At 40.6% G+C, this 116,462-nt stretch overlaps 12 protein-coding genes across 17 annotated transcripts; 6 read left to right on the forward strand and 6 right to left on the reverse strand.

Moving 5' to 3' along the window:
- Window positions 1-1,112: 1,112 nt before the first annotated feature.
- On the reverse strand, window positions 1,113-4,333 carry LOC140307124 (ras-related protein Rab-8B-like). Its single transcript, XM_072385884.1, has 8 exons — window positions 3,897-4,333; window positions 3,259-3,319; window positions 3,079-3,139; window positions 2,910-2,987; window positions 2,653-2,742; window positions 2,499-2,564; window positions 2,351-2,401; window positions 1,113-2,255 (listed from the first exon to the last, which is right to left on the reverse strand). The coding sequence occupies exons 1-8, from the start codon at window positions 4,018-4,020 to the stop codon at window positions 2,163-2,165; spliced, it is 624 nt and encodes a 207-aa protein (XP_072241985.1). The 5' UTR covers window positions 4,021-4,333; the 3' UTR covers window positions 1,113-2,162.
- A 73-nt stretch (window positions 4,334-4,406) lies between these two features.
- On the forward strand, window positions 4,407-5,870 carry rps27l (ribosomal protein S27 like). Its single transcript, XM_072385885.1, has 4 exons — window positions 4,407-4,509; window positions 5,291-5,399; window positions 5,485-5,595; window positions 5,729-5,870. Exons 1-4 carry the CDS (start codon window positions 4,474-4,476, stop codon window positions 5,755-5,757), a joined length of 285 nt encoding a protein of 94 aa, XP_072241986.1. The 5' UTR covers window positions 4,407-4,473; the 3' UTR covers window positions 5,758-5,870.
- Window positions 5,871-5,896: 26 nt separating this feature from the next.
- Window positions 5,897-8,788, reverse strand: dnaja (DnaJ heat shock protein family (Hsp40) member A). The gene is made up of 8 exons (XM_072385881.1): window positions 8,679-8,788; window positions 8,182-8,323; window positions 7,647-7,821; window positions 7,449-7,553; window positions 7,130-7,357; window positions 6,792-7,022; window positions 6,588-6,688; window positions 5,897-6,504 (listed from the first exon to the last, which is right to left on the reverse strand). Exons 2-8 carry the CDS (start codon window positions 8,311-8,313, stop codon window positions 6,295-6,297), a joined length of 1,182 nt encoding a protein of 393 aa, XP_072241982.1. The 5' UTR covers window positions 8,314-8,323; window positions 8,679-8,788; the 3' UTR covers window positions 5,897-6,294.
- Window positions 8,789-9,978: 1,190 nt separating this feature from the next.
- On the forward strand, window positions 9,979-14,861 carry acsbg1 (acyl-CoA synthetase bubblegum family member 1). The gene is made up of 14 exons (XM_072385886.1): window positions 9,979-10,160; window positions 10,692-10,759; window positions 10,910-11,175; window positions 11,286-11,374; window positions 11,552-11,672; window positions 11,769-11,849; window positions 11,937-12,086; window positions 12,282-12,458; window positions 12,716-12,897; window positions 13,016-13,249; window positions 13,338-13,555; window positions 13,687-13,826; window positions 14,003-14,249; window positions 14,381-14,861. The coding sequence occupies exons 1-14, from the start codon at window positions 10,108-10,110 to the stop codon at window positions 14,467-14,469; spliced, it is 2,115 nt and encodes a 704-aa protein (XP_072241987.1). The 5' UTR covers window positions 9,979-10,107; the 3' UTR covers window positions 14,470-14,861.
- On the reverse strand, window positions 14,712-19,582 carry idh3a (isocitrate dehydrogenase (NAD(+)) 3 catalytic subunit alpha). Of its 2 annotated transcripts, XM_072385887.1 has the most exons (12): window positions 19,499-19,582; window positions 19,082-19,147; window positions 18,079-18,141; window positions 17,831-17,914; window positions 17,557-17,671; window positions 17,076-17,263; window positions 16,832-16,965; window positions 16,643-16,745; window positions 16,450-16,514; window positions 15,844-15,928; window positions 15,556-15,708; window positions 14,712-15,456 (listed from the first exon to the last, which is right to left on the reverse strand). In XM_072385887.1, exons 1-12 carry the CDS (start codon window positions 19,523-19,525, stop codon window positions 15,373-15,375), a joined length of 1,167 nt encoding a protein of 388 aa, XP_072241988.1. In that variant the 5' UTR covers window positions 19,526-19,582; the 3' UTR covers window positions 14,712-15,372. The 2 variants fall into 2 exon arrangements, with proteins under 2 accessions (XP_072241988.1, XP_072241989.1); XM_072385888.1 differs by lacking the exon at window positions 19,082-19,147 and having other exon boundaries at window positions 19,499-19,570.
- Window positions 19,583-20,047: 465 nt separating this feature from the next.
- Window positions 20,048-23,718, reverse strand: lrrc61 (leucine rich repeat containing 61). The gene is made up of 9 exons (XM_072385889.1): window positions 23,388-23,718; window positions 22,382-22,477; window positions 22,140-22,286; window positions 21,960-22,020; window positions 21,640-21,725; window positions 21,492-21,557; window positions 21,325-21,393; window positions 20,946-21,071; window positions 20,048-20,817 (listed from the first exon to the last, which is right to left on the reverse strand). The coding sequence occupies exons 1-9, from the start codon at window positions 23,413-23,415 to the stop codon at window positions 20,711-20,713; spliced, it is 786 nt and encodes a 261-aa protein (XP_072241990.1). The 5' UTR covers window positions 23,416-23,718; the 3' UTR covers window positions 20,048-20,710.
- Window positions 23,719-24,457: 739 nt separating this feature from the next.
- Window positions 24,458-30,245, forward strand: cib2 (calcium and integrin binding family member 2). Its single transcript, XM_072385217.1, has 6 exons — window positions 24,458-24,927; window positions 26,143-26,177; window positions 27,619-27,730; window positions 28,873-29,020; window positions 29,128-29,323; window positions 29,523-30,245. The coding sequence occupies exons 1-6, from the start codon at window positions 24,877-24,879 to the stop codon at window positions 29,542-29,544; spliced, it is 564 nt and encodes a 187-aa protein (XP_072241318.1). The 5' UTR covers window positions 24,458-24,876; the 3' UTR covers window positions 29,545-30,245.
- Window positions 30,246-32,627: 2,382 nt separating this feature from the next.
- Window positions 32,628-36,442, reverse strand: LOC140307130 (uncharacterized). The gene is made up of 8 exons (XM_072385890.1): window positions 36,202-36,442; window positions 35,966-36,108; window positions 35,363-35,532; window positions 34,785-34,874; window positions 34,053-34,218; window positions 33,814-33,969; window positions 33,022-33,729; window positions 32,628-32,938 (listed from the first exon to the last, which is right to left on the reverse strand). The coding sequence occupies exons 1-8, from the start codon at window positions 36,347-36,349 to the stop codon at window positions 32,891-32,893; spliced, it is 1,629 nt and encodes a 542-aa protein (XP_072241991.1). The 5' UTR covers window positions 36,350-36,442; the 3' UTR covers window positions 32,628-32,890.
- A 3,594-nt stretch (window positions 36,443-40,036) lies between these two features.
- Window positions 40,037-55,444, forward strand: tbc1d2b (TBC1 domain family, member 2B). Of its 2 annotated transcripts, none has more exons than XM_072385891.1 (13): window positions 40,037-40,444; window positions 41,124-41,274; window positions 44,587-44,761; window positions 46,415-46,572; window positions 46,689-46,942; window positions 48,561-48,980; window positions 49,159-49,269; window positions 49,434-49,627; window positions 50,168-50,662; window positions 50,745-50,862; window positions 51,018-51,203; window positions 52,149-52,270; window positions 53,237-55,444. In XM_072385891.1, exons 1-13 carry the CDS (start codon window positions 40,103-40,105, stop codon window positions 53,430-53,432), a joined length of 2,922 nt encoding a protein of 973 aa, XP_072241992.1. In that variant the 5' UTR covers window positions 40,037-40,102; the 3' UTR covers window positions 53,433-55,444. The 2 variants fall into 2 exon arrangements, with proteins under 2 accessions (XP_072241992.1, XP_072241993.1); XM_072385892.1 differs by having other exon boundaries at window positions 40,039-40,444; window positions 48,564-48,980.
- Window positions 55,445-55,633: 189 nt separating this feature from the next.
- Window positions 55,634-73,260, forward strand: dapk2b (death-associated protein kinase 2b). 4 transcript variants are annotated; one of them, XM_072385893.1, is made up of 12 exons: window positions 55,634-55,803; window positions 56,135-56,529; window positions 64,582-64,803; window positions 65,565-65,703; window positions 66,843-66,972; window positions 67,058-67,106; window positions 67,199-67,225; window positions 67,332-67,484; window positions 67,921-67,966; window positions 71,149-71,238; window positions 71,357-71,437; window positions 72,217-73,260. In XM_072385893.1, exons 2-12 carry the CDS (start codon window positions 56,453-56,455, stop codon window positions 72,292-72,294), a joined length of 1,092 nt encoding a protein of 363 aa, XP_072241994.1. In that variant the 5' UTR covers window positions 55,634-55,803; window positions 56,135-56,452; the 3' UTR covers window positions 72,295-73,260. The 4 variants fall into 4 exon arrangements, with proteins under 4 accessions (XP_072241994.1, XP_072241995.1, XP_072241997.1 ...); XM_072385894.1 differs by having other exon boundaries at window positions 56,338-56,529; XM_072385896.1 differs by having other exon boundaries at window positions 56,367-56,529.
- Window positions 67,979-70,965, forward strand: LOC140307134 (death-associated protein kinase 3-like). The gene has a single exon (XM_072385897.1). The coding sequence runs from the start codon at window positions 68,566-68,568 to the stop codon at window positions 69,160-69,162; it is 597 nt and encodes a 198-aa protein (XP_072241998.1). The 5' UTR covers window positions 67,979-68,565; the 3' UTR covers window positions 69,163-70,965.
- Window positions 73,261-81,394: 8,134 nt separating the features above from the next.
- Window positions 81,395-91,009, reverse strand: LOC140307135 (uncharacterized). Its single transcript, XM_072385898.1, has 6 exons — window positions 90,853-91,009; window positions 88,392-88,854; window positions 87,991-88,066; window positions 87,022-87,100; window positions 85,398-85,524; window positions 81,395-82,923 (listed from the first exon to the last, which is right to left on the reverse strand). Exons 2-6 carry the CDS (start codon window positions 88,812-88,814, stop codon window positions 82,537-82,539), a joined length of 1,092 nt encoding a protein of 363 aa, XP_072241999.1. The 5' UTR covers window positions 88,815-88,854; window positions 90,853-91,009; the 3' UTR covers window positions 81,395-82,536.
- Between the last annotated feature and the right edge of the window lie 25,453 nt (window positions 91,010-116,462).

Below are 116,462 nucleotides of genomic sequence, written 5' to 3' on the forward strand. Positions count from 1 at the left end.
TCTGCAGCGTCAAGTCAGGAGTTCACAACCAACCCAAAGCAAGACAGCTCAATGCTGCTAGATAGACTAATAGACAAAAACAGACTAAAACCTTTATCCCCTCCAAAAAGGACTAAATCTTTAAAACACTACCCAGTTGAAGACCAACCCACATCTCCTCTGACAAAGAGAAGAGCTATGAGCACCCTCACAGTCAATCCCCCTGATGAACCAGAGCAATCTGCAGAGCCCACCGTGAATGCCACACTTGAGGTAGGAACTGCTTCCTCTCCAAGGAGGGCAAAATCTCTGCAATATCTTCCTGTAGAAAGTCAGAGTCAGACGTCTCCTGTCATGAGGAAGAGGGCTATGAGCAGCATCATCTACAACCCAGCCGAGGCAGGTGATGATGTGCTGACTAAAACAATAAACCAGGGGTCAGAAAATGTGGAGTGCCAGGTACTTCCCAGCGATTTGGGCAACGTGCCTAAAAGATCGACAGTCAGAACCCTTACCCAGCAGTTTCAAACTGCCCCTGCACCTGCAGAACTGAGTCCGACTGATGCAGCTCCCTCAGAGTTTAAGGAAACTCCACCAGAATCAGAACCAGGGGAAGACCAAAGAAGGATGAAGGCCAAGAGAAACCTCTCAGACGCCACAGAGTATCTGACTGTTGAGGATGAAACGTATGCGCGATCTCACAGGTCACAGAGCTGTACTGCCGGCGACAGGAAAGCGAAGCCTTTGGTGGTCTCCAAGGAGCCGAGATCCTCCAGCAGCGAAAGAGACGCCACTGAAACCAGCAAGGTGTCAGCTGTTGGACCAGAGGATAAGAGGGAGAAGACGGAGGCAGGGAAGATGGAAGATGATGCAGAGGAACAGAAATGAGAGCAATCGATGAAAGCGGGAACAGAAAAATAAAATAGCAAGAAAGGGGGAATAAAGCCTAAGAAGAAGGACAGAACGATATTAGTGAGGTTGAAGCTGAGCTCATCTTCTCTCCATCCGTTTAGGAGCCTCTCCTCACATTAATTACAAAATGTCAGTGATGGGATGACCATTAAAAACGTCAGCATTTTCAGTCAAGCTGTTCATTTTAGATGTTAATCCACTGTAGAGAAAAACCTGCACGCTCTTATAAAGACCAACGTTCTTTACTTTTGCTACTTGCCATAGTTGCAACATACAAGAGCTTACAGAGACAATCACATTACAGCTTTCCCAAACTGCTATGTTTTCGAGTTGGAGATATGAGAAGGAACCTAAAGGATGTCTACTGTTAAAATAGGAAACACATGCATACACAATATGAACAGCAAAAACATTAGCATTCTATATATATATAGTTGCCATTTTCAAATACTGTCTGTAAACATAGTTTTTTTTTCAGATCCTGTGTGCTTGTTAGCAACCAGTCAGTGGTCTCCCAACAGCTCTCATGCAAATACTGACAATTGTACTACAGTATTAAGTACGACTTTCAAGAAATAAGCATTCCCTCCACAATCTCCTTCAAGCAGAAACCTGTGTAGGTTCCATTAAAAACTGAATAAATAATTGAATACAAAATGTTGCATTTATGCATATTTTTGTCTTTTTTTTCACAAAACTGAGACTCCTTCAAGGCAGAAATTAAGCCAGTGCAACTGAAGGCCATAAGCTTAACAATATACATGTATTCACACAGACAAATACAATCAGTGCTGAGACTTTAAAATATGTTGATCTCACAGCATCATCATAGGAAATATGACAACAGGTAGAGTTTATAAAAGGATGCTACAATATACTAAAGAATCTTTGTTTTTGTTTTCCCCATTATAAGACAATAGTGTGTAACTGATATATATGTTTTATGATATCCAACAGATGTGTTATAAATGCCAGCAGAATTACTCCCCATTGTGAGCAGGCACTGCAGGTCAAGCTACAAACCACTGCTGTTGATCGGGCACAAGTCTTTCGCATGAGCAGGTAGAAAAGAACCAGGCCTCATTCCTCATTGATCCTCTTCTGGTTAGCAGATCAGGGCAGCGTCTCATCCACCCATGAACCGGTGACCTCTGCTCGCAGTGAGGCCCTCTGATTATTAGCAGTGCTGCTGTGGCGAAGAAGCCAGAGAGGCAAGAGTCCTCTAAAACGGCAAGGTCACGCTGGAGACGTGTAAACCAGAGGAAAGCGGCCTAAAGGAGCGAGCACTTGAATAATTTAATTCTCTTGGACTTTTTGTCTGTGATCTTGACTGGTTTCCCTGATCCTCCGCCACTGTTGTCAGTCTACCAAGGGGAAGAGGTGATAGACACAGTGTAATAAAGTCAGCATTAGTCACACAAAGCGTAGCATCTATTTTAAGAGACTGTCGACTACTTACTGTCTTCGAGCTCAGATTATGTAATATGTCTCTTCCCATGGTATAAAAAGCCTTCAGTGACAGAAAAAGAAAAGCAGAGGTTCAATCTACATGTCTTGTATATTGGCCATTTGCTGTGTTACTGTCAGGGCAAAAACACGCAGCTCACCTCTTCTACATTTAAGCCAGACTTTGCGCTCGTCTCCAAGAACTTAACCCCATAGTCGATAGCCAGCTGGAGGAGATAAAATCCAATGATTTTTTCACTGACTCATCAGAAAACTGAACTTTTTTTTTACTCATGGCTGGCTGCAGGGACTCACCTTTTCACCTTTGTCTTTAGACACCTGTCTCCTGTCAGTCATGTCACATTTGTTACCCAGGATCATCTTCTCCACATCCGATGAGGCATGCTGAGACAGTTGTAAAGTCTCATTAGAGAAGGCTGATGCAAAACTCTGAGCCTCACATGAAGTTTTGTCATTTTCAAAAAGATCATTTTACCGGTTATGAATTCATTCTAGAGACAGACAGAGACAGAGAGACAGCGTTTTGCTAGTAATATAAATTCAGAGCTCACCTCTTCAATGTTCCTTATCCAGTTTTTTATGTTGTCAAAGGACTTCTCATTGCAGATGTCATAGACCAACATAATGCCCTGAGAAATCAAAAACACCAACAAAACCTGAGCTCTGATATGAAAGGGTAAGGTAGATTTACAGTCACATGTAGGAAATGAGGAGACTTACCATCGCTCCTCTGTAGTAAGCTGTGGTGATGGTGCGAAACCTCTCCTGCCCTGCAGTGTCCCTGAGAACATGAATAAAAAAAAAAAGATCAGGTTCAGAAGGAAGCCTTTCTCTCAAAGAGCTGACTCGTTACACTTTCGCTTTTTCTTAAAAGGGGAAGTCCACTGGAATTACACTTACCAAATCTGGAGTTTCACTCTCTTTCCATCCAGCTCTATTGTTCTGATCTTGAAGTCTATCCCTGCATTTGAATACACAAGTCCAGACAGAGCGGCATAAGCTAATGCTTACTGCGCTGATCACTGACATGACATCATCAAAGATGACACCCAGTCAATACAGAAAACTAGGTATTTCCCAAATACGTGATTGTGCCTTGAAGACCGAAACATCCAATATCAAAATGTGGTAGAACATCATTTAAGCAGCAGCTAAACGAGCAGCAGTAAAATATTATCAAGGTGATTATGGAAATTACAACAATATCATAGCAGCACTGATGTGCACAATATAATGTGGCAGGCTATTAGCCCTCAAAGGTCAAAAGTCTAAACTATATATATATATATACATTTTCCATATTATATCTAACCTTACTGGTTGATGTAAGCCTACAGGAAAGAATCATTTGTCTCTCAGTCCCATTGTCTAGCTCTAAGCTCATTTAGAAATAACGGATCTGCATGATATGAATTAAGAAAAAGAAAAAAAAACAAATTACAGGAATTACTGCCAGTAGAAAGTCATCTAATAAGTACAGTATAACGTTGTGTTTAATAGGTGTGAATATCATTTTGGGGCGTCCGCAGGGTACTCACCTATTGTAGATATGAAGGTGGTATTGAAGGAGTCCTCGCTGAATCTGAACAACAGACATGTCTTGCCGACTCCACTGTCTCCGATGAGCAACAGTTTAAAGAGGTAATCGTACGTTTTTGCCATTTAAACAGATCTTGTGCTCTAACGTTTCGATTTCCAACGGCGGTTGCGAGCCGGTTGGGATCACCGGTCTGGAAATCCTCAGCTGTCTGTTCTCGACGGGCGGCAGAGCAGACCGGTGCCGTGGATGGGTGACGTAATATCTAGCGTTGCATTGTGGGTAATGTAGTCCACGGCTTCAATAGATGTAGGCTAAAAAAAAAAGGAACCGTGGAAAACTAAAGGTTATTTAGATATTGTTCTTTTTAATACGTTCAACAATGTCTTGAGCACAATTAAGCGTGCAGAAATGCAAACGTTCTACCGGAACTGGACTCACACTCCAAAAAATGTGTCAAAATTGAGATCTAATATATAAAAAAAAAATAATAATAATAATGCACACGTTATAATTGTAGTGATCACAACACAGTGATAAACACGACCCTCACAGTTATCTCGTCCCGCAACACACGCATGCGCAGATTCAGTCGATCACAGCGCAAAATGCCAGTAAGTTGCAAACTTTTAAGTAATTTGTTTTTTCCCCCTCTTAGCTATGCCACCATTGCGCTTTGTGGCGGAGTTCCTGCCGTCACACAATAACGGGCCCGCGATGTAAACTCTCGCAGTCGTATCGCTGATATGTAGCAGAAGATAAAGTTAGCAAACGTAGCAGTCCGTCAAGGTGGCGTCTACTTGTAAAAACTTGTAGTGTCAAATAAAACGTGTAAACATAATCTGTTGCGAAACAGCTTCCTGCCGAGAAACAGACCTCTCCTTATTGTTTTAATGTGGTCCTTTCTGTTGATAAGTCACCACCGCTTTTAAAGAAAAGCTCATGTGTTTAGTTAAGCTGTTGTGTATCCGCATCGTCTGCATGAGTCACCGAAACGTCAACTGCAGCTAGATATTCAATTTAAATGAGATAAAAAAAAAGTTTCAGAACAAACCACTTTAACTTTAATCACCATAATTGAAATCTGAAAACACTCTCACTTTCACAGCACAGGGTGCAGATGTGACCCAATAGATCTGTGTAATCCCACAGGATTTTGATAGCTGATCTTACAGTTGCTCGTTCCGTGTTTTTTGTGCATTTCTAAATCACCTGATACTATTTGTATCTTTCTAAAAATTCAAATAGCATGGCACTGCTGGTTATCTGAGTGAATGCGATAAGCCAAATAAATTCGGTGCGTAACAGAACCAGGTGTAAACCAGGAGTGTGGAAATTCGATTTCACATTGAATATGAGCAATTGTTTGCTTTTACTTCTTTCTTTTTTTTTAAGCTGGCCAAAGACCTCCTCCATCCTTCAACTGACCACGAGCGAAGACAACATAAAAAGAAAAGGCTTGTCCAGAGCCCTAACTCCTATTTTATGGATGTCAAGTGCCCAGGTACATATACACCACAGTACATCTTACACGCATTCACACTGATACGTTACCAATTGTTAAACTGTTTGATGCCACTTCTTCAAAGGCTGCTACAAGATCACCACAATGTTCAGCCATGCACAGACGGTGGTGCTTTGTGTGGGATGCTCAACAGTACTGTGCCAGCCAAAAGGAGGAAAGGCCAGACTGACTGAGGGTAACGCTAGTATTATTATTATTACGAAAGCTACTATTGTTTAGTCATTTCAAAAGCTCTCCGTATACCACCCTGTACAACAACGACACTGTAGTAGAAAGCAGTCTAATTCACTTTGATTTCTGCTTCACAGGCTGCTCGTTCCGGAGGAAGCAACATTAAAAAGGACATTCCACACTTATTCACGTCTGTAGCCAAGTCACACGTTCCACGAATGAATTCAAAGTGCTGATCGGTCCGTCTCGGTACAGATGTTCAGCTTTTATGTGAAATTGGAAGAAAAAAAAAGACCAATAAAGAGTTGTTTTAAAAAGTTTAAATGCTGTGAGACTTTATTGAACAAATGCCCAACACCGTTTGTCATGACATCACCTTCACAGAAAGCATATCGTCCTTCCAGCTTCTGAGTGAAAGAGAACATTTGTTCCGGCAATTTGAGAAAGACATACAAAGAAAAGACTGATCTGTGATAAGAGGACGCGAGACAGGAAACAAATATAATTTAGGTAACATTAGAAACACACATTGCTGTTTGTTCCCACAGATTTTGAATAATAAAAATAGAAATTGGCTGCTGTTGGAAGCTGAATGCCACCATTTTGAGTACAGTCACATTTGGGACTTTATAGGCATGAGTCGACAGTAAACAAACAAAAACCCCCCGCGTGTAACACAAAGAAATGGGATTCAACACTACAATCACTGTGTCTGGCATTGCACTCTGGAGCCCTCATCGTCCTCCTCGTATGCTTCTCTGCCGTAGCTTTTCTGTTGTGACTGTGAGTCCACCTCACAGAGGTCCACCTCCTCCATTTCATCGGTAATCATCACATCTTCTCTGGGGGGGAGGAGTCTTTCCAGCTGGAACATGAGATGCTCTGGGAGCCAGTGTTTCTCTGGGAACTCCACCTAAATGACAAGTGATTGTCAGCCATTTGTTTCACATTTGGAGATGCGTCACTTTGAAAATTTTTTGCATTTAAGTCTCTTACCTGGAACTGAATGAGAAGCTGCCCCCTTTCATAAGGATCCTTGTAGATCGGCATCCCCTCGTTCTGCACACATTTCATGTCGTTGTGCTTAATTACCTCGCCTGTTGATAAAAATGTCACGGGTTAGTATACTGATGTGACAAATATTCCCAGCTCAGAACGCCAGGTAAACCAACTCCTGAACAGCGGACACGACCACTGTACCTGGCTGTGAACTGATGATGAGCGTCCTGTTGTCTAACGTCTCGATGGTCTTCCTGAAACCACACAGGGCCTCAGCAAGTTTGAGCTCCATCTTCATGATTAAATTTTCATCTTGTCTCTGGAAAACTGGGTGGTCCTTCTGATCCAGGACAATGATTACGTCACCCGGCTCCAGTCCAGGTTCTTGGTCGCCCTCCCCGTTAAATGTGATTTTCTGTCCATCTTTCATACCTGAAAAACAAATATTTATTTTTAGTTTAGATTGTTTAGGAAGACGTTCGCTGTTGGGACTTTTTTTTTCTCCAGACATGCCCTCGTAGATAATCGGGGTGGCTCACCTTTGTCAATGTGAACTTCAAGGATTTTCTTCTTGCGCTCTACTTTGTGTCCATTGCAGCTCTTGCAGCGGTCCTTTGAGTTAAACCTCTCGCCTTGTCCCTGGCAGTCGGGACACATGCTTTGGATTTGCTGAATCATGCCCGGTCCAATCTGCTGCACTTTAATTTGGACGCCTCTTCCTTTGCAATTGGTGCATTTCTCCAAGGTACCCTTTTTCCCACCGTAACCTGTGAATGGAGACGGGTTCATTTTTTAATGCTGCTGAACACACACATTAGTGTCGCGGACATCTGTTTTAGTTCAATCGCGAGGGCTTACCATCACATTTCTCACAAATGACGTTCTTTTGAAGTCCGAGCTTCCTTGTTGACCCATTGTACATCTCCTCCAGAGTAACACTGAGCTGGTGGACGACATTCTTCCCTAAAGGAAACAGTAAAACAATGATGTTGGGACGACTGTGCTCACTAAAAATAGAATATTGTTGAAGTTCTATACATATATAATATATTTCACCTCTTCTCTCTCTTTGCATCCGTCCACCACCTCCAAAGAACATGTTGAACATGTCCATTGGAGATGTTCCTCCGCCCATGCCCCCTTCTTTAATGGCTTGTTCCCCTCCTTGGTCATAGAGGTCCCTCTTCTTTGGATCAGACAGCACCTCATATGCTTGAGATATGAGCTTGAACTGCATATAAACATAAATAAAGGAAAGAAACATTAAGTCACTTTAAAGCATTTCTGAGGTTAGACTAAAACACACGATAACTCTCTCTGGTAGCTGATAATGACTAAGATTAGATTGATTACTGACTTTTGGGACAAGTTTTATTTATAAATCTGTCAGCTTGATAAATATGATACATTCACAACCTCTTTCTACCCTCAGTAACAGGCTAATGTTTCTTTACCAGACTCTGCAACAGAGGAGCTGCAGGACTGGATGGTTCCAGAAAGTTCCCGTTAGTTAAAATTAGACAGGACACTCCCAGCAGCGCCCACTAGCGGCACCGGGTGACACCGCAGAAAAGCTCCCCGTGTCACTCACCCGCTCTCCTTCACTCGGGTTCTTGTCGGGGTGATATTTCAACGCGAGTTTTCTGTAAGCCTTTTTGATTTCGTCCGGTGAGGCTTTTGGGCTCACACCCAGGAGATCGTAAAAGCCGGTTTCGTGGACCATGGTGATCACCCTGTAAAATAATAACGCCAGTTAAACATACAGCGTGTAAAACCTTGATTTGTCTGGGGTTTTTTTTTCCTCCCGGACGTCATCGTTCAAACCAAAGTCTAAAAAAAAAACACTAATAACAATAATAATACACAAGTTATGTTCATATTAGCCAGACCGTGTACGTATGTTAGCTTTAAAAATGACATTATGTGGAGGCTAAAACTCGGTAAGCTACCAGGCGTCTCACTTGGACAATACGTTTACACTGAGCAGCACTTGTCGTTAAATAACCAGGCGCCAGGTTGAATGAAACAACCTTCACAATGAACCAATGTAGCTGAACGGTCTTTCAAACGGGTGTAAAGGATACTTACTTGCCAAATGTCCGTGCTCCTTGCTCTGCTGGCGTACGAGTTACTCTGACTGTCGGGGGGGAGGCGGCTCCGTCTTATAGCCTCACCGCTGTACAGAACTTTCTGGAGAGCTCTGGGAGGAGAAACCGGATGTTTCGTCGGCTCCGAGCGACGGGAGTCTGGAACAGACCGGCGCATAAAAGGCCAGATGGAGGAGGGGTGGAGCTGTCATATCAGCTTCTTAAACGTCTTGACCCAATTTCCAGAGGGGTCGTGTTACCTCGATGTACAGCACAGTGGGTGGAAGTGTTGCAAAGCATTCAGCGCCAAAACAGCCCGAAATAAAACCGGATGGTGTTTCTATTACATAAGAGCAAACATGGCAGACCTTACAACTGTGTCATAACGGTGTCTGGAACATTCTTTCCTTCTCATGAATCTCATGCCATGGGAGTGTTTGGTGATATACTGCCGAATAAAGACCCCCAAAAAGCGTCTGTTTGTCTGCAGACACATTTTAGTGACTGAGGATCTTTGAGCAGACTCTCTCTCTGATTCAGCTGGCTCTGGGTTTATTAAAGTATGAATTATAAATAAGGACATTATAACCCCGGAGTGAAGTTAACTTTCTTGTTCAAAACCAACACTCCACACATTGATTCACTGGCCATACATGTTCCCAGTTTGGACTCATCTGCAGATGGTCGCAAGCAAGAAATACTGCAAAGATGATTGTAATGACTGCTAGCCCCAAACGGAATGTATTTGTCTCATTTTTGATATCCAAAATAGCAAAAATGCCAAATTAAACTGGTTTGCCTATTTGATCCAAAATAAAGCTCATGCAAATGTTCGATCTCAACTTAAATGATGAATTATGATTTATTTTGATGTTTTTCCACTATACCTGTTTCCAAAGTTAAAAGTTGGGACGCTGTGATGTAAATAAACCTGCAAAGATCTGCAAATATTTTGAACTTTTGAAAGTTTCATATATGGCCACCATGTAGAATATTATTGATCTTCGGAAGGAAATTGTTGAAATTCTGTTTCAACGATTTGTCTCAGAACATTCAATATATTTGTCCTAGTTTTCTGTTAGATACAACATTTTAAGATATCAATGGTAGTCAGTCATTTGACAAAGTTGTCTAATTTTAGTTGTATCTGATTAGAAGTTTCACGTTGCCTCGACTGCATAAAGACGACGGGCTTTTCGGAAAAGAGCAAAGTTTTGTTCTTTTTCTTTTTTTCTTTGTCGCTTGTCAGCGTGTGATTTGGTAAAGAACATAAGAAAACTGTTTTACACATGAAAAGACTGAGCTCATTTAAATTCATGACAGGGCCCCGTGCGAGCCGTCCAGTGCAGTGGATTTCAGATGTGTTTCACAGCCACAGAAGACTTCATGAGGTGTGCTGAACTCCCAGCAGGTGACCCGCTACCCTTAGAATGAATATGGCATTTCCTGAAAAAGAAAAGGTCACTGATACACTTGAGGACAGGTAAGGCACTTAAAATAGTTATTTTTTCTTTAAATTGAGCAGAGATAAGAACTGCGTTTTGTCAAGTTGTGGGACGGGCTCTTAACATTTTTTCCTTTGGCCAGATTTGTCAGTTCGTCTGAAAATTCACCACCATACACAAGCGCTGGGAAAGCTGAAGCTTTTATCTCTTCTTTTTGACTAACTTCTTCTGTGTTTGCCACTTTTCCCCCACAATGCTGAAAGAACATTATTTCCCACCAGATGTTAACCTTTACCAACCCATGTAGGTTAGGAACTGACGCTAAAAGTTACTGCAGTTCGCTGCGCAGAATGTATTTTGTAATGAGTTGGAGTGGACAGTCTTTTGACTCATTGTATAAACTCCGTCCGACAAAGCAAAGGGGGTTTAGCTGTGCCAACACTGACATTGTATTGTGTAAACCAGGCAGCTGAAAATTAGAGCCATGTGATGATATGAAAACAGCGAGTTAAACCCTTGCCAGCATTTGAGCCGCACTGTACATGCGCTGTTTCCTTTGTGCGTTTCAGTGCGGCGTTCACAACTCAGGAGCCTATGGCACAAGTGCTGTCAGGCAGTGAAGTGCTGGTCTCTGGAGGTGAGATATGAGAGCATGAGCCTGTTGACTGAGAGATCTTTCACTGTGATTCTGGGATCACTGTGGAAGCTGTACTTAGCTCAGCTTTGCTTGTTCTAAATGGAAATAATTGGGTCTGTTTCTTCTAACGCGATTTTTCTCTCATCGCAGGAGAACAAGAAACAGAAAGACTTGCCTGCACACCTCTTGCCCCTGCTCATTCTCTGTGGACCACTGACGTGAGAAGCTCGGTCAAGCTGAGGATAGATGAGGGATGTCAAGAGGAACCCATCACAGTTCATCAAATGTTCAAGGCCTCCGTTGAAAAATACGGAAACCTGCACGCGCTTGCCAGCAAGAGGACCAGCAAATGGGAAAAGATAACGTTCTTGGAGTATTATCAGTTCTGCAGGAGAGCCGCCAAGAGCTTTGTAAAGGTACAATGTACATGATATAGACCTTCCCTCTACAGAAAATGCAAAGTGACACTTTCAATGTTTTAAAAGTTTTAAAAGAGAAGAGAAAAAACATGTGTTGATGTTTGCAGCTTGGTTTAGAGAGATTCCATGGAGTGGCAATACTAGGATTCAATTCAACAGAATGGTTCTTCTCTGCAGTCGGTGCCATCATGGCAGGGTGAGAAGCACCAGACTTGTATTTAGCAGGACACGAGTCTACCAATAACCATGCGTATCATATAGTTGTCAATGTTCATTTATAATTTTTTTCACATTGCTGTTGCAGTGAGACAGTCACCAACTTCTTTTTCTTCCTTCTCAAAATGATTCTTGTTGCCTGTATTATTCCTCACAGAGGAGTAATGACAGGGATTTATGCCACAAACTCACCAGAAGCTTGCCAGTATGTCGCCAGCGACTCCAAAGCTAACATCATTGTGGTAGAAAACCAAAAGCAACTAGATAAGATATTACAGGTACTGTTAAATGTATATGCATTTATGTTAATTATATGCATGTCTTTATTGACATAAGAATAAATAAACACAAAACTCTCACGCTCACTATCATAGATACAGGACAGATTACCCCATTTGAAAGCCATTGTGCAGTACAGTGGACGACTCCAGCAGAAGGTCTCAAATCTCTACTCAGTAAGTTCTTTGGATGCCACGAACAACGCTGTGCACCAAATGACTGTTCAGTCTGTGTTCAAATGGCATACTGCTGTTTTTGGATAGTGGGATGAGTTCCTGGAGCTGGGCCTGGATGTTTCTGACAAACAGCTGGATGACATCATCAGCGGTCAGAGAGCCAACCAGTGCTGCATTCTCATCTACACATCTGGCACGACAGGCAAGCCAAAAGGAGTCATGCTCAGTCACGACAACGTAAGCGTCCATGCGGTTAATGCTAATCCACACATATTTGGACATCTCCAATGCTCTCTAGAACCATAGGCAAGCAGTTGCATGTGTTAATATCACGTTGTTACCTGTGGAAATGATTTTTAAATTACTTGGAAATGCCAAAGGCTACACCAAATAGTATTCTGTATTCTATGCCTGACTGCAATGAACACATAGATCACTTGGACTGCCAATCGTGCCAGCAGAGTTGGAGACATGCAGCCAGCTGACACTAAACAGGAGTCAATTGTGAGTTACTTGCCTCTTAGCCACATTGCTGCTCAGATCTATGATCTGTGGGCAGGCATCCAGTGGGGGGAGCTGGTGTACTTCGCACAGCCAGATGCCTTAAAGGTAAAAGTTTAAAAGATTTGAAAAAGATTTGAAAGACCTGCCAGTTAGTTAAAATTAGCGTAGTAACTTTAACATGTTTGTTGCTGAAAGTATTTTTTTTAGATAGCGTGTTTGATATCTAAACAGTACTAACTGATTGATCTAAAAACACAATATTAGCTGTACAAGGGAAAAAAGCGGAATAATGTATCGAACATTTTTGGACAGCGAGAACACGGATAAGTTATAAACTGTGACTTTCTTTCCCAATTTAACAGGGAAGCCTGATAACTACTCTCAAAGAAGTTTGTCCAACGTCCCACATGGGCGTTCCACGGGTGTGGGAGAAAATGATGGAGAAGATAAAGCAGGGAATTAGCCAGTGTGGATATGTGAAAAAGAAACTCATGACATGGGCAATGTCAGTCAGCCTGGAGGCCAATCGAGGATGTATGCTAAAGTAGGTACAGAAAAGGTTCAAAAAGGTTTTAGGACAAATAGGCTTTTGTAATTGATGCCTACAGATGGTTGATTTAACCTCATTTCCAAGGCTTTTGTTGCTTTGTTTCTTTTCTTAGGGATGATGAGAAGCCATTCCTCCTCTCCCTGGCTGACAGTCTTGTGCTGCAGAAGCTTCGGGCAGAGCTGGGCCTGGGTTGCTGTCAGAAGTTCTTCTCCGGAGCAGCACCAATCGGAAGTGAAACGGTGCAGTTTTTCCTCGGCCTAAACATCCACCTGTACGAGGCCTATGGCATGAGTGAGAGCACAGGACCTCACTTCATGTCGGGTCCTAATGCCTACAAACTGCCCAGGTAAAAATTCAGGGGTGGTACAAATCCTGTCATATGAATTTCAATCCTTTGAGTGCCAAATAAGAGACAAAAATGATTTTTCTTATAGCTGTGGTAAGGTGGTGCCTGGCTGTCGATACAAAACGGCCAACGTGGACTCTGAAGGAACAGGGGAAATTTGCTTTTGGGGACGTAACATTTTCATGGGGTTTCTCAACATGGAGGACAAAACAAGAGAAGCTTTGGATGAAGACGGATGGCTGCATTCTGGAGACCTGGGGAGAATCGATGAAGAGGGCTTCTTGTACATCACAGGAAGGATAAAAGGTGTGTTTGCTCACATAATGCTTTGACATATTTGAGTATATGTTGTCCTGGGCAACAAGACATTCCCTCCTCTGTCCCTGTTGTGAGTCATAAGCAGCTGAAATGTCAGGGTGCCCTCTATTCCTTCTTAGAGTTGATCATCACTGCCGGAGGGGAGAACGTTGCCCCTGTTCCCATAGAGGAAGCAGTGAAAAGGGAGCTTCCTATCATCAGCAACGCCATGCTGATTGGAGATAAGAGGAAGTTCCTGTCCATGCTTTTAACTTTAAAGGTAAATTTTCACATTTTCACAAGAGCAAGGTTTCTGATTTAATGCTGCTGCATTTTGTTTGAAATCCCTTCTTAGTGCAAGCATATAGCATTGGAAACACTAAATTATCTGTACTTGCAGTGCGACTGTTTTATATTCACAATGTGTGACGTTGAGGCCATAATATTTTATTTCAGTGTTGTGACAATGCAGAAACCCTGGAGCCAACTGAGGAGCTCAGCATGGAGGCTGTGGAGTTCTGCAGACAGTTAGGCAGCCAAGCAACTAAAGTCTCTGACATAGTTGAAGGAAGAGACAAAGAAGTGCACCGAGCAGTTCAAAAAGGCATTGACAGAGTCAACTCCGCAGCCATCTCCAATGCCCAGCGCATACAAAAGTGGACTATTTTGAGGAAGGATTTTTCCGTTTCTGGAGGGGAACTGGGTAAGAATAGCAGGGCCTCAGCCATCAACTGCTTCATCATAGCATAAACAGTATGTAGCCACCTTACAGGTATTTGAACTATGTAATTACATTTTGGGACATCAGCTTATGATACCATTTTCTCCTTCTAGGTCCAACAATGAAGCTTCGTCGCCCTGTTGTCATAGAGATGTACAAAAAAGTTATAGAGAGCCTTTACCAAGTGGTGTCGTGTTCTTAAGGAGATGATTGTGTAACTGTGCAAAACAAATCACACCCTTTTTGAGATTGATTTAATTACATCTTCATCCTGTTTGCAGGATGCACAAATAATAGCAGGACTTTAGTTTTCAAATCAATTTATTTAATATTTTAATTAGTAAATATATTCACAATGGTTTCATAAACTCCCACCATTTTAATGTGTCCCCCACCCCCAAATACTGGAGTAATTGTATTTAACACATATTTATCTCTAGCCAATTCTAATTCTACCTGTTAACATGCGCGACAGGAAACGACATTTTGTGTACATATCTGTTGATATTCAGTGTGCGTTTGAAATCAGTTTGCATTAAACACAATAAAACATGGTTGTAACTTTTAAAAGAATAAATAACAGCGGCTGAAACGTCCCACACACAACAAAAAAAAGTCATTAGCATAACTCCATAAATAAAAACAATTCAAAGTCTGGCATTTCTGTTGGCATCTTCCTTTACACATTCATGCTCAAAATGTGAAGATTTTCTTTTTTTTTTGTTTGTTTCAGAAGCTCGATTTAGTTCAAAGCAGTGTTCTTTAAGCATAGCCACAAACACGAACAAAGACCTGTTGACAAATGATTGTTTCTCAAGCTATTATCTGGATTGTGTTTTAAAGTGACAGCGCCGAATACATTAAAGTTCAAGTTCGGCCTTTACCACAATTTACAGCCATCGCATACACAGAAACTGTTGGTAAAAGGTTTTAAGACAGTTATTTGCAGGAATGTGCAGGAAAAGGAATGAAGACATTCAGGATCTCAAACTCCTGAGTTTGAATAAACAATATGGTTGAACCACGAAGATACAGTACAACATGACATGATGAAATCAGCTGACCCAAATCCTAACTAGTGCCTCCGGGGCCACACTAACTCTTTTTAGTCCATGTCCCGCACTCTTTGACATATAGCTTCTGTGAATTCTGAGCACTTGGAGTTCCCTCCCAGGTCTTTGGTTAGAACCTTGGAAGAAGAAAAAAAAAAAAGACAACAAAAGCATTATGAATCATAGAAGGATTACAACAAACACAGCATGTTTTTATTTTTTGAAAAGTAGATTACCTTTTTGTCTCGAATGGTGTCAAAACAGGCAGTTTCGATTGTCTTGCCGTGGCCGTGCAGGCCCATGTGCCGCAGCATCATGACTGCACTGAGCAGCAGAGCTGTGGGGTTGGCCAGGTCTTTTCCTGCTATATCTGGAGCAGTTCCATGAACCTGGAAGGACAACATTTATAATGCTCCGTCACTGTGCTTGAAATTTTGATAAACACAAAAGTCTAGACACTTTCAATTTCTATTTTGATTACACGAGTACCTGAAATTTGTCAAACTGAGACAGAAACAACGTACCGACTCAAATATAGCCACACCGTTTGCCCCTATGTTTCCACTAGGGGTCACTCCCAGACCTCCAATTAGTCCAGCACAGAGGTCACTGTAACAGTAAACAGTTAAGTTACCTCTGGATCTGTTGGTGGCATAATTTGCTTTGTCTTTTCAAATCTTTACAGGTCAGATAAGCAGAGATCACTGTGGCTGACATTAAAGGGGAACTCCAGTACTTTTAAACCTTATTTCTGGCATGAAATACATTTATCTACTCACCGAGAACAGTTTGGCCAGTTTCACCGTTAGCTCTCCTATAGCCGCAAGTAGCCACATAACAGCACCTATGAGCTAACAGAGCTATAGTACACGTTCGTTCATTCATTCTTCTTAAAGTATTGGTGAAATAAAGAGGCTGCATTGTCCCTGCCCCATTAACTCCGTTATATGGATATACGCCGATCGCGAGTTTTCTAAATACCTTTCGAAGGACGCCGACTTTCGTGAGTAGATAAACGTATTTCATGTCAGAAATAAGGTCTAGGTTTAAAAGTACCGGAGTTGCCCTTTAATCTCCAGTAGTTGCTACAACAGCACATTATAAGAGATTCGGTGGTACCGATTACTAACCTCAAGATGTCTCCGTACAAATTTGGCATCACCAGAACATCAAACTGTGTGGGATCCTGTACCATCTGTAAGTGTACATCGACAACGTCACCGACCGTTACAGGTGTTAAGAATGCAACAAAACATCACCTGCTATGCATTTAAAATGCACACACAACCAATCTAATTTCCCATAAAAGTTATCAGGGCTTACATTAAGGCACACAGTGTCCAAGTACATTTCAGTGAATTTCACGTCTTTGTGCTTCTCAGCAGCCTCTCTGCATTTTCGAAGGAAAAGTCCGTCCGACATGCGCCTACAAAAAGATGTCAACAGAGACACTTTAACTCCAGCAAACGGCTTTGAAATGACTCACAGTCATCTTTAATGTGTAATACGCACATGATATTAGCCTTGTGAACAGCAATGACGCTGGCCCTCTGATTGTTTCTTGCATACTCAAAAGCATATTCTGCAATGCGTTGGCTGGCTTGTTCTGTAATGAGTTTAATACTCTGCACAACTCCATCGACAATCTGAAATGAGAGGCATTAATAGTGTCCGTCTTACAAAAGACTTCATATGAAGGAAACAATCAAACAGCACCTAATGACTGAACAAGTGGTGTGTTGATAGAGGGTCTTACCACGTGTTCAATCCCGCTGTATTCTCCCTCAGTGTTCTCCCTAATGGTAACCAGGTCCACACCAGTGTAGGGGGTTTTGTAACCCTCGATAGACACACAGGGGCGTACGTTAGCATAGAGGTCAAAGGTTTTCCTCAGCAGCAGGTTCATAGAGGGGTGGCCGGCCGCTATGGGTGTCTTCAAAGGACCTGGAGGTTAAATAATTCAAAATTGCCCTTCAACACAGAAAAAGGTATTTATCGTTATCATGTTTGAATGACCTGTTGTGTCCCTGTTACATCTAAAAATCTCTTTCCAACAAGAGTGCAAAAAAAAGGGGCTCATTGGTGTTGTTTTATTGGTTTGGCCACGTCTCTAAATGAGGTTTAGAGTTAGGGTCAAGTGCAACATTTACACAGACAAATAAAAGTATGAACACACGCTGTAAAGGTCATGACTGTTGGGAATGGCCTACTGGTATATGAGCGTGTATTTTCGTCACCTTTCAGGCCAATTTTGTTCCTGTCCATGGATTCTTTGGCATCTGGGGGAATCATCCACCTGCCACCAGGTCCTTGAATAGCTGTAACGTTTCTCTCTTCCCACTGAATAGGCGCCTAAATCAAAGGCAGATGTACAGGACAGGCACTGAATTAGTCTCCATAATGCAGAATTTCATGAAGAAATATAGATTTGTTTTAGTATCAACATTGGAAATAAATTGATCTGTATCACTAGAACTTTATTGATTGATTTATTTCTCATCCAGAACTAACTTTAGCTGCTTCAAATATCTTCATGACAGCAGCTGAGATCTCTGGACCAATTCCATCCCCGGGGATTAAAGTAACAGTTTGCATCTGTGAGACAAAAGAGAGACAAAAATGATCTTCGAGAACGCAAGAATGATTGCACTCTTAAACACTAAGTAATGCCATGAATGTTAAAGACTAAAACAGACTAAAGTAGTTATGTAATCATTATTACAATAAAGTACTATAGCTTTGGAAATAAAGATATATACCCCACGGATGAAGGTCCTGGATTGTGGAGTCTCATTCTTCAAAGCGCCAACTACCCGTGACACCTGCCAATCAAACATCAAACATCACAAACATTTTTTCCCCCAATTCAAACTATCTCACAATGGACGTTATAAACAAAGCTACGAAGACTGTTCTAGCTGATATGTTTGACAAATGATAAAAGTCTTGATGACAGGACTGTAATGGGACGTGAAGGGAATTTAGATAAGTGGTGCAGTAAAATGAATAAATGTGAGCAACTGTGCTGTTGCACCAGTCCTCGGTCACTAAAGTAAATCTACCTGAAGCAGTGCAATACACGAAACACTCGTGGTTTTTACTTTGCAGGTAAATACACAATACATAAACAAACCACAGAGGACAAATTCAACTTAAAACCTAAAGCCTCGCTGCGCACTCTGAGGGGATCTTGTGGCTCTGTAGGAAGAATTTTGCTGGCGGGGTTTGAGTACACTTACCTTATTACAAGGAAAGGTCACTGTAATACCAATACGAAATTGGTCTGAGTGATCTCCTTTATCCTATCATCAAACATTTTACCTCTTCAGACTTTCCCCTTTTCCATGCACCTTGTAAGAAGCTGAAATTGTGCCAGAAACCTTAGATATGTTCCAGTACCTTGCAAAGACACTTTAAGTTGGTTCCTTACTTCATTAGCAATGTATGGTTTAGAGCCTGTATTCAACCGCAAAAGGCCTCAGACAAGGCCATGGGCAAACATGGCAAACTGAATGTCGTGACGTAGATAACAAATATGAAAGGTGGGGAACCCTTTGTTTGCAGGCGACTATAAAACTTGTGTCAGCTCAGCTGAATGCACAAATTGCACAGCGAATGTCTGTTATCTTTTGACTTGGAAAAGATGGCTATACCAGATGACGATTGCAGATTTATTTGCATTACTACTAAGGGAAATGGCTAGCTAGCTCTTTTTTCTACCGTCGCAAGGACAGTCAACATTTCAAAGTATGCTTAACTTACTTTCTGTGGTTTGATTTTGTCCTTGTCATTGATGGATAAACCCAACTTTCTTAGAAGATTTACAATCTGTAGACGATAGACATGTGTTGCCATATCTTAGCTTTAACAGAAAATATTCAACTTGAGCAATCAGCTACAAACTGTTACAACGATGCTTTATGATAAAAACTAAAACATCTAGTTAGCTCATTTGCTAACTGGTTAGCAGTCAAGAGTCGTTGCTATAGTAACTAGAAGCAAGCAGTCTGTGAGTTAGCGGTTAGCGGAATAGTTAGCACTGCATGTACTGTATTTGTGCCTACAATCTATATCTGTGTGAATGGCACATTATCCTGACATGAGCTGATAGTTAAGACATAGCTTCAAGTATTATGTGCCAAACTTCAGGCAGATCTACATAAATTCACAGGTACATACCGCTGACCTCCACGCCTTCCCTGCCATCCTGAGCTAGCCAAGGTCGACGCAGTCGTAGCTGCACTTGTCAAGCTAACGGCGTAAGAAACGCACTTCCGTATTTCAAAATAAAACATTTATTGCTTAAAACACAGTTAATGTACTTTGTGTGAACTTCAATACATTTTTCATCGGAAACTTCGAAATAAAATGGATTATTCGTAGTTATCTACCGCTCTGTCCAGTTCTCATTTCTATTCTGTCTGCAACGTTAAATACAGGATTATCTTCTCTTCACTCTTATTGTCTTACGGAAGGGATACCGTGTTTCACTTTGCATTTATTCCATCCTAACAAGAGATAAACCAGTCTGAACACTTTCTTAAAATAACAAGGTTTTATTTCAAATTTAAGTCATACAAGGGACTAAGCTACAGTTGCTTAGAACGGGACAAGTGTCGGATATCCGGTTGCTCAGAACATTCAGAGAAAAACTACCACCAGCAGGTGGCGCGACTGGACTGTTTCTAAGACACCACCAATTTAACGATGAGCATTCAGCCATAACGATTTTTTTTAAATCTTTCTTTTTTTTTTAATCCTTAGAATACATTCTTTGGCTCTGGTTGTGTAGGAAGTGAGAGACATTGGTGTGTCAGTTGTCAGAAACGAGAGAAATAAAGAAAATTAACGAGGTGCTCCTTTATAGGTTTATAAACACTATTTTCCCACAATTTGTTTGTACACATAATACATCTTATGGTATAAAACAAGTAGAAACCGCTGACACAATCATTCACTTTTTGCAAAAAATGCAAGAAAGAAAGCACACAGCGCAGGACAAATAAACTCTCAAAAAACAGCAACGCTAAATGGAGAAAAAGCTCTTAATAACCAAGGACCTACAGTGTAGGAATTCTCAAAAGCAGCATAGCACGGTACAAAATGCATACTGTGCAAGTTAAGACATCTTTGAACCGAACTGTGGGGTATCAGTATGGTTAAAGGTTTTCAAACCACCCACGTTATGTCTGATAATAAATGCATAGGATGCATGTAGTTACAGCAAAATGTCACACATTGCAACACAGAGCATGTGTGTCAGGCAATGATAATCATCAAGCATTTTTGACATAACCGTGGTTATTTGAAAAAGCTACAGTACATTAGCCGTGGTAATTTGCACAACAAAAAAAGTTGCCAAATACTGCACACAAACAGTGTGTTCCCAGCTCAGATGGCATATTGCTTTGGTTGCTTCTTTAGGCTCATGGATCTCTCAGTCTGTGAAATCACGTGAGTGGCTCTGTTGTTGAGGAGTCTGCATTCATGGAGAACGTCTGCAGACAGGAAATAAAATGAATAAATAAAAAAAAAGGCAAGGATTACACATGAATCCCCCCACACTAGAAATTCAGCACCGTTAATGATTGGTGAGATCACATGCGACACCTCCTATAGCGCTTACCGTTAAACTGCTTGTACGCCTCTTCAATAATGGCATTGTTCGATCTCTTTATGTCCCAGTAACTATCCTCTACCCATGGCTTGCAGTCAGGGTGTTCAATAAGCTGTCCGTTCTTGTATGAGGCGGCTAATCGTGTCGAGAAAGACAAAAAAAAGTTCCGTAAAAACAACAACAACAGCATTTTTTTCAATTTAAAGTAGGGACGGTCACAGCTGGATCACAGCTGGATCACAGATGTAAGCGGTGTAATCGGGACGTTTTGTACTTTCAATAAATATTACAGTGAAGTGCTAAATCTGGTGAAGCGTACGATAACGCGTGGCTAGTCGTGCACGCGAGTATGTTGCTGAAAAGAAAAAGAAAAAAATACAACAAATACCTTTAATGGTATCGTCAATGTCTTTGCATAACTGGTACAAGTCACTCCCTCGTCCGACAACTCTTTCACCTACAATTCGAAGCATTTTATGAATACACACAGGTCAATGCCTCACCCAGCGACACATTGAAGGAATAAAAGAAGAGGAAGAAAAAGAAGTATCTCACCATCCAGCACTTTGATGCTGGGGAACATCTCAAGCACGACGGTTCTATAAGATGTGTTTCTGCAAACTGACAGAAGAAGAAAAGCGTCATCCTCAGCTTACTCACGAAGGTTCTCTATCCACGGGAACGTAGCGTCTGCAGGAATTACCTGGGTTAGTGTAATTGTACGTGTTGTCTTTCAGACGTATGTTTTCTAGCTTCCTCAGGGAAACAAGGCAATGTAGGCTCTCGACACTGCCGGGAGAACGAGACAGTAACAAGATTATTAGATTCTATTAAATGAGCTCACAGGTTAAACACCAGAGACAATTTGGACAGCGCTTTTTTTTTTTTGTATGACCGATACCACATAAGAGTACATAAGATATATTGAAGAATTTCAGTTAAAAAACAAATCAACCACACAACAAAAGACTGGTTTACTATGCTATTAACGAGCAAATCTGCAGCACGATCATGCATTCATACCTAGATATGATGTTACCAGCCACATTTAAATGCTGCAAACTTTCACAGCTGCACAGGGGCTCTGGACATGCACAAGAAAATGTAGAAAAAAAAACGGGATAAACATTAGATTTTTTTTTATAGATATGCTGGAAAAAGAAAAAAAAGGTTTTTTTTGTTATTTCGTGCCTGAGATCTCACCTAAATTGGAGATCCTGTTCGCGGACAAATTTAAAACAGCAAGAAGCCGAAGAGATGCCAGAGGTGTTAAATTAGTGATATTATTACCGGATAGGTCCAGTCTCTCCAAACTTATACACTCCCCAATACATCCAAGATCATGTACACCTGAGAGCACAGGATGAGAAAAGTACAAGTTATAATACAGTTAAAAATAACTGCCTTTATCAGCGATCGGTGCTAATATATGGATTTAATCTTACCAAGACCTCTCAGTTTGAGAAACAGTATGGACTCCAAATCGAACTCCCCAGTACGTGATTTGAGCAGCACAGCCGTTATCTTCTCACAGTCTGCATCTGAAAGAGAAAAGACAGCACACAGAAAAACATATTCCCTTTTCTACCCCTGTTGATGCAGTACAACCACATAGCCCCCAAATCTGTGAGTCAGCACTGCAAAAGAAAATGCTGGAAGCGTCTGTGAGCAGTGGGTAGACAGCCCATGCTGTCCTCCTTAAATGGGGGATTCCAAGCCAAGCAGTGCATGAATTTCATACCTGACAGCACACGAGCATCTCCTCTGCCAGGTCCAGTGGAAAAGGGTCACAAACAGGGAGATGAGTGCAGTGTTATGTAATATCACACTGCTCACAGGCAGCATGGACAAAGAGCTGAGGGATTTCAATTTGCTTTGGTTTGCTTAAGGGATGCCAGTACTACACGCAATTCTCCTTCAGAAGCACTCGCTCTCTTTACCAGATATAATGATGTGTGTGTCTGCTTTTCTCCACACCACCCTGTAACATCTTCAAAATGATTTCGGTCCACTTAAATGTTAACTGTGTTAGTAGTGGTAGGATGTAATGCCACTGCAAAACAGGAAAACATAACTGGGCGGGGGAAAGTAGGGACACCGAACGTGCGTCTTGCATTGCACCTGCAAAAATAACGGTAAATTCGGCATCACAGTAAGCTAACAGTAACGTTAAATGTTGTTAGCCTGTTAGCAAAGAGCGTCGTTCGTGTGAAACAGCTGCGTGAATTCATGAGGATGATTCAGCCGGATGAAAGTGGGTGGGTTATTGAATAAAGGCGGTAGCAAGTCTCCCCCCACTCCCCTTTTTTCTTGTGATGACACACGTAAGACGTGGTGTAACAAACAATAGGTTGTTAGTTTCACCTTATTTTAGGGACACAGCTAGCTACAGTAGCATGAGCCGCTAGAGGCTAGCGTCGCGACATAGCAACAAGCTATCCATCAACTTACCTTGGTCTTTCTCTCGCTTAGAGTCCATCCTGGGTAACTTAGCTATTTACAGAGCTACAAACGCAACAAAGAGCAACAGTTTAAGCAGCGTAAAGCCAGGCAGGTTTTTTTTTTCTGGATGAAGTGTGAAATTGTCATGTGTCCCGGGGTGCAGTCAGGACACCCTTTACTGTACTGCTGAGCTGTGAAAGCAGGCAGGTGGATTAGAGATGGACATCAGTATCTGCAGCACAGCGGGGGCGACATGCTAAGACTGAGGCGGTGATTGATGGTCAGATGTGGGCTGACAAAAGTGTCTGTTAGCAGATACTTCAAGTGCAACAGGTCCTGTGTTTAAGTTAAAAGTTTTTGCTCCTTCATCAGCACAGAGGAAAATTGCCCCTGTGGGGTTTGTGATGGAAAGAACAACATCAAATGGGGAACTATTACTGTTCCGACACACTTTTACTGTTCACGAGTGGCACATTTTATGCTACTAATACCACACGAGTTACATTTAGGATAAAGATTGAACACAATTGATAATATAACCTTTGAAATAAAACGCAAACTTTAAGCAGGCTTCAGAGTCAGGGTCATATTTCCGATGTTTTTGAGATCTTATTAAGTCCTTCAGATATTTCCCCACAAACTGTATGAGGACATGAGGAAACTGGGGAACAAAAAGTGTCATCTGATTATGAAATATTCCAAAATGAAACGTTAAACATATTCCAACTCCAAAAAATAATTTTACTTTTATTATATTATATAATTAAAATTTCCATAATGAAACTGACTGTCTGTGAGAATACATTCATTGATCAATTCATATAATAGATGATGAAACTGTTTCAGTATCTACACATTTGATACATAATCCTCGACAGTTTCACTACCGTCTATTGCACTTTATTTAGTCCCTGATTTCGAACTCAACCAATCAGGGCTGAAAAAGCCCATTATAACAGACTGGATTCATTGTACTGTAGCAGAGTAAATTACTGGATATATACTGCATCATTATCATTGTTACCGGGCCTGATATGATCGTAGGTGGATGAAAGGTTTTATCTAAGTGACCCCCATTGCAGTTACATCACCCTCATTACCAGCAGGTTCTCGTCTGCATTTATTTATTTATTTCCCTGGTATGTCATTGGTTTCCCTGGTGTCCAGTGGACACACCACCTGGGTTCCTAAGGAGAGGCAGATCAGTTTGCTCTCCTCAGAGACCACAGTGAAAATCCGGAGCTCTGGCTCAATCATAACTGGATACTGGTATCTCTTTTACATGTTTTTTCATCGATTTTTTTTTTTTTTTTGCAGTCATGGCAAACATTTCTTGGACGTACATCAATGGCAACTATTTTTAGGTGTTTGCCACAATCTCAACTCAGCCTGTGCGGGGGACTTGGACTCCGCGGACCTCATAAATGCCTTTCTCTGAGAAAAGGCTTTGGACGTTCATCGTTGTGAAATTGTACAAGCAACAAATTACTTGATAAAGATGGGTAATAAGCAAACGATTTTTACAGACGAGCAACTTGATGCTTACCAGGTGAGCCGGCATGCTGTGTTTACCTGCATGAGGAAGATAAAGGAGGTGTAAAATAACACCTTACTCTTATTCACTCAGACCTGTAGAACTTCTGTTTAGCTATTTGAGAAGAAGGGAAGAAACAATGAAAACATTCGTAAACGTAAAGTGAATTATTACCATTATGAGACTGTTATACATCACAGTTTGTCTTTTTCTTTGTTTTTTTCCCCCCTGATGTTTAAAAGAGAGTCCCAGTGATCTGAGATTCCTTATTTCATTAATGATTTATACAGCTGAATTAATTTTCCTCTGAACTATAGGAAGTCCACATCTTATATATTTGGTGAGACTGGAGGAGGGTTTTGGTTTCATTTCATTTATGAAACGAAGGATCCACACTGAGCCATGGTCTGAGAAGATCTCCCCTTTTGTTCCCTCTGACAACAATCCTGGTTTTCCTGGGAAGATACACATCTTCATTCGCACAGGTTTATCATGTGATTAGGTGTGGACTTAATAATTGATGCTAAGTCAGTGATATGTGGTGAAACTCTACTCTCAGGACTCAGTTTAGTTCTCAAGGGCCTCTCTGGTTACTGCAGCAGCTCTTAAAAAACTTCTCTTAGAATACTGTAGCTCTCGGCTTGTTTTATGGTTAGTTTCACTGCTCAGTTTTTCAAGATCTTATAGGAGCTTCTATTCAAATGTTTAACATGGTGCAGCATCAGCTTACTGAGCTGTAGGGGTTGAATACGATCACTCAAAGTGTTGTCTTGTGAAGGAAACTATGAGACAGGAAACCATCTCACATCTTCGACAAACATATTTGTGAACGGTTGCCCAGGAAAGCTTCCTTTTTGTTATCACACTGTCTCTAGAGCTCTACAGCTGACTGCGCCCTGCTTCTTACACCCAGGAGCACAGCTCAGACAGCTGGATACAAAAGACAAATGTAAGCTGAGGTGCCTCCTGCAGGACTGTTTGAATAATATGTGAGGACCAATATATGCATGTCAGACAACAGCAGATCAGTTGTTGCCTAGACACCTCAAAATACCTTTTATAGTCATTCGGAGGAGTTGTACTGTTACTTAATATGACTCACAGATGTGTCACAGAGAGTGCATCATGATGCACTAGATTGTCCTTGTTTTTTTCACAACGTCTATCCTTTATCAAACTTAAGTAATTGTCATATCTTCGTTATGAAACGCTGTTTTTCTCTCATTGCAGGACTGTACGTTTTTCACTCGCAAGGAAATTCTGCGGTAAGAGTTCATTAGATGCAGTGCTTTGATTCTGACCGCTGGCATATGTGCTGTTGATGGTCAGTTATAAACCAAACATTGGTGAAAGCGTACCAGAATGAGTCGATATAGAGTGTTTCTTTTGTCTACATGTGTTCTTACTCGTTGCAGTGTAGGTTAGATGTGCTTTAAGTGGATGTGGACATGGCATGCAATGCGCCATCTTAAATCACAAGCCTTTCTTGCATTGGAAGAGAATAGATTATCATTTCAGGCTGGATTTAGTTCCTGTCCTGTGCCAAATCTCTCATATCTCCTTCATTTAATGTGTGCAAACGTCTTGTATTTCAATTTCATTATCAACATTACTTGAGCATAACTTGAGTAAAACATTTCATATGTATCTGTTGAAAATATCTTGCTTCTTATCAGTCTGGTTTACAGTAATGAATTTGATTTAGCATGTTTGCTAATAATCTGAATAGAATTTTGACCAGATGGATTTCCAGTAAGTTTTGTGTTAAAACTTGGAAATGTTTACATAAGTTAGCCTTCATAAAATATGTCCTGTGTCATATAAACAAATGCAAAATGCAAATCCAACCAGAAATGCAAAATCACTGAATGTGGTCCCTTTAAGGATATTTTTAGCATAGTGCACTTAGTGGCTTGATGTTCCTTGACTGACCTAAATGATTCCAACCCAGTGAAAGTATTATCCCGGCAAACAGCGTGCGGCTTACAGTGCAGACACAGATGATTTCATCTGTGAATGACACAATATACTGTAAATTAAGTGTTTGCCATTGCGTGTTGCGAATGTAAATAAGCAGGAAGAAGCTAGAGGGTTATGTGGTGTGGCTGTGGGACAGTGTGTTACCTAAACCTTTGAAAGTCACGTTGACCCTTTGACTCAGGTGTTGTTTTCAGTGCCACCCAATGACGCGCCACATTTCTCACTCTTTCGACATGCTTTAAAAATGAATATGACTGTCCAGTGATTGCATGTGGGGATCATGACTCAGGGGGTGGCATCATCTCTCCCTTGCTGTCACAAACCTATTCACAGAAGTGCACAAATTACCTGAATACATGCTTTTGATGGGATTGACTAGTGATTCTCATGTTTCCTTATCTGTTGTCAGTTGTTCTAGAAGTTTGAAGGTAAAAAGCTGCTTAATTAGATGTACAGGCTCGAAGGATCTAGCAGAAACAAAACTGACAACCAGCTGAGGATGTAAAACAGTTCAGCTTCTGTCCACAGCTACAAGTGTCACACAACAGTAATGCGACAGTTAAGTTTGTCTAACTCACTTCTTGTTGCACATCCTCTAAGACCACCAGTGATGAAATCCAGACTCTTAATGTTGAGTTGTATGTTGTTTCTCTTCCAAATGACATTGAGTTGGAAGCCATTTGAGGAATTAAATTGTTCAAATTCGTTTTTTATGTTCTATTCTAGTTTGCACGGCAGATATCATGAGTTGGCACCACATCTTGTACCGATGGACTACACCAATGACCCTGACTGTAAAGTGCCCTTAGCGCTGATTGTCAATATGCCAGAATTAAAGGTAAACAGGAAAAAAATTTTCATAAATCGATCTGTGTTGTGCTTTTTTTTTTTTCTTGGATTGGGCTTCAGTGACACAGTCATAGCACCTTCCGTTCACACTGACCAACATTTAATCAATGAACTCTCCCCTCAAGAGGATTTGGTTGGATGACACCACACTGTGTGAGCTTATGGAAGTTAATGTGCCATATTCCCCTCCTATCAGCAAAGTGAAAAGAACATCCGTAATTTTTCATCCCTTTCCACCTACACGCTGCTCATGAATATGAACTACTTATTCACAAAAGGTTCATAAAAAAGAGACTCATATTTTAAACTCTCCCTTGGCATAATTGGGTCATTTCCAGTAAAGCTGTCGCATGAATGCCTGATTGCAAGAGTGGCATATAAAAGATGAAGAAAGCAGGCTTTGCAAGGCACGGACAACATACAGTCACCGAAAGCCATTTATAGTATCGTAGTCATGGATATTTTCCTATCTCACTGGGAATAATGGGCAGTGTGGGGTGACGTAAAGAGTCAGGCTCCGCAAACATCTCTCTAATAGGTCAAGGAAACTCTTCACAAACATACATGTTTTTTTGAGTGTATTACCAGGGACTAGAAGAAGTGTATGCAGAGTTTGCAACTGTTTGGATCCTCCTTGGATCCTTTGACTGCATGTGAGGCATTTAGGGAACATTTTTCACATCATTCACACAGCATTACAAAGGAGCAAGTTGTACAAAGGCATGAATCTGTGTGTAACGTGCTTCATTCTGAGTGTAAATTTATCATAGGTTGTGTCGAACGAGATAATTATCTGTAATATAAAAGCCTGGTTGGGTTGTGGGTGATCAGTGGAGAAGGAAATAGTGACTCCACTGCACTAGCAAAGACTGGGTCAGCTTTTTCAGCTAAATTGTTTAATCAGCAGAATCCACCAAACTGTTCGTCTGCTGTCTGTCGCACATATGTGACACAACACATGTTCACGAAACTCTCACGGTTCTTTGTTATTATTATGTTTTAACCAAACTCTGCAGTTATATTTTAAACCTCCACAGTAGGTGCTGCTCATTACACAACTTCTAACATTTACTTTAATGCGTAACAACATTATGAATAATATATTCAGGCGTGACCTTGTTTAATGTGCAGGAAAACCCGTTCCGCAACAGGATTGTGGAGTCATTCTCAGAAGATGGGATGGGGAACCTCAGCTTTAATGAATTTGTGGACATGTTCTCAGTCCTCAGTGAAACGGCCCCGAGGGAGCTCAAGGCCATATACGCCTTCAAGATATATGGTAATAGGAAATCTTTTAGAAAAAACTTATTACGTTTACTTTCAATTTCCCCGAACTGAATGACTTCAAATTCTGTAATTATCTGATATGATTTCCGTTCCTCTTAGACTTCAACGTGGATAATTACCTGTGCAAGGAGGACCTCGAGAAGACTCTGAATAGGCTGACGAAAGAGGAGCTGACTCCTGAGGAGGTCGTTTTGGTGTGTGAGAAAACCATAGAGGAGGCAGATTTGGACGGAGACAACAAACTCTCCTATGCCGACTTTGAAAATATGATTTCCAGGGCTCCAGATTTTTTAAGGTAACAAAACTCTGTTTAGAATGATTATGTTTTCATAAAAACATTCATCAATGTGTTGCGTCTTCACCTATCTTCATGAAGAACTCTCTCTACGATACTGTCATCCTGAGCCACGAGTATGCTCATTTATGGAAACATCTCAGTACTTCCCATACTGTGCCACCGCTGGTCCCTCATGTCATATTTTTTGTTCTTACAGTACCTTTCACATCCGTATCTGAGAGGGGGGGATTGGCAGTTTTTGTGGTCTGACGCTGAACTGTCAACCTGAACCACGTCCTGGCCACATCACAGTGTCAGTCGCTTCCGCAGAAATGGACGAACAGCACAGCTTCCCAGCCTCTTCTTAAGATCTCCTCACCTCAGTGAAGTCTGCTAGATTTGAGAATAAAAGGAGACGGTGAATTTTATTACTTTAGATAGAGGTGTATTTTTCCTTATACAAGGGCTTGACTTAATTGGAAAAATGTTGTTCTTTTCACATTTTATAGTTGGATAAAAAAAAGCTCAACAGATCTTTGATAGGCCAAATTTGTGCATTATGTGCACGTTCGAGACAGCAAAGCAACATCCATCTACCTACAGTATATTGCACATCTTCCAACAAGTCTTTTCAGGTTTTATAAGACTATGGGCAAAGCTTGAAGTATATGAAGCACAGCTATGAATTTAAGGGCATGCTTAATATATATTCTCTTTGAGCGATGCAACATTTGTACGTGAAGTGTTTAGGTTGTTGCTTTTGCTTGTCAAAATAGAACATGATGACAATCACATCTTACTGTGCTCAAGTTATTTAAAGGGCTCTGACATCTGAATTAATTTCAGAAGCTTTCATCTTGTGTCTCAGCTATTGTCATGAGATGTAAGTTACAGCCAGCATTTGGGTTTGTCTTTTATAATGTTTCCTGTGTCAGTTATTTGTCTGCCTTTCAATAAATGATTCTTTTTTTCTTCTGTGTGTTCTGATCGAATCGCTTTGTGCGACTGCATTTGTGAGCTCTGTTACTGTCAGTGAGAAATGGGACGAGCCTAGAATCATGAGCTTTTTGTTAATCAGAAAGGAATAAATTCATGTGACCTGACCTTCTGTTTTAATGGGTTCATTTAACTAGTCCATTGAAACCCACCCACTCGTTATGATCAAAGAGCGTGCCCAATAAAGATCAGGAAGTGACTGTCAGTCTGCAAAGTCCATTGCATACACCACATGTAATAACTTGTTAAGGAGGATGCGATCATTAGGGGTGAGCTGCCTCAGCATTTACAAGAATGATTCCATCCTGCACACACAATTAATCACATCAGAAGATGGAAAGAAAAGGCCCCAGGGCATGTTTATTGATAATTAACGGACGGTGGTTTCTGGGCTGTAGGCTGTGGATTTGCACCTTATCCATATGAAATACTGTGTTCTGTGTTGTTTTCTATGGTTCATTTCAGATTGTTCCAACAAGTCAGAATCATATTGTATCTTGGTACATTTGTACAAAACACGTGTTTGCTTGATAAATGTACTTGTATAAAAAGGAGGTTCAATTGGTGAATGTGGATAAGTTGCCTTATTGCAACTAAGGGAGGAGGATTAGTCTGCGTCAGTTAAGCAGAGTGAAGTCATTACAGCAGCCAGTAAATATTCCTATCCATTTTCTCAAGTAGCTTTTATGAGGGCAGTATCAACTATTCAGGCCAATAGACAGCTGAATATGTGGCCTCATTAATTACTGGTCTCACTGGGAACGTCTGTTAATTGAGATTCCAGCAGAGAAGCTTCTGGTGCGAAGTGATACTGGGGCTGTAAAGCAGCCATAAGTGTGAGTAACTGTTTCTGGGGCTGAGGTGGGCAAAGCAGTGCACAAGACTCACACTGGTTTCACTCTATGAGATAGCATCTGTTTTAACTGATTTGACATGTGGCCCTCCTCCTTACAGCCTGACGTGGCAGAGGTTTTACAAACAGCTTAAGCTTAAGAAGTTTATGCATCTTAGTTTTTTCATAAAGCAAACGTTTATGAAAAATGACACTGTTTAAACCGAACTGCCTCAACACTTATAAACCATACATGAATCATAGATTTGCACTGTACCGTAATTTAGTTTAATGCCGTTGACCCTGGTAAGTGTTTAAAATTATTGTCAGATATACTATTCTGCCAAAGAAATTGGTCAACCTTGTATTTATTTGTTTATTCATTCATTTATGTATTTATCTTTTCATTCATTTATCCGTTAATTGTTTTTACATTCAAGCTTAAGAACAAATGGACTTCAGAATCTTAGTTTTGGACACATCTCTATGATTCGCTCATAAATTTGAGATTTTATAACACTGTGGGAGTATTTTCTCATGTACTTGTTCCTCAGACACCCCCCCATCGTAACACAATCAGGCAGTTATGATGTCACATTTATTAGCGGTGACTTCAACGTCATCGTCCATTTTTCAGTGACACTTTATTGTGTGGTTCTGTATTGTGAAAGAGCAGGTGGCAGAAATATCACAAACACCTTACTTCCTAGTTTCTGTCCCTTAAGCCCTTCAAAAAACAAATTGCAGACTCTTATTATATTTAACTCCTTGAGAGGAAAACTGTAAGTACAGATACACTGTAAGTACACTGAAATTATAATTAGGAAAGGAAAAAAAGCAGCAGATGGTGAAAGATAATAAATGACATTTCAGCACTTTCAGCACATTTCCCCATTACTGCCACATACAGACATTTGAAATCTGTATGCAAATTAGGTTTCCTGAGAGGCCCTGAATGAAGTGCAACTCTGATGGTAGCAGAAACATCTTCAAAATATCAGGTATGAGGCTTTTGATGAATTTCCCCTCTGAAAGTGTCTGTGAGACCTCATGTTTTACAAGAATGTTCCTCGTGTTTGTGACAAAAAAAAAAACAGTGAAAGAGAACTACGCAACAGGAGCACGCAGCTCAAAGTAGCGACAGCAACCGTGTAAGGTTCATTTTCCCATGTATCTTGATTCGGTACGTGTTTGTAGTTTGACGTCTCCACATAGGTACACCGATTTCAAAGCCCTTCATTTTCTATGCACAGTAATTTATGAGGAAATCTATAATAGTAGACCATGACATCAAAACTTGCCACTGAAGGCAAACCATTCCTCAACACCTAAATGAGTCTGATGTGATGCAAAACATTCACTGTAAATCACTGACTCTAGACGGAACAGCATGATTTTACTCCACTTTTCCATTGTTTCACGGGAAACATGCTCTCACTAAGGTAGTTTTTACTCAACTATAATTATAAAATCGAAAATAATTTAAAAAAAAACTTTCTTTTAATGTAATCTGTTTAATGAAACAGGTCGATGACATTTCAGTTTATTTAACACATCGGCTCACATTGAAAGGAATAGGATGATTAAGTGCTTAATCAATTTTTAAATAAATACATTTCCAAAAGCAAATATACAGCAGTAGGTTTCTGATGTTAAAAAAGAAGTTATCACGGAATGAATATTAGTGAGTTGCACAGTAGTGTAAAGTGTGTGAACTTAAGTTAACAGTTTTCTTGTTTGCTGGTTGGGGAACATCTTCACCACTTCCTCTTGGCCTCGGGGAAGAGCCATTTCCATTTGTCATTCTGTAGGATGTAAATATCGTGATCAGATATATAGAGCTGAACTTTAGGTACAAAAGAGAATTAAATAAAAGCAATTTACTAACCTTTAATCCACAGGAAGAGGGGTTATCTTTGTGTCTGAACTCCTCTACAGGCCAATATGTGGTTCTGTTGGGTTTCAGCTTGGGCCTCTCATTGTGGTTAGGAAGTAGCTCATATGTGCTGTCATGGGTGAAAGTGGGGGCTTCACTGGTGACCTCAGCATACACAGAATCAGTGTGTTGCTCTGGTGTCAATCTGTTGTCAAAGAATGTTGGACTGCGGCTGTTGCGCTTGCCAGCCTTTTGATAAACTGTGTTGTCATTCATGAAGTCCGCGCTGTGGTTGCTTTTTGGTCCGCTGCACAAATCTGTCTTTTCTGACCATGGGGTACAGCTGGGGGCCTGTCTGATTGGCTTGGGGGAAAGCCTTGGTGGGGTGTCAGGCGGCACGCTCAGTCTGTAAGACTGTTCCTCATTAGAACGGGTATCCAGCAGCGGCAGAGACCTGCTTTTACTGTCCAGCAAGTTGAGCTGAGAGTAAACAGATTCTGGTCCTGATGGAGAACTAAATCTGCCATCGTTCTGGTCCTTCATTGTTGACCTCTCAGCTTTCCCGGGATTTGCTGCAGGTACATTTTCTTGCGAAATTTGTTGGACTCTGGGTATCTCCCTGGGTGTTTGCTTCCTGAGCTGAGCGTATAGAACACTATCGTGGTCGTTGAAGGCACCACTGTCGAGGTGCCTGCTCCTCCTTGGCAAAGGGGGTACTTCCTGTTTGACAACACAAGCCAGAGATATGTGTTCAGATAGATACAAATGCAATAAACTTAAGCACAAAGTGTCTGAGTAACATACCTCGTGAATTCTCTTGCTCTTTTCGGGCCGTGACGGTTGCTGCTCTGTGGTCGAGTTAATCTGCTGTTTTTGTAATGTCTTTGCACTTCTGAGAGCAGTAATAGGTTTATCCTTTGGGCTGACCTGGATGATATCATACAGCTCTTCATTGAAAGCCTGCAATAAAAAAAAAAAACATCTGTTAGATCATCATCACTGATGAGTCTTATTTGAAGAATTGAAAACAAGTTTTCGCTTACCTCAAAACACGAAGATGTCAGGTACTCTCCAAACGGTTCAATGGAGCTCGTCTTGTAGTACTCGATGAGTTCAGACACAGTGTTGTGTCCCTCAGTGTCTCCACACACTACAAACTTTCCCGTCTCACTTTGGCTGATCACAAAGTGTCGGCACCGATCCCTTCCTCTGCAATGGGAAAAAAAAATTGTTTTCACTGCTGAGAACACATTCTTTTATTTGCCGACTGTTACAGCTAGAGCATTCTGAAAATGTATCTACAGTGTTTCATTCAATTCAAAATCATAGAGACATATCTGCCTGAAATAAAACAAAAATTTGGTGAACATAACTGAACCAAGATGTGAAATAAAAACATCTCTTTCCTGTGTGGGAACGAAAACAACTTCAGACATAGACGAGGCATCCAGCTTGTGACTTTTATGACCTAATATCCACTGATAAGTTCAGGCAAAAAAAAAAGTATGTAGCCAGGAAGCAGTATTCAAGAAACAAAAAAAAGAATTTGACACTTAGGATATTTATTATTATTTATCATAGGATATTTATAGTACTGCTATAAATATAAATAATGTATCTATACCATAAGATTAGTGGAGCTAGCATTGATTTCTAATGAATAAATATGCCGCAGTACCTACTTGAATGTTGAATAAATTCTACTACTTTATATATCATTAATTCTATATATATATTTAGGAACAATAGCTTGTTTATATTAAACCAGTACTCACTTATATGACAGTATGTATCCAATAGCCTTATCACTGAGACGAATCAAGAAACAGCCCAGCTCTTTTTCCCTGAGTATTTCCTCAGCATCCCTGCAGATGGAGAAAAAAACTTATTATCAAAGTGTTTTAAGCCCCTTTGGTTCACAGGAACATATTTTGAGCAGAGACAGGAGTAGTTATTCTATTCTCTTTGGAAAACCTATTTTGTTACAAGCCCTCTCTATAAACCTGCCATCATTGCCACTGCCCACACATAACTGTCCCTCATGCTTTTTATGTAGGCGTCTTTGTCTGCCAGAGGAAAGGACGATAGGAGACAGTGGGTGTGTTGCAAAGTGGACTCTTTCCATTACACAAAAACTGGGTCAAGGGCTTGAATAAACATAACACCTTCTCCAATGAGTAAATATGAAAATAAAAAGCTATGTTTTACGTAATAATAACAACATCTCAATTAAATATGTATGGATAGTCTATGTAAATATCATCATCATCACAGTGATATGGTTGTACAAATTAGACTCATAAAGACAGTAAAACCTGCTGAGAACTGTTTTCTTTTCTTAATTCATACGAACCTTCTGGTGATGAAGCCCAAGAACCATGTGGGGAAAAGGCCGTTGTTGACGATAAGTGGAATTTGAGTATCTATGAACCACTTTGATGCCAATTCTCTGAGTCTCCCCTCAATCCCCTCTGCAGCAGGGTCCACCGCTGGTTCTTTGCTTTGCTCCATCCTCACCCGATCCTGATCAAAACAGCACAGGCGTCCGGTGAAGACAACCAGCATTCATTTCCAAATGCGTCCCATGAGTCAGACTTTTAGCAATATAATTTGCTTATTTTCCGGGAGGCGTCAACCAGAGCCTGAAAGCAGCCTAGTGTTCTTGTTGAAGTAAAAAGCTGGTGCTGCACTAAAAAACCCCTCCTGTTTGCTCTCCATGCTCGATGTTTACTGTTTCATGTTATTAGATTGTTCCATTCTAATAATCCATTAAACCCCGTCAAGGACCCAAAATGTGAAATGTTTCATCTCACTCAACAACAGTAATCCTTTTTTTTTTGCTGCTGTCATATCACAGTGATATAAAGAAAAACTTTGCATTGAGGAATGTGGTTAATAAGTTAATGATTTAAGGAGTCAGTTACTGGTTCTAGTGAGAACTCGACACACTTCTTACCTTGAAACAAAACTTCAGACGGGTCTTGAAGCTGGGGGATTTTGTACAGTTTAGATCCTTTTGTCTGGACTGCGAAAAATAGCAGATATTGTCTGGTCTGGCTTTCTGTTGTCTGTACAGTGCACAGCAGTTCCTTTCAATCCCTGAAAAAACAAAAATAAAAGGTAAAAAAGGTTCATTGTAAAGGCTATATTCTGGATTTGTAAGAGCACTTATTTAGCAGAGAGGGTACATACCTGCCCTTGAAATTGCCAGTGTGTGGTTTGACCCTGGTGTCATTTCAGCAAACATTAAAATGCTTCTCTCAACCTCTGAACCGTCTGTAATCTCCAACTGAAATTGCTCAAAGTGTGACCCTACACGGGAGATATAGACAGATGACATTTACAATTACACACATTTTTCCACTGGTCTGGAAAGCAGAGGTACTCGGCAACGGCACGGCAGACTTCACACAGCTTAATTTGCATAAGAAAAAAAAAAAGACAGCTGAAGGCTGTTGAACAAAGCTAGAGCTTCAGAGAAACGGAAAGCAGGCTTTACAGAAACCATGGTTTGTGCACACAAGCGGTGGTTTGCAACAGGAGACGTTGTACCCACAGGGTGCTAGATTACCGTCGTGACGGGAGAAAAGTTGCGTCAGCAGGTGATGTTTCATGTCAGAGTTGGAAGGACAGGACCAAATGGATGGATGGAAGGATGGAAACATCTAGGGAGCTTGTTTTCATTGGGGGGGGGGGGGGGGGTTAAGCAAGGCTCTCCATGAGAATATTTGATATTTCCCAGGTTTGTTTTTTGTGGTTCACAAACAAAAAAAAAAGAAGAAAAAAAGTCTGACTGTTGTCATGAATCATCTCCATTAGTTTTAGCACTGAGTTGTTGGAACTCCCTGTGGGGGAGAGACAATAACCAGAAAGACTTTGTCATACCAGATTTATTTCAACCCTCTCCAGTGTGAACATTGCTCCAACTCTGCTCTCACACCACATTCATACTACTTGTACAACACTGATCCCTGGATATGTAACAGTAGCTGAGTACGATTGTAATTTAATTTTGTTTATTTCATCTAATAGAAATCTTTGGCGCAGGGGTGATGAGAGATCATTGATAACAGCACTGTTTTGTTCCACGTATGACTAACTATTGTTACAGTAACATCACCTAAAATTTCAACATACTCTACATAGTGCTCTATGTCTGTTTTACAGATCTTTGTGAGTCATTGTGTGCTCCTGTGGAGGAGTGATGAGGTTTGAGGTCAAATGTTATCATTGGTTTGTCAAGAATCTTAGAAATGTTACATTGTGTGAAAATGTTATCATGTAACATGTTATCATTAACCGCCAACAATATGTAAGAAGCGGGCAGACATTTATTCTAACTATAGCGGCGAGGAAAGTTGATACGCAAAGTTCCCAGACTAAAGACATTTTAGCTTATATGTCTTTCAGCCCTCTGTTGAGACACCTATCAGGGGGATGTGGCTCTTTTAAAGGTCACAAGTTAGTTGATGCTTGTAAAATGTCACCAGAACAGAACCACATCACTTCTGTGTGCACTTTCATGACCTCTGGGTAAAGCAAACATCCAACCAAACCAAATAATGCTCCCAGAAGGAAGCAAAGAATGAATCTTAAATGAAATAATACTTCAACTTGCGACTATAACACAGTTATCAAAGCTGGTCTGTGGTTTTTACTGTAAAACAGGTGTTTTTTGAGGCTCTGGTTTCAACGGGACAAATGATCGGTGTATTTCCCTGCATTCAGGTACTGTTTACTCACAGTACTAGAGCCCACGTATGTCCTGTGATAGCAGGCCTGTAATCATCAATCAACAGAATAATTTGAACATGTTTTCCTTCACCTTCAGCGTTTCCAACAGGTTCAGCTTCTGATGATTTTTGTTCACCTCTTTCTTTTTCACTGTATGACTCACACTGTGAACACTATACATTAAATGCATGTATTATATGTTTTAAAGAGAGCAGAACGAGTTGTAAGTAAAAAAAAATGCAGGTGCAGTAGTAGCATGGGACAGAGGGGAGTATGACGCGTAGAAAAGTCCTCTAGTCAGAATCAAATGGGCCGTGTTGTGGTTATATGCAAACATCTCCAACCAGATCAGAGCATCTAGTCATACTTTCTGCTTTTTATTTGCATTTGTTTATTCCTACATAGCGTGGTTATTGAATATTATTGTGACTGAGCAATCACATTCAACATACCCAAAACTAAGTACTGTCATTTGATGTTACGTGCAAAATCTCAAATGAATCTCTTTCGTCCTTTTTTTTTAGCCAGTAGAATATTTGAAGGTTTATAGTGAAGTTGGAATTAATCCCATGATCCAGCCGTCGTTAGTATTAGATAATAATGCATCGTGGGGTCAGAACAAGATCCATTCAGGCTTTAAATTTTGGTACAGTTTAGCATTTTCCATTGTTTGGTATTAATCTAAAACTGTCAAATAGGTTCTCCATAAACTTTATAAAATATAAAAGTCAATATGTTGTAATTGGGTAGATTTGCTTCAGAAGTTTTTTTGAAAACTGAAAATGGTTTATTGAATAGATATTAGGCCTCAAACAGAGGCTTGTATGGCGAAGGGCTTGTATGTAGGACATTGCTGGGAATCTGTGGGTGTGACTGACCAGCTGTTTGGAAAAAGCCCACCATAAGGTGCATTAACAAGTGAACTTGAATTGCATGTTCATTGTTTAGATTAATTTAATTTTATCATCATCTGTTGGTAATATGCAAAAGAGCTGATATATGCTGTCCTGGCAGGGGAAGTATTCAGAAGACGTGCTTCAGCAGAAGTACCAAAACGCAGTGAAGATAAAACTAAAAGTTACACCATAAAAATGTTACCTGAGTAACCTGTACCTTCTAAGTAAAAAAGTATTTATCTCGAACAGTTGGTCGCTGGAATTGTTGGTTTTGTTTTAATCATTCTGTCCATTATGACTCAATAATTCTCCCCACAATTTCATCTCAATCTTTATTGAACTGGACAGAGCCTCAAAATATTCCAATCCTAAATTTTGTTTTTTTTCTCGACTGATGAATTTTCTTTTCAATTGATTAGTTTTATTGCATTTGCATTGTTTACAAAATTCAGAGCCTTTTTTTTTTTAAAGATAAACAGCTTTTGGATTAATAGCACAGTTGTGAATTGTTATTTCCCACACTTACATGAAGTGAACCGTGTGCACAATGTACTTATTAAAATAGTGTGTGCATTTTGAAGGGCTAACCAAACATGACAGTTGCAACATGCTAATTTGACAGTTTCACAACCTGCCTCCTCTTGCAAATGTTTTACAGCTTCTGAACTCATCTAATCCAACAGTACAGTTTATGTGACTTCATTAAGAGAAATATGACACAGACAGGCCTTGAACAAAGTGTGTTTGATTAGATATGCCTGAAAAAAAGTTTAGTGTAAGACTAAATATGTGGCTTGTGTTCATGTTCACTTTAGTGTTGGAAATAATAGACTCAGGAGCTACAACTGGCCTCCTCAAAAGCCAGCTCAGAGGGGACGATGTAGTGAGAGGCCATGTGAGGAAAGTGAGGCTTCAGTGAACAGCCTGTTTTACATCATGGTGATACTTTTTACGGTGCACGCAGCCCTGCTGCAAAAAGGCACTAATACTGAAGATAGCAAGAGGTGTTTGCAAACTGTTAGTTACTGTGAAACCTAAGATGGTCGTGATTTTTAAAACGATCATCCACTAATCCGTGGGTGATGACACTGTGGCTACTTTTACTGCACGTGGCAGCGGGAGCCAAGCAGAATTTTATTAGATTTTTTTTTCTGATGGATTGCCCCAGCCACATTCAGCTGAAATGTCATTTTCATTTCTCGCGTTGTACATTGTCTTCCTCTTCTTTACATGTTGCTGGAAGACTATTTCCTCATCACACACTGCGTATTTCGTGTCCCTCATCTTGTCAAACACCACCACCCGGCGGCACTCTCCGGTCACACACAGGCCCGCTTCCACGCGTCACATTTCAAGTAAACTACACTTCCCAGCACCCCCCTGTCCGGGAGGTAGGCTGTCATGCGGATGGAAACAGGAGTGGGCATCCGCTGGGCTGCACGAAGAAGAAAGTTCGAGGAAAGATGCACGAAGAGGAGGATGGCAGCGAAGCAAACTCCTGCACAGCCTCACGGCTTGCGGCCTTCAAGTCCGTGGATGTGGCCGATGTCGTGAGAACCAAGGAGCAGGACTCCAAGCTGTGCGGATACTTGAACAAACTGTCCGGCAAGGGTCCTCTGAGGGGCTACAAACCGAGATGGTTCGTGTACGATCCCAGGAAATGTTACTTGTATTACTTCAAGACTCCCCAAGATGCCCTGCCCCTCGGACACATCGAAATAGGCGATGCGTGCTTCATCTACGACGTGGAGGGGGAAGAGGGGCAGTTTGAGATCCGCACCGCCGGGAAAGAGTTTCTCCTAAAGGTACAAACGTCTCGGCATGTTGTGCTTACAGCGCCGACACGCAGCTGACCATGTTTTTGCTGTCATTTGTCACTTCCTTTCTTGTGCTCCAAAGGCAGCAGACACACCCTCTTTTAAAGTGTAACTGAGATTTAGTCTCAGTTTTGCTTTTGGGGCTGTCCTGGTCATATTTCTGACCACATTGATTCAAAGAGAAGTCGTGTTTACTAGAAGAAAAAAAAAAAAATCAATTTTGCATTTAGGTCATGTTTGACAACCCAGAGCTCAATCAGCTGATGTCAGCTGGATGCGCTGCCAGCTAGCTGTTCATGTTCAGCCTCTGATCTACTCACACATGAGCTCATGGGTCACAGCGCCTCATGTGATGCTGTCTTGGTCCTCTCTGCTGTCATATGACTGTGAGTGAAACAGGTGGCCTGGCTCCCACTGAACTCGGCATCTTTCTCAGCAGATGGTGTGACTGGTTAATGCTGAACAGATTGTATGGCCAGAAGCTGGAACTGAGACTGAAACCAGCTCCTGTGCTTGTTCACATGACCAAGCTAAGCAATCACCTATTTGTAGAGCTGTTGGGTTGCGAACCTCTGAACTGAAACTCTTAAAAGATGAAGTTCTTCCTTTGTTTTTTGTAATCCAGGTGAATGACCTTGTGTGTATGTGTGTGTGTGTTTGTTTCCAGGCCCCCACTAGGCAGGTGATGCATTACTGGCTGCAGCAGTTGCAGCAGAAACGCTGGGAGTACAGTAACACACTGTGCACTGGGCAGAGAGACAGCTGGAACTCTCCGACGCTGACTTATCCTCCAACCGGCCTCGTCGGCACAGATAACGGTAGGCATCTATGTTCTGGACACACATTTTCAGTGCTCAGTGTCTGATGCACCAGCTGAAAGTACACTCCTCTACCCGATGGACAAACATTTACATCAGTGCTATAAACACACGAGCCGGAGTAAGTCTGTTGCCGAGTTCCCACGCACCTCCAGAAGTAGTGTGTAGGAGAAAGGGTGCGTTGGCCTGAAGAAGTGAGAAGCAACACCAGGTGAAAGAATATCAACTTCATCTGCAGGGTTTCTCGTTTCTGTTTTATTACACTTGAGTACACTCTGTGTGTTGTGCTCATATAAAAAAACTCAAGATTGTTGCAAAGTCCCAGCGGACACGTACAGAAATCTTGTTTCCAATTGCAGCAGTTCTATTCTGAACTCGGTGACGACAAGGAACAGCTTTGCGATTGGTTACTGAAAAAAAGGCACAATGTGATGATCTCTTATCTCAAACACAATCCGATGTCCCTCCCTTCTTTTACCACTTGTACATGTTCTTCCCTCTTCTTCCTGAAGAGCAGGCAGGAAAAATAAAACGTTCAAATCAAAGTTTTCTGTGGGTATCAGTAATGAAGATATTGGCTCTAAGTATATACATTGATTGTGTCTTATCATGATCCGTCTGCTTGGATGACCCCTCTTCTCTGAGGCTCAAAGAGGTTCCACGCTGGATAGTTTTCTATACGATGCGTTCGGAAGCTATTTGCATTGAAGTAATATTGAGTAAATCTTATTTATGTCAGTGTTTAGTGTTACGCTTCACCACAGACTTCTATTTTTGTAGCAAGCTGTCCATGTTCAACATAGATCCAAGCCAACTAAATTTGAACACAACTATTCACATTCAATTATTTTCCATCACTGCGAAAAAGGAAAATTAACATATTCAATAGCTACAGAATCCTGAGATTCAGGGAAATGCGTGATGGTGGATTTCATTTTCTTGTCTTTGGACTTTCTTCCAGTAAAGTGGCGTTTCTGCTTGTTTTGTCTGTTTCAGCTGAGTGATATGAACTGTGAATCCTGCTTCCTTTTCCTGCCTCACACACACACACACACACACACACACACACACACACACACACACACACACACACACACACACACACACGGCTGACATGTTTTTCTTTTCCAAAACCTCCTCGGTCCATACCTGTCTTCAAAAGGCAGACGCACTTGGGTTATCGCTGCTAATCAGTACTGGTATGGTGGTGTTTAGTTTAACATTTTGTGCTTGAACAGTTTGCCTCTTGACAGACGAACCCTTTCCAAACCCCGGTCCTGCAAAACTTTGCTGCTCTGCCTGCAGCTTCTGCTTTGACCCACGACATTATCTGGCTTTTAAAACATTGATGTTGAAAAGGACGACGCCACATGTGAAATGACGATAAAAAGGCCTCCACGGCACAGTTATCCGCGCCAGTTTACACAGCACATAAGGGACGGATCACTTTTCTATTTTCTATTAAATACTTTCTATTTTTGTCTATAGGCGGATGGTTTTGTGGGTATTTTTTGTTTATTTTTACCTTGACACGGTGTGTGTGTGTGCATTTCTTGCATTTTTTTTGTGTCCTCCTGTTTTTGTTCTCACATATATCATTTCACACACTTCAGGGTGAAGAGTGTGAAAGTGGTGCAACAGAAAGGCTCATGGTGTGATGTGGAACTCTTTTGTTTGTGTTACCGTGGTGTTCACAGGACAGCTGGGGTATGAATGTTTTTTAAGAAAAGCCACAGGTGGTCTGGTGATCAGATCTCACTCTGATGTGCCGTCTCTCTGACCTACGAGTGCTCGGAAGTCATCGCTAACTTTAACAGCAGCAGCTACTGCTTAGCCGATGCTGTCAATATGTTGCTCCTTGTTTTGGACTTTGAACCTTGTGAGGCCTGTTTTACTCGCTGGCAAAAAAGGTGTGGAGACGTGGCGTAGCTTTGCAAACGCATGCGAAAACCTATGTGCAGAAACACATGTCAAACATGCTAATTATCCATTCCCTGGGAAAAACTAGACCAAATAAGGTTTTAACATACAGGGTTGTCACTGACGGAAACTTAACACCCGACGGCTTCAGAGAAGAAAGGTGCGTGTACAGGGGCAGGTGATGGTTTGTTGCAGATCAGGTCACACTGACAAAGAAACATTGCACAAATACGACAGAGGTGATTCTGTGAAGCAAAAAGTGTAAAGGGAAGTGTAAAGGGAAGCAAATGCTTCTATTATGTTGCTCTGTGCAAAGTTTTATTCTCATATGGGGGAATGAAAACAACATTAAACATTAAACAGAGTTTTTTTTTTTTTAATGTTAGATTTAGAGTTCCATATCCTCCAAACTCATTTTGAGTTTCCTCCCCGACTTATGATACACCTTTGATCTCACTACAAATATTCACAATGTTGTCGAACTTATATTTGAGGTGTCTGTACATTTGGGGCTTTTAGGTTTGGGCATTTTTTCTGAGCGGCTTTCTTTCTAACTACGGTGTTGGGTTAGTTTAAATTGGAGGGGGTCCGATAGTTTCTTCTGCTAAAGAGCGGAATAGTAACACGTGTCCCCTCATCCTGACACACTCCGTACCCTCTGACCTGTTATTGTGTCGTACGGTTATTGTCATGTGTACAAAAATTGGTGATCAAGCACTTATTTCGAAGTCTCACTGTTGCTTCCCAGGAAAAATGACTTAACTGGAGTCGCTGCATGTGGAGAACGTGCATGCATTTGTCACATCCTGTGTTTTTTTTGTTCTTACCAAAGACCTTGACCTTTAGTGAGCGAGCTGTGATGAAATGTGTGTGAGCTGTGAAATCAGCCAGACTTTTGGTAACCTCTGCATTAACGGAAATTCTCCCTGGAGCTGCATGAAGTTGCTCTTTTTGAGGGAAATATTATTATTATGCAAGCTTTTCTGCGTCCGAGAAATGTCTAGAATTAAACTTAGAAGACCTCAGAAGAAAACATTGTTGACACATTTATTCTGCCTGCAGCAAATTTGCAAAGTGGTTTTCCCCTCTTTGGTGTTGGAGCTGTTTGGTCCTTCATTAAAATGTCCTGCTTATTTCATGAAGGGGAACGTGATTTGGTTTCAGAGGTGCTACAAGACTGAAAAAGATGCTTATGGACTAAAAACATCCACCGTGCTGCAAATCACATTCTTGCTTAGCCAAACTGTTTCTTCACTTGACACAGGAGTTCATTCAGTCATAAATTTAATTTGATTTCAAACGGCTAATTGAAATGAGGCCTTAAAAAGCAATAATTGTGATGTGGGGGAAGTTTTATTGTTGTTTATTTGAATGGACTCTGTTGTTTTTCAGATGCCCTCGTGTTTGAGAAGCCCAGTGAGAACATGGAGAAGGTGCGCAGTGACTTTGCCATGGAGACAGAGACAGATGTTGGGGGAATGGTGGGGATCCATTCAGCCAAAGGGCCCTCTGCTGGATCCACGAGCCCCCTAAACTTTTCACTCAAAAACTTTGGTACTGAACTCAGGTAAAGCCCCGAGCACAGCGAAAGCTTTCCAGGTACAAAGCATCGCTTGTGCCTGCAGTGGTTTAGTAAAGCAAAGTTACTCTTCAAGTTTTTGAGGCCCCTTCAGACCAGTGCGAGTAGCTTTTCTGCTTTGATTGAGCTGCATTAAAATGAAATACCCTCAGTCCTTCCTTAGGCTGACTGCCGTAGGGGAAGTGGTTTACTCCATAGTTTACTAGCCGCTCTACTATGAAGCCATCAAGAAGTTCCCCTATTCTGACATAGAACACATATGTACTTTTTTCCCTTTTTTTGGGGGGTGGGGTGGTCTTGTGTCTTTGATTTTAAAAAAGTTCCCTTATTAGAAAGCAACATGTGCATCACATCTGTCTTTTATTGAGCTCATTCTGATTTGCTGCTCAGAGTGCATGAGAAAGGAGGCAGAGGTGAAGACCAAAAAGGAGCCTCATACACAGTCCTCTCTGATTTGCTGTTTTCCTTTCTCCAAAATGAGAAGCGTTTTGAAATGAGGAAACTAAAAACAAATGATAACAGTGATGCAGGAGAAAGACATTATGCTAAAACTTACACTTCTTATCTGTGTTTTTATCTTAAGTCTACTACTTCCTCTTATTTAATAATGTACCTACACCCTAACAGGTAGTTAGAAATAGTGTGAGCAGCAGTGTTGTTTCTTAACCCGGAAGCTTGCATAAGAAGAAGCAGAGGGACCTTCTGTTGCTGCTGGTTATGACGTTGGTTTGGTGTTCAAGAGTCTTAAGAGACGAGCTCCTCCCTTTCTGCTCTTCATCGCTTGCAGCAGCCTTCACTGCAAGCAGTAGAAGAAGGAGCACAGAGAAGCTTTCGTGGACAAAAGATCCTGTTGTACAATAACTTAAAACTTTAAAATCTTTTCTCAATTTTAGATTTAGAGAATTCAGAGAAATCTCCTCCCGCAGAGACAGAGGCCACAAAAAAAGCTGTTTGAAACAAATAGAGATGGGGGGTCTGTTGTGAAAATCAATGACTGGGCTCAGGAAACTGTTGTAAGGAAACTCGGTCCGTTACGGCAATCGCAAATGGAATTAAAAACTCTGGCACGTAAAGTGGCCTCAGCTCATTTAGGATGGACTGAGGCAAAGGGGAGAGCTCTCCTGTGGTCAGTGGATATAACGTCTGACTTGTTATCAGGACACGGTCAGAAAAGCTGTGCCTCGGTGCATATGTCATGGTAAAGTCTCCGTTCGCCATACAGGTGGTAATTTTTCAGGGAAGGGCTTGCTCATGTCTTAAGCAGTTCAGTTGCTAAACTGGCTTCCCTGCAGTAAAAAAATGTGTTCCCTTAAAACATTTGTCACATTATTGAGTGAAGATTAAGATTAATAACGTTTTTGTTTGAGGTTCTAGCTGCTTGTCTAGAAAGGCTCTGAACTGTTGGACAGTTGAAATCTGATATCAAGCAAGTTTGAGACATTTTTCAAGTGGTCACATCAGTTTCCCGACATTTATTTTACCAGTTTATCTCGTTTTCATGTGGATTTTACCCAACAACTGTTGACTGTGCAGGTTTTTGTGCTGCGTTCTGTGTGTCTATTGTTTCCTCAGCCGTAATTACATTATTATTAGCATCAGGTTCCTCTGCGGGAATTTGAACTGGCGTCACTTCTCTTTCAGGAACTCCATGTCTTATCTGCGGCAGGGAAGAGCAGGCGAGAACAGGCGCAGTGTGTTTTACACCACCAACAACAACAGCAGCTCAGAGGAGTGGGAGATGCTGGATGCTCCACCCAAGGACTTTCCTGAACAGAAACATCATCCAGAAGCTCACAGACGTAAGTTCACTTTACGCTGCCTCACTCGTACAACCTCTGGCCAGAACTTAACACTTAATATTAACTTATATTCCACCTGAGGATCACGCCTAGGCTTCTCTTTTCTTCTCCCTCAGATTCCTTTGGCTCAGCGTTCACTTTTGAATTTGTGCGCAACTCCTCGCGCCCTAAGAGGCCTTTGCTTCGGGATATGATGGGAACGGGGAGGTTTGGACGCAACACCGAGACCCGCAGTTGTGAGAGTACAGCGTTGGAATGTAACGGCAGCAAAACTTTGGACACGCAGCTTCGCTCTCGGAGCCAGCGGGAAGAACTGAGCCAGATGCAGCAGGAACAAGTCAAACTCAGAGAAGAGCTGGCCAGTCAGAAGGTACAGCTATTTGTCTCGAGTTTTGTTTCATGCAAAGTTAGTGGCACACAGCGTGGAGCACATGAGAACACAATATTCTTGGAAGGAATTTTCTGCAGAAATGATCGAAATCTTACCAAATGCTCTAAAACTCTTGACACTTCCACTTCCACACTTGCTTGGGCTGTCGGACTGAGCGGCAGAGTCATTTCTAATGTTCTCACTGACGCAAGAAGGCCACCAATGATTTGCCATGCTTTACCCAGAAACAAGGAAACGGCAGTTGTCCTGACAACAATCACAGCTGTGGTGCTCCTTCCCATTACTCTCTCTTCTCTCTTTTTTTTTCCCCTTTTGTAGACAAGCTGATTGGTCACAGTGGCCAATGGTGTTTCTTGAAAGAGGGCGACTTTGCGGTTTTTCAGTTGAACTCATTCCCAGATGGTCTAATGTGTCGGTGTGTGTTTACACACTACATTTAAACAAAAAAAAAAAGGAAACAGTCATTTACAAAAAGAGCTTTAACCTCACAGACGGCTGTGGTTTTATGTTTCTATTTTTTTAGACACTGTGAAATAAAAGGTTATAGTTTTCGTTTTAAGCTCCGGTTTTAGGCGGATGTTTTTTTTTGTGTTCAAATAAATCGTCGGTCTCAGCAGGTTAGTTCATTTTCAGACCTCGTTAGCAGTTGTTCATTTTTGATTGTATGACTTATGTGCCTGTCAGAAAGCACCAGAGGATACGTGTCATTCTCCTTCTGCACTCTAGGATTTAACGATGCACATCTTGACACTTTGAGAAACTGATAACTGATGATAAGTCAACAACTCGAATTCACCAAAAATGCACAAGGGAAAGTCTGTGCCTCGGTATTTTTTCCGTCTCTCACTCATCAGTTGTTCTATTGTTCTATTGTTCTATTCATTCATTTTCTCAACTATTTGCAGAAATCCACCTTTCCTAAATGAAGCCCCTGTAAACAAGCTTGCAATAGGCTTGTCCACCTCTTTACTTTTTAAACCTTAATTCCTAACAGTTTGGTAGATGAATTAAATAGTCCCATTTTTGTTTTATTTACTGCTTTTATTTTTTCCCCCATTTCCCCCGCTTTTTCTAAATAAGACAACATTTCAAGTATGGCGTTTACATAAGCTGAGTGCAGCATGTTTGATTCCCATTACAGAACACAGCTGCATCGATTATATGTGGACAAGCAGCTGGGAAATATGAAATGCTGTGAATGCTCCAAATGGCCTAATCTTATTAATAGTTTCCTGCTCGTACGGGTTAAAATAACCAGAAAAGGGGAAGCTTACTTTATAGTTTCTGAGTCAGAGCTCCGTCTTGATAGCTTCCCGTATAAACATTGTAACTTACCGTTGAGTCTCATTTAAAAAAGTGAAACTTATCAGAAATGAGTTTAAAGCCTAGGGCAAACAAAAACAAATAGAGGGAAGAAAACCAGTTTTGGTCTCGGTAGTTTATTTAATTGTTCATAACAAGCGTGCAGGATGTGAACTTTTACACAGTTCAATGTAATAAGGTACAAAGGTATGCCTTGTTAAGGGTGTGGTCACTTTTGAGTGACATGGCTGGTACCTCTCCAGAAGATGTTGATCCAAAAATGCTCTTTATCAAGCAGGAACTGGTGAGACTTCTGCAGCAGACACTAAGAACTTCCCAGTGTGACAGACCCACAGTGTGCCGTCCAACTCCAGATTCATCTGCAGACCCGGACCAGACCCAAACATCTGCCCTCACCCAGGAAGAAGTCAGTCAGCTGGAGGCGCTGCTTCAGGAGCGAGACGGACAGATTCAGTCCTTGTGTGGCCACATGGAGCGTCTCTCCCTGGAGAAGGAGAGCCTGCAGCAAGAGCTGAAGGGCCTGAAAATCAAGGTGGGGGAAATGAACGACCAGCTGGGAATGCTGATGGAGACCATCCAGGCTAAGGATGAAGTCATCATAAAGCTATCACAGGACTCCGAACACGGCGGAAATCAGAGTGACACGGGTTCACCTCCGCCCCACAAAGAGCAGCAGGAGCTGGATATCCTCAAGGTACAAATTAAAGCCACCACTTCAGACAGATTTAAAGCTGGTAAAGATGGCGAAAAAGCTGAGGAAGTTTTCTAAGGGGGGAATTGAGTGGGATTGTTTTTCTAATCTTTAGATTATCATTTATTTTGTATTATAACCGATTAAGTTGATGTGTTGTACATTTGTTTTTTATTCACAGGACAGCCTTCAAGGTTACAAATCCCAGAACAAGTTCCTGAACAAAGAGATCCTGGAGCTGACAGAGTTGCGCCGAAACTCGGAGAGTAGAGAAAAGGCTTTAGAAGCAAAGGTACTACCTGGCGTTGAATTGTTCATGGTACTTTATTCTAACGGGAAGTCGGGAATCGCTTTCGGAGAAGTCCAGTATTAACCTTCGCTGATGTTTCACAGACTTAAAAGGAGAAAATGAACCGTAATCTTTGCTTTGGCTCTCTCCTCTTATCTTTGTCGCAGTGTACGGCTCTGGAGGCAAAGCTGTGTCAGGTGGAGAGCAAGTACTTGGTGCTGCTTCAGGAGATGAAGACCCCGGTGTGTTCATCCTCAGAGCAGAGTCCTGCCCGTGAAGTCATATCCAGGTTATTAGAGGATGCATTGCAGGCAGAACCAGACCAGCACGAACAGCAGATCTTCAAACCAAGTACAGTCAGGTGTGTGAAGACACGCGCTGAATAGATACATTTGTGTTTTTCAGGCTGAAGTGGATTTTAAATTGTTTAAATGTCTGATGTTAGATCAGAAAGAAAAGAGTTGTACATTACTGTAAACCAGTTTGACACTGCCTTTGACTTTCAGCATTTCTGAAAGTTTTCCAAACATAAAGGTGGAGGAAGCCATATATTGCAATAAAAGATTGTAAGCACTGCAGAAATAAAGGAAGGCGTTGGTTCAGGAGCCCTGACAGATCCAAAGTCAATGCAGTCACTCATCCTGTTCGTGTTTAATTAGAAACTGCATCTAGTTTTCCTTGACTGGAAAAACTTGGTCTGCTCCTTGGCATCTCTGTCGTTGTGTGCTTTGTCCTTTGTGCAAGCTCAGGCTCGTTTTGTGTGGCCCAAACATATTATTAGAAATTCAGGAAAGCCTTTAGTAACCTTGAGAAATGTTGTTCCCTTGGTGGCTTTCAGCAGATCTTTGCATTAATGGCGTGTCACTGATTGCCAGTGTTTTCTTCCCGTTTCCTCTGTTAGTGAGTATGATGTTTATGGCTTCAAGACGGTACCTGAGGAGGAGGAAGAGGAGGAGAGGCTGGTTGCAAAGGTGAGAGCCCTGGAGCTGAGGTCCCTGTCCATGACAAATCAGGAGGTGTCCATCGGAGTCAAGTGGGAGAACTTTCTGGCCAGCACCATGAACAGAGACCTGGTGCGCTCCCCTGAACTCAAAGCCCTGATTCGCTGCGGTGTACCCCACAAGCACCGCCCCCAGGTGTGGCGCTGGTGTGTCTCTTTCCATGTCAAGAAGTTTCGGGACCACTTGGCACCAGATTATTATGAGACCTTGCTAAATGTGGCACGGGGGAAGCCCAACCCGGCTTCGAAGCAGATCGAGCTGGACTTGCTGCGGACTTTGCCCAACAACAAGCACTACGCCTCCCCGAGTGCAGCCGGGATCCAGAAACTCAGGAATGTCCTGCTGGCTTTCTCCTGGAGGAATCCAGATATCGGCTACTGTCAGGGACTGAACAGGTACTGGAGGAGATCTAGTTTCTCTCAGTCTCTGCTTTTGTGCCTTTTAACCATGACTTCTTGTTGCATGTTATTTCTTCAGGCTAGCTGCAATCGCCTTGCTCTATTTAGACCAAGAGGATGCCTTTTGGACCCTTATAGCCATAGTGGAGGTGTTCATGCCAAGAGACTATTACACCAAGACTCTGCTTGGCTCTCAGGTAAATAACAGGACCGGTTTACTCTTTCAGCACTGATCTGTGCTGTTTACTTTCTTCATCTCTCTTGGATATGACCCTGTACCTGCTGGGGAAATATAGGCCTCAGGTGCCATAAGAAAAAAAAATCGAGATATGCCACTGCTTGGTTCTTGCAGGTCGACCAGCGTGTCTTTAAGGACCTGATGAGTGAGAAGCTGCCACGCCTTCATGCCCACTTTGAGCAACACAAGGTGGATTTCTCCCTCATCACATTCAACTGGTTTCTGGTGGTGTTTGTGGACAGTGTGGTGAGCGACATCCTTTTTAAGATCTGGGATGCCTTTCTGTTCGAAGGACCAAAGGTAAGAAGGAGAGAGCGCAAAACTGTTTCCCATTTCTGTTTTTTATAGTACTTTTATAGTACTTTTTATGTACTTTTTATAGTAATAGAGTACGTGATGTAGTTCCTATCATCAGTTATAACCCACCTTCAAAATCTTTTTTTTTTATGTTCATGACCTGCACTGGAGATGAAATTAGCAGAACTATCTGCTCTCTGATTGGACAGTTTGTTATTTGACATTTAATACTTTTTTTGGATTGTCACCGGTAACCGTGGCAGGCAGTATTCTCCTTTGTACCTGCAAACAGAACAGTACTTTTGCTTTTTTGTCTTTGTGTTAGTTCACAGCTGTTTTTTTTTCCCCAACACTTTCACAGAACTAAATCTCTCATGCTAATTTATTTTACAGGGTCAAAAAGCTTGATTTACAAGTACTAACTTGTGTATTATTTGTAAATCTCAAATATATTGACTCATGTTTGTGTACTTGAAGTTCAGTGATTATTTTATTTCTCGTTTGGTTTCCACCAGCTCTTGGAGGAAGTATCTGACCTTTTCAGCTGCTCAATGCACCACCGTGTTGCTCGGCTACTCCTTAACCTTTGTTGTCTGCTCTCTCAAGTAGAGATTTTGGAGCATTTTGCCTAGAAACAGCACAGTCACAGTCAGCCAGATTGGTAAAGTTATGGGCCACAAATTAAAAACAATGACACTGAATCTTTGTAGAACTAAATAATATGTAGGAGCTGGACAGTAATTCTGTGTGGGCCATCACTGTGAACGTCCTTTAATGATTTAATGCAAACTACATTTAAGTAGTTTTTCCTCATTAAGACATTTAGGACCAAACTGTTTCATGCGTGTTGAGCATTTTTTTTAAGTATATAATTGCTGTTGTGTTTCACAGTCACACAGAAGAAGTCACGAGGTTGATTTCACAGCTATGATCGGTTCTTCTCCACAGATTATTTTTAGATGTGCTCTCGCGCTCTTCAAGTACAAAGAAGAGGAATTTTTGAAGTTGCAGGACTCCACAGCCATCTTCAAATATCTTAGATACTTCACACGCACAATCCTGGATTCAAGGTACAGTGACGGCAACATGTTTTGGTGTATGAAGCCATGTGAATGCTCAGAGTAGTCGGAAGATAATAACCCTAAAATAGCTGATAAGATCCTCCCCATGTGTGGCTGATGAATACAATCAAGTCAACTACAGTGGGAACAAATATAAAGATTAGTCCAAAGATGAGTTCAGAGTCTTCAGTAATTATACAACCTGGTGTGGTAAATTTCGGACTACAGAGGGCACCTGAATATAAGCCACACCCTCTCATTTTAAAAAGAAAACCCATTTTGTACATGTATAGGCTGCACCGGATTATAAACCGCGAGTGTCCACATTGTAATATGAGATATTTGCATAGAAAGATGTTACACGTGAGGATTTTTAAACTTTTAATTAAATGCATATGGTAACATAAACAAATGCTTTTTTTCCCAAACGGTGCCTGTAACACGGCTGGTAAAAAAAACAAAAGACAGTAGCCTACCAGGAAAAGTCATTGATCGCCTTCTTCATCTAAACCCATCAAAGTCATCTTCTTCAGTGTCCGAATTTCATTGGACCACTGTGAACTATTTGTTCATTTTATTGGTCTAATGTTATGAGGAAAAATGTTTTTGGCGGCATGAAAAAAAAAGAAAAAAACATACATTAGCCGCACCGTATTATAAGCCGCGGTGCTCACGGCCTGGGAAAAAAGTAGCGGTTTATAGTCCGGAATTTACAAAAAAGAGGATCATTCATCTCTGTGTTATTAGAATGTGAATACATTCAGTTGGTGTTGTGATATTTCACCACCTTATTGGGCTACAGGAGGAAAGCTCTAACCTCACATTTGCTGAGAGTCCAAATCCAAACTTTGAACCGATGGATCATCAGAAATACACATACAAAAAAAGAAAAAGCCCCAAGAAATGAATTTTCTGGTGATGCTCAAATAAACAAACAAAAAGTTATGCCATATGTCTTTTTTGGGGCTTTTCCAGGAAGCTGATGAACATCGCTTTCGTGGACATGAACCCGTTCCCCATGAGGCAAATCCAGAACCGCCGCTCCTTCCATCTGGAGAAAGTCCGGCTGGAGCTGACGGAGCTGGAGGCCATCAGACAGACCTTCCTCAGGGAGAGGGAGACGAGTCAGGATAGACGGAGCTTCGTCAGCGACGATGAGGAGGACAACTGACCTCAGAATCTGTTGTACTTCCTGGCTTGCTTAAGAATGAAGGCTAAGATATCATACGGGCAGACAGTTGATGTATTGAAGAGGTTGAGGCTTTTTATCGTCCTCATTTCATCATCTGAGTTGGTCTCTGCCTCAGAGCTGGAACAATGAGTTGAGTGAAATGACATCAAAGGGCCAAAACATTACATCAGTATTCCTGCCAGATTTTTTGTAGTTTTGAAAATGTATATTTTTTTCCTTTTTTTTTTTGTTTTGCTGTACACTTCTGTGTTCATGTCAACAGTTTACTTCTCTTCACTGCCAAGCTTAATACTTACGGCCCGAATCAGTATTTTCAAACGCATGGCTGTGATCTTCTGATGGTTGTTGGTCCTGATTTTTATTTTTTTTTATTTTATTTTTTTTATACTCGTTGAAGGAATTGTTTTTCCTTTTTTGTTTAATCCCTTTAGTCTCTACTTAAATCATTTTCTTCTTCCAACGAAGAAGTTTTGCTGAAACTTCCCACCATCAAAAGTGAACGCCGGGTGGAATTTGTCATTTTTAAGCAGTCATAAAAATTGTGTAAGCCAGTATTGTCTTCTTAGTCAGTCCAGTGTTTTTATTAAGAACCTTTTTTAATTGCTTATTTTTTCCCCAAAGACTCACACTGTTTTGCACTTACGTTTGTATTTGGGCTCAAATCAGTGAGTCAGGAGAAGCATTGTTACTTACTTCAAACCCACAAATTGGTGGTTCCCCTCAAATCACTCGATCTACAGACAGCTCCAGCGAGTCTATATGTGCGTTTTAATGTGCCTCGAACTGCCCTGATCTTTGAGCACTTTAACTGTGCTTTTGATTGTGTCAGTTTTTTTTTAGTTTTTGTTGAGTGTCGAATGAATGAATCGTTTCCTTACAGGATCAAATCTTGCTGCTGAATGCTGCATTTGTTTTCTGAGCCCAAACTGAAAATGCTGATGTAATTTCATTGATCGTCCTCCAGGGGGCAGTATGACATTTGTCAAGTGTTTACTCGCGTTCACAGGTACCCTGCACACTTTGTGACTGCAGCTTTTTGGAGTGGAAGTCAGTGAGTCAACATGATTGTTGTGGGAAAACTGAATTATTATTTGTAATCAGTGAGGGACTTATTTCACAAAATCATTAAGCACATGTAGCAAAATCTTACATTTCTGGTACTTGTGGTATCTTAAGCCCTGTTTTCTAATTCCTGACCAAAATGGATAAGTTGATATAGAAAAACACTTTGAATAAGGCTGTTGATGTTTGTTCAGTGACTTTTAAAGACCTGAATTGATGGGATTTTGCATGAGCTGGGAAAAGCAAGTTTTATATTTAAACCCCCTTCTCTTGTGAGCTTTCTTTGTATTTTTTTTTCTCATGTTGAGCTGTTTACAGAGATCCCATCCATCCATCCGGTTTCTGGAGCCTATCCCAGCTGTCATTGGGCAAGAGGCAGGGTACACCCTGGACAGGTCACCAGTTTTACAAAGATCCCTTCCCTATTAATTCCAGAATCAAACAACTTCTGTGAATAGAAATGTAACAGACATATAGAGCTAGAAATCGGATTTGGATTAGCTCATGAGAGCAGGCCTCTCTTGAAAGTTTCCAAACTATAGTTTTGGATAAACCATTCTCTTTTAATCACCCTTGATATCAAAAGGCTCAAGCAGTAGGTTTCAAGGTTTACTCAATGCACAACTTTTCCTCGTAAGTTTGATGTTCACGATGAATAAGCTACGTTTATATCTTTTCTCCCGTGTCTTGCCTCTGTTTCCTTTTTTCTCCTTTCTTATGCTTTCTCCAGCAGTGTATTGCACAAGTGCTGCAACAAGATGAATTATAGGGCACTTCTCTATTTTTGTATGTTAATCTGTCCTATTATGTTCATTGTTAATCGGTTTAATGATGAAAAATCCATGGCTTGTATGCTAAAGATTTAAGTATAAACCACTCAATGTTTTTTGTAAGACCAGTTCAAATTCAATAAACAATGGCTGACTGAATCTGTTGCGTGTCTTTTGTAGGTAAGAAAAGTAAAAAAAAAAACAACACCTTGCTTTAGTAATTTCTCAGTTCCTTAAAAGCATGCTCAGACGAAAACACCAGACATGTTGGTGATCTTTACTGACAGCCTGCCTCACTGCTGCGTGCTGCACTTTCATAATAGGACCATCAGGGGGAGGGACTTCTGCAGACACAAAAACCTGATGGTTCCTCCGGGTTGATGACAGAGAACAACAGAGACACCAAAGGAGCAGATATCTGACTCTGCTACAGCAGCTATAGGAAGACCACACCAGCTGTAGGAGACGTGGGATCCAATCCAATGCAAGTTTATCATCCTCTCTCCATCTGACTGAAGGTAAGACATGAAGTATTTGAGCTCGGCACCTGGCAGCTGGTGGAGTCTCTCGTGTGAAACTCATGAAATTTGAAAGGAAGTTTGTGGTATTTCAGCTTGTGGCCACTTTTTCTAAATTTATCTTTTTTCTTTTTTTAATTTTGGAAGCACAAATGCGTTCACATCGATACTGCACAGTTCTTTACCACTTGATCTTTAAATTTGTATCCAGTGTGGTAATGCTCAAATATTTACAAAGCCAGTGTTGCTGCCAGTGTCTGCTTTTCTGACAGGGAAAGCATTTCACAAGAGGCCGTGGCCTACTTACCTAGAAATGCTCTTTTCTTTTCAGCTGTAATCCTGCTATAATCACAAGAACCCTGTTACGCTGCCCAGCTCGACACAGTCGTATGAGTTGATAATTCGTAAGACTGGTAAAAGAGTTGAGTAGAGCTGAGGTTTCTCAACAGTGAGGTGAAAGTAGGTGCAGCTTAGTGATGGATTGCGATTCAACAAGCTGGAACATGTGGTAAAAACTTTCAAACCTCCAGTCAGAAACCAACAGGAAGACGTCTTTGTGTCAGCAGGGTTGGACCTGAGGAGAAGACAACCCCTGGAGAGACAAAATCAGCAGACTTCAGTGGCACATGTCAAAGGAACAGCTACATCAATGAGGACACCAGGCATGGCGGTATTCAAGCAACAGAATGTGGATGATTTCTATGAAATTGGAGAAGAGCTGGGAAGGTGAGAAATCTTCAAAGCTGTTTTCATGAAGCATGTGCAGAGGAAGTCTTTGAGAGTGAGTCAGAGTGTGATTCAGCTTTTTGTAGGCCGCATGAGGCAGTGGTCCTCCAGTGTATTAAGGTATGAAAGCAGCTGGCCTGTTTAAGCTTGAACTGGGGAGTGTCACTGCATGAAAGTAGGTTGAGGTTTACTGCAAGAGATAACCTCTCAAAAGCAAACACACTCTTTAAAAAAACGCACAGTGTTTGGGAAAAGATTTGCCAGTCCAGGAGTGAAATTTTAATTTTGTTTCCAGCTTTTTCAAGACCTTCAAGACAGTTTGGGTCATGGACCGACCTGTGTGTTCAGGTTGAGTGAAGTCAGTCAAGTCTGTACAGAGCAGACATCAAGGAAACTGTGTCTCTTGCGGAAATAAGTTTAAGGAAGTTTACAGAGAACAATATGGACTGAGGAAGCAAAGCATCCATTTTGTACTGGACAACTTTGGTATTTCAACAACAGATAGAGAAGGTGTAAAAGGAAAGCATCTGACCTTTAACCCTGTCACCATTAATCCAAGTATACGCTATTGGCCTTTTATTCCTTAACTTGTTTGTTACGGCCGCTCCAGTTGCAACGATAGACCAGAAGAGGAAGAATTACTAACAAAATCTTTATTATTTTATCAAGATTCTGCATATTTTAGTCACAAAATATCCGAATGCATCTGGGAAGAAAAATATTCTTAGGATAAACATGGACTTGAATGATTGTTGGAAAACTTTTCTGATGTGTCTCAAATAATTATTTCTGAGTAGTTAATTCAACGGATACTCATATTTTATGGATAACTTTCTGTCATGTGAAAGACCTCTGGGATGCTAAGTCAAATCGACGTTCATTACCGAATACAAAACCTAATATATATTTTATAAAGAGCAATATTAATATTGACTTTATCCTCTTTTTAATTACATCTCAACACCAATTTATGGTTTTATGACATTGGGGGAATTTTCCAGAGCTAATAAAACAATAAAAAAACTTAGGAAATTTCTTTGAACATATTAATGTTTCATTAAGTGGATTTTTTTTTTCCTTCAATAAAACCTTGCTAAAAAGTTTTGTTTAAAAAAAAAAGCCCTTAAAAAACGTCTTATTTAAATATGCTGACATGAAAATGTTTTAAGTTTTTAGTTTAAACACCGATAGTGTCTCTTTTTTGGAGTTTGGTAACTTTCCCATATGTTGAGTGGTTCCTCTGTGAGTATCTGAAACTTTTAAGCCGTGGTGAAAAGCCGCAGATGTTTTCAGACACTAAACGCGTCACCGTTTTATCACCAATTCCACAGAGGTTTGTTTTGCCTGCAGATGTCATAATGTGACAGCTTTCTAGTGAACCTGAGAGAATGCTTCTCGCCCTGCCCACAGTTATTGGTTCAGAGATCTCCACTACGCACCACATTGGAACTGTTAGTCAACTGTTAGAGGGCGGGGAAATTTGATCAAGGGAGTAGACATTGATCTGTGTTGCATGTTTGAAATGTTCTGAGCTCTGTGGAAGTGTTGAGCCATATCTTAGGGGGAAGTTAATTCATCATTCTACCCTCCTGTTGACAAGTTTTAATGTCACACAGCGGTTCTTTCCGTTAATGATGCATAGTTTGGGGGAAAGGTACCTGTGAAGCTACACTTAGCTTGAGATATGAGACGTTTACTGACAACTGTACCTCTCCTGGCCTATGACTGAAGACACATATGATGACATACAAGAGGAAGTGTCATAAATCAAGCTCGCAGCTGCCGGTAGCTCTCACTTGAGACTGGTCAGTGTGGTGTGCTATTATGCAAGTGAACATCAAAACAAGAGTAAGAAAAAGGATCTGTGTGCAGGTCAACTAAACACTGCCAATGACAAATCAATTCTTGCCTTTGTTTGGTCTTGGCACCAGAAAACTAAACCTGTCAAACAGTTAATGAAATGATGTCATCTTTGCCAGCTATTGCCATGCAAAGAGGAGGTGTCTGGACAAAGATAAAAGATATAAACTTCCTCCCGGTTTTGGAATCTGAATTGATGTCATTGTGGATGGGACAGTTGCACTACTCCTTTGCAGGTTTTTTTTTTTTACATGATTTTACAGGCTGTGGTCATTGCTCTACACATAGATATGTCAGGTTTTCTTTTATTCAACCCTACACGTTGATCTCGACTGAAACAAGGATGTGTGACAATTTTAAGGGAAATCCCCATAAGGCAATAAATAATAGTAAAGTGTTGACCCACCACATGATGCTAGAGCAGCTTCAACACAGTTTAGCATTGATTCTGTAAGTCTCTGAAGCGCTGGTGGAGGGTTAAACACGTTGTGCCAATGTTGTTTAACTTTTACGGTCATAGCATGTGATTCACATCCTTTTCTACCTCAATAAAACTATCAGTGACCCGCCCAAAGGGTTGGGAATTTAAACTAAATTCCAAATACAAATTGATGGAAAAAAATTTCAGTTGCACAATTTTCTTTTTTTTTTGTATCGGTTCCTAACCAAAGCCATAGACAGGTCCAGGAAGACAGTTACATCTCTCACGGCCTGTATAAGACTGGACCTCTTTTTTTTAAGAATTTTTGGAATCAAAACAGTCAATAAGAAGAACGATTCCCAACCCTGCTCCTGTGTAGCCTATGGATGAGACCACTGAGGGAGATATTTCATTACAGGATAATGATCATTCACACTAAAGGGACCATAAGAACACAGTCGTGTCAGGAAAATTACCCTCACCACGTAACAGAGACACCAGATACCCTCACTGTAACAGTAAAGGATTCAGCTTTTTACCTTTTTTTGTCACCTGTTTGTATCGTTCCCATTACTTGAGTGATGGGCATATGACGTTGGGCATGAATGACCGTTTACGCTTCCTCAGACACCAGACATTAAGTCTTTCTTGTGATGTTTGGTGCAGTGATTTGTGTCCACCTCAGAATGAATTGTAATCCCTGAAGTTATCCCGAGTGATTTCATGTTGCACCATCATTTGGTCTGACTAATATTTCCTTTGCTTTGATTGTGAAAGTGACAATTACACATTAGCAAGATAGTAAACCTAACACTTGCTGACAAGTTAGATTTGTCATTTTGAACACATCTGAGCTTGTTGATATTAAACCAAAACCACAAGTGTCAATTTTACAGAGCTGTTAGGATGGCTCTTATTATCATATGTCTATATATATATGACTGAATGCAGAGGCATTTTAAAAGTCACCTTTCAGCAGAGCTTATATGCAAAGTGTTGGCATCTATGTGCTGTAATCTTTTTGTAGAAATACAAGACAAAGTCCCACAGCAGGAAACTCATTGGAAAAAACATTCCAGTCTTTCATGTCAGAAAAGACACACAGAAGGCAGTGAGACACACTTTAAGCTGCAGTATTCTCACACTAAATGTCTTGAAAAGGGCTGACACTCGACCGGTGTCCCTTAGGAACACAGTAGCAAAGAATTTCTTCAAAGGGATTTACTGTCCCCTGTGTATCTATAGCAGAGAAGGTAGGTATGCATGTATAAAGAGGAGTATAAGAATGTGTGTGCTCAGCTCAGGGATGCAGCCGTTTATGCTGTTGAGCAAGTAAAAAACTATGGAAGGGATATCCGCGTTGACCTTTTAGAACATTCCTAAAGTTCCCATTTGACAGAGGTCGCCCAAATACTGTCAGTGCACAACCACTGCACCAGATAAAGCGACTGACAAATTGTGTGTTCTTAGGTTTTTAAGCACAACAGATGTTTTATCTTCTGCAATGATGAGTCATATTTTTCAAGTCTGAGCTGCCTCCCCTGCTCAGCCTCACACTGTACGAGCAGAATATGGAGATATTTGGGTTAGGGCTTGGTCAATTATGAATCTAGCTGTCTTTGTCATGCCGCCCCGGAGATTGCTCAGTTGAAAAATGTATTTGAATATTGGGTTGGCGCCACATGTCCGAGAATTCCTCTAACCTTGGCTGTGGATAATGACCTTCAGCTGTTCGAAGTGGAAACTCTGCAGAGAGATGGTACTTTCAGCCCCACCGGCCGGCTTAAGAACTAAGACAGACGGCACGCCTGGCCCCTTATGGAATACCACTCCCAGCATCACCGCTCTCTCCTCTGTTATTCTACTCAACGTTACAACACTGCCGTAAAGCCTCTATACTGACACGTGCCTTGAGCACTTTCTCGCATTTTGGCTACGACTATTCCCCCAAGCTGTTTTTCAGTTCACTGTTGCTTAGCAGGAGAATCAAGGGCGCTGTCGCTGCTCCTGCCATGTGACAGTTCCTCCCCTTGGGGGTAAGTGATGCCTGTTTTTGTAAGTAGAATTTACTGAGTGATGTACCCTCCTCCTCAGTTCACACATTATCATACTCATATCTAACACAGTCGGCCTTTTGGAGAGGACCCGGGGGTGGAGATACTCTGTGAATAGATCACACACAGGGAGCATTTGAGATTCCACGCTTTATCTCTCCACTGGCCCTGTTTTTGTTTTTCCTATATGGCATGTCTCTTTATGGGACATTGTTACAACTAATGGCTCCACACTCTCTGCTCTTCTCTCCTGCTCTCTCTCCTGGGGCATGTTCGCACAGGGATTAAACGATCATAATAACTACAAATTTCTTTGCTGAAGCTGTAATGTGGCAATCGATTGTTCAAATGCGTTTCTTTTTAGGTGACACACAGGTGAATCAGCCTTTAATTCCTGTGTAGTCCAACACAACGTGGTACACTTCTCCTCTGTGAAGCTTTTGAGGTTGTCATTTTTTGGATTGCTATTGTATCGTAACTTAAAAACTATTCTTCTGTGTTTAAGTGATTCGGATTAATTGTTAACTTTTGGCTTTTGGACTAGGCATACAGAAATTTGGAGCCGCCCCTCTTTCAATTCTAAAGTTTCAAATGTTAAGACATAGCAAGTTAACTGGTCTTTACTAAGTCAACCTCAGATGAATTGATAATAATACAGTACGTCATGACATGTTGTACTGTATTATTATCAATTAAACAAAAACTAAGCAAAAGTGCAAAAGCAGTGTGAGAAAAACTAAATACATCCTATGATTTAACAGCTTGTGGATCCACAGCAAAAAATTGAGGTGAACATTTCCTGTGTGATAATATCATTTCCTCACATCAGTTGGTCGTGCTTTTTCTTACAACGTTATTTCAGTCCAGTGAGGTTTACGGGGGCATTCATTTCTGCGCAGGTCTCTCGAGGTCCCATTGAGGACTGGCCTTTGACTGGCTCATTGCCACACCTTGATTCTTTTCTTTTTCAGACATTCTGTTGTAGGTTTGCTGATGTTGTTGGGATCATTGTCCTGCTTCATGGCAAAGTGTTTCAACCAAGCCTTTGCTGCCAAACAGATGACCTCACATTTGACCCTAGAGTACTTTGATATACAGAGGAGTTAATATGGAACTTAGCAAAATAAGCCCATATCATCAAACCACTGTGTTGGACAGTTGGGATGAGGTACTGATGTGCTGTGTTTGGTTTTCACCAAACATAGTGCTGTACATTACCAAACATCTGACGAGACAACTTTGGTCTTGTCTATCCAAAGATCATCATTTGTGAAGTCTTGCAGTTTCCTCAGGTGCCAGTTTGGAAACATAAGCTGCGCTGCCTTGTTCTTTATAGAGAGAAGAAGCTTTCTCCTGCAACCTTTCTAAACCAGCCGTAGTTGTTTTGAAGGACGTTTTAAGTTTCTCTTATCATTAAACAGTCTTATCTTGGGGTGAACTTGCTGGTGCATCCAGTCCTGGGATGACCTTGAAGTGTCTAGAAAGTTTTCCACTCTTGAATAATTCAACCAATTTGCTTGGAAATGGCCTGATAACCCTTCCCGGATTGATGGGACGCAACAATCACGTGATGGGAAGATTCCTTCTTAGCATTGTGTCAACACACACCTCAATGCTCCAGACCAGTAAACTGCTGTGATGTCTGCTTTTGTAGAGGCGCTCACACCTGCTGATGATCAATTAATCAATCTTATTAGCAGTACCTGGCTGCTAATGACCCTCTTTATTCCTATAGCATCTGTAGGAATGCAGTCTTTTTTGCATAATGCTTCTGTGTTTTGGATCGAATTTTGTTGAGTCGAAATTGGCACTGCCATGTTTTGTTTATCCAGGCTTGTATTTAGCTGATCTTATGACCCAGTAAGGACCAGAATTTTTCTTTTTTTATAATGTGCTGAACCATAAGATCTTAGAAATGAAAAGTGGTGTGCTTTCTTTTCATACTACTGCATTTATTAGGAGGTTCAGTTGGGATGAGTTGACGCTGTTGTGATGCTAAGTAAGCAAAGAATAGGGTGTGTCTTTAAAAAAAAGAAAAACTAACTCGACTCTCCAACACTGATGTGGTTAAAGAAAGGTTAAACCATCATTAGCAGCTTCAGACTACAGAATTGATCATTGTGTCTTTATTTGTTTAGTGGTGTTCTGGTGTTATCTCTATTTGAGGACACTCTCAAAGTAGAAGTGTAAGCACCATGTTTATGTTTCCTTCTGTAACTTTTCTCCACTCCTTCTTCCCAGAAAATCTTCCCACACTGGAATTTCTGTAGGGACAGTTATTTCCAAAGTGGATGAAAAGACTGCCAGATACTGTCTGTTTCCCCTGTTTGTGAGTTCTTTCACACTGGTTCGATAATTTCATAGAATAATTAATTTAATAATAATAATGTTTTACTATTTATCAAGATGTATCAGTGGCACAAGACTGTGTTTTCTGATATGTGTATTAAAAACCTGAAAGAAATGTCTCTAAGACTGTAAGTGAATTGGTGAATGTAGCTCAAAGTAAAGCTCTACACACCTGTCACTATAAATAAGATACACAGTTGAGCTTTAGAGATGGGAAAACATTAGGACAACTATCAGTACAGTACTCTACCAATCGGGCTTTATAGCAGAGAAGCAAGACATAAAGTCACTAAAGGCATGTTGCAGCCGATTGGTTTCCAACTGAGTTTACGAGATCAGCGAATCTCTGATCTGAGTAACAAAGACAGAACTTTTCAATTACAATTACCAATTAGTCTGGAGGAAACCTATCACTCAGCCATATCTAGTTTTTACCATCCCCTCAGTCAGGCTGTCAGACAAGTCAGAGGGAAAGATGGATGCAGAAAATATAGACTGATCCTGAGTAAATTTCTTTTTCAAAGTGCACAGGATTTCATCCTGTAATGTGAGCTTACAACGACCAAAGCCCCAATCATAGGACCCAGAAGGGGTTTTTCCAGTCTGAATGTGTAGGGTGGGCAGGTCAGCCAACAGCAGCAGGAAATGAGTAAAGCAGCAGGAGTGGCAGAAGGCTTAGTTAAGTCTGTGGATCTGTGGAAGTGCTTCTCCGATAACAAAGATACAGATACTTCCTACATCTTGTCAGCTGGGTTTCAGTAGCGGAAAATGTTCTCACACTTATTATTCACTCAGTCAGTTGAAAGATTATGACTGAAATAACTTATCTGAGGTGACGGTGACAACAAAGGCAGGTGTTTATCTGAGTGAAGCAGAGCAGTCAGTATTAAGCTCATCCATTTGATGTCAAGAACAAATATCCATCATCAAAACAAGAACACAATGATCCAGTTATAAAGAGTCTGAAAGCCACACCCCTGTTGTGAAATCATCTGGGTTTTTGGGATTCTTTCAGTGGACTGAACACTTGAGGATGGGTAGAAAATTGGCAGGAAGTTAGATGGAGTGGGAGGACAGAGGCTCTGTCCACACATATCGGCCTGTGTGATTGTTCTCTGTCTCGCCGGGAAACAGGAAGTGATGGACTATACTCCAATATTTCAGACATTCTTGACACATGGCTTCCTCTCCGATGTCTATCTGTCTGGTCATATCCTGTTGTTTCAAAATGGTACCTGTGCTGCCCTATCTTTTAAAAAGAGAGGATTCAGTTCCATTTAAAAACGTTAAACAATAAACATGGATACTAGTATTACGTGATTAATGCCAGTGTTTTTTTTGTTTTCTTTTCTTCTTTTGCGTCTGCAGTGGGCAGTTTGCAGTTGTCAAGCGCTGTAAAGAGAAGAGCACAGGTGTCGAATATGCAGCCAAGTTCATCAAGAAGCGGCAGAGTCGGGCCAGCAGACGGGGCGTGAGAAGAGAGGAGATTGAGAGGGAGGTGGACATCCTGCAGCAGATCCAGCATGCCAACATTGTAGCGCTGCACGATGTGTATGAGAACCGCACAGATGTGGTGCTTATCCTTGAACTGTGAGTAACTGCACCATATAGCAATACATCATAAAACTCTGTTCGTACAGCTAGACAAAGGCAGTTTGATCGGGTCTGCTGCGTTATGTCAGTGTTACCTTTGAAAACATCAACACAGCTGGGAAAATGTATTTTTGTATTTCATATAGAGTCAAGTGATTAGAACCTGCACACCACAGTGTATTTTATTTGTTTGTTTGTTATCCAAAAATGGTGGTGAAGTCTCTTTTTTGCTTAAAAAAACCAACTTTGCTGCAAGGGACTGTGTATGTCAGATATGACCATGTGTTTCTCACACAGTAAACAATGCTAATGCCTCAGAGGGCCCCCATTAGATCCACTGAGGGCCTGGGAAAATGGAAACTACAATAAGGACAAATGAAACTCAGTCCAATTAAAGTAATGGTGAACTGACAGACAGACTGAATGTGTCCATTAAATGCAAAATGACTCTTTGTCCTTCGTTCAATCTGAACGGCTTTCTGTTCATGCAACAATAATATTCTACCTCAGAAGCTCATTAAAAGACTTAAAATACCACTTTCTGTTGGGTTTATGGAGAATACCAGTGATTCATAAGTAGGACAAAAAAGATGCAAAACAGACCTGGGCTGTTACCAAAAACAAACATATCTAAGGCATCCAGGACTTGTGCATCCAGCTCCTGAGAGCACACTTGAGATAAAGATGTGTCTAGGCCTTGACCCAGATTATCTGACCCCACAGTGACTGACTCTATGTGTGTATGTGTGTGTTTGCAGGGTCTCCGGAGGGGAGCTGTTCGATTTCTTGGCTCAGAAAGAGTCTCTCAGTGAGGAGGAGGCCACTCAGTTCATCAAACAGATCCTAGATGGGGTCCAGTACCTCCACTCCAAGAGTATTGCACACTTTGATCTAAAGGTACACCATATGTGTTTAAATATACAGTACACTAGCTTTGAGATTTAATCTTTTATTTCAACGAGATCTTATCATTTTATTATATATTTTTGAAAAAAAACTTCATCTGAAACATACAACAGGTGTCTGGTGTTTGTGTTGGTAGGCTTTCTCTGCTCTGATTCCCATGTCCTTCCTGTTTTCTGTGGCAAACATCCAGACTCTCAGATACGACACTACAAGGTTATCTCTTCTCTTTTAGTGCAGTGTCGCCCACGCTGCTCACTGAAAGTGGCTGCTCTGTTTTTCTACAGCTCCCCCTCGCTCTTAATGGGTTTTGTTCGGCAATTAGCGACAAAGACCACTCAGCAAAAGGCTCAGTTAAGACCCGCTTCAGGCAATGACCTTCACTGTACAATGACAGATCTGTGTACTAATAAGTGCTTAATATGTTCTGTGTAATCAGGAGGGAAGTGGGGAAATTATGAAACTTTCTATAAGTGCAGTTGTTATGTGACATGTGACTATGATTCATAGAAATATAGAGCAACACTGTTAATTCTGAACTTCTGGATGTCTTTAAAAAAACAACACACTTAACCACTTAAGCAAAGGAAGCTGATTTATGCTTGTCCTTTTTCCGTTAAGAGGTAGATGGAAGGATATCAGTGCCCTTTTTAAAATGCTGGTTCAGGGTGGGACTGATGATGGACTTTGTAACTCCTTGGTATCTGGTGTCTAAATACAGAGGCAGAATACAAGGTTGAAGTTGATAAGACACCAATGTGCAAAGAGGGAGCATCGGTCCCAGACAGCAACGCAGAACTGGAGGCTCGTGTTTTCTCTTTGAGCATTTAAGTTGAATTAAGAGTGTGATTTTGAGGCTTTGCCAAAAATATCTCCAGACTTTGTGTTTCACTACAGTAAACAGTATATAGAAGCACCATATTTAGCTTACAGGTTTACTAGCAAGGAAATTTTATTTCTTTCCATTCAATATTGTTCACTAACAAGGATCACTATTTTTCTTTAACGCATGCACAAAAGGCATCTTTATCAGGTAACATGATTTAACTAGTAGTTTGTGTATTATCTTCTCTTGGTAGTTGCAGACATTTGCTGACAATTTAATTCTCTGCTCTGTTTTTTTGGATCTGCAGCCTGAAAATATTATGCTGCTGGACAGGAATGTTCTTCTACCCCGCATTAAAATCATAGACTTTGGACTGGCACACAAAATAGAAGCTGGAGCAGATTTTAAAAACATTTTTGGCACGCCTGAGTTTGTCGGTAAGTCATTTTCTCAACATTCTAAGGACTTGTTTGGCCCGTGGATGTTTGTGATGTTTGTTAAATGTGCGCTGTCTATTTTCAGCTCCAGAGATAGTCAACTATGAGACACTAGGATTGGAGGCAGACATGTGGTAAGAGCCTTTAATTGTCTCTGACACTGCTGACTTCCATGCAACAGGGCTCAGGGCATAACTTTGGATTAACTCTCTGCTGTTTTTCACAGGAGCATTGGAGTCATCACTTATATACTGTAAGTTGGTGTTGTTCATGGTCACGGGTGGGCATGTAATGTATTCAAGGAGATTATGGAAGAAAAGGTCTTGGCCCGAATGTGAATGTTTGTGCTGTTATTTCAGTTTGAGTGGCGCATCTCCTTTCCTTGGTGACACAAAGCAGGAAACACTGGGAAATATCTCAGCAATGAACTACGAGTTTGATGAAGAGTTCTTCAGCAATACCAGCGAGTTGGCCAAGAGCTTCATCAGACAGCTCCTGGAAAAGGACACCAGGTAAAAGAATGGGAAAACAGTGGAAAGGTCAAACCTCACAGTTCAATACATAGCCCAGAATTGTTTTCAAGTAAATCATGATGTGCTGTCAAACACACACAAATTAGAATGAACAGTCAGTCGAGTTAAAGGATTTATGTATTGTTGTTTTTCTATTTCACTAAATGAAATAAGCTAAGTAAACTGAGTTCATACAATAAACAAATTCTTTAAGACAAAGTAATACTTGTCTTCATTTGTACCATGAGAGCTCTTTTTGTCCCTAACATGTGTTTCCATTTAAATGCACATCCAAGAAACGTAGTATCCCTGTGAGTGTTACGTTTGACTGAATTCCTCAGAGATTCACATTCTTGTGTGTGACAGATCAGCATGCTCTGTGTGTGATGGAGTCTTTCAGGTGTATTTGCTCAGCTGCATCCTCTTATCGTTTTAGAAAACGAATGACCATACAAGATGCCTTGAATCACCCGTGGATAAAGGTATGCACTTGATTTATGCTGTTTTGTAGCATGCTTTGTATAATCCTCTTCTTCATGTCCTATTGAAAACAAAGCACATTTGGCAGTTAACGTTAAAAGTGCAACAGGGTCATTCCTCACAAGAGAGGAAAATCTCTCTTTAAATGTGCTAAGAAATTTGACCACAGTCTCAAAATCCCAGAGTTCACACCCATTAGCTGTATGTTTCTTGACAGCCCTCCCAATGGGAATATTTGTTTTCACCCTTCCCATCCTGGACCCAATCAATCTAATACATCCCAGGCAGTCTGAAAAAGTCTCTTTGTCTAAATTTGATTGTACTAAAGCAAGATCTCACTAATTATATGTTTAATGGCATGGAAATGTAACAACGTGTGATGTTGCGGAGGAGTCCTCTCAAACCGGCCGCTGAAATGCATGTGAAAGGTGCTTTGCTGTGGAGTATCATCCTGTTTGGATCCAAGCATGAAGCCAGGAAACATTACACACTCCTCAAGAATGTTTGTTGTGTTTTTGGCGCCCCTACCAGCCATGGCTTTTGCACTAGGGTCACACACTAATCCCTTCATTGGCACATCTGCTGGGATTTTCACAGCTGTATGTGTTTTCAAGATGCTACAATGAGACAGCCTCTCACTCAGTGTCCCCCTCCACCCTTCTGTCTGAAGTCCCGTGGCCACATGGACGAGGATGCTGCTGCGTCGGAGGATGAGAAGAAAACAGAGCAGTTGAAGACAAAACGTCTGAAGGAGTACACGATCCAGTCGCACTCCAGCATGCCCCAGAACAACACGTATGCTAACTTTGAGCGTTTTGCCCAGGTAGTGGAGGACATCAGCTTGATGGAGACAGGCCTGTCAGAGGTTGCAGGGGAAAACCACACCCTACAATGTGACATAGAAGCTCTGCTCTCTGTCTACAATGACAAGGAGATCTGGTACAAGGAAGAGAGCGAGACTGTGAGAAAACAGCTCTCTCAGGCCTGCTACGAGTTTCGTAAAGTGGAGGCCACCAGGAGGCTGCTGCAGGAGGACATTAAGGTTATAGATGCCAGTCTGGAGAACATCAGAGGGAAATATAACCACAGGCAGAGTCAGCTCGATGGTCTGAGGGAGGAGCTGAACTCCGAGCTGCAATGGTTGCAGGGAGTGTTTAGCTCCCCACATTCTGAGGGAGACAGTAATGGCAGTGTTTGAGGTGGTTGTCTAAGTTCAGAGGTAAAGCAAGCTCTGAAACCTACGGAGCTGAACTGTGCCCTGAAGCCAAACTGCCTCTCACAGAGTCTGAATAGACCAGTTAAGGCATACTTTTATTGACCTTGACTGACCTTAAATATCTTAGTGTGCTTTTTAAAAATCAACCTGTTGATTCCTTTATAGCAACAAAAAATGTTGACTGCGCAGCTGTGTAGTCCTATTTTCTGCTGAATTATTGTCAATATTGCTTTTTACGGAAATTCTTTGTAAACATTCGAACAGGAATTTTGTCAAACTTGAGGTGGAGATCATAATCTCAGTTTTCTTGTCTCTATGGTTACCATGGAGCTCATGGCAGGAATCAGTTAGCTTAGCATAGAACTGGGTCAAAACAACCTAGCCTTACTCTGTCAAAACACCGACAACACTATCATTGATAATAATAATCTGCCCCCCAGCACCTCTATTTTAGGCTACATGTTTTTATAGGCTATGGTTCCAGCCTCTTATCAACTTATTCCTTAAATGGGACATAAAATGGCACAATATTTGGGGTTATTGTTGACATGAAGATGATTTTATCCAGATTTATTTATGCCTTTTGACTGATTTAGAAAACTCATTAGCTTTTGAGTTTAACAAGTCATACCTTTTCAGGCTTTTAATGTGTCAGGGTCCAAAGAAGAGACAAAAGCAAGCACTTTTTTTTGTTGTTTCTTTTATTTTCTTCATTTGCAAGTATAATGAATGTGAAGGCGTATCACTCTGTGTCACATGCCGGAAAAAGAGCACAGCGTCAAGGAAAGCTCTCCCACTACCTCTGCTTGCTGCCATTGTTACTCGGGTAGTTTAGGTTTTAGTTGGGCTAAGAATTGACTAAATCAAAAAGTGGATGGAAGAGATGTAGAAAGAACAAGGAGAGAAAATAAAGACCTAACAGATAAATACTGAATTCTGCTGTTAAATGCAAGATTTGGTGGTTAATAAGCCAGCATTATGCCAAAATCTGACCCCCCCACAAAAACTAACCCCACTTTTTTTTTTATCATAATTATTTAATTCATTTATTTATTTTGGCTGATTTATCAAGATAAGGGAATTGCGACACTCTCTAACTTATTTAGTAGTGTGTGTATTGTATAGACTCATATGGTCTGGGTTTTATAAGCACCTTTATTGATAATAAATATGTGTTTTATCTCGGATTTCATTAGACAATTTTTTCAGCTTGCAATGGAAATGCATGTTTAGCCTTTGGTTATAGAGAAACCAGGAAATGAGTAAAGCAGCAGGAGTGGCAGAAGGCTGCCAACCAACCAGGGTAGTGCACACAAAAACTCAGAGGAAGCAGCTATACAATGTGGCATCTGGGAAAATAAACATGGGATGTCAACCTTGCATTCTCTTTAGTAAATTGTACCTTATTTGATTGATTTTCTGTTTTTTGTCATTCCATTCAGTGTTGTAGACTGTATATTGATGGCTTGTTTTTTTGTTTTTTTCTTGCTTTTCCTGCTTTCTTTGTTTATGGTGGTATTTGTGAAGCTATCTGGTAAACAGTTTTTCTCCAGGTTTTTTTTTTTATGGATTCAAATGTGCACTTTTATTCAAGCTTGAATCTATTTATTTATCTAGAATTTTTAATTTCTTTCTTTAGAGCCTTTAGAGCTCACAGTAAAACCATCACCTTTGATAAGATCTTATGTGTCAGAAAACTTCTCACTTCCTTTTGCTTTAGCATCTCGGTGCCCTCACTCTTTCCGTCCCTGTTAACTCTGAAATAAATGTTATACCTTCATAATGTATCGAATATCCAAAGTTTTGTTATTTGTAAGTTCAGTGTGTTTTTTCTATCTATTATATATATTGTGAATGTACTGAAAACAATTAGACCAGTGCATTGGCATAATGTGTTAACGGTTGAATCATCATGCAAGATATTTTCTCTTCCGTGCCACCCCTTAATCCTTCATTATGTGTCTGCAGCCTCTGAATTCCAGACAGGCCATGGTGAAGAGACTGTCAGTGGTCAACTTGGAGAACTTTAGGAGACAGTACGCCAGACGTCGCTGGAAGGTAAAGTATAAGCACAGTATGATGTCCTTATAGCAAATTAGGGTTATAAAAGATAAAAAGGAAAAGAAAAAGTTGTATTTTGCTGACTTTGTGATGAATGACCTTTTTCTTTCAACAGCTCTCATTCAGAATTGTGGCTCTGTGCAACCATTTATCAAGGATCATGAAAAAAAGCCAGAAGACGCCTGTAGAGAATGGGGTAGGTACACACTGTTCTTGCTAGCAGCGAGGGTACATCAGTGGTAGCAGTTCAGGAAATTAGTATCTGGACTTTTACTCTAAAAGTTAAGATTGATGCTGCTCTCATTTCAGTACAGAAACTATGCTGCTAGCTGTAAAGTTTATCTACTGAATAAGCTTTGCTTGACTTAAAGACTGAAAACATAGTGACACAATTGGCCTAATTCTTGCCAAAAGGTGAAAAAGTTCAAAACAGTAAACAGATTTGTGAAAAGGCTGGCCATGTTCATTTGATAGGAACAGTGATTTCCAGGAGTCTCAAGCAGTTTCACTTTATCTTAAAACTCCTAAACGTTACTCCATGGAATCCTTTAACAGGTTGAAGGTGCAGTTGGGTGCATTTATTTACTTTTAGACTGAAATAACTAAGCTGGTCCCCTCTAATTCTACTCTTTATGCAAACCTAGGAGCTTTGGCTGCTTGCTGCAGCTGAATATTTACTGCACATTTCATCTGTCATCCAACTCTCTGTAAGAAAGTAAATGAGTATATGCACAGCACTTGTAGCTATGGATGTCAGGAGATTGTATTAGGCTTGCCAGGGATAGTTAGTGGATGTTGAGCTCTGGAATAAGCAGCATAAATGCAGGAGCAGCTATCTGAGCGTTGGACTGGAATAATGGGGTGCATGCTGAAATTTTGGACATTACTTTAAAAACATGAGCCTCACATTATTTAAGCTATCCCAGCTGTTTCTTATTTCAAATGTTTTTGGGGGTTTTTTTGTTTTTTTTACAGAGAGATTGTGAAAGTGACCAAGAGGAGGACGTTCTGAAGAGAAGGCCAAGGACCAGAAAGAGAAGCAGCACTTCCTGAACTAAAATTTAAACAGTCAGTCAATCATGTTCCGGGTGCAAAACAGTGACTGCGCACCTTTTTAGAGTCACACTGTGCAGCTGTTGTCTGTAAAGATCAGCTACTGCATGTATTTGAGTGACAGCTCTACAGTCAGCTTTTATAGGTCAAGGCAACGCTGTTTTTTTTTTCCCCCACAAAGTCATCTCATCATCTGCTGTATGTTAGATAACCTCCCGCCACTTCTAAATTAAAGCCTCTGTTTTCTGGCCTTAATAGATATAACAAGGCTGTTGTTGACAGGAACTCAATGTGTATGTTCACACATGCACAAGAATGTTGACCACTTCCCCTCACAACTGCAGTCTTAAAAGTCCTTCAGCTGTTGTTTGACATTCACAGAGTCAGTCTTTTTTTTTTTTTTTTTTTTTTTTTGCCAGCTACATGTGGGGATTGACAACAGTGTTTTTTGCCCAAAAGTATTGCAAACTGCGAGGGTTCACCACTTCAGGATGACAAAACGGTAGAAGGTGTTGGTAACCAAATGTTTACATGTTGCTCCGCTTAACAAAAAGTGATGTCTGTGCAAACAAAGTGTTTACTGTTTGCCACCTCAAGAATGATTACCTGAGGTCTGCACACTGTACAGAGCTATGCGTTTACTGAGGTGATATAAGATTTTTATTTCTGTAAATTACCCTCGTACAATAACTTTTATCTCACGTGTACAAAAAGGCAATGTATAGATATTTACATATGCACGTGAAACTAATTCAGCAGTTGAAGTTCTGATGCAGCGGTGAAGGTTCTCTATACTGTGATGTATTGACGGTGTACAGAAAAACACTGTAGGTCAGACAAATGTCTTAATTCTCTTCTACTTTCATCCTGGCTCAAAAGCTGTTTAGTGTTTTAAAGACAAATATTTTTCTGTATACTTGTATGAACTGTAAATTAAAAACTTGTTTAATAAATGAATAAACGTGGTTGTTATTGTACAAATGATTAAACTGTCTAAAATCATTGTAAAAAAGACAACAGGTCCATGATTGCAGAATAGTCATAATCTATCATCACTGCAGATATATGTATGACACGTGATGCCATAAAGTACAACGGATGAACTCCGAAAAGATGAACGTAGATATTTTATTTGAGCTTCTATTTTCGGGGATAAGAACACAGAACCACATTTCCGTTGATAGAATCACTTTGTGTATCTTCACATCTGCCCGACAATGTTGACAACTTCCTTTCTATTGCTATTAATATTCATGTCACTGTCACAGTGTGACGAGTTAGCGTTCTTGTTAAAGTAGAAATACCAGTGGCTCCTGACAATTAGCAATTCTCAGAAAATCAGTAAGCACTAATTGAAACTGTGCACTATCTGTGCTGACTACAGGTTTTGTCTCCCAGCTGCTGTTTATTCTCTCAACAACAATGCTGTTTGAGCTCAGCTGGGCTGAAAGAGATTGGATAATTTGCTCTGAACTAAATACATGCTGGCAGTTGCATGATGTAGGCCAGTTTACGCAGATGGTGAGACAGGAATTATAATCAACAAGTGGGTCAGGCTGAAATCTGCAGCCTGTTTGTGCTTCAGTATCCTACGGCAGACCCTTTGATGTTATTTCATAGGGAAAATGTAAAGTATTCAATTTTATTAATGGCACACGTTCCTAATGTAAACTACAGTTCTCCCAAGGTGAAACACAAGTTGTATAAAACTTAAAGAGAAAGACATTATTTTTGGAAAGTAAAAGAAAAGTATGGGATTTGAGATTGCAACGTTATCCGAACTGGTAAGAGCTTTTGATTTTGTGGCAGATTTTTCTTTTGTGGCTTGCATTTTATTTGTCTGGATTAAAACCTGTACTGGTAGGATTGTGAGACTAGCAATAAACTGTTGGTTAGCGAGGTGCTTTCTGTGAAGGGAGACCAGGAGGGTTAAAAGTGGGGGATTTTATCAGAAGAGCTTGTATTTTGGTATGAAAATCATGTTATTTGTCCATGCATCAAAATTACAACTCCAACATTTGTGGCAAAGCAGACCACTTAAGAAGTGGTTGAAAATTAATCGAGTTGTGAGTTAAGAGACAGACACAAAGGCAGAGGAAATTGGTCTACTCTTTATCAGTAACTGAAGTCTGCTTGAAATTGTGATGATGTTTTATCTGAGAAAGTGGCAGAAGTGTGATTTCAAGTCTCTTACAATCCTTACATGAACACCAGAGCACATCTGAAAAACATTCTCTGTAGCTGCTGTTCATATCCGCATGTCACAGTGGGAGAATCTGCCTGTTCTTCACACAAAAAATATTCTAGATTACCGACTACAGATCATTAAACAGTGGGAATTCGTCTTTTATTCATTACACATCAGGTGGCAGATAAGGCTCCCTGGTAGTGTCTGGTGATGTGTTGGTATGAGTACCAAATATGATTGGACTTATCTGCAATATCTGTAAACGGAAATTGTCATGCAAGCCAAAATCTTATCTACACACTTACTCACCTGCTACTGATGCTTTGGATAATTTACAGTTTTGTTCATGTAAATTACTACTGCTTTTGCTCTGTATATATATATATATATATATATAGGTCGACAGTCTGCTATCCTGTCTCAGCGAATGAGACGATATTGAGTCTTCTCTCTCATGACAGTAATAATGTAGTACACATAATTTCTGTGTTAACAACTCTCAGTACTTTGCAATGACAGCCTGTGAGTCACTGGCATAGGATGAGATAAGAAAAACATGTAGAGCATGCTTGGGTCGTTTATCTGTGTCCAGACTGGTGTATGTAAATATTTCAGCCATGTCTCACTGATACACGAGCTGACTTCTTTGTAGCTTTGTCATTGGTAGAGAGTGAACTGAAATGCCTTCCAGACAGTCATTACTGTTAGTTCTGCAGCATCTCATGTAACAGGAGTCACAGCTGGTGCGGTGGGATCAGTTCGATGGGATCACTGGATTCCAGCAGACTTATGTTAGGATGGTTGGATGCATGGTCCATTTACACGGACAAATAAGGTGTACTGTCAGAAACTGTATGCCGCTTATATGTAACTAAAAACCATGCCCTACAAACTGTGCTTGACTCAGTGATGTGTCAGGAGCCCAAACTCTAATCTGTAATGTGGTAAGAAGAAGTCAAGCATACCGACTCTCAGTAAGAAAAGCAACTGTAAGTGACCTGATGTTCAGGCTTAAAATTGATGATGCAACACTGAGAAGAAGCATACTCGTTTTCTGCTTTAAAGACAGTTCTTACACTCATCTCTTTGACACGTTCAGCTCATGGTATGTCGTCTTACATGTGTAGAAGAATCAGCCAAAACATTAAAATCACTGACAGGCAAAGTGAGAGACACTGCTCACTTTCTCACATATGGCAACAGCAGTACTCACCCAATCCCCTTCATACCAAATGGCCAGAGGGGCCTAGAGCTAAGGTCCTGGTACCAGACTCTTTAGGAAATGCTCATTTGATAATAAAGTTTTATTTGTATAACGTTATAGCTGATTTGTGTGCGTGGAACAATTCAATGTTGGTCACTAAAACATCTTGCTAGTGATACTTTTTTTTTCTTTTATAACAGTGCCACCTAGTGGGGATGATTAAATCATCCAGAGAAATTCAAGCAGAAATTTATATAACCCACATAAACTACTTAAGGGGGGTGGGGTGATGATCATTCAGCTTGCTAATGGACCAAAGATAATCAGTGAAGCAATTCATACAGTAAACATTGCAGATAAACAGCAAAGCATGCACACCAAGAATTTACATGACATAGCATGAAAGATAATGGTGTTGAAAGTAGTGTGAATGTGTACATTCATGCTGCAACAGTTATCATAAAATTGTCATATATTTACAGCAAATATCTGCACACGTCCCATACATTTAGTATGAATTTCTGTTCATTTTTGTTATCTTAAACATTAGATATCTAATGTTACAGCTTGGTAAGTAGTGACAAATGTTAACGTATGCTGACTCCAGTGATTCATGCTGCATCATATTTTCTTTGATGCATCTGTTGCTGTGCACTCAGAGCGGCCTGAAGATCCGACAGCAGAGGCTGTGTATCTCTGGAGATAGGCCTGAGGGCATTAATCATGCATGCACGCCTCTCACTTTATCTGTGTGATCATTAGGCCTTACTTTAGTGTGATGATCACTCTCTGGAAATGAGGTCCTGGAGGCTGCTTCCATTATTCATACCTACAAGAGCACAGTTTGGCCCCTATTCTTGGAAATGAAACTTGGTGATGGACTATGGTTGGGAAGAAGGACGTATCTGTGCTTTTGATATGGCATTGGTCAGTGATCTCATTCCCTTCGGTGCTTCACCCTCTGCCATGTACATGACCTGTGCCTACACAATTACACCCAACAGGTGACAGCTGTTGCTCATTTGGAAACTGAAGAGGACTCACGTTTATCTTTAAAGGCCACACCGATTTGACTGAATAGCCTTTTCAGTTTGCTTTGTAGCAAAATAACAGGATGGAGTTTTTAGTTGGGTATTTTGAGAGTAGTTCTTAATTGATATGAATGTGTTACCTATTCATAGGATGCTCACTACACCAAGTTATTTTAAGATTGTGTTACTAACAATTGTATGAAGTGATTGTTCAAGGAGTTTGGATCAGATTATTATCCAAATATTACCACATGCATCATTTTCCCCTTCTTTCATGTACAGACATATAGGTCCTCACAGAACACACATACAGCCCCAGTTTCCAGATCCTTAAATTCCTAGATGCACTGGACTAATCGCCTCTTTTTTTTTTTTTTTTGCTCTTTCAAGTTTTTCCTTTTATCGAATGGAAAGATCAAAAGCCTAAAAGGACCATAGTTTCCTCTGCAACAAGTCGGTGACAGTTGAGTATGATGGACTATAAAGGGTAATGCATTTAATAGAATTCGAAGTGAAGAGATGAGTTCATCCAATCGTGGCCAGCATGAGTAACAAGGAGTTGGTGAGATGGATAATCCCAGCAGAGTCTAAACAGAGAGTTGGATTTGTCAGAATTCAAACTAAGTAAAAGTTGGAATGTAGAGAACTCACTTGTGGGAGTGACAGATCTGGAACTAGGCCCAGAACTAGACCCAGAACAGAAACAATAGTAGGAAGTCAGGAATCAGGTAAAGAGTGCTGGAGAGTTGCTAACTGAGGTCAGAACTGCAGACAATCTGGTCTGGTAGATCTGTTGAAATACAGAGAAGAACAGATGAGACTGATCAGGTAATTAGTGACTGAGACGAGTGAGAGGAGAGAAATGACCACAACAAAAAGATTGTAACAAAGTCTAAGTAGAGATGATTATAACTTGTACTGTGATGTGATGATGTCAGAGCTTGATGAAGCCTTGCTCACAGGATTAGGATAAGGATCTGATGGTTCACATCCTGACAAACTGCAGACAAATGAATCCATGGAAAACAGGGCTCATGTCAGGTACAGAGCGGTGAAGCTGAATCAGTGAGATTCAGCCACATTTGAAAAAAGTAAATGATAAGTTGAATATCTCTGAATTTGATCCATTACTTAAACTAGCTGCTGTGGAACAGCTATCATTCATGCATCAATTACATCTCAGATTAATTTATGACCCTCGTCATTTCTGCTGTGAGCCAGCATTGTAAAGCATGTATCACCTCTAGCCTCCTTGGCATCTGCTTGTGTATGATTTACCTTTTATGTTGTGAAAATCATTTTCACCTCATTCATGTAGTTTCCTGTGCACCCACCAGTCATCATGTGACATTTGCTGTTTTAAAAAAAAATGGAGAACCTGGTTTCTAAAGAGTAAAGCCCACGCAGAAAGGTAGAGGTGCTCTTTGAAGATTGTTCCTTCTCCTAAAAGGGCTGTGGATAACCTATCGGAGGAGGCAAAATCAATCGCACTATACTGAATTGCAGATGGCCCTCCTGCCTGAATCGGTGAAAAGTACTTCATAGTCTTTTGGTTTTGGAGACCAGAATATTCACAGTGCAATAAAAGACAAATTGAGCAGCCTCCCTTTGAAGCACTAACCATTTCCGTAGTGATTCAGGCAAAGACTGACAAGCCCTTTCCAATGTTTCAAACCAGGTGTTGATTGGCAAATGGAAAACCTTCAGTGTAAGAACCAGCTACTGTATGGATTGTTGTAGCTGTTTCATCATTTGTACAACCTGCTGCTCTGATAATTGAGGGGGGGATATTTTCGGTTCACAGGTCTCTTAATTAAAGGTGCCTAGTTCTGTGACAGATGAGACCATTATCTCTCAAGAGTGTGAATGAATCACTCGCAGCTTATAATAACATAATGAGCCCATTCCTAGCTTTGCAGGGACGGAATTAAAAGGTGTGACAGTCTCATGGAAAGTTGCAGAATGTTCACACTGATCTTTCTCATACACCTCCTGCTGACCTAACAGCCTATGGATTACAGAGGAAACCTTCTTTTTCAGTTGTATTTTGTGAATCCACATATCCAAATGTTGTTTGTCTTTGTGATGTACTGGCGACCTGTCCAGAGTGTGCGCCCCTTGCAACCCTGAACTGGATTAAGTGGGCATAGAAAATAGATGGATGAATGGATTTAATAACAGAGCAGCTAATGTCCTTTTGACAACGTACCAATGGCATTTTCCTTTTTTGTGTACGAGTAATTATTCATCTGTGATGATGACTGTGGGGTCCTGGTTGCCTTTTGAAATGACAGCATTAAAAAAGTGACCCATGGTGAAAAAATTGATATAATAGTTTCAGTAAAGCAGATTTAACTTGTACTTTACAGGCTGAGGAAGACAGTTTAAGAGTGCAGCAGAAAAGGTGCACTTATGTACCAATTGGACCTTTTTTTTATGGGACGAAGTGCTGAACAGTACACCTCTGACTCATATTTTTAATTGGGTTGTTAGCTTCTGGGGAGTGACTTCATCTGCCTCATTCTGCAGTACAGTACGTATAAATAACTACAGCAGAGTGAAGTATCACCCTATTAGCTGCGATTTCAGCTAACCTTCCTGTCATTTCACACTCAAACAAAGCCCAATTATTGGTAAAAGAGAAACTAGGGAAAATTAAGCCCTATTTATGTTTATGTTTTCTCTTTTTGCACCTGGAACTCTGGACCTATCACCCTCTCTTTCTATCTCTTCCCCTGCCTTTGAATGCTTTTAACGAAAGGCTCTCATTTCATCTATCCGATAATGATTAGTCTTTGGGGTTTTTCCCACAAACTGTAGCCTGGAAAAAACAAACTCATGCATCAATTACTTTTCTGAAGCACAACCTCTATTAAGCTTTAAAATGGAAAGAAATAGGATTTTTACAATAATGTAAATCCTGGTGCCACTTAGGTAAATGCAACTGGATAAAAGGAATTTAATCATAATTTATAAGGTTGCTCATTTTTGTCCTCTGATGCATTGCCCTTTTTAGTCCCACAAACCACCAATAAAATACTTTGTTTTATCAAAACCCCTCAAGAAACATAGTTTTAAACCATGCTGCTGTAGACCCTCATGACCTGACATTTTTGTGATAGTGCCCACAAATAAAACATTTTAATCTGCGCTTCCTTTCTCTGCCTCTGTTTCTTTCTTTAAAAAAAAAAAAAAAAAAACTTTGATATTCCTTCTAATTTGTTTTCTGTGCCAATGCCAGCACATGCTCTGGCAACCTTGTTGCACAATGTGGTTGGGCCAAGCTCTATGAGAAATGTACCCTTTTTGTTGATGCAGCTCTTCCTATCATTCATGACAACTTCCGTTTTCCGTCAAGGCAATCGGTGCCAGCTGTCGTCAGTCAGACATGGATGCGTCAGGTCATCCGTGCACGTGCACAACCATTAGTCTTGCCCTTAGAGATGGGATCTGGGACAGCATTGCTGAAACAATACACTTTGGGTTATTGACTCAGCTCAAGTCTGAATAGAGACATGTGACTGTAATCCAAACAAATCAAATAAAAAAGTATATATATATATATATATATATATATATATATATGTATATGTACATATTCACCATATATACATATACAACATTTTTCACCCTCAGTGAAAATGTTTCTACTGACTCAAGCTGAGATGTGGGAGAGTGGATCTGCTGGGTGAAACTTAGAGTTGGAGTTGGCTTCACAAAATACTCAAATTTAAACAAAGAGTTTAACAAATGAAAATGACTCGAACGGCAAACCTATTTCCGCAGTTTTCGAAGATGCATCTTTAAATCAAGGACGAGCTCAGGACGTGTGGATGCTCACCTGCAGATGGCAGTAGTCAGCTTTAAATTTGGAGTTGTTACACATTTCTTTTTACAATTGCAGTTGGCAGTAATAAAAATTTCCGTATTGCCCGTGAAGGTATAGTTTTATTTTCAGAGGTCAAGCTCAGTGTACAGTTCCAGGAAGCAGGGGTTGAAAATAACATTTTTAGTCCAGACAGAATCAAAGAAGCTGGCTGAACTGCCTCCAAAACTGTTTTCTGCACCAACTTGTATAACGTAATAGCTGAATTGTGTGCTTGGAACAATTCAATGTTGATCACTAAAACATCTTGCAAATGAGGTATTTATGTCAGTATTTTTTTCCTTTGCTGCTAGGCTGTCCACAGACATGTGAGAGCAGACAGTGGGTAACAGTTTCTGAGAAATGCGAAGTGATACTCGGCTGGTACATTCGATTGTTCTCCTGTAATGGCAGAAATTTCACTTTGCACAGCAGAACTGAATTACTGAAAATGACACCCTGTCTCTGAATCAATAAATCTTATCATTCCCTCAGGAAGTAAGCTCCCTTTGAATGTTCCCCGTCGAGCCACCCTGTAATTGGTCCAGCTGCGATATAAATCAGACAGCACCCTTTATTTGAAATACCTTGATGCACAATGTGCCGGTTTAGATCACAGGTGAGAAAATTGATTATTTCACAGGTTCCTTCTGTCGACACAGACCTCTTGTCTCTTATAACCTAAAACAACCTTTTTGGGTTGATGGTGAATTAATAAATAATATCCATACAAGCTTCACTGACTGTCTGCAGCTACTGATCTGCTGGTCTATGTCAAGAAAATTCACAATAAAAAAAATAACCTCAAACAGTTTTGCATCAAACAAATATAACCACATTTATTTTGAATGTATAAAATTTCACACTATAAAGGCCACTTTTCAGGGTAAATGAACAACCTTTCAGTAAGATTTACACAGACAAATACCATGTCCCTCTCTGCTGGTCTAACACACTGTCCAGTTCTGTGGCAAAATAAAATAGTAATTGTTCTACTCCACCACAGAATGTAGTTGGCAAATCTGAATAATTTACTCAATACAGGAAAATGGCAGGAGAGTGAAAATTCCTGATTGTACATCCCACAGAGGAGCAGGTACTCCAAAGGATTCTCTCTTTTCATTAAACCGGCTTACAGGCACAGCTTGACGTTACAGGCACTGTTTGCCTTCCACTGGGAGACTCAGAAAACAAATCTGCAGTTGACATTCTTTACAATGGCACCAGTCAGGCCGCAAGAACATCCCCATGGAGAGAGCATCCTCTGTTTGTACTGTACACCTCGCTGTCGGAGGTTGTTTGGCTCACTGCAGATCTGGTGAGGGGTCCAGACTTTGAGCATAGTGTTCACATTCCTACTCACTAACCATGACGTGGTGCTCACTGAGGTAGAACAGTTGTACCAAAAGACTTATCAATAAAGAATAGAAATGAGTAACAGTCACATCAATAAACTTAAGAATGGAGTCATGGGGTGGAAGGGGAGGGCGGCGGGGGCAACATCACTTTTCACCCACTTTTTGTGACATCTCTGAAATTCCTTCCTACAAGCTCAAACTTCCCCTGCAATTTTCTCCCTTTTAGGCAAATGGCAGTTTCACAGATGTTTTTTATTACACCTACAAGCCAGTTGGAGCAATTCAGTCGTGTACAATACTCGCTCCGGTTATCAGGGCATGTGAAATCTATCCTTCCAACTCTCACACACGCAATTCAAGAGTGCAAATGAAAAAAAAAAAAAAAAAAAGGACAACAAAAGAGAACACAGAGAGTACAACATATTCGTCCACACTTGTTCCATGTTAAAGAGGAATCTGTGACATCCCTTTTGAAGGCTCCCATCTCTCCTGAAGGCTGGAATGAGCTAAGCGAAATGACTGGCTCCCAGCAGGGTAGGCAAGGCGAGGCTGGGCTGTGCGCCACTAACATCTGGACACCGAACCCTCTTTTTGGACTAGGACCAGCTGCTGCCCATCAAACCCCCCGTCCCCTTGCGTGTGATGATGCTATCTGTTGACTTGAGGAGCCTCTCTAGGCAGGGTGCGTTGATTTTGCCTGGCGGAGGTCCTCTGGGCACAGAGTCTGTCTGAGAGTGGCTGTCTGTGCTGGAGGACACTGCACTGTCCTGCGTAAGGTCTCTGTCTCTGGGTGACAGCAGGTGCCTGGGACCAGCCTGGGCCTGCTCTGCAGTGGGGGAGCATATGGGTGACGTGTGGAGCCACTTCAGGTTGTTGGCGGAATACGCTCCAGCAGGAGTCAGGTCTGTGACTCTCAGGGCCTTGGTGCTGGCTGTGGGATCACTGACGGTCACAGGGTTCACTGCTGCAGTGGTGGTCATTAACTGTAGAAAAAGATGGAAAGCCAGCTCAGTTTTGGTTGTTTAGCAGTTTATCAGTTCCATCAATCAAGTCTGCTTAGTTTGCTGCTTCTCTCATTTACTGTGTCAGTTACCAAAAGCAGCCTAAAAGAAAAAGAAATGTATACACAAATGAGACTATATCCAGACATGTGACCACAGCCGTCAAGATTAATTGGAGACTGTGCAAAAGTTGAATTTTGCTTTTCTGGCAAGTGAAGCTATGTTATACAATAGAAGCTATAAAATGTAATAACACTGACAGTTGCTAAAAGATGGCATCAAGAATTCGCAGGCTCCTATAGACTCCCATTCAAGAAATTATCAAAACAAAGCACAAGATCAACAACAAAATTTTCCACTGGCCATATAATGTTACATCCTACGTTCACTCCCTCTGGTGAGTCAACTGCTGCTCCATAATTAAGTACTAGTATTGTATCTAAATTCGTTGGATGAGCTGGCAGTACATATTATTATATATAGGTTTTCTGTATATTGAGGAATTGTAATAAGTATGTTTTTTCTTTTAAAAAAACCCCCAAAAAACATACTTTTTTATTAATAAAAAATATAATTTTTTCTTTTTCTTTGGGTTGTTTTTCTTGATCTATTCTTCTGGTGTTTTCCCCCATTATATTTGACCTCCTTTTCATCAATGGGTACGCTGTAATAACCCTGCTTACTGTAATGTACAATTAATCTTGTTTCTGCAAGGAAAGTGCATCATCTGGAGCAAGTGCATAACATGTCAGTCCATCTGACTGGGTTCACCTCTGCATAAGAAAAGATTCTTCATTTTTGTATTTCAGTGTTTGTGATCATATCATTCAGAATTTTTGGCCTCTTTCTTTGGTGTGAAGATGAATGTGATTGGTTATGGGTTATGAAAGCAGTTTGGTGGAGCACAGTGGCCCTATATTCACTGTATATTAGCGTCTCTAAAAACAGATTTCCATTCATATTTATGTTCTCAGGTTGAGAAGACTAACAGACCCTTGAGGGTGATCTAATACTCCTCTTTTTCCTTAAAGAAATGTTGAACTTTTTTTTTTTTTTTTTTTTTTTTTTTTAAAAAGGTGTCCAGTTTTAATGTAACTTAAAAGTAACTCTTCCTTTGAGTAATGTGAGCTGAAAGCGCCACAAAAGAAGCTGCATGCGGTCAGTGTCGTTCTGTTCTAATTGGCCACCACTCAATATTCCTATATTTTTTATTACTATGCAACACTAACATTAGATGATTGTTGAGTTGTGTGTTTACTGTGTTCCTGACTTATGTCCATATGAATGACCTCTCTTGTGCTTAGCTCAGAGTTCACAAGTACTCAACATCCAATGTCATGTCATGAGTCTCAACTCCAGTTAGCATTATTACAGCTCTCTCGTCAAAAACAAGAATTTAGCAAAGGCTAAATGCAAAACGCGATACTTTAAAATTACAACAAGCAATGTGGATGTAACAGCACTACTGTCTAAATCCTCTTTTAAATACAATCCATGGTATACGTAGACTGAATGCTCTTTCGGGACTACTTACTAGCTTTAACAGAAATCATTAAAAAAGAACACAACAATATAATATATCTAATATATTTTTTTAAGGGGAGCAATGCAGCAACTTCAAAATGCAACACACTTCTATCATTGCCTTGTAAATAGTTAAGTTACCTTATTACAAATAAACACGTAGCAACATTAGCATTAATTTAAGGTTGCGTTTCTACAGTTGTCTTTCTTTTAGATTTGTTTCGCTATCAAAAAATCCTCAAGGGAAATGTGTCACTCTGTAGCAGCGAAATGCTAACTGAAGCACACTACTGCAAAGCTTGTTGTTGATTGTATCTGCCTGCTGTTCAGAATCTGACCATATAATTTACAGCAGGGTCATTTATTCCAGGTTACAAGATTGTCTGAATCAAAACAGTTAGCTGAAAGAAGCTAAAATGTTCTTCGAAGTGAGCGATAACTCTCGGTGCCTCTGTCACTATGAGGGAACCACATCATTAATGACATATCAGTTCATTTTAACATAAAATCATTCTTAAAAAAGACTGATTTAATTCAATTGGTAAAACGGCATGTTTATGGTGACGGAAACACAAACGGAACACGCTACTCCCGTTTATGTGAGGGTCTATCAGGATTAGTCTCTGAAATAAATCCACACCAATTACATGCAACGGAATGTTCCAAAGTATTTTGACCTTTCTTATCCCAGGAGGGACACTACTCCAAAATTACCTTTTCTCCTCTGTCATTGTTCTTAGTGAACCTGAGACTGCAGTAATACCTCAGTAAAAATAGCTTTTAATCCTTCTTTCCTTGTCCCAGGCCAGTGATTAAATAATAATGGGTGTTTCAGTCACTCTTTCACCGCGTCGTCACCATATGTTCTTGGCAGCAGCCCATGTCTAACCGAAGAGCTCTTACACAACAGCACTGCTTTTTTACAACTTTACCTTAAGCCTCTTGCTTGCAACGGCATCTTCCGTCTGGGTGACAGTGACTTGGTCTTGGAGCTTTACATTAGGGAACCAGCTCTTCAGCATTTCCTCCATTTTAAGTATGATATCAATGTATTTCCCCCTGAGAAAATAAGTAAAAAAAAAAAAAGAGTGTTTACTTGTGCCATCATACATGAATCTGACTAATCTATCAACAATCTTGCCAACCTCTTCATGGAAATGTTATCTCTCCATCAAGTGCACACAGGAAATATCTGATCTCAAACAGTGAGTGAACACTCAGCAAGCCTGCACTCCATTTGTGTGTCTGTGTGCGTGTCTGTGTGCGTGTGGGGGAGGTTGTCTTGAGTACATTTCTCACATGTTTTGAGCTCACACGTGGCTTGACGTATAATAGCTCCGCTCATGTCTAAATATAAACTGTAAAGCCACAAAGGTGCCCAACCACGTCATTGTGGAAATAAACTGAAAGATGTTGTAGGACGAGGAGACATTCTGAGTCCCGTTCATGTACCCAAAACAAAACGGAAAAAAAAAAAAAAACAGATGGTGTGTAGGGATTAGCCTGTGTCATATGATCAGGACCTTCTTGCTATATTCCATTCGGAGCATGTAAAATTCATGTGAAAGATTATCTGCAACAGTGACTGCTAAAAAAGTCACTTTGATCCTATCTACCATTGTGTTGCTGCAGGGGCTGCCAGCTGGCAACACAGAGCAGGCACATGGGGGCGACGGAGGGAGGGGTTTAGTCCACCTTCCAGTCTCAGCCCCGACTGTCTGTGGGAGGCTGCCACACCCACTCTTTGTCTCCCATTTGAAGGCAGCAGCTGGTGGGAGAAGGCTCCAATTAGCCTGTGCCAAACACAGCAGTATACCTTGATGCAAAGCCCCGCAGCGTGGCCATGCAAGACCAGCGCTGCACCCCATACAGACATTAGGAATGCTGCTTTAATTTCAGACATATGGATATTCATACCTTTTCAGAAAACTCTCCACTTTTAAATGGTAGAGTCTGACATATTTTGGGGCTATTAAAAGATTTTAGATTAATTCTCTGATATATTGGAGAAACGATTGTCCAAAAAAAAAGGTTATCTAGTGCGCTAAATCAGATATTAAAGCACCTAAGAACAGCAGCTATTCTCCATTTCGTAATTCGAAACATCAACACATTTTAAGATTATCGTATTACAGGGACTAAGACTCTCCTTTAAAGGGATGATATCATAGTCCATTACACTGTCTGGGTGGTGGAGAGCTAATCAAGCAGACACAAGTGTGCTTCTCCCACAGTGGAGCCTGATACATTTTTAACAAGATACCCGGCTAAAGTGCGACCCAGCCATCTCTGCAGTAAATTTATCCTGAATGTGTGGGGGTAGCAGCAACCTGCTGTGAGCCATGTGTCAGAGACATAATGGAGACCACTTAGACAGGAAACAAGATTTCTATGCTGGCGGATGTGTTTCACTTGAGATTTTGATCCAGGTTTCAAACCTCATTTCAGCAACACTATTTTTTTTTAGCTGGATGAAGCATAACTACAAAAACATACACATGCATAGTGGGAAGTACTAAAGATGCAAATGTAGAGCTGTATGTGGGTCAAACTTACCCCATGAAGGGGTTCTGCAGGACACCCATGATCCTTTGAATCCTGTCCATGGCCACACTCTCCTGGAAACTGCTGAGTCCTGGAAAAGAAGAAAGCTGCGGCATTAGTCTCGTGAACTGTGTCGACAGCAGGGCTGAGTCTGTGCAGCAGATGGGTTGTGTGAAATGTTTGTGTGATGGAACAGACTCCCTGCTTCTGTGGCCAGGAAGCATTGGGTCACACAAGGTTTAGGTTCAACCAAGATCCCAAACTAAGCAGTTTCTGAGCTTGTCTGGACGTGGTGGTATCTTCCAGAGGCTCTTATAATGCCCAACTGACAGCACACAAACAGCAGCTGCTTGACTGGAGAGTGTGGTACAGTATGTTCCCACTCACCTCTGCCAAGTTTACAAGGAAGTCTGAACTGTGACATTTCTTGCTCTTACTAGGTATAATGTAATACTTCAAAATGTTTTCTTTATTTCTTAAAATAGAGTAGCTGCTGAGTGAACCTAACCCAAAATGAACTCTATCACAAAAGACACACGCTCACAATAATTGTGGTCACTTAATAGTACTTCAACAATGCATGTTCCAAACATCTCACTCCAAATCTCAGGGACATATATTCCATAAAGACTCACACAGTCTGGTCACTCCGTAGTTTTTGTCTTAGAGAGTGATGGGAGCAGGAAGAGACGTAGTCATTTTATACCCATTTTCAACAAACTGATCAAGCCAGTTGCTCACACACTCATTTCTACATTTCTTGTAAAACTTTTGACCAAAAACAAACTGGTTTGGAATTTAGCTCACAGCTGGAACAAAAAGAGCTTTCAAGAGCGAAATGTGGTGGCATCAGGGGTCAAATAAAGGTTAGAAAGGACAGGATGTGCAAAAGCCCTAAGATGATGACATCTTTGTTTAGAATATTTCAGCCTGGAGAGAAGACACAGAGAAAACAGAGAACTTATGAAATGGTTGACTTACTTTCCTTGTATCTCCCTGAGCGAAGGCCGTTCAGGATTGATGACAGTGGATGAATGTAGCATTGTAGCTCCATGCACTGGAAATGATAAAAATTGATTTGTAGGCAGGTGATAAAACAAGCTCAAAAACCTTTTGCAGTGCTCATATCAAACCAACTTAGACTGCTGTTCCTTTTAATATTGATCAGCAGACTCAGATAACTGTCTGGCTATGTTTGACTTATGATTAAATGACTCATAACAGATACTCCTTCAATAGATACAGAGGAGGATCAACTTTACTAGAAATTTCAGTAAAACAGCGGGTGAGTCAATCTGGGTAATAGGGCATGTCTTAGTTTTGCTGACACTTCTGTCAACCACCTCCAGTGAGAAACAAATACGAGTCACAGAGGTGCTCACCTTGCTGCTAAAAATTCGGTCTTTCTCAGAAGCATTGGAAACGAGCTGCCGTTCTTTGCACTGCTCCCCTGCAGAGCTGTGAGGTCTCTTCAGTGGTTGCTGAGTGTTTTTGTCATTCAGTTTTTCTCCTTGCTGTGTTTTACACAGTCCAGTGGTGGTGCCTCTGTCCCATTTTTCCATGCAGCCAGGAGATCCCCGGCCTGAGACCTCCCTGACCTCACTCCAGTTACTGTTGCCCTCCTTCAACTCGTCGCTCCGACGGCAGCTGTTGTCAGACAGACCCAGGTGCGGAGGGGCACTGGGGGATGAAGAAGCCTCTGTATGGCCATGCTTTGTATCATGGTCAAACTCTTGTTCGCTCTCATTTTCCTCATTGTCACTAGCAAGCCAGTCAATGGAGTTGTCCGAATCTGTAGCAGACATCCTCAGCTGCAGGCTCTAACCAACACTGATCATCACTGACCTGATGGAGAAAGAGTCACTTTAGTGCAACGAAATAAAAAAAGTCATGAAGATGGGAAAACAGAGGCTGAAAATATAACTTCATGGACCCTCAAGCTAAAATAACCTACTGGAGTGTCCTTACACAAACACTGCAGGTTTGTCTAAAAAGAAATAAAATATTAAAAAAAAACAAAAAAACATGGCTTCTCAAAGCGAGCAGACGTTAATAAAGACCGAGAGACACCAAAGCACTCTGAGCAGACAGACCACAGTTGTTGAGACCACAGTGACCTGTTTGTTTTGCAGATGCAACACCTGAGCCAGTAAACACAGACGAACCACCATCAAAGGCAAACACCAAATGATAGTACAGGGTACAGATCTTCATCCGTCCAAATTCTCCCCGGTTTAACCCAAATATATTTTTATGATTAACGGATGCCAGCCTGTATGGTTTTCCTTACTCTGGCTACTCTATCAGCTGGGCCCCACACCCATCTACCACCTTATTCATTCATAAGCACTGTCAGCTTGTTATTCAGAAGGGGCAGGGGCCTGACAGCCAGCGCCTTAGTGGACTGCAGACCTCCCATCAAAAAAAAAAAAACGATTAGCAAAGCTTGTTTATGATCGAGGAAAGGCTGGTGAATAAAAACTTCACTTCTTCACGGATGCTTTATGCCTTGTGGGAGCTTCAACATGTTTCCTCCGTGATTAGTGCAGAAAGGAAGTGAGAACAGCGGTTTCAGAATAGGGATTAATTTTGGTCTTTGAATAGTTAACGTCTGGCTCGTCTTTGGTTTCCTGTGAAATTTGAGGGTAGAAGAGGTAACTGCTTCGTGATTCTTTGTTTCAGGATGGCCACCTTGTGATCTTATTGTTAAAGTGGAGGGTGGAGCAGAGATTTACACACTTACAGAACCCAACACAAGCCCAGAATTATAAATCTGAAAACAGTTTTAATATCAATCTTTAGACACTTTAGACATCACATTAACAACGTCACAAAGAACCTTTTATCTGAATTTGAGATGATGTATTGTCTGTTTGAAACCTCCATTACCAAACTCTCTATTATATAACACAGCTTTACATAAAAAATGCATCTCATTTCTCCCCATGATGAGCTGAGAGTCTTGTGTATTCTACAAGATGAAAAAGCTTTAGAAAACCACAGAAAAGCAACCAATCATATTTTCTCTTTATATAAAAAATCACATGTATTTAATACAGCTAAAATGATTTACCACCCAGTCAGTTCCTTGGCTTGTTTTTACCATGGATTTGATTTACTCCTGTAATAAAACAGCCTACACATGGCAGGCTTGTCCAGAGCTCCCTTTGCCCTGGGCCTTTGAACACGACACAACACCTCATAGCGTTACACTCCTCTAGTCATATAAAAATCCATATCCCTGCTGTAGATCACTGAAAAGCTTCTTGAAGACTGTTTTTTTTTTATATAAAAACATTTATATAAAAATCGTGTCAAAGAACACGTGTAAAATACAAGATAGCTTTAATCTATGCCTCAGATCTACCTGTGTAGGTGTGGTGCCTAAACAGAAGATGCTCATCATTTAACACCATGAAGCTTTGAATATAAAAGAATATTTCTGCCACCTGGAGCTCAAACATCTTATCTTCCAGCACGAAAAAAAGAGTGAATGATCTGATCCACCCGACTGAATCAGATCAGTTGGGTAAGAGACACAATAGACTTCCTTATCGGTCATAGTAAATTTGGCAGCATGTACTGTTAGATTATATAAAGCCAGAAACTGAAACGCGGACAGCATGAAGTCTGGCCTTAACTTACACTGAATCCTCAGCACAAATATCAGCGTAAATAATAGTTTGTTTGCTTGTTTTTTCATAATTACGCGTGTGCCAAATTCCTCTGGATGATATGTAAAAAATAAAATAATCTAAGTGTTACATCTCTACACCAAGACGTAGTTTAAAGACACACACCGTGATGTTTATCAGAGCGGTTGGATGTGTGGGGGGCGCCTACCTTCCCAGGATGCGGCGGCTGGTCGTACTCTCCCTTTGTTCAGCGGTAAATCCGGCAGGACTGTCGAGCAGAGAGCAGCTGATGTGCTGGACGTGCGGCGTGTGAGCGATGAGGCAGAAACCACAGCCAGTGATCGGCCCGTGTAGCTTCTCCCAAGGCAACGTGTCTGGGAGGGCGGGATTAGCTGGGCCCGGCTCTCCCATTTGCTCCTCGAATGGCGCCGACTGACAAATCGTCTTCTTCGCTCGGTGCAGCCGCGGAGCAATAGGCGAGGCCGGTTTACATATGCAAATGACATGGAAATGACACAAACACGTGGACACGCGGATCGGTTTCACTTCGGCAGCTGGGCGAAAAGTCAAGCCAGGGCTGGCTCTGGTCAGTCTACAGGCATTCTTTCTCATTATTATCTGGATGATGATGCCTGACTCGAGGCATGTCGGTAAAGTGAGCTGACCTGGTAAAAGCGCCGTCAGCACTTTCAGGAATTGCTGTCGGTTTGCTCAAGGACAATGAAGCAGGCTAAACTTCATTAATTTAGTTTTAACCAGTGATATAAAGAATATTCTACTTATACATAAAATAAAGTGTCGTAGCTGTAAGTAAAAATGCACAATTGCCAGTGAAAGTTTTGTATTCTGGTCGTTCCGGGAAGTGGAGAAGATAAAATGAAGGTTACTTAAGGTTTCCCTATGAATAATGTTCTGTTAGACTGACACATGATCCTTTAATTAGATTATGGGTGTTGAGGAACGTTAGCTGTAATGTTACAGTTGGACAAAGCAAAGAACGGATTTTGGCAGGTTATTCAGTAGCAGTAGTACATCATAATGTATAAAGCAGTTTTGTAATTGAGCGTCTAGCTGAACTATTAACTAGTTGGGAAAAATGTCAGCTATATTTCCCTCCAAAGTGTGTTGGAGCAGGCTTGTCCTACAAAAACATGTGCAGTAAATGTGGAGTTACTTAGCAGCTTACAGACATAGGTTGTTGCACCGTAGCCTTTACTGAGGTATGAAAATTGATGATGATCAAACTGAGTACATTTTCTTATCAGCTTTATTGAGAGAGAAAAAAAAAAACAGCCAAAAACCAGATAAGAGTCTCACCTCATTGTGCACTTATTCCTTGACAACCTGTCACGCTTCTGAACTTGTGCCACACACTATTAGATTAACAATGGTTTCGAGTTTCACTGATGGTCAAGTATTTGTTCAGAAAATAAAACTGAAAACTTCTGTTTTTATGATTTTAGTTTTCAAAACTAATATTTCTAATAATGACTAACTTAAAATTCTGAAAAACAAGGTTTTAACTTGGCACACCACTTCAGGCACATATTGTGTGTCATTTTTTAGGCATTTGAAACTCTCTGCGTGTCTTTTTTGTGCCATTAAATGACATGTGAACCAGTTGAGATTAGGATGTAATTTCAGGGTGTGGTGTTATTCTTTCACAGCGTGTGGTATAAACAAAAAAAGCCTTGTAATAAGACACAGCATCACTTGTTATGCTATCAAAGTTGTATTCCTTGAGACAACGCTTATTGACATTTTCCATAAAGGTTGACATAGCATGAAAATCTCACAATGTTTCAGCCTTGGTATAGTATAAATTTCAGTTTTGAAGATAAATTGATAGAATGAGATTAATTACAGTCTGTCAGGACTGTGGTGCGTAGAAGGCAGGACCCAGATACAGACTTCTAAAAAAAAAACTCAAAAGGTTTATTTCCAAAGGCAAAAAGGTAAGAACATAGGACATAGGACATAGGAGCCGGTTTCAAAAATACCAAATGTTAACAAAAACAAAATTATGGATAAATAACCAGACTATGAAAAACAAGACTATGGATAAATAACATGACTATGACTTTGATTAAATAACATTACTATGAGGCAAAACCAGACTTAGCTTTTGGCATGAGCGTGGAATGGAATGTGAGGATTTTGCCATGATTGATGGTAACCAGGAAGCTATATACTGTGGGGAGGTGATTGGTGATGGCGTGCAGCTGTAGAACAGAAAACAGGTGACTAGAGATTAAGTGACAGGGGGAAAAACATGACCAGAACCTGAAAACATAACAAAGAACCAGAAAACAAGAATGTCAAAACATAAAACGTGACACAATCAGAGTAATTACAATATTGCGCTTCTTTCAAAGCTTAAAACATCACATCTAGGTCGAACAGGACTGGCTGTTATCGAATATGCAATTGACATTCAAAGTATGTTCAACATGCATTTTTAAGATTGTTTTTTTTTTTTTGCATAGTGATGTTATTTATGTCTCACAGGACCCCGTTTGCTTGAGAAGGTAGGATTAGGAAGAACACTGTCGGAAGCCAGACGAGAGTCTTGAGCTGGAGCTGGAGCCCGTGAGTCACAAACCCTCTCACACCAAACAAGATCACGTGCACTCAAGAGAGACTTACTCCAAACGCACAACCAGCCTCTTCTGCTCGTCTCTGCCAATTGACATTGAGAACGAACAGGATTTAAAACGCCACATCTCTTCCCCTTCTACCTCCAGCGATAACAGGCCACACATGAAAAAGCTCTGCTAAATGTTTACAGAGCCAAGGACGCTGCTACCCAGACAGTTGTAACAACCAGCTGCAAATCTGTCTGTCTTAAAACACATCAAATGACTTCTTGGACTGTCTTCTGTACTTTCTGTAATGAGATTGTACCATGGTAATTAGATTCAAAGAGCAATTTGTGGCCAAGTGATCATAGGGGAGCATATGTGAATACTTTTGTTTTATGTACTCCTGTCAAAACAGGGCGCAAGCAGGACAAGGGCACCAGCTGCCATGAATCCAAACAGAGATTTTACTCTGCACTGCTGTGCCTTTAATCATATCCTGCTGTGAAAAATACACTCCACACACACCAGAGCACCTATAAAGCTGGTCGAGATGACACAGCTGCTGGCACAGTGAGCCACTCATGTTGAATTCTAATTGTCCTGTAAGCCGCAGCAATCTTTTAAACATCCTATAAACAGTCTCCCAACGTTCTGCTCCCCAGGCTCAGATCCTCCGTTGACCCCAGACTTGGTGACGACAGAGGGCTTCCTACAGCTTCCCAGCAAGCTCTCATTTCCCCTTGTTGTCTTCAAGCCTTCCATGTCACTGTGAAATACATCACATCGACTTCAAAGCTCGGGAAACAGACGTCTACGTTTGCTTTAGGATCAAAAGGGCATTTTAATTATACACACACAGCCTTACATGCAGATGAATGATTGCATTTAAATATGTGACAGTCACTCAATCTTCCTTTGCTGGAAGTGTTTTTCTGCTTTAACGACATATTGTCCTGCATGCGTCAATAAATCTTTCGTGTGATCTCCGGGAAAGTTTAAGTATTAACAATAATCCTGCTCCATTTAGCAGTTCTTCAATTTGCCATTTGCATAAAGAACAACAGCAACAATTTGCCGGCTCCTCACAAAAGCAGCTCCTTTATCTGTGTGTTCTCCTGTCAGAATCCGAGATGAGTCACACGACACAAACTGGCGCTGCGATTTTCAATTTGTCAAAGAGGCAGGCTGAGTCTGTATCCCACGGAGACGGAATGTCTCCTGCTCTCATTCATAAAATAAAAAAAAAAATCTCAATCTGAGACTCATATCCACTTTATTACAGGGCATAAACTGAACGTCTGTCCTTATCTAACCCCTGATTTTAGAAAATGCTGCACGTGTGGGCAGTGAAACATCAGGGCCATACTTCACCCTATGTTCTGGAATAAGTTTGGAAGTCATGAGGCTTTTTCAGATTAAGACATGTGAGTGCAGTTTACAGTATTGCAAAATCTTTTGCTTATTTTCTGCCTGCATGATGTATGTTTTGCAATTGCTTAACATAAAAAGAAAGCATTTACTTGCATGTGCAACATTTGCTGATGGCCTTCACTGGCTGTGCTTCTCTTTAAACTGCATAGTGAGAGTCCTTACCCACGCAAGTGTGCTGCAAGCAGATACAGGCTATTATGTGAGAGTGTTTGGGTGCAACTGGAAGAGGAGCATGTTTGTTTGTGACTTATCTTACAGGCAGCTGTCCCCTGCAATGAGATGTGCATATGACTCAGCTCAGTGTACCCTGGCTTTGGGCCATATGCTCTCCTGCTCCCTGACATGGACTTTGGGTGACGTGTGTATGTGTGTGCAATGTGTATGCAATGTGTCTCTAAATTGGGATACCGTTAGGCAGGCTTTCTACAGCCATGTTCATATTATGACTGCACATCTCTGTCATTGAGGCACAGGCTTTACTCTCAGGGAGAAGAAGAATGTTCATAGCTATGTTAAAGGCGGATAAAGCCACTGAAGGAAACACAATGTAAACACAAACATGTGAGCCATAACAACGTGGATCAGACCATGAAGACACTTGTAGGCGAGACACAATTGTTGTTATAGCATATTTCATCCTTGCATCAATTCATAGCCTTGTAATAACAGGATTACATAAGTTTTTTTCTTTAACATTTGCAAAGAATGTGACCAGCTGCTTCCAGGCACCTCCTATCTTTTGAGAGAAATCGAGTATGTCTGCCTCCAAAAAAGATTAAAACCTCTAGTTGAAAAACAGCTTTGTAACTTCAATCACATACTGTAAGTGTTAAGCGCACACCGAATGCTTTTGCATGATGATATTCATAGATGTTCCTCATGACAGAAAAAAAGACATCCGTGTTGATTGGATCTTAATTTTGGCATGTCTGGACCCAGAAACTCTTCCTAAGCCTCCACATGTCACGAGCTCACTCCTCCAGATATGTCATTCTGTTAAAGTAAATGCTAGTTCTTCAAGTTAACCCCACCCACACTGCAGAAATGTGACTGCATGCGGTGTGGGCACGCTGCTGCAGCAATGTGTGTGGGGGGGGGAGTGCCTGTTGTATGTACAGCCAATCGTATTTAGAGTTGGTTTTCGAGGTTATGCTGTGAGTGGAGAAGTGATATTGGTTGTATTTTTGTGGCTTTAAAGGGTTGGACTTCCGGCACCCTGTTACATACCCTCCCCTCTCCCTTTGCGCTTTTTCCTGATGAAACTTCACTCAGTCACATGTGCTTCATCCAGAGAGAAAGCTCCTTGACCATTTTCCACACAGACAGTTCACATGCAAGCAGTTGCGAATGTCTGGCAGCGAATCACTGTCAAATCTCTTTTGACTTTCTGTCTGTTTGTGTGTGTGTTATACAATGTCTAATGTCTGAACAGCTGCCAGAGAAGCTCAAGCGACAGTAGGATATCTATCTGTAGAGCTGAATGTTGCATGTGACCGGGATATATTTTAAATAGGTTATGTAAGTGCTGTGCTCCAGCCTGCTCTCTCCACGCACAGATGAGGAGAGCTACGCATGATGCAGAGGACTGTGAGCTTACCACAAGCGTTGCCTTCACAGCACATTGAATAATTCCTGTACACAAGTCTGGAACTTGTGCCAATACACACTTCACAGAGACAGGTTTCTTAGTGTTCCTCTCCACTTCAAAAAGCCCTTTAATGATAGTCTCATGCGAGTCAGAGTTATTACAGCTTATCTTTGCCATCAGCAAATGTGTTTATATTGATTCGAGATGATGTCCTGGTTTGAGTTAGTAGCAGCAGTATGATATAATCTTAATGTGAAGGTTAGGGTTACACAGGGGGATTTATGAAGAACAGCACTGACAGCTCTACTCACACTTGTCTATAGCTGTTAAGTAGAGATTCATCTGCAATCGTTTCTGCATGAAACAAGAAGATAATTGAGTAGTCATTTCATGTATGACACAAGACGTCTTGATAAGTTGATCACATCTTCATCTGAGGATCCCTGTGGAGAGCTAATGAGATGGTTGACAACAGGCTGGCAGCCAAATTTATGTCCAATGTAGAACTACCCACGCTCCCTCTGCTACCACTTTTATGGGATCGTCACGTGGGTGGTTTAGTGTGAGATCCCATCTAGAAGTGATGTAATATGGGCTGATTATTTCTTTGTAGGCAAGCGGCCAACATCACTTGGAGAAAAGCTGATGATCGTAGTTCTCTCATAATGTATTGCAGCAACAAGTTTTCGACCCGAAACTTCATCACCTGCCTGTTCTCACAGCAGCACACACATGTCCTTTCAGATGTGCAGCAATGCTTTTATATGATAAACCCTGCCATTATAGAGCTATTCCAAACTTGTAGTCCATGTAGTGTTTCGAAATATTAGTTACTTATCAGGAAAAATATCTTTTACATTTATTCATTCAGCTGATGCTTTTATAAAGCGTCTTAAAGGGAGGAACACAATGAGGGGGTTGTGTTTTGCTTATGAGGCTTATGTAAATTCCTCAAATAAAAATCAGGATGCAATTAAACCCCGGTTCTCTTATAATGGCCGGGGGCGGGGTTGACACAAACAAATAGCTCCCTATACCGTCTGGGCAGGGAGGGAGGGAGGAAAAAAGAAAGCTCATCAGTCATTACAATGTGCTCATCAAAAACGAAAACTTTCAGAATATACTATTTCATCTGATCAGTTCAATGGAATAACCATGCTGTTTTGCTGCATTAATTATTTATCAAAGGGGCCATTTGATTCATTCATCCATAACCACAGCATCTGTCTCATAAGCTGTTATATATGGTATGCATTGATATCTTTTATAATAAATGGCCTGGTGAGAACTAGAGTGTTTCTGTCTAATTAATGACAGAAGTCATTTTAATTTGGTGCACAGCAATGCAAAAAGTAGTGTGTAGTCACAGCTTGTCCAACTTATAGTTTGTAAGCCTTTTTTACAGGTGATTATCAGTTTCCATGAGAATCAGTGGACTTCCCATTGACTCACAAATGAACAGGTATAGCAAAACGAGGCGCAAGTGTTCACTTGCCCCGTTTCAGCTTAGCTTTTTAGATGGTCAATCAAGGCATTGCAGAAAAATAGAAAAAATAAGTCACACCGTTAACGACGAGGAAAATAAAGACCTGCCTCTCATGCAAGCCTGGTAGCCAAAATTGTAGAAATAAATAAAGACCTTGGCCTCTAGTCTAGGAAATACTGTATTCCATCCTGACAGTAAATGATCCAGTGTCCTTCTGTTGTGTTTATTTTGGACCAGAGGACAAGGCCCTTATATGAGGCCTGGAAGGGGGGTGATGGAAAGTCAGAGGACTTTGGATCAAGAGACCCGAGCTGAAGACTAGCTTAGCATAATTGTTTACATTGGTCTATTTTTTCACCGCCGAGTTTACCCTTTCCTTTTCAGTTTCAGTTGTACTTATATTGTGGGTACATTTAGGCATCAGTTTAGTTAATTAGATTTAGTCAACTTAAATACCTGACTAGGTTTCTGCAACAGAACTACTTGAATACATTTAGGAATGTTGGTTAGTGGTTCCACTGTAAATGACTTATTCTGAGAAAAAAAAGAGAGGTAATAAAAGTTTGAGATATTAAAAGATCATAAGATTGTAACTGGTCCACACACATACAGTATGTTATTCTGTATCTGGTTGTTGCATTGAACTTGGAGATTTCTTACTGGCCTGCACCATGTTTTGTGTTGCTACCAGATGTCACCCTGGCAACCTAGAAAATGGAGATTTCATACATGTAGTTCACTTTGTGACATTTTGGGTGTCTACTTTTTTAAACTAAGGCAAGTTTTGATGTTCTCCTAACCCTAACCAAGTGGTTCTTAATGCCTAAACCAAGAACAACAAAATTGAAGTGAAAAATAGAACGAAGGAAGGTATAAAAAGATGAAAGTTGTGTATTATTCCACTACCATCTCTCCAAACAATAATTATGGACTTGGTTCCCTTCTAAAAGTAGAAAATGTTTTAATATGTAATTAATTTTAATAATCATATACATGAAGAAAAAGGAAATAAAGGTCATATCCCTAAACGCAAGTTTTGTGACAATTGTGACAAATTGCCATTTGTCTGTGTTTGGAAAAAATGCATCTGGACTTTCCTTTGGGGACTGCATTTATTCTCATTGAAATTCTATTGTTCAAGAAATTAATTGTTTTGACATTAAAACAGAAGACTCTCCAAAACAGCCATGTAAGAGTCAAAGTTGATGTCACCAAGTCAACTAAGGGAAAATCTGGTGATCAACAAATTGATTTTAGGCGGCTCATGTATATTAGAACTGCAGTTATAACTGAAGGATAAAACATGAAGAGCTTGTTCTGTATCTGATTTTACTCTATTTCTCATTATGTAAAGTATGTGTCCATGTTTATGATATGTTACTGCACTAGATTAATGAAGGGGTTATGCTAGCCATTTTAAACATTTGAATAAAAGCAAAATGCATTTTTAAAGTATTCTTTTCCCCCGGTAAAACCAATATTGCAAAGTTACGCTGAATGTCAGAACTCTTTTTATGGGGGTCAAAAAATCTGCTAACACACAATATCATGTCTTTTGAGCATAGTAGAAAACTCTTGATTGGCATTCAGTTCCATGTCATGATTTCTGCTGAAGTTGTGCATATTTATCTGCTGTGGCTCCAATTTACATCAATGAGAACACACCAGGGTACGCACATTAGCTTTTACTGATGAAGCTGTGCTCGGGGCTACAAGAGCGTGCACAGTTTCCTGTTTCTTTAAAGAAACACACAGTTACCAACCTTACTGTGTCACGCAGACGCTCTGAAGCGGACAGCAACAATTTGCTAGATAAAACAGACTATATTGATTTTACATGAGTGCAAGACAGCTAGCAGCTTATTCTCTACCCGTCCTTGTGGGTCTGATGTCAATAGTCCAGTCAAAAATAACAAATTAGTTTAGTTATCTCACATTCGTGATTATCAGAAACTGTGATCCAACACAGCCGGTAGGATACAGTGTAATAGCAGCATACCTTCATGTTGTTGTAGTTACAGGCTTGTCCCTCGGGAGGTTGGTTCTGGAATACACTGTAGCCCCCAGAGTACGAAGGGTACACAAGCAACAACTGGCAACAGTAAGTGTTAATGTTGCATTAGAAATCATAAAAATATAAAAACTCCAGTAGACAAGTGAGTCGTAACAGTCTAACAGCACATAGAACACTGGGCCTGAAAAAGCTCAAGGGTATTCTGTTATCTTTCTGCATGTGAAATGTCAAAATGTGTTTAGTGAAAGAGGCTGATTCAGGGGGAAATCAAGTCAATTTCTATCTTCTTCCTCTATTAGGTGTAAGCCTCTTTTAAAAACCCATTTAAACACATTACTTTTGGTGGAAAAAGTAACATTGCTGTTTTTTATAGTGACATATGAGCTGGTAGGGAGTCATAGTGCCCTTACCCAGGAGCTGGACTATTAGAGAGTATTTTCACCCTGAGGATACTTCACAGTCACTACTAATTTCAGTAGCAGAGAACAGACATGCATTAGATACCCATTCAGAATTTACAGTGTGGCTAAAGAGTTTGACCTCAGAAATTTCCACTAAGAACAGATCTTTAATAATAGGGGTTGTTTGTTGCCAACACGTGTCCTTGTACGTGGGCTTCCTGTACTTTTTTTCTTCCATTTTATTGTGCTTCTGTTGCAGTCATACACTTGCATAATATTGTAAGGCCCATATTAGGACTCCAGCTCTTTTTTCTGGATGTCATCCCAACCTTTAAAATGTGAAAAAAGTCCCAGGCATCTTTCCAGCTTTTTTCATCTGAGGAGGAGTAGTGGTGAGAGCAAGAGGGACACAGAGAGGAGTTAGCCTTTCTGCCATCACCTGCTTTAAATCAGAAAAAACAAGATGGCACATTAAACGATGACTGTGCCCTCTACTGTGCCACAGGGCGCCAATAAAACTCCAGCAATGAATAAGCTGAAATGAGTCTGAGTAATGGCTTTCAGATGTTAACAACAGACTTTTCATGTTAAAAAAAAACAAAAAAAACTCTGTTTAGGTCATGCTGACCACAAATATGTATGCAGAGATAAAACAATTCAAAAGCATCAAAATCTATGGGAAAATATTCATTTTATAGTATTACCAGCTGAGTGAGCATGAGATTTGTGCTAGCAGTTGGCACGAGGTGTGCAGTTCTCAACACAGAGGTGGGGAGACAGAGCAAAGGCTGAAAGAGGTTAGGTAAAGTGTGTGGGTGGACAGGTGTCAAAGTATGGTTGCTACAGAAAATACATGTGGAAGGAGCACGGGCGAACTGAGGGACTGAGGAGTCTGACTTATTGCTGCTGCTGCTGCTGCATCCAGAGACTTCCCCACTGCAGCTCTGTGCTTTTTCTGGCGTACACGTGACACTCTCCCACTCCCCTGGTCCCAACTTTCTCTTTCACTCACATTTAGCTCCTATCACTCTATATACAGTACGCTGATCCTGTTCCTGCCCACCTTTTTTTCCGTTGTTGTACTTCATTTTCTTTCTTGTGTGATCCTGATTTCCCCCCAAAAGGACATGGATGTACAGTAGCATCCCTCTTCCACGTGAACTTTAACGTGATGTCTTCATAGAATGGGGTTACTATTCTGTTAACATAATATTAGAGAGATGTTTGAAACTCCAGCTTGTGAAAAAAAGGTAAGATTCCCCATAAATATCACTGACATTTTGACATTTTTTTCTATATTTAGTAAAATGGGATTGATTTTCTGTTTTAGAGAAACACTGATTGGGAAAATGGAAATGATTTGAGCAGAAGTGCCCCATAGATTTAGAAAAATAAATGTTTTCATTTATTTTATCTCCGTGCAGTGTGTGCCTCAGAGAGCAGTCGCAGACCAGCAGGGAAAGGCTCGATGTGTCAGACTGCAATTTCGAACTGCTGTTGACAATTTTCTGTCTTTCTGTGCCTTATTTGTTGAATAAAGTCAGCACAACCCCATAAATTTGGAGTTTGGTATCCGCTGTGATTACAACACCAGGACCGTCTATAAAATTTCCACCATATTTAATGTAATTTTCTTTGTGACAGTGAGCATAAGTTTAGAAATACAAAAGCCGTCATTCAGGGGATGACAGAGGGCCAACTGACAAAATTAAAAAATGCATCAGAAATTTTGTTTTAAAAATAACATTTGAACTGGTTTACTGAGGTCTCGCTGACCTTTTTTTTCACAGGAAAGCAATTATTGAGCTGAGTTTTATTCAGTCTGGTTAAAAGTTGAACAGTGCTCACTTCTCCATTGAGTTGAAAAACCATGAGACCACTCTTAAGAATAGAAAAATAAAATCTATAGTTGTATCTTTCTCTTGTGTTTGCTGTGGTTGACTGATTCACGGAGGAATAGTGCCACTAGTCTGCCTGAGGCTAGCCAGGGTTCAGGAAAAGCAGCCAAATTAATGTCAATCATTCCACAGTTGGGCATCTGCAGCAACTTTATAACTGTATAAGATTATAGCTCATCAGGATCAACAATGTGGACAAGTGACTTGATTTCCACCTGAATCAGCCTCTTTCACTAAATAAATTTTGACAGAATTTTAACAGAATTCCCTTGAGATTTATCAGGCCCTGTGTTGTATCTGCTGTTAGACTGTTACAACTCACTTGTCTACTGGAGTTTTTATACTTTTATGATTTCTAATGCAACTTTAACAGTTACTCAACTGCAATATCCTACTCAGCCATGACAGGCTCTGACAGCATTTACAACATTAATACCCTGGAGCAGACTCAACCATGATAAGATGCAGCCTGACTGACATTGTTGAAATCACCTCTGCTGCTTCTGTTAGGTGGGAACTACTTACATGTCTGTTTAGTGACTAAATACATGCTGTATTATTACAGATAGTAATCAAATGTTGGTGATCACAAATATATAGGCTATCTATATATATATATATATATATATATAGATAGATAGATAGATAGATAGATAGATAGATAGATAGATAGATAGATAGATAGATAGATAGATAGATAGATAGATAGATAGCATGCTACATATAGTTTTGCTTTAAAGGTCCTTTTACAAAACCCACTCACATCCACTAACTTCTGGGTTTGGCCTTTAACAGGAAAGGGTACAAACCCTAACCCCTCATCGGCTCCAGCTCCAGTCAGCACAAATGGAAACAATACCCAGGTGGGGAAACTCATTTTCACTCAGTCTGCTGCATTTGGGGCTGCGAATTTTGGCAAGTCAATTTTTTCTTTTGTTTTTTTGCAGTCTCATTCTGATAAAAGTCAGGTTTTTTTTATTATCAATTTTTTCAGAAGTGGACATTTTAACCTTGTTAAAACTTTATTTTTCTCAGTCCAAAGCACAAATACAGCCACTTGATCAAACAGCACTTTGCGCTAGTCATCAATGCACCTTTACTATCACAGGGAACTGTTTTACAGCTGCATACTGTCAGTAATCCTTCTCCTGTCTTATTTTCTGTCTTTATTTATACTTCCAGTCTTGTATTTCATTTCTTTGCTCAACTACTGTAATATCTTCATTGCACATTATTATCAGAAGAAGTTTGTTAAAGCTAAAAGGAGAAGCCGCTTTGTATGTTTTGCTCATGTTGTGAAGATGGCAGACCTAACATGCTCTATTGGCAGCACAAAATCTAAAACTGTAAGCTTTCATTTCTAACCCAGAAATGTTACAGTATGTCTAGATGTTTCAGTTTATTTGTTTCTTCATTTTATATTGTAGAAAGTGATAGAAAGTAAATACATCACAACTGTAAGTCTTCTATTTGCATGCGATCTTGTATAATTTAGCTTCATCTTCTTAGAAAAAACACTCTTATTCAAGTGTGGATGGCTGAATTATCCCAGTGTTAGAGCTGGCCTTTATATAGTGTAGCAAAGTCAGTATTGCCAAGAAGAGGAAACAGTGAAGACCAGTGTCATATGCAGGCAGGTGGAGATGTGGATGGTGCCAGATTAGCATGTGCATAGATCTCCATTCATTTTTTTTTTCATGGCAAAAACTTCAAAATATACAATTCTGAGGAAGACAACTTGGCTTTTAGGGGATTATAAACTGCTGGAGTGGGACTTTAACACATCTTTATCCATCATGGCATGTCAAATGGAATCATGAGCACCTTGCAGTTGCAAGCTGACTCTGAGCTACAGTGTAATCCTCAACTGTCTTTTCTGTTCAGTTTACACAAGCCTCTATGAACTATCCTCCCAATATATGCAACTGATGTGGAGGAACGGGAGAGTATACAAATGGAAAAACTTAACAGTGTTTTTTTATTTGAGACTAAGAATAACTGATCGTGTCACACCAGCTGGAAGGATGTTGTTTAATACCTGTGCAAGTGTGAGGTTTCATATTCATTATACAACTTACACCAAGCGTATATACATACAGAATGCTCACTGCTATTTAAGATAAATGATCATATTCAAACAATTAAGAAAAAACAGGAACATTTCAGATAAGGTGAAAATAAGAGGATCATTGTGCTTATTCAAAAAAGCCCGTTTGTTGATATTCTGCACCCAATTCAGAGTTTTACTGTTTTGCTCATAAAAAATACTCAATGTTGACTGTTCTCCAGGCTTATTGCATCAGCACTCCTTGTATTTTGACTGTCTTACAACCCATCGTTACTGCATGCGCGCATTACACGCCAGATCTCAAAAGGGATGTTGATAAAGAGTAACCCAAACATCCGTTTCACTCCTCAGTCAGATTACAGGAGCCCTAAGCATTGTTAAACCCATTGTCATGGACAAACCTGTAAGAAACTTGGTGAAAATTAATAACAACTCTTTGAACATCACACAGACTATTTTGATACTGTGGTGATGTCTCAACTAGGCTTGTTATGATGTCAATGTGTTATCAAGCTGAAAAGTCTCGGGATTTTCCCCATGTACGAGGCTGCATGCCGAAAATCTTCCGAACAGCCTGGCTTGTGAGCTGGGTGTGTTAAGTATGGAAAATTCCAGGTTTTCTGGAGAGGAGCAGTTGCATGTGTGTTTACTCCTCCATCTCTCCAGAGACATTAACTAGGTCAAGCACAAATGAATCTGCCAACAGCCTAAAGAGTGGTGATGACAGGGCGGGGGGAGGTGGTGGAGGATTATTCTGTGGACTTTGGGCACAAATCTTCTTGTCAGGATGAGATGCTGTCAAGTAATTTTAGCCTTAGCCTCCCCCATGGCCCACCAACTTCGGAAGGAGGTCTGAAATCTTGCAGCATTGTTTGGAGCTCCATTTGGCAGGAGATTGGATTAACATTGTAAAGGAGCACAGTTAATTGAGTAAGTTATACCTAAAATCTAAACCAGGCTCACTGCAGCCTGCATTATCCTGCATTATATAATTTTGTCTTTCAGTCTTAAGAATCATGAATGATGTATTCGTGTTCCCCTTAAGCACTACATACATCTTTTGTGTTTTACCGTAAACGCTTCGACTTATTATTTCATGTTGTGTTGGCTGGCCAGAATTAAGCCCATCCTCTCTGTGGTATTTTTCATTCGGTCAATAAAACCTGACCCTGCAATGAAAGTGTGAGTTATTTTTCCAGATACACATTCTCCACTTCCCCAGTGATAAATATCCATGTCTGCACCCATGGCTAAATTTCCCCTTTGCAAATATCAAGGCTGCTAAACAGCAAAACATTTTCTTTCATACAACACAGAAAAACATCCTGACTTATGTGTAATTTTAGCAAAGGGAAAAGCTCTAACATATATGCGGCAGGCAGGGGGAACCTTGTAATTATGTGAGTGGGATAGATGATGTAATGGAAAGTAGCATATATTTTGAGCTTTTGCTCATGCCTTTAGCACACATGAGCACAGAGGTAGAGGGGAGCGGGAAAGGAGAGGAACTGGCCTCAAAACAAAGCGAAGCACATGGAGTCTTACAGCTGATTCTTCGCCAAATGTTTCAGTGTAATTTATGGAACCACAAAGCCAGGAGGTTCAGAGAGTCACAGATGACTGAGCCCAGGAATTGAGAGGCTGGTATTCCTTAGCAAAGAGAGTCAGAGAGCGGGGGATGGGTGGGTCAGTTGTTTTTTGTGTACATTTCCGTGTGCTAGTAAATGTATGAAAAGCCACATGCACTAATGTGTTTCTATCACCAACAATGCTTTTTTCTTTTTTAGAGAAACTAATTAGAGTTGCTTGTTTGTATTCATAGATGGGAATCTGGATTTAAACCCCCTGTCTTCACTTCATTATTGAAATAATCAAATTTATGGGCATGGTGGATGACAGTAACTGATATAACGGCCTTCAACACAGCACAGAGAAATGCATGAAACCCTGCCAGAACTCACCAGCTGCACATAAAATGACAACAGACGCTGCACAACTTCTCTGTGACACCTGATCCGGAAATGCTTCAGAAGTAACTAGGCTGTGCTCTTAACACACAGTGACCTTTAATTGTCTCTGGCCTCAGAGGAGCTTTTTGTTCATCCCTTATGAAAACATTCATTCTGATCCAAGCTGTTGAAGGACTGCTTGACATTTCCTCTTCTGCTTTGGATAAACTCTCACTCTGCATCTCTTTGCAGGTTCTGGTCATTATTACAGCTACTTGCCTGGCACTGAAGTTATCCAATTAAATAATCCCTTCACGTCTTAAAATGGATTATATCGAACTACACCTTTGTTTAATTTAGTATGTGAACATTGGGTGCCAGCACATAACTTCCATAGTATCAGAAACACTCAGCGCAGTTACACGCACAGCTTTGCCTCACCCGCTAAGTGTACCACTGTCCTTGTCCTAGTATATATGTATGGGATGAAAATCCAGTTGTTGACTAAACTATATTGATGCAACTCTCTGGACTGTATAAGAAAACATTCAAAACATTCTGTGGCTTTTCTACAGGAGATCGCCGCATGTGAGTATAGCCAAATTCACTGTACAGACATCATTAAGTTACCTGAATAGTGGTTTTGTCTGATGACGCCGCAGTTATAAAATCAGGATTTTATGAGAGTGGAGTGACAGACTGAAAATACTTTAAGCAAGTTCACACAGAGTCTTAACGGGTTGATTTTCAGCCTTTCACTCTGCACATTGACAGGATTGATTCCTAATGTCAGTGGTGAACTGCAGGTCCAATGCTCAGCTGTGGTGCTCACTGTATTTATGATGCCTGATATCTTGAAAGCAGATAATTTTCTTTATTTTTGCTTAAATATGACCTAAAACATCAGTAGATAAATAGACCCTGATTAGACAAACAAGGAAAAAAAACATATTTGGTCTTTTAATTGATGATAAACATCAATATTACATATCCACATGTGGCAACTGAAAGTGATCCTTTCATTTCAACCTCTGGTGTGACCTTGCAGCAATAATTGTCAGTTACCATTTCCAGTAACTGTTGATCAGTACAGCACATCAGCTTGAGGAATTTCAGTCCATTACTCTGCATAACATATTATCAACTTTAGGATTTTGGAGGGTTTTATCACACCTCAAGTCCTTACCAACAATTCTGTTGGATTAATGACTTTTGCCATTCCAAAACATTTACTTTATTCTTCTTTAATCACTCTTCAGTTCAACTGTTCTTAGTACACCGACAGAAATCCTGACACATTCCATCAGAATTTGCTTGAGAATCACTTGACAAATGATGGCAAGTTTTCGTGGCCCACATGCACCAAACAGGCCAAACCCATGTTTGAGATTCTGCCTCCTAACTTGTTCATGCGATGTTTATCAAACTGCAGATAGGCTGGCACCAGTGTTGTTCAGAGTTCAACTCATGAACATTAATATTAACCAATGAACAAAGCCTGCATCCTCTCAGACATTACATGTGCTTCTTGAGATGATTAAACACTTGTCTGTTAACTTCTTTTGGTTTTCAGTTTCCCCCATAAGTATACTGTCTAATCAACAGCAGATTGGTTGTGTTCAAGCTGTTTATAAATGACATTGTAACCTTTTCCAGCCTGATGAATTCTTCAGTAATCTTCCTTGTTACTAAGATAATACAATGGTACAGACACATTTTGAAAACCAATGTTACTTGATAAAACAGGATGCACTCTCAAACCTAATTTCTATTCTTCTGATTGGAAAGTAATTTCAATTTCAATTTAACTACTAATCCTGGAAATGCGTGTACTTTTGTAACTCAGAGGACTTCAAATCATTCTCCATATTAAATAAATTAGTGTGTACAATATCTTTTGTGATTTTTTTAAAAATTGGCTTCTTGTCCGTCATGTCTTGGAGCAAACACCATATGGACATGTTTAAAGAAAACAACAACGGTTTCTAATCAGAGAGGGACTATAATTACTGACTCACTCTTTCATTAGTTTGATATCCTTTAAGGAAAAGAAGGAAAACATTTAAAATGGGAAAATCAAATGCATCTTCTGCATACTTACTGTATATATACTCATCTTCTTACACTGAACCCTTTGGTGTGAACACCATAAAGACTCTTTATGTAGTTTATCAATTGATATTATTTTAACCAACACTTAATCAGCATGACCAGGTGTTTAATTACTACTCAGTGAATAAACCTCTGGTATAAAACTTTTGGCAGTTTACATGAATATCATAACGGTTTTAGTCAAAGCCTTGAAATTGCCCTGTTTTATACATTTTGTTTCCAACATATCATTGGTGAACAGTTATTCAACTATTCAGGTGCTACGAAACTGGCTATCAATTCCATATGTTTATCAATTCCAGTGTGCCTCCGTGGGAAATGAAGAATGAGTGGACCCTTTTAACTGTTCTTCCCGCATGTGACCTGACCTTTGTCATCAGCTTTTGATAAGAATGTGACAAGACACATTGTGAAATGGGATGTCTGGCCTGCCATGTTGGAGAATTAATTTTTTAAGACATTCACAGGGAGCCAGTAAAATGTCACAGCTGAGCCATATATCCATCAGATCAGTTAAACTAGGTCCAAGGTTCACTATGAAACATGTCAGCTTATACTGTTTTAGAATAAAGATGACTACAATATAGTGGCACTGTAGTATCAGTTCCGAATGCAGCGTTCTATGTCACCTCTAAAGGGGTTTTAAATTTTGGTTGCACCGTTGTGCATCCCCACAACGATTGATGTGTGATAAAATTATTTGACAGTGCTTTACTCTGTGGAGATTATTTTCATGTAAAACACGAAAACCAACACAGCAGAAATCATGTCTGTAAAAACAAATCAATAGATCACCTTACTATGTTATGTTTTGCTGTAAGGTTGGGTTATAGGGCCAGTGGAGAAAAGATGCAGATGGATGAATAATTTAGAATGAATAATTAATGTTGACCTCAGGCCAAGCCTTGTTAAGATAAGTGTAAAAAAGTCAACTTGATCATTCCCGCTCCGTCTACAGCTGCTATGCTAGTTTTTGGCTCATAGTAGTTGAATGAGTGTCATTGTCATGTGAGGTTGAACTTAGTCTGCAACACGGTTTAGGTGGTTAGTATATGAAAAACTAAAATCTACATAAACGCCAAAACAAGAAATCTGAGGAGAATATGGCTTTTTGAAGAGCTGATCACCTGTCAGCTGTTCATGCTGTTGCTCATAGGTGCACAGATGTAAATTGTGCAGGATCACAGTAGCTTGTAGAAAAGGAAAATGTGCTCTAACAGGCTCAAATATGGTTATTGTATCTGGATATTATCTTCAAGTAATTAGAGATAATTTACCTTTTTTTGACGCACATTCAGCACTGACCTCAATATTACTCAGTGGAGACAGTCAGAAGTAATGAGCCTGCTGTTCCTGCTTTTTCTTTGCTTACAAGTGTTAGGAAGAAATTATGGCTGCCTGTGCTTCTAATCCTTTCCATCCATGTTTGCCCCTGCAATTATGGTGCTGACAACAAAAGAGCGAATACATTATGAACTCAAGTTGAAAGCCTGTGATTATAAGTAGCTCGCTCATGTGTCCACGCTGTGACTCACAAGTGTGCTTCATTCAGCCTCCCACTCGTATTTGCACATGTCATCTGCAACTCTGTCCTGCATTCATGCTGACGTCAGAGGAGGCTGGCTGTCCTCCTACATTGCCTGTAAAGTGCGACCAGTTGGATAGGCAAGTACGAAGCCTCTTTGTGAGGGCTGTGATCGACAGCAGACACAGAGAGCCCTCATATTGCCTGTCTCATTACCAGGCCACATGGGGGACAAGCACAGCATGCAGTGTGCGATATCAGCTCAGTGTGCTCCTTCACTTCCTGCTCTGCTTTTGATTATGTCCTTCCCTGAAGCCCAGCCAAGGAGTGTCGACAGTGTCTCCTCAGTCTTCCCCTTTAGTGCTCCAGTTACACCCTCACATGCGCTCTGGCCGGAGCTCAGCAGCCTTTGTGGATGCTCTGACAGACGGAAACAGAAATAGTTCCACAAATAGACCCATCCTCTGGCTCACAGGGGAGCACTAGCCCCACTTCTGTGTGCTCTTGCCTCCTATTTCATGTGTGCCTCAGGCCAAAACAAGTTAGCAAGGAACCACAGGGAAATCAAATTTGGAATTATTAGATCATACCGAAGGTATCAGGGGAGGAAGAGAAATGTGTGCATAAATACATATTGTTATGAAAATAGGTTGATTTCTGGAGCTTACTGCTGTCTGTCAATAAAAGGGTGCATGCAATGTGGAACAGCTTGATTTGAAATGTCAAGAAATCTATATTTACTTCACACCTGCTGTTGTTGCAATAATGTCTTTTTAAATATGAAGCATTATAAATGGAAAGACAAACTAGCTCTTTATATAGACAATGAAAAAATGAAAGCTGCCATTTATCTCCTGGAAGCCATTAGTGAGGTGATTAGATTACTTGAGACCTCCCTTTTTAGTGAAACATGTTACATGATGCCTTATATGTGATAGGAAGGAAGCAGCACTTGCAAAAGAGAATATGTGGACTCTGGGTCTGTCTTGAGATAGTTTAATGTTTGAAAGAAAAAACAGTAATGAATTTAGATTCTCTTTATATTTAACAATGTTTCAATCTAACGTTAGGACCGTGCATTCAGTAAAGCTCATGCCGAGGGAGGCCGAATATTGAGCACTCTCAGAAAACTGCATATAAATCCAGAAGAAAATCCTGATAAGGTTTCACAGTGTGTGTGAAAGTGGGAGGTGAGAGACTGCCAGCGACTTAGTCAAGCCTCCATCTGTGTTGCACCTCCCGTGTAGCTATTTCTTTTTTTCTTTGGCTGTCATAAATTGACAGACGCAAACACTGTGTCTTCCCTGGACTCCATGTGTCCTTGAGCCAATTTCCCACTTCTCACTGCAAGAATGTTGTTCTGCACGATCCCTTCTCCCTTTTCATCTGCCTCGCCACTGTGTGACCCATCTCATTTGCACAACATCGCACGATACCAGCATGGGGCTGGTAAGTAGAAGGCAACTCTTATCTTTGAGGCAAGAAAGCACAGCAATCCTTCAAAAATCCTTTTTTTTTTTTTTACAATTCTTGGCATAAATATCATTTTATGAGAGTGAAAGCATTAATTCATCTCCTGAATGAGAGAGACACCTATGTATAGTATAACTAGAGATATGTAAATAATTCACAATTGTGGCCTGTGCTACAAGATAGACTCCGGAGAGGTACTTAAGGACTGAGGCCCAAGGCATGAAGCCTTTGAGTAACTCCTGCAGGAAATATGAAGAGTAAAGTATCCCGGGACAGTAGACAGGCTTCAAAGCACTGCTACATTATTAAACTGCTCTTTCCATCTGCAACAGACGGAAGCCCGAGGACAGATTCACACCTGCTTCAGGATGTGATACGTAGCACAAACATGTGCTGACGTACACTCATGCAACACCACTGACGGAGGAGTAGTTGAAATCAAACTCTCAGAAAATGCCAAACAGATGTCTAAGGTTCAAAAAGTTTCAACATTTGTCACTTGATGTGTTTTGAACCATTGTGAGCTTTTTCTTCTGAGCACGTTAATGTGGACAGATTCAAACATCTTCCAACTCCAGACAGATATCCAACTGCATGTATGTCCCAATGTTCTGGGATTTGGTTTACTTTTCAATTGTAGCTGGTTGAAGAAAGGAGTATTCAGACCTTTTTAGTAAATGTGACAATACTTCACCGAAGGTCTAAATGAAAAATCAAACTTAAGTACAAAAATGAGAAAATTTACCAATTCAGTTCATTTCAGGTCAGCTTTATTGATCTAACGCCACATCACAACTAATGACATCTGAAACTTCAAAAACACAATTAAAGCTAATTATAATCAAATTCCTTGTGATGCAGTCATAATCCATTCAATTCACTTCATCAATCCAATTCATAAAATGCCAATACAAAAAAAATATATATATATTGTCTAGTAAGGACCTTGCTTCATTTAAAAGCTTATGGGTAAAGCTTATGTCATACACCATTGTATAACTGATTCTCTAACAATATAACTGATAGATATACTGAAACGGAACAGGGTTGTAGAGGAAGAAAATGAGACTTTTAACTAGCTTTCCAAATGGCTTTCTTATATGTTTTCAAAGAATCTTTTCAGACTAAGTGATATTGATCTAAATGAGTGGAACTTTTTTTAAGTCTGTGTTAAAGCCCGCAACTGTGGCTTAAACCAAGGAGCCAGCCTCATCTGACTGATTATCCTCAAATTAAAACGGTTGTTCAGTTGTTGTCCAGTGTTGTATGAATTTAAGCTGTAGCTCTGTCTCCAACAAGATAATCAATTTGTGTAGGAATAATGTTTAGGTAGCTGTCCTCTGTTGTATTAGCACATGACACGGAAGAACACGATAATGAAATTGATTCTTTTAATTAGGTTACAACACGAATGTTGAAGTCACCCACTACACTGACTTTATCTGTACTCAGCACTAACTGAGATTAAAAAAATATCTGAGACATCAAGCAGAAACTCAGAATAAAGGCCAGGTGGAGGATACACAACAACAAACAGACTGGTTAATAACCCTGATTTGAAGCGAGCTGCCACTCACCAATCATATAAGACTGACTGGAGAGATCTAATATTCAGTAATCCACATTTAATGGATTTATGTTTTTGTGATTTGCTCCTCTTGTATTTATTGATTTATTCAATTTGGATGGTCCATGAGCAGACATAGTCATTATGGGATTTTAGGGAGGCGGCATCAGGCGCAAAGCTGCAGAGAAGCATTTAAGACTGCGACTCTGCGTCCTAGTCTCAGGCCTGGATTATCACAGATTTGGATGATTTATAAATTCAGCCGTGACTCTAGATACGACAGCTGCCCCATCCAAAGAGGTATGGATGCCAATCTGTCCTAATCAGACCAAATTTTCCTCCAGTAAGATTGCCAAATGTCTATGCAGCTCAGTTTGTTGGACACCACCAAGACCACCGCCTGAGACAGCTCAGATCTTGAAAAAAATCATGGTAATTTTTGCACCACACCACTTTTGCATAACACTTACAATGACTGGGCTTGTCCAATACAATCTTTAATTTGTGTTTTTTTTAAGGTTCAGGTTTTGTTATCAAAAAGTCATAGTTTGGGGGTGGTGGGTAGTTTAGTAAAAAAAAAAAATTACTCTCAGCCTTTTCCTAAGTTCGTTTCTTTGACCAAGTCAGAAAAAGTCATGGGTTTAAGGATAAGTGGTATGAGGAATTCATTAAAGGCAGCAGCTCTCTATGAAATACTAAGCTGCAGTGGTGAAACCATGAGTGTTCAAAGAAATATTCCACAAAAAACACTTTGTCTAAGAATTTGTGTCATGTTGTCTCACCAAGACTCTAAAATGTACTTAAAAAGATCCATCCATCCATTTTATATAGCTGCTTAATTGGGTTGCAGGGGGGCTGGAGCCTATCCCAGTGGTCATTGGGCGAGAGGCAGGGTACACCCTGGTTCATCACAGGGCCACACAGAGACAAACGAGACAATTAACAAGGCCCCATCTTGAACCTGGAACCATCTTGCTGTGAGGCGACAGTGCTAATCACCACACCACCGTGCAGCCCATGCTTAAAAAGATATGATATAAAGTGTTAACTCATAATCAGGGTTGGTCATTCTGAAAGGTGAAAAAAAGCCACAAAAGATGTCACAAGCTGCCCACCTATGCTGCTCACATTCATCTCCTGTTCTCATATTTATTCAAATGAATCTGAACCCTTCGTGACAGAGGATCCGGGCTCCCATCCAGGCTCTGGCCCTGTGCTGCTTGTTTTCCCCCAACTCTACTCACTGTCCTGTTCTCTCACCTGTGCTAACAAAAGCCACCCAAAAAACAATAAGCAATAAAGACAAGTTTACAGTTCGAAATTAGTACTTGGATGTGGTTACATATTACAAATACAAGGATTGGCAGGGAAAAGTGCATGCGTCAACCATCATGTCATGTGAAAGTTACTCTTTACTAAACAGTAGGCAATATAAAATCTTTCCATTTCACAATTTTACAGTCTTTCCTCATGGCTCTACCACAGCTTTTGCACTCTAGACAAAGGTTGGCTGTTACATGTTCTGAGGTGAGACTGGACTGGATATTATGTCATAGTTGTTTATATGTACGGTAGATGCAGGGTCCAAACTTTTGCTTGAGGCCATTTCTTTCATAGTTTTAAAAACTATTACTACTGCGATCTTATGGGCATATCATACTTGTTTTGTATGAACTATGTCTCATTGTAGTCAGGACATCTTTTCGTAGCAACAGACATTTTGGTGTTTTGATGAAGGGGCTGCCAAATCTCTGAATGTCACTGTATTGATCAGCTCAAGGCCCACAGTCAAGTGACTTTCACTGCTTGCATTGATATTTACAAGAAACAAGAATTTAAAACCCACACGAAAGAAGACAGCAGCAGATGCATCAACTGTCTAACTGACTTGTCCCTGTGTGGAGTCTACGATCTGAGGAGGAGTGTCAGGTTACAGCCAGTTTCTGACTCTTGCAACACAACGCTTTGGGTTCTTAAGTGCAGCAAAGATACTGATTAAAGGCCTTGCATCTGTTATAGCGCTGAGGCTCAAATGTCCTTTGTAGTGAAAAAAGACGGATATCGCCAGAGCCCCTCCTTGAGTTGAGCCCAGGAAGAGCACTCAGTTACAGACTCATGATCACACAAAGTACTTAATGATCTTAAAACAAAAATCCTCCCTCTTTTTCTTCTCTGTCCTCCCTTCTGCAGAGGTCGCTCCCACCCCTCCAAACCCCTCCATGAGTGAGTCATCAGGGGTGGATGCTAGAAATGCCTCCCATGGCTGACCTTAAAGACCTATAGGAAACTGCTGATTTCAGATTTCAGGACTCAGATGTCTCCCCCTTCCCTTCTACCTCCATCACTTCAGTCCCCCCTCCCTCTATTACAGCCAGCATCCTGTCTTTATCAGCTCATGTTTCACTGAGGAAAAAAGCTCAAGCTATTCGCGCCACAATGGCCCTCTTGCTGCATTGATTCCACTAATACTGGACTGGAGCCCCCCCCCACCCGAATCATGGGAACAGGTACCCCTTTTATGCTACATCAGGTCTTAATGAGTAAGGATAATTGGCTGGACTTTTTTTGACTGCTGTTGTCCTGAGATCAGTTATATATCAGGAGTCTGTCCTGTTAATGGTAGGTTACAATGTGCTGTAATTTTCATACAATTTTCAACAATTTAAACAAGTCTAAACGTCCCTGATCTCTTAGTTTGTTGTCCAACACTTTGATGTTCTATCCCAAGGGCATCAAAAAAAGCTTAAGACAAGTGTTTAGGCTTTTAATGTTCAAACATGTTGAGAAAGCTTCAAATCATGTTCTTTAGCTTTGTTGTCAATTCACCCTAGAAGCAGGAAAAGGGGGATTTCCTGTTTTAAATGGTTGATTTATAGTCCAGTTTGAAGGTGTTAACTAACTAGTGCCTCAACTGTTGTTGTTTAAACCCACTGAGATGCTGCAGCAGGATATTTCTGAAGTTAAAAAAAAAACATAAAAATGCTTTTTGAAAGAGGGAAACATGACTTGAGTAGTAGCCAACTACTGCATATCAGTGGTATAGTCAACATATTAGCCGTGTTTTGTGAGAGAGCTGCACAAAAACTCAATAACTGGGGAGGAGGGGAGAATCTTCACCCTTGATGAATCTCATGATGAGTAGCATTGTGGTTCTGCTCCATCAGTTTTTGAAAGAAACTGTCCGTTGTAAGTCTGACAATACCTTGCAGTGCTTTATCGCAGGCCTAGTTTGAAAAATGTGACTTTCTGATGAGACACATTTATTGTGAGGCTGCTAGTTGTGAAATCAAAATCCCTGGACAGGATCTTTTTAACATGTTTAACATTCCCCTCTGGTGTAAACAATGACTGCCAGTGAAAGCTAAAATAAACAGCTTTATTACTCGGCAAAGGAGTTCAGAGAGCAAACCTTCCACAAAGATACACAGAAAAACAAAGACCTATCAGCAATCAGCATCCTTCACGTGTTAAATTTCACAGTTGAGTTTTACATGCCTCTGGCACCCACACATCATACCGTACTTTGAAAAAACACAAAGCAGGCCAACAAATGGATTATTAAAATATAGACTTTTTAAGGCTGCTTGATTTGCATGAAAATGCATCAGCCTTCCTCACTAAAAGGCCTCATGTGACGCTGCTCGGCAAGAGCAGAGCAGCTGATTAAAATGATTAAAGTTACCTGTTTTCCTTGACTGAAATTTATAATGAAATTTGTTATTCT

The sequence above is a fragment of the Leuresthes tenuis genome, unplaced genomic scaffold (assembly GCF_036924035.1).
Source record: "Leuresthes tenuis unplaced genomic scaffold, fLeuTen1.0.hap1 SCAF_5, whole genome shotgun sequence".
Classification (NCBI taxonomy): Eukaryota; Metazoa; Chordata; class Actinopteri; order Atheriniformes; family Atherinopsidae; genus Leuresthes; species Leuresthes tenuis.

Excerpts from the sequence above, each read along its gene's own strand:
- acsbg1 (XM_072385886.1), top strand. The coding sequence starts at position 10,108 with ATGAATATGGCATTTCCTGAAAAAGAAAAGGTCACTGATACACTTGAG. Across the intron at positions 13,827-14,002 it reads CCATGCTTTTAACTTTAAAG|TGTTGTGACAATGCAGAAAC; the intron begins GTAAATTTTCAC and ends ATTTTATTTCAG. Across the intron at positions 14,250-14,380 it reads CGTTTCTGGAGGGGAACTGG|GTCCAACAATGAAGCTTCGT; the intron begins GTAAGAATAGCA and ends TTCTCCTTCTAG.
- LOC140307135 (XM_072385898.1), bottom strand. The coding sequence starts at position 88,814 with ATGTCTGCTACAGATTCGGACAACTCCATTGACTGGCTTGCTAGTGAC. Across the intron at positions 88,067-88,391 it reads ACCGAATTTTTAGCAGCAAG|TGCATGGAGCTACAATGCTA; the intron begins GTGAGCACCTCT and ends TATCATTTCCAG. Across the intron at positions 82,924-85,397 it reads TTGCAAGCAAGAGGCTTAAG|TTAATGACCACCACTGCAGC; the intron begins GTAAAGTTGTAA and ends CTTTTTCTACAG.
- LOC140307124 (XM_072385884.1), bottom strand. The coding sequence starts at position 4,020 with ATGGCAAAAACGTACGATTACCTCTTTAAACTGTTGCTCATCGGAGAC. Across the intron at positions 3,320-3,896 it reads CACCTTCATATCTACAATAG|GGATAGACTTCAAGATCAGA; the intron begins GTGAGTACCCTG and ends ATTCAAATGCAG. Across the intron at positions 2,402-2,498 it reads CTGGCTTAAATGTAGAAGAG|GCTTTTTATACCATGGGAAG; the intron begins GTGAGCTGCGTG and ends CTGTCACTGAAG.
- dnaja (XM_072385881.1), bottom strand. The coding sequence starts at position 8,313 with ATGGTCCACGAAACCGGCTTTTACGATCTCCTGGGTGTGAGCCCAAAA. Across the intron at positions 7,822-8,181 it reads ACCCGAGTGAAGGAGAGCGG|TTCAAGCTCATATCTCAAGC; the intron begins GTGAGTGACACG and ends GTTTATATGCAG. Across the intron at positions 7,554-7,646 it reads GATGCAAAGAGAGAGAAGAG|GGAAGAATGTCGTCCACCAG; the intron begins GTGAAATATATT and ends TGTTTCCTTTAG.
- idh3a (XM_072385887.1), bottom strand. The coding sequence starts at position 19,525 with ATGGCAGGGAAGGCGTGGAGGTCAGCG. Across the intron at positions 17,672-17,830 it reads AGATATTTGAAGCAGCTAAA|GCGCCTATTCAGTGGGAAGA; the intron begins GTTAGTTCTGGA and ends CCTTTGATTTAG. Across the intron at positions 15,709-15,843 it reads GTGTGGCTATATTTGAGTCG|GTTCATGGAACTGCTCCAGA; the intron begins GTACGTTGTTTC and ends TTGTCCTTCCAG.
- LOC140307134 (XM_072385897.1), top strand. The coding sequence starts at position 68,566 with ATGTGTTTTCAAGATGCTACAATGAGACAGCCTCTCACTCAGTGTCCC.
- LOC140307130 (XM_072385890.1), bottom strand. The coding sequence starts at position 36,349 with ATGTCATCTGTCTATATCTCCCGTGTAGGGTCACACTTTGAGCAATTT. Across the intron at positions 34,219-34,784 it reads GGATACATACTGTCATATAA|AGGAAGGGATCGGTGCCGAC; the intron begins GTGAGTACTGGT and ends TTCCCATTGCAG. Across the intron at positions 33,970-34,052 it reads TGACATCTTCGTGTTTTGAG|GCTTTCAATGAAGAGCTGTA; the intron begins GTAAGCGAAAAC and ends TTTTTATTGCAG.
- dapk2b (XM_072385893.1), top strand. The coding sequence starts at position 56,453 with ATGAGGACACCAGGCATGGCGGTATTCAAGCAACAGAATGTGGATGAT. Across the intron at positions 67,485-67,920 it reads CTCCTGGAAAAGGACACCAG|AAAACGAATGACCATACAAG; the intron begins GTAAAAGAATGG and ends TTATCGTTTTAG. Across the intron at positions 71,438-72,216 it reads AGACGCCTGTAGAGAATGGG|AGAGATTGTGAAAGTGACCA; the intron begins GTAGGTACACAC and ends TTTTTTTTACAG.
- cib2 (XM_072385217.1), top strand. The coding sequence starts at position 24,877 with ATGGGTAATAAGCAAACGATTTTTACAGACGAGCAACTTGATGCTTAC. Across the intron at positions 26,178-27,618 it reads ACTCGCAAGGAAATTCTGCG|TTTGCACGGCAGATATCATG; the intron begins GTAAGAGTTCAT and ends GTTCTATTCTAG. Across the intron at positions 29,021-29,127 it reads ATACGCCTTCAAGATATATG|ACTTCAACGTGGATAATTAC; the intron begins GTAATAGGAAAT and ends CGTTCCTCTTAG.
- rps27l (XM_072385885.1), top strand. The coding sequence starts at position 4,474 with ATGCGCAGATTCAGTCGATCACAGCGCAAAATGCCA. Across the intron at positions 4,510-5,290 it reads GATCACAGCGCAAAATGCCA|CTGGCCAAAGACCTCCTCCA; the intron begins GTAAGTTGCAAA and ends TTTTTTTTTAAG. Across the intron at positions 5,596-5,728 it reads AAAGGCCAGACTGACTGAGG|GCTGCTCGTTCCGGAGGAAG; the intron begins GTAACGCTAGTA and ends TCTGCTTCACAG.
- lrrc61 (XM_072385889.1), bottom strand. The coding sequence starts at position 23,415 with ATGGACTCTAAGCGAGAGAAAGACCAAG. Across the intron at positions 22,021-22,139 it reads GAACAGGATCTCCAATTTAG|AGCCCCTGTGCAGCTGTGAA; the intron begins GTGAGATCTCAG and ends GTGCATGTCCAG. Across the intron at positions 20,818-20,945 it reads GGCGTACAAGCAGTTTAACG|ACGTTCTCCATGAATGCAGA; the intron begins GTAAGCGCTATA and ends TCCTGTCTGCAG.
- tbc1d2b (XM_072385891.1), top strand. The coding sequence starts at position 40,103 with ATGCACGAAGAGGAGGATGGCAGCGAAGCAAACTCCTGCACAGCCTCA. Across the intron at positions 40,445-41,123 it reads GGAAAGAGTTTCTCCTAAAG|GCCCCCACTAGGCAGGTGAT; the intron begins GTACAAACGTCT and ends GTTTGTTTCCAG. Across the intron at positions 50,863-51,017 it reads AGACTCTGCTTGGCTCTCAG|GTCGACCAGCGTGTCTTTAA; the intron begins GTAAATAACAGG and ends TGGTTCTTGCAG.